Source organism: Melanostigma gelatinosum (genome assembly GCF_949748355.1).
Source record: "Melanostigma gelatinosum genome assembly, chromosome: 3".
Taxonomy (NCBI): domain Eukaryota; kingdom Metazoa; phylum Chordata; class Actinopteri; order Perciformes; family Zoarcidae; genus Melanostigma; species Melanostigma gelatinosum.
Genome location: NC_136636.1, coordinates 20,589,849 through 20,734,027, shown reverse-complemented (window position 1 = coordinate 20,734,027; position 144,179 = coordinate 20,589,849). Strand labels below are relative to the sequence as shown.

The 144,179-nt window shown below is 41.5% G+C and overlaps 10 protein-coding genes across 12 annotated transcripts in view; 5 read left to right on the top strand and 5 right to left on the bottom strand.

Annotated features, from left to right (window-relative positions):
* The window catches only part of asic1b (acid-sensing (proton-gated) ion channel 1b), a gene marked incomplete at its 5' end in the record, with an annotated part of 159,963 nt that extends 138,512 nt beyond the window's left edge, over positions 1-21,451 (bottom strand). The window contains 2 exons of the mRNA XM_079265366.1: positions 14,181-14,376; positions 20,998-21,451. Of these exons, the coding sequence (XP_079121492.1) occupies positions 14,181-14,376; positions 20,998-21,359 (558 nt within the window). The remainder of the gene's footprint in view (positions 1-14,180; positions 14,377-20,997) is intronic.
* A 9,866-nt stretch (positions 21,452-31,317) lies between these two features.
* On the top strand, positions 31,318-34,361 carry LOC306797621 (elastase-1-like). The gene is made up of 8 exons (XM_079296994.1): positions 31,318-31,360; positions 31,669-31,766; positions 31,932-32,032; positions 32,472-32,597; positions 33,345-33,481; positions 33,578-33,720; positions 33,978-34,127; positions 34,259-34,361. Exons 1-8 carry the CDS (start codon positions 31,321-31,323, stop codon positions 34,268-34,270), a joined length of 807 nt encoding a protein of 268 aa, XP_079153120.1. The 5' UTR covers positions 31,318-31,320; the 3' UTR covers positions 34,271-34,361.
* Positions 34,362-37,844: 3,483 nt separating this feature from the next.
* Positions 37,845-42,498, top strand: LOC306797620 (elastase-1-like; the record flags this gene model as incomplete). Of its 2 annotated transcripts, XM_079296992.1 has the most annotated exons (8): positions 37,860-37,899; positions 37,984-38,087; positions 38,731-38,831; positions 39,001-39,126; positions 39,759-39,895; positions 40,041-40,183; positions 41,997-42,146; positions 42,404-42,498. In XM_079296992.1, the coding sequence occupies 8 exons, from the start codon at positions 37,860-37,862 to the stop codon at positions 42,413-42,415; spliced, it is 813 nt and encodes a 270-aa protein (XP_079153118.1). The 2 variants fall into 2 exon arrangements, with proteins under 2 accessions (XP_079153119.1, XP_079153118.1); XM_079296993.1 differs by lacking the exon at positions 42,404-42,498 and having other exon boundaries at positions 37,845-37,899; positions 41,997-42,164.
* Positions 42,499-46,340: 3,842 nt separating this feature from the next.
* On the bottom strand, positions 46,341-59,426 carry gls2b (glutaminase 2b (liver, mitochondrial)). The gene is made up of 18 exons (XM_079297169.1): positions 59,180-59,426; positions 58,262-58,361; positions 58,052-58,173; positions 56,496-56,625; positions 55,954-56,033; positions 55,135-55,298; positions 54,474-54,532; positions 53,596-53,628; positions 53,424-53,482; positions 53,201-53,267; positions 52,290-52,340; positions 51,969-52,145; positions 51,718-51,849; positions 51,091-51,183; positions 50,944-51,005; positions 50,463-50,539; positions 49,174-49,237; positions 46,341-48,048 (listed from the first exon to the last, which is right to left on the bottom strand). Exons 1-18 carry the CDS (start codon positions 59,350-59,352, stop codon positions 47,892-47,894), a joined length of 1,800 nt encoding a protein of 599 aa, XP_079153295.1. The 5' UTR covers positions 59,353-59,426; the 3' UTR covers positions 46,341-47,891.
* Positions 59,427-61,064: 1,638 nt separating this feature from the next.
* rdh5 (retinol dehydrogenase 5 (11-cis/9-cis)) lies at positions 61,065-63,459 on the bottom strand (the record flags this gene model as incomplete). The annotated part of the gene is made up of 5 exons (XM_079266133.1): positions 61,065-61,285; positions 61,938-62,101; positions 62,589-62,847; positions 62,968-63,290; positions 63,434-63,459. The coding sequence occupies 5 exons, from the start codon at positions 63,457-63,459 to the stop codon at positions 61,065-61,067; spliced, it is 993 nt and encodes a 330-aa protein (XP_079122259.1).
* Positions 63,460-66,504: 3,045 nt separating this feature from the next.
* Positions 66,505-69,910, bottom strand: bloc1s1 (biogenesis of lysosomal organelles complex-1, subunit 1). Of its 2 annotated transcripts, none has more exons than XM_079297039.1 (4): positions 69,720-69,910; positions 69,505-69,577; positions 67,887-68,019; positions 66,505-67,194 (listed from the first exon to the last, which is right to left on the bottom strand). In XM_079297039.1, the coding sequence occupies exons 1-4, from the start codon at positions 69,778-69,780 to the stop codon at positions 67,084-67,086; spliced, it is 378 nt and encodes a 125-aa protein (XP_079153165.1). In that variant the 5' UTR covers positions 69,781-69,910; the 3' UTR covers positions 66,505-67,083. The 2 variants fall into 2 exon arrangements, with proteins under 2 accessions (XP_079153165.1, XP_079153166.1); XM_079297040.1 differs by having other exon boundaries at positions 69,716-69,892.
* A 770-nt stretch (positions 69,911-70,680) lies between these two features.
* itcha (itchy E3 ubiquitin protein ligase a) lies at positions 70,681-84,588 on the top strand. The gene is made up of 24 exons (XM_079265845.1): positions 70,681-70,748; positions 71,891-71,961; positions 72,312-72,453; positions 73,015-73,139; positions 74,026-74,157; positions 74,505-74,553; positions 74,697-74,875; positions 75,116-75,494; positions 75,690-75,785; positions 76,097-76,271; positions 77,104-77,173; positions 77,311-77,395; positions 77,997-78,125; positions 78,322-78,394; positions 78,595-78,666; positions 78,763-78,851; positions 79,093-79,252; positions 79,480-79,613; positions 80,203-80,343; positions 80,595-80,715; positions 80,871-80,975; positions 81,279-81,375; positions 81,467-81,539; positions 81,865-84,588. Exons 2-24 carry the CDS (start codon positions 71,937-71,939, stop codon positions 81,962-81,964), a joined length of 2,751 nt encoding a protein of 916 aa, XP_079121971.1. The 5' UTR covers positions 70,681-70,748; positions 71,891-71,936; the 3' UTR covers positions 81,965-84,588.
* Positions 84,589-86,058: 1,470 nt separating this feature from the next.
* On the top strand, positions 86,059-88,386 carry pxmp4 (peroxisomal membrane protein 4). Its single transcript, XM_079266356.1, has 4 exons — positions 86,059-86,190; positions 86,475-86,537; positions 86,638-86,836; positions 86,941-88,386. The coding sequence occupies exons 1-4, from the start codon at positions 86,078-86,080 to the stop codon at positions 87,202-87,204; spliced, it is 639 nt and encodes a 212-aa protein (XP_079122482.1). The 5' UTR covers positions 86,059-86,077; the 3' UTR covers positions 87,205-88,386.
* Positions 88,387-90,342: 1,956 nt separating this feature from the next.
* tgm5l (transglutaminase 5, like) lies at positions 90,343-95,764 on the top strand (the record flags this gene model as incomplete). The annotated part of the gene is made up of 14 exons (XM_079266132.1): positions 90,343-90,349; positions 90,489-90,671; positions 90,778-91,011; positions 91,155-91,273; positions 92,091-92,219; positions 92,546-92,723; positions 92,906-93,041; positions 93,227-93,330; positions 93,416-93,655; positions 93,752-93,808; positions 93,896-94,105; positions 94,191-94,348; positions 94,817-94,953; positions 95,392-95,764. 14 exons carry the CDS (start codon positions 90,343-90,345, stop codon positions 95,543-95,545), a joined length of 2,046 nt encoding a protein of 681 aa, XP_079122258.1. The 3' UTR covers positions 95,546-95,764.
* A 327-nt stretch (positions 95,765-96,091) lies between these two features.
* eya2 (EYA transcriptional coactivator and phosphatase 2) lies at positions 96,092-122,618 on the bottom strand. Its single transcript, XM_079265890.1, has 16 exons — positions 122,404-122,618; positions 111,967-112,046; positions 111,437-111,478; positions 110,869-110,983; positions 110,236-110,352; positions 107,223-107,299; positions 106,703-106,886; positions 106,059-106,192; positions 105,866-105,949; positions 102,363-102,452; positions 100,339-100,397; positions 99,421-99,581; positions 98,074-98,188; positions 97,784-97,905; positions 97,561-97,661; positions 96,092-97,185 (listed from the first exon to the last, which is right to left on the bottom strand). Exons 4-16 carry the CDS (start codon positions 110,969-110,971, stop codon positions 97,105-97,107), a joined length of 1,428 nt encoding a protein of 475 aa, XP_079122016.1. The 5' UTR covers positions 110,972-110,983; positions 111,437-111,478; positions 111,967-112,046; positions 122,404-122,618; the 3' UTR covers positions 96,092-97,104.
* Between the last annotated feature and the right edge of the window lie 21,561 nt (positions 122,619-144,179).

Sequence of the window (144,179 nt, the reverse complement as noted above, 5' to 3'; positions counted from 1 at the left end):
GCTATAGCTTCTCAGCAGCTTTGAATGTGTTTCTTATTCTTTGTTTCCCTCCCATGTGCCTTGTCAGATTTTGTGTCATCTCTTCAGAGGAGCAGCATCGTGCATCTCTGCCATTGTTTAGCTCTCTTCATCATGCTCTCTCTTCAAAGTCAGATCAAAGATGACCTGAAGTACACAGACATTATCGATCAAATAGAGTGGGAATGCCTGCATCGTTTTAACGGGTGTACGACAGCTGGCGCTCTAGCAGTAGCCAACTTGTGAAATGGGTCCATCACGCAGTATACATGACCACAGGGCAGGATAACTCTACCGCGTTGTTAAATGTTTTCTTAATGGCTTCCTGTCTTGTGTAAAGCCCTTTGAATTGACTTGTTAAAAGTGCTATAGACGTAAACTTGCTTTGAAGACTTTAGAAAGACTTTTTAGCGGCTGTAAATTCAATGAAATTAAATTTTTGAGACAAATCTTTCATGAGCACAGAAGCCCAAGGGAGGTTAAATTAAGATTTGACTCCCGCGCATGTCTTATGCCCAACTGTTCCACAGAGGATTGGGTATGCATCGCTCTCTGATTGTTAATACTTGTCAGCTATTTCACATTCATAATTAGAAGTTGATTGCTAATGATGTGCAGGATAACAGCGAGATTAAGGCTTGAGATGTCGAGTATACTCACTGCTGAGCTTCTCCTTACACTGAACACCAAGGACAAGACATTGATTTCGGCAACACTTGAATTTTCTTTCCTACATTGCTCAGAGGCACAGAGGTGATTAGATACTGACTATCATCCCTGTGTGAAGTGCCACAAGTGTATATATTTTACAAATGCATTACCACAAGCCCGTAACCAAATGTTGACAATAATTCTGGTTCTGTCTATTCCTACAATACTACATTTATCGAGCCTGGTAGCGCGCTGGTGGCTTTGTAAAACAGGCTTGATCATTGTCAGTGTCTCAGTCATGTGGACCAGAACACAATTCTTGCCTTGAACATAACAGGGCACTTTAATGATCGATGTAAGAGGCAGCAGTGCTCGTTTCACTTTCTTTCCTCTGTCTCTCTCTCTCTCTTCCGTCTCTAAACTTCAATCCACCTCATCCCCTGAATAATGCCTCCCAAAAAGCGTGGTTTACAGTATATAAACCACAGCAGTGCTAGTGGGATGACAAAGCTTCTCTTTCCTTCTGCTAATTGTGGCTAGTGAGGTAATGACTAACAGAGCCTGAAGCTGATGGATGCCCATAAATGATACATCCATCCAACAAATGTCACCATCAATTGTATTACGGTCGATGATGAGTCAGCTTAGTTCCACTGGTTTCCTAATGGCTTAAACCACTATACGGCCACAAGCACGCAAAGAGCGCCTATGTAGATGTATACGGTTGTTGGGGCCATGTGCTTGGCTTCGCCATGTGCTTTAAGACAAGGAATCAGGCCTTCCTATTTTGCTGAGCACAGTGGAGCCTAATTTGGGGTTAATGAGGGCCAAACCCCCAATAAAACAATTTCACACATCGCCGCTGCTCTCATTGGACGAGACCAGGGATGCCGAGCTGGGACTTCCGGTTTTACAGCCGGAAGCGTCTAGCTTACAAAACCACCGAGCGCGCCTGATAGCGTCGCTTATCCCTCTGACCCTGGTCGGACTAAGGAGGCACGCAATGTGTTTGAAAAGAAAATCCGAGTTCAGTTTTAGATTCGCTGGACGAATCTACTGGACTGTTTGTTTGTTTCGTTTATGTTTCGCTTCCTGGAAGAGGAAGTGGACAATTTTCCTGCAGAAGTGAAGAAACGGATTCTTCAGAGAGAGAGAAGCACATTTCTCCTCTCCACCCAAGCCGCCTTTGTTCCAGCCGTAAGGAAAGAAACATTCCCTTACTGAGCCGAGGGAAGTTTCATCACCGCGCAGCTTAAGTTCCGTCGGAGGACCGACTGATCAGACCACGGAATCTACTCAAGAGTCTATGGTGTTTCTTCTCTTGTTTGTGTTGCTTAGGTTACTGTGTCATTCTTATAACGTGGTGTGCAATCGCCGAGATTAACGACCGAGATCGTTGTTGTGTAGAAGTTAGTGTATTGCATACTGCTGTTGCTGCAATCGTGTTGAGATGGTTCACTGCTAGACGAGGCGGAAGGTTTTTCTCATCAGTTGAAAGGTCAGAACCGCGTCTGTGCGACTCAAAGATCGTCAGTCGTGTTTCTGTAGATGAGAGAACAATCTTTCCACCGCGGCGGGGAGGATCTCATTTTGTTTTGTTTGCTTTCTCTCTTCTTTTACTAACCCACACACACATACAGCTTCAAGCTAATGGAGCTCCGGGGTTGAGCTAACTGCTTCAGGCACATGTAGTTAGCGCGACCTCTCTTTTGTCTATCGCCATGTTAGAGTCCCGCGCCATTTTGTAGTAACGTGCAAACACTATTTTGGTAATTCCACGTGACGTATCTACGTTTAGATTACATCAGACGTTGTCTGAGCTGTTGTGTGGCCTCTCCCCCACACACACATGCACACACACACACAAACAATCTCCCTCTTACCACAGTTTTGTTTATTTTAGATAGCGCGCTCATGAATGTATAGTTTTGTTGGTAGTTTTAGGTATTAGTTGACGAGATCATTATTATTGGAGCTTAATAAACTGTTGTACTTTAAATAGCAGCTGTCTGTGATTACTTTGTGCATGTGTATTGTGATAATGTGATATGTGGCCTGTACTCGTACTCAACACCTTCACTTTCACTCTGAATGTGTAATAGTACTTTGACTATTGACATTGTGAGTGAATACTAATTATGAGACTTAGTTTATAGTTTGGTTATTGGTCCCACATGTTCACGGGGTGGTGCCCCGTTATTAATAATAATAATCTTACTGACATTAATAATTCTATTGATGTCAATAATTTAGTTTTTATATATGCTCATAACTCAAACACGCTCCTTTTCGTTCCCAACACAGTAATGCATTTGAACACTTAAGATGCACACAGGGAATAGCAAATAATGTACCGGGAGCTCCTTCATACTGGATTATGTGGTTCTTTACTTTTAGCAAGAGAAACGTAATACGCACATATCCTGCTCGTGGTCGCTCTATGCAATATTGATGTGAGAGAACAGCAGGAGGTCATAATATCAGGTATAATACCAGGAAATGGAGCATATTCCTAGTGACAGGAAAGGGCAGGATTTGATGACAAAGTGGACTCACCCGGCGCTGCCGGTTGCCGTGTTTGTCGTCCTCATGAACGGTTCATTAAGGCCTGTTTAACTGCAAGAAAGTATGCCTTTTATTTGGTATCCCACATTTTAAAGATATGGCACTAATGGGCAAGCAGATCCACTTGGACCAGAAGACATGCAGTAATTGCAATGCGGGTCCAGACTGTGAGGCTGCATAGTAATAGCTGTTTACTGCCGCTCTCCTCGCTCCTGCTAAATGTGTGAGATCTCGTCTCTTCATGAAAATCGGAGGCGTACTTCAGGTTAGAGTGCACTGGCCTGTAGCACTTCTTCTGAAAGCTTTTGGGATATGCATACGTGTAATCATGCACACACACATTGCACCTTCACCCTCTCACACTAAGATCAAGCAATGCACATTCAGGGAAGTCATGTCTGAAATCCATGTCTTCCAAGCAGGAGAGCAATTCCTGACATGGGCCACAACTTGTAATGCTATTCATTTGCTGTTTGTAGGATTTATTTGCATGTCATGAAACAGAAGAACTAAAGCTGTGTTTCACTCAGTTTGCACTATTTAAAATCAATCAAAGCCCTACAGTTCAGGATCAATGAGCATAATGCAAGTTGAAAAGAGAACAGAGACCAACAAAGGCCAAACTACTTTGTGAAAGAGAATTCCATATCACAAAGAGTAGTTTCACAAGGCTATGACATGAATGCAACATACTTCAATCTACTCGTTAAAGACGGGGCTGGATTATGTTTGAATAGTTGTTGATGCCAGCGTTATTTGAGTTTCACTACAGCTATACGTTTGTTGATACATTAATCAGCCAAAGAAACACATTTCTGGACATTTTTCACAAGTGCAAACGCCCTCCCTCTCGCTCTCAGGAGCTTTTTACATCAAAGTAAAATGTTGCATGCCTTTGTACATCACATCAGACTCATTAGGATTTAAAGCCTGTACGTGAGATTTGAAAATAATCAATTTTTGGGTTGCAAGCATCATGAGGGTAATGCCAGTAGCACGACTATCTGTGCGAGCGCAGCAGAGTGCTGCTGTGTCAGACTCGGAAAATCCATATCACCTCCGCACTGTATTACTAGTGTTGAATACGTTTTAGGGACCAACGCGTGACTGCCCTGCTAATGTTGTCAGAGGGGTTAGGAAAAGAACACCGAAGACATCAGCGAGCTCCAACCAAACTGCCTGCCGAGCTGCGTCTGTTCATTTATGTAACTTTTCCTAATTGACAATCTGACGTTCGTGCCCACTTTAAGCAGCGCTCGGCCGAGCGTGTCGAGGTCAGCGGGATTTGAACTTCGCTCTAAAGTTCCTCATTCTTTACACAACTATTTCGCTCATTCTTGAGTGTGCACATGAATACAAGGTTTGGAAAGTCTGCCCGTTATCTCCACATTTCAACAATGATTGCATCTCGCCCAGCTTTTTTTCCCAGCCTTTGAATATTGTTGTTCATAACTGCTACAAGCACATCACGCCTTCAGACGTGTTTGGACGACGCGCTGCATAAACTTGTCAATTTCAGATCCAACCACATTTTCAGGTGCTTCAGTACTCTATGATAAGCGGAAACTCCATATACAGTAAATACAATGAGAAAACAACCAGACGCATGTGCATTGTCCAGGTGATGGCACACTGACAGAATGTGCACAAGAAGAATGGAGAGAAGAAGAGACCCTCGCACACACACACACCCATGCAGGTGGAAAGACCGGCAACCGCTCTTCCCTTCGACACACCAACCCTCACAGTCGGTTGAGCATAATTTGCAGGATGAAGTCATGCACGGCAGCGTTAAGTGGAAGCTTTTTATTTCTTTGACACATGAAGCGAAGCTCTGCCCCCTGACTAAACTAGGCTTTGAACCAGGAAACTAAGGCCGTCTAAATTTCGTGTCTCGAGGAAAAGACACGGCGGCACCCAGACATGACAACAAGGAGGAATATCAAAACATAAATAACAAGTAAGTCCTCGCTCGATCGGCAGCAGCCATCCACTTCTTATAGCCTGCTGGACAAAGTGATGATTACAGCTCTGACTCGCAGTGCCTTGAAGTAGAAGATGGAGGCATTTGTGTCAGTGTAGTAAAGGCTAAGTGTTGAGACTAATGTCAATAGACAGGCTGGTTTTGAGAACTTTAGGCTGACAACTATCTCGTGAAATGTTGCACAAACAAAATGACCAGGGAATTGAAATGGTTTTACACCACTTACACTGATTTGGTAGAAATGTACCACCTTGTAGGTGATTAACGTATTATTGTACCAAAATAAAAGCTTCTCTTAAAATAAGCTTTGTTCTACTATTTTCTAACTGACACACGCAGACAAGTTGAATCATAATCCTGCGCAACCGGCAGCTTTGTTTGTGTCACTCAAGGGGTTAACAAGCACCCAGGGGCGCACAATAGGTTAACAGGGTCAAACATGAATCAAGTGGGAAACAAAGTGCATTGATCAGCCATGACAAATATTGCCAAACTACTATCTCTGTGTATCTATTTGGGACATGATTATGAGTAACATACTGGTTTGTTTTTACATAAAATCCAACTCTATTCTTCCATTATTGAAAGGAACGGTATTTTACATTAAAATCACTGCAGTGTGAAACTTAAAAGTGGAATAATCGAGCCAATATTTCACGTTTGCAGTGTTGCTGAAAATCAAACTGAGCTCAGGGTGTATCAGGAAACCCATTATAATTCATAATCCTAAATTTGAAAACATTATTTGGGTTATCTAAGCAGCACTCCATTTGTACATGTTCATTTTAAAATGTCAACACAAACCCTGGGGAATTTGTGTCTAATGATTATGATTTTCAATAATATTGTATTTTACGAGAGCCGCTTTGGCACTCAGCAGTGTGCTGTCTAAAAGTGTGCAACATCCAAACTGTCATAAGCTCAGTTCTTGATGTCACTATCCTGAGAGACCTCCACACACCACTGGCTGCATGTGTAACAACGTGCATCGCTTGTCTTCCACCTGGATCAACATCACGATGCAGAGAAGCAATGTGACCTTTTATTATGGTGGCATTATCCGGACATCCCGTAAATTACTTAAATTTAAATCTAAACAGCAAACACCGGATAAAAGTACTTTTTCAGGACACAGTCAGTGTGTGTGCAGTGCTCCTCTTGTTGGACTTTCATTTATCAAGGCAACGAATGAGAAAATGCTGTAAATGCTAAAAATGTCCGAGAATGGCTATAGTTGATGTGATCCAGGTGTTTAAGATGAAGCAATCAAACAAATATCTATGAGGTTAAGATGAGGTTAAGGCCATCACAGTTGGTTATTCTGCTGTTTACGGTTACGAAGACACAGGGTTCGATAAACTGGCATCAGACTCTCCGGTTGCGTGAGTGGATTGACACACTCGTCTCTGCTGTTTAGATAATGTATCAGCTTCAACCCTTCCCGCCTCCTTTCATAAACAATAATCTCAGTACTTATCGGCCCAGCTGTTGGCTCCTCTGGTAAACAAGAGCATAAACTCCGTGACAGAATATGGGGTGCGGCGGCTGCATTTTTTGCTGGGTCCGCTCTGCTGCCACCTCCCATCTACTGATTTGTAACCAAGGCCTGGCACATCCATTGGAACGGTCAGTCTGGCATTAGGACAAAATGACTTTCCCGTATTAAAAGAGAAATGCTGCAGTGGCCAAAAGTTGCAGCATTACATAGACGCCCTTTCTTTGCCTGCATGACAAATGCAAACTCAAGATTATTAGTTTATTAGGACATCATGTGTACGGATATATAATGCGAGATGTCAAACACAGATGATGCATGCTATACACAAACACAATCGCTAGGGAAACAGCAGGAGTTCCAGTTGAGTTTATTACAAGCGAAAAAAGCTGGAAACTTTTCTGATGTGCAGGCTAAAGGGATAAAAAATGGAGACCGTGAACTTTGCTTTTGGGAGGTTTAACCAACAGAGTTGCAGGTCAGCATGTTACTGAATAGCAGAAGCTCTTGCATCTGGATATTTAATTTGGAGCTTTTACTGAGTGTGCCCTGTTCACACATACACACACAAACACACACACACGCCCACGTAACCACATATTTGATACTGAATAGAGCCATAAATTAGATGGACTGCGTGCATATGCTGCCTGCACCGTTCTGAGGTCTGCACACAGTGAACTGGCGTGAACTGTACACTCAGCTGTCTGTAAATGATTGCTGATGCTTTTACAAATCCCTTCCCCAACCACCCGCTGCTGGCGTGATGTAGGTGAGGAGGGTTAGGAAAGGAAAATGTAGCATGTAGCACCAGTGGTGTTAAAGAGGTTAGAATCTTAGTAACTATGTGTCCCCAATTACACTATATTGTTAATCAAACATTCAAAAGTGACACTCAGAGAGCGCACGGATGAGGATGAGAAATAGAGCACCGCTCGAGACCCTGCAGGCAGATGCTGAATTGAAACACCGCTGGACACATCCGAGGGAGGAAATCACAGACGTATTCAACAAAAAGTGTAGAAACAATGCAAGATATAGACTCAGTGTGTGGACGCGCTTTTTCAATGTCAGTTGCTTGTAAAGAAAATCTTTGTTATACTCTTAAATGTGCCACTTGACTTTTTTAAGATATCTTGACCCAAGACACTTCCACATTCTGTGAGTCAAAGAGACAATCTGTGGATTAGCCTGCCTCCTGTTCCTCACCTGTAAGAGTCATGAGGGTGAGAAGAGTTAATTAAGTTAATAAAAAAACACCATCGCGGTTCAGGTGCTATGGCAACCACTTTTAGGAGTAATTCCAAGATTACCTCGACGTCAATAAAAGCTCAAGAATTAAGGAGATGCAGCATCGCCCCGGGCTACATGTAAGTACCTCCCTACGAGCTCAGACTCACGAGTGTGTTCGGAATACAAATCAGACTTTTGAAAATGAAACAAATCATGTTTTTCCAATCGTTTACAAGAATACAACCAACTGTTCATTTCTTACTTTGAAGCCCCATTGAATTGGGGAAAAAAAAAAGTCAAAAGGAAGTTGCCAGTTAAAGGTAGTGGATGTACCCGAGAGACAAAGGGAAAAAAAACCAATCAAGACCACAGCTGGTGAGAATAAAACACACCGGCCCCTGGGGACCTGGTGGTGTTCCAACTGCTCTTTTCGCTCCGTCAGACGCTGGAGCACAAGACGACAGCGCCGGTACCCTGTCGTCTGTGGAATGTCACTCACCTTCACATGTGTCATATTTAATAATACAGTTAAGGCAAAAAAAAGAGACATCATGCAATGTCTGGAAACAGCACATACTCTTCACACGTTCACCAATCAGCGGCTGCTATTATTATCAGAATCAACTTTTAAATGCCAAAACCATTAATCACATTTCCCAGTCGTTTATCTTTTATGAATTCAGCGGTGCTTATGAACTCGAGGGAAGAATGCAATTTACCAAATGTAATGTACCAAGGCAAATGTACCAGGTTTGCTATAAAATTACTACATTACAAAAATGATGGAAAGGGGAATAACAATTTTTTTTTTAAAGTCAGCTCAGCTAATGTGACTCTGGACGGTAATTAGCTGACTAATGCAGCACTGTGCCTCCTGCCAGTGCCGTGTGAATAATCACAAAGAGCGTCTGCAGAATGTGAACCATACATCCGTTGTCTGTCCGGTGTGGAGCGAGCTGAGGGCTTTACACACTATGTGCACGAGGGGAGGACCGTCGCACAGAGAGCTCAGAGCCTGCTTCTCATTCAGATCAGTGCCGCTGGTCTCCCTCGGGGGTCCATCAATCCCCACCTCTCTCCTCCTTCCTCCCGTTCCCACTGGCTGCCTGGCACCACCGGCCCAGAGAACAGACAGAGACCCCCCTGCTGGCACACACCGGCATTCTCCCATTTCACTCCACTTTCTCCTGCTCTCTCACGTTGCCTCTGATCTCTGCCATAGTGTTTATAATTGATTTTCCTTTTTTTAAAGGATGAAAGTTCTCTCCCTCTCTTTATTTCTCTCATCCCACCCCCATTTCGTTCCTTCCCCATCCAATGCATTGTTAAACATATTGTTTGGGTAAAGGAGCAGTGACAGTCTCCCGTGCAATAAATGGATTCTCAGATCTAAATTTGCCTTCATCTGCGTTTCCTCTCCTCTTTCCCCCCCTGCACATCGCACATCAGGAAACTATCTCTGCTTTTCCAAAAGCCCTGTCAGGTCTAAGCCTGATATCATTCCACCTTCCCTGGTGAAGAAAATAAATCGACATAAACTAGGTAATGAGGAGCAGAGTGCTGTCAAACCGCCCCCTGACTTCATAGTTCCAACACATGCCAATATAAAATGTTTATCATTGCCAGAATCATCACGACAACCAACGAAAATAATGTATCCTACAGTGTAAGAAAAAGAAAACATATGCTGTTTGTGTGTTTTTATCATTAAAAAAGTAATTTCAGGAAATGAAATTAGCTGTAAAATTTGGCCAATTATATAAATACACAGAAGCAAAATCACACACACACTAACATATGCATATGTGACAAACAGAAGTACAAGTTGGTGTGAGGCTGATCTTGAGCGCCCCTTTTACAATCACCAATAAACTACCAACAACAATTGATTGACCAACCTGAGTCAGCTTAACCTCATGTGTTGCGATTGAGAGTGAGTGCAAGCAGGAAAAGACGTTTTCAAGCTGAAAGTAGTGAACGATTAGCAGAAACATCCAAGTGCTAGTAGCATAAATGGACGCTAACCGAAACCGACTGGAAAAGAAACACTTATAGGCTATGTTTAATATATTTAGGACGCATCAACAAATTCTTATTACCTCACAGTTGAATATATGATGTGACAGATGATAGTTAGAGACAGGACTGTGTCAGAGTGAGCCACTGGCCTCGTCACACTCAAAGAGAAGGCATGTTTTTCATTAGGGATGCATCCATTACTCAGCAACAACCTAATTGATCCGCGTCTTTGAGTTATACAGCAACAGCAAATTGATTGATTTATCTTCCAGAGGGGAAGTGGTGGGAATTGTTCAGCCAAAAGGAACCATCGACAGACCGGAATAGCAATGAACAATAAAGGGTGGAACAAAGGTGAGCGGTGTCAAAAAATAGTTGATGAGGAAACGGATTTAATGGCGAATATAATTAAATTATATTACATCAGGAATTAAGATGAGATATCGCATGCCTCCAGCTGGCCCCAGCGCAGAGCCTACACTCGACTACCAGTATCCTTCCGCCGCGGCTCAGCAGCGAAATACAGTCCCTGCAAACATGGAGGAAAGACATCATCCTCCGTTGACAGGGAGACTAAACAGGCTAACGATGAACAGAATAAAAATGTTGTCTAATATGGCAACAATTTAAACTTAAACAAATATTACAAATATTTCCATCAAGCTATTTGCTAAACTGTATTGAAGCTAACATCAACACTATTGAAGTTTGTGTTCAAAGTCAGTTGAATCGATCTATGCTTTCTCAATTTAATGTTAAAGTTAAAGTTTAAAAGGTATAAAATGTCAACTTAAATGTATCTTCTGCAATTGCACTCTGATGTCCGCAAATCTCGCAAGGTTGCTACTTTCCTCAAATGGCTGTCAACGCATCATCCCTGTGAGTACAGCAGGACACATCACGCTGTTAACAAAGAAAGCAGAATATGAAAAGTAACTATTGGAGGAGACAAACAAGTGGACTCACCATCAGCAGGCACATGAAGAAAACTAAACTGCAATTGTAATGATCCTCCAAAGACAGGCTGAGATATTGTCCAAATACCACTATGACCTATACTATAATTATTCCCTCGAAACATTTGCATAGAAGCTGACATTTTATTTTTGAACAAAAAATATAAGAGTGGAAAGGAGAGACCTGTGGAGCTGCCATACTTCATTGTGTTTGGGAAAACAATTGGGCAGCTGGAGAAGGGCGATAGAGTCCCGCTCTGCATTCTCTGAGAGGGTAAATGAGAACAAACATGTGTGTCCACCGATAGTGCTGCTGCTGCTGCCACTATGACGGCTGCTGTTATGTGTCTTTGTGCCGCTGCAGCACTCAACCATTATGTTCGGTTTCTTAACGAGGACTTTGTTGTTACCTGGACATCTATCTGCCTCTTCTCATTTTCTCCTTCTCTCGCTCTCGCTCTCTCAGCCAACACCCTTAGCTTCAGTTTTGTGAAATGATCAGTCCGTCAGAGGTTTCCCTGGTGCCTGAAGTCAGACGTGGGTGTCTTGAGGTGTTCAAAATGAAATAACTCAACCTATTGTCTGCGTTTTTTTTTTTTTTTTACTGATTCTGTGATTTCTCCATGTGTCGACGTATGTGTTGCTTTAATTAAAAGCAAAAAAAAAACAAGTTATCCGCCTCGTATTTCACTCACTTTTTAGTGTTTTGTTATTATCTCGTCGAGCTACGGTTGAGACGCTGTAGGTCGCCTATCAATATTAATGGAGGGTAATATTTATTTCCCGCTGTTCTTTGGTATCAGCTGAGCTAAAAGAACAAGTCAAACCTTCTGCATTGCTAATTAGCAAAAGTCTTTCCCAAGGAGAAGAAGAGAGGAAGAGAGGAGGGTCGGAGATACACGAGTTGCTAATCTGTAACACTTCCAGCAGTAATGACTGAAGATTGGATATATGGCACTGCGTCCCACTGCGTCCCACTGGGTATTAGGGCAGTGACCGTTAATTGATAATAACGTTGGCCTCTGACAAGGACTGTCCCTCTGATCAGATAATGGTGGACTCAACACCTGAACGTGAACCTGGAAACAATGTGAAATCAATTCTATCCCACCACCTCCGTTCATCCATCAGAGCAGTAGACGGTGTTACATTGCGGATCGTCACCATCCCATCGGAGACTTTCTGCATTAGGCGTTACCAGCGCTGCGGTCTGAATGTTATATTCCATATTTATCAGAACATGACATATTCTACCTAAAAGGACCACTAAAGGTCACAGGGTGTAAGAATGGGACAGACTATTCTTGCCTTCTTTCGGACGCACTCTGCCTACAGTATGTTGTTCATCAAACTGGTTCGCTGGTCCGAAGGCGCAGTTTGCTTGTAATGTTACTCTCTTTCTTTCTTTCTTTACGTGCATTCACTGTTGTTATATTTGCGTGTAAATGTCTCAGCATCTAAAGAACCGATCCAGTAACTGTTATGGAAGTCTGTGTGGTGGGTCGGCCTGGGGGATCATTTAATACGAAAATGATAAATTTGTCACGTAATTAGTTCACACAAGAGTACACAAGCCGTGTGGTTATTTCATAAAGACAATGTTATAGGGTAATATATATATATATATCGTTATATAGATATAAAATGACCTGTATCCGGAGAGAAAGATTTTGGACATATTGCCGTGCCCTAGTGGTGTGCATCACCTTCTTTAAAACAGACAGGGAATACAGGGAGAACATCACTAAATGGTGTGCAGAGGAGCAGCGCCGAAGAAGCAAAAAGTAAATGCAAAGAGAAGATATTCAGTGATCTATGGGACATTTTATGAGACATTTACAAATGTGTATGAGGTCGCAATTACCATAGGATTCTCAGGAGACATCAACCTTATAAATACAGTGGCATCATCACTCGCCACCTGTTCTGGCACGAGCATCTGCTGGATAGCTGCTCCGTCTGGATCAGCGCCCTCTCCCACAGCAGGCTGCCACTGGTTGCAATGTGTGACATGTTATTGTGAGTCGCTTTTTTCCCCTTTGAACCTTGTTATGTAGAAAAGAAAAAAAGGGCGCTTACTCTTTTGGAATGAATTTTTGTCTCATATTCCAGCAGTCACTTTTAACCATTTCTATATTTTGGAGTCACCCTCGTCCATCTTAATGTTTTGCTGATCTTTTGCTTATCGATAATGAATTTGGCATTTTAATTGTTGAACTGGTTAAGAGCTTTACATTGCAGAAATGTCACTGCCACAACAAGAACCACAAGGGAAATGGAAAATGAGGAACCAAAAAATTATATTATGAAAGGGTCACTCAAGAAATATCAGCCAACTCTGCAGCATTACATTGCATTGTATCGTATTACGGCCCAAACATTTATTTTGTGGTTGAGTCACCGCACCGTTCTCAGCAAACAAGCTCCGATAAACAACCTGCTCGCTATTCCCAGAACCAAATCACAGACAAACACATTCAGATGGTGAAGAAAGCCAAAGATCCAGCAAATGAACAAGGAAGTTCCTCTTTTTTTCAATGTTTGTAAATGTTCTAAAAACAATACACATTAAAGCACCAACCAAGTGTGTTACCTACAACATAAGTCAATAATGCAGTCAGTGTCTCGATAAATATAACCAGGTGCTGCGGCTTCAGACACCTAAGTGTTTTTCACTGCCGCCGTGTCTGATTTAGAAGTCACACAGGTAATAACTGGATGTCTGTACAATCCGATAGACGAGAAAAACAAACACTCACAGAAAACCTCCCGAAGAGACAGGTTTCTTTTAGCTTCTTACTCATGAAGCAAGTGTTGTGACCCGGGGTTCAGCAAAACACCGTGGTTCAACCTTTTATGAGAGCATCGCTCAACCTTTCAGGGACTGTAGACCAGAAACAATAAGACCAGCCTGCGGGCCTTGCTGCCTCGCCGTGTGTATCTAAGATGTACACTCAGTGTGGCCCTCAGTCCCGTCCTGAGGGGGGGGGGGGGAGAGACAGGGACCTGGACTGATGAAGCCCCGCAGATCGAACTGACTGCGCAGATCACCGTCTTATATATCCTGACGTGTCATTTCCCCAAAAGCAAAACTCCAGCGACGATTGCTCAATTGAGTTCATATTATACAGGTGTTATAATAAACTTGAATCAATGCTGTAAACTTGTATTACAAACGTGGTCAGCTGAGGCCCGCCGTCTTGGCGGGCCTCAGTTGGCCCTGCGGAGGACGTTTAACCATCGGACGCGCCTGACTTACCACTTTGAAGTCTTCAGGGTTGCACTCCATGCCCCGGTAGTAGCAGGACAGCAGCATGTCCTTGATGTCGTGGCCCGTCCGGTCGTAGAATTCGCGCATGTTGAAGGGGCGAGGCTTGTAGTTGACGAAGTCGGCCCTCTCCTTCAGGACCTCCATGACGTTCTCCTCCACCATGTGTGGGTCCCGGATCTCATACCTGGACAAAACATAAGGAGGTGAGGAAGCAGATTCATGAATGGGGGGGGGAGGGATGGGAGTATTTTCTACAACACAATCATGTTAATCATTCTGCCAAATAATTAGGATTGACTGTGGTGGCAGAGCCTTTTCACTGAGTTAGCACAACAGTGTTCACAGTGCTGTATTTCAGATCCTGCGCACTCTGGAAAACACTACAGAGACTATTTAGCGTTTAGCAAAACACTTCACATGGCATCTGCTGCATTTTTTTTTCTGACTCTTGTTCTGTCTCCCTTTCCTTCACACCGACACGCATTAAAACACATGACAAAGTATGATTCATTTGTGTGGATCCACACGCATCAAGCTGAAACTCAACCACAAAGGCGTTCGGCCTACTCAGAGACAGAAAAACACCAGGAGAGTAATTTATGACATGCCTCTGCCTGACAAGCACCATCAACCTCCAGCACCTGCTCACAGTCACTCGAAGATATAAATTAACCTCAATTAACTAGCGTGGCCCCGCCTGGAGAAAGACGGCCCGTTGATGACCCCTGCTGTGCAAAGGGCCGTCGGCGGTACAAGCATTCCAAATTGTGAAATGCTCAGATTAAGCCCTAATGACAGACACTTATGGGAATAATTAGATGGGACACACAGTCTAGCAGAGTGAATGGATCTGTAAAAGACCGCGTGGTGGGTTTCCTTCTCTTAAATGAGCAACAAGATGGCCGTTCCTTCCACCTCTTCCAAATTAGAGTATTGCAAAGAAGTGAACTGGGGGGGTTTTGATATAAATGCCTGTATTTTTGTGCAATGTCAGAGCAGCTGCCAGCTTATAATAGGGTTCACTTTGTGGTATTCCAATAATGTTGGACAACTCAATTAACATTTGCAAATATAAACCAGCCAAAGCCGGAGTAGGAAACCATGCGAGACGGAGGGAGACAAAGGCATACCCTTCTCTCCTGACAATAACTCTGTGGATGACTTTGTGGATGCTGACAGCGGGGTTATTGCTCATGGATATGGGCACGATTTCAAACTGTAATTGGTGGTAAATCTTAATGGATTTTTTTTTAATTCCACAAGGTCAAGCTTTGTCGGGAGTAATGAAGACGATTTTGTCTCTTGATGATGGGAATAATTTAGGTTGATGCATGAATAAAAAATGAAATATAACATTCCTTCTGTTGTGAGCACTGTCCTAGTATTCGACTGGCGATATATCTTCCACTAGTGTCCCAACCAAATGACTAGAAATGTAATTTGTTCCACTGCAGCTACACTGTTGTTTACCTGCTGCAGAATGAAATAAAAGTATTCACTATAGGAGACATGTGCTGTAATATGAAAAGAGGACTGTTTGTCTCTGCTGCGCTCGTAACACTGAAGAGAGATGGGGATCCGCCATGCTTCACGTTGGAGTGGAGTTCACGGTTTTGCGATGGAGAAGATTGGGACTATTGTTCTGACCAAGAGTTGAATTAAATGCCACACAATGTTGTCATCAAACTCATCACTGCAACTTCAAAGATCAGGTGTAACATGGCACCTAAGACTGATCTAATGCTTGGAGAAAATGAGAGATGTATCACCGGTTAATTACTATGATAATTCATCTAATAACTCCTCCAATGAAAATATTCAACAGTAACCTGGTAAACAGTATCATCAGTGAGTCAAATATCAGTGTTGCCATGCAGTATTTAACTTTCTCGTATTTTACAATTCCTTCAGAGGTTACAGCCGTCTTCTTTTAATTTCTCCTATTAATAAAAACAATATCAGAAGACTATTTAAAGACAAGGACGCTTCGAGAACTATATCAAAGTAGCTGTAAATGTGTGATCTGGCTTGCTTTGGTGTTTTAATTAAATCGTTTTTAAAGAACTTCATTACCAAGAGAGATGCATAGGTTTAAGGTGAAGTGACAACAGCTCTGAATAGAGCTCAACATAATCCAACATTAACACAAATGGACTCGACTTTATCACAAATGATCTATATTTCATCAAAGGGAAAATTATTTTATGAATTAGAATTTGAAAACTTGGTTTTTGAATGTTACATTCAGTGCACTAAACGTTGAACGACTTTTATTTAAATCAGCTAGACACATCAAAATATGCAATAGTAATTGCAGTGAGTAAAGCACAATTTGACCCTTCGCCAAGCCCCGCCCCCGCTGCAACTTCGGCATGCTGTCAGAGCTACCATGGAGCTCACACTGCCACAAACTGCACTTCCTGCATTAATTATCTCATTTTTGGAAAAACAAAAAAAAGCGATTTCAGAGAGAAGCAGACTGAAGGACCCAGATGGAAGGACATATCCAGGATATCAAACTGATTCAGCAGTGAAAACAGGTTAAAAGATACAAATAGAAGCTAAAGCTACGGATCGCGGTGTAAAAGTGAACCGCCACATCAAAAGCAGAATTGTATACATTCAGTATACCTTCAGTAGCGAGCAAATGATGTGCTAAAGTACTCTGCTAAAGTTAGCTCCACACGCCTTTATGTAGAAACTCCTTCCAACTTCTTAGGCTAACATCACATGTGCCCCAATAACACTGTTTAATTAACCATGGCTAGCTCGAAATCCACGAAAACAGCCTGAAAATGTAGAAAATCTGAAGCGGTTTCCATACGGAGCCGAGCCTGATAGCTGTCGGACCATGGTCGGAGCTGGCCGATGCTACGCTATGATTGGCCAGTTTGCGTTCGAGGGGCGGGACTTAGCAAAGGGTCAATTGACCAGAGGCAGGAATGTTAGGGAACATGGCTCTGGAACATGCCAGGTCAAATCACACAGGCCAGGTAACGACGGAAAAACTTTGATCAAAAAAGCTAGTTGCGTGCTCTGTGCCCAGCTTGGACTGAATCACGACACTGTCATGCTTTGTTCCAATAAGAAGATACAGCCTGCTGTGGTGTATTCTGAACTTAATTGAATTGTCTCCTCAGCCTCTGTCTTATAAGCAACACAAATCTGCCAGGAGAGCACTTAAGACGCTGTGCTCAGATTCCCCGAGTCAGGAGGCTTTCGTCGAAGCGCATACAATCACAATAATATGGGTAGATTTTTTAATATTGCCCTGCCACTGCTCCCTAAAGCAATCACAGCAAACTCGCTACATAAGGGCGGGGATGACTCAATTAGATTATGGGCCACAAGCACTTTAATTTTCTTGCGGGAACTGAAACGAATGAAAGAGCATCTGCATCATTTTGCCACCTCACTCAGCGCACTGAGTACAACCGGTGACTTTCAGAGGGAACTTTTGACAGTGAGGCCGTGGTCACAGAAATAACTCCCTGAGGACTTCAAACACTCAGTTGGAAAAAAACAACTCAGTGTTAAAAATAACAATAAATTCTTCCACCACAGCAGTTCATTCTGGTATTACGTATTCGTGACACAACAATGAACACATCTTGATATAATCTCAGGTAATTATCCAATTAGCGCTAATTGAACTCACACACTATAGAGGATGGGATTGTTTGTGCAGCGTCCTTGAAAATCAATAACTGCCACGATTCCTGGTAGCAGAGTTTTGATAATCGCATCTTAACGACGGTGCACCTGTGACACAGCTATTACTTTGGGCGAGATCATGAAAATGCAAACTAGGGCCACGGAGAGGTGGAGTGGACCCAAAGAAATATCTGTTGTTTTCTTTTGATAAGCTAAATACAGCATATGCAATTTGTATAACAATGGATCAAATGAGCTTTTGAAAACCTTGACATACATACCACTAAATCGCCTACTTATGTCTCCCAAATGATAATCTTCTCTCTGATAAACAATCACAATATAAATGCAAATGAAGCAACATTTGAATAATCTGCTTGAGAAGAAACTTTTTGTATTTGCAGGCTGATCTGGCCTCCCCATGTCCCTTCACAAGCACGGTTTTTACACCAGTAACATCCTGCTCAGGGCCTGGGATCTTGCCGAGACAAATAAAGTTATCGAGCGTTGCATTGCATTTTGTGGGCACTTTTCACCCCACTTATGTGGATTTCGAGCATGTTTGCAAGCTCAGGAAACATGTGAAAGCTTGCGAACTGTGTAAGCAAAAGACTCGCTTCTCTGACTTTCATGAGCTGATCCAACACTTTTAATTAAGCAGCGTGCTTCTCTAAACTGCACCTTCTAAACTGCACCTTCTGTAAAACGTCCTTTCTTTTTTGTTAATTATCATATAATTGCCCTTGCAACTTAATAAAAACAAAAATTTAGCAATTTACTCGAAATGTTCTGCACTGCCGAGTGTGACTTCAACCTGCAAGAACACATTGAGAGAGCGATTATTAGAGAGCAGTGTCTACAGGAAACTTTGTCAATAAAAAGTTCTCAGTTAGATTCAAGTTGTTCCCAATGCCTTTGTTTTTTTCCTCAAAGGCCTTTATCACAGAGTCCCTTTTCTACCACATGCACACCTGCTAACAAAGCTGGCATTATCATCATTTAAGAAGACCCCACATGAAGTACCAATCTCTGAGTGGACAAAAAGTAAGGAGATGCCCCCCCCCCTCTCCGGGGCCAAATGGACCAGCAGTCGGGGCAAGAAACAGTGAGAGAGATGCGAGGGCGTTAATCAGCGGGACAACTCTGTAGCTTAACATACAGTACTAATTATACAAGGATAAGGACTTGTTCATCACACAGCTTACGAGACACAAGTTAATTGCCTCCGCTCGCCCCCCCTCCCCATCTCTCTCCGTCTAAAGTCATCTTGTTCCAAAGTCATTTGGAGCAAGTGCCACTGCTTTAATTTGTCTCGTTTCCTCTTTTCTCGTTCATTTCGTGTTTTCCGCCCCTTATTTCTTCAAATGCGTCCCACCTCTTGCAGGAAATCTGGCTGAAATATCAACCTGCACTGATGGATAAAAGAGGTGTAAGCTTATGTTGATATGTCAACGGTTTGCCATAACAGCTGACGGCACAGACACGGGGAAACAAATCCACGTAGGATGTAGGCAGGCTGGTTGAAATCTACACCCTAGAAAGCACTAGAACTGCAGCCCCGAGCAACGGAATCTATTGCTTTTAACCTGTAATATGAAAGCAGAGGTCACAGAGGAACAATATTCAGTATGAAAACAGGGAATGGGATTTATGTCATTCTATGCATGTACCACGGAGGTACTCTCCAACTGCGCCTTTGGCTGCGGAGCTGTGTGGATCGATACGCTAAAAATACACTGACTAATGTGTTCACGGCGGTATTTAGACATGCTTGTATGTAGTAGATCTTTCATCTTTGCAGCGGCCCGTATCCATGCTTTGTGTGAATTGAACTGCCATAGCTGTGAATACAGAGTGGACGGTTAACCACATAGTGCTGGTAGACGTGAGCAGAATAAGCTGGGTGGCCCAGAAAATGAAAAAGTGAAGAAACCTGAAGGCAAAGGTTTCAACAGTCAACGGTGAGCTTGACAAGGCTGCCGAAAAAGACTCAATGATCAAAGCAGAGCAGAAGGCAACAAGTGTAAAAGGGATGGGGAGGCAGTTGTGAATCACACACACACACACACACACACACACACGTCTCTCTTTGTCAGCGAGGGATTTAGAAATCTACTTGTCTACTTATCCAATATTGAGATAATCGTATCGCATGCACTGTAAAACAATGAGGCAAGGAATTGCACCGGCGGCATTTTCTCATTCATCATTTTATATTAACCACTTAGAATTAGGAACAGCTCATCCATTATCCGTTACCTGGGGGAGTCACATGAGATGTGATAAAAACGTGCTTTTTTAAAAATCAAATAGTGTATAAACATATCTCAACAGATTGATTTAAGGGGTATATTTCATGTTGTCGGGTACAGTTTTTAATACAACAGCTGATGTGCAGTGTGGATTTCAGCTGACATGATTTGTACGGTGACTACATTATTAAATAATCAACCATGATGCTGAGCCTTTTTAGAGAAAAGGAACCCTCATCTGTACCCTTTTTCTTCCCATTTTCCTCAGGCTGATGTCACTCCACTGAGAGCCTTAAAAGGGTTTGCATGCTCCGTCCATGTTGTTTGTACATCTCCTGGCGGCCTCACAGTGACGACCAGTGAGACAGCCAGGTGTTAAAACACTGCTTTGCACTTCTGTGTGACATGTAGGATTTCACCTGAGACAAATCAGACATCATAGTAAAACTAAGGTCACTTTCCAGCAGGCTACCGTAAACCGAGATTAAAAGAAGTTCAAGTGTCTCCTTGTATAATAGACTGCTGAGTTACGCCGTATTTAGTCGGTGGGTTCAGGGATTTTGTGATTTACTGGTTCTCATTTCAGTTTATTAGAATAAAGAACAGTTCACTTTCATAATAACTGCAGTAGAGTGTGTCCAATTAAAAATGTTTACTGTTTCATCCGAATGTTTGAATCTTGTGACTGTTGTCTTGTGTCGACACAATCGGTTGCTGAGTCAAGAACTCCTAAATCCTCACAGGTTTACCCTGAGGTAAAACCAAATCATCAGAGCAGCCTGTCTGCTCGCCTCCAGCTCATCTTTGACACCATGTATACCAACAGATAGAGCTACTGTGAGCTACAAGCAGCCCTTATCGCACAGGTAAAGCGCGCACACACACGCGCGCACACACACCTGCTGTTGAGCAAGGCGAGAAGCTCCCCTGCGTGGTACAGGTCGTTGCGCGTCACCCGGCTGAAGCGGAAGGAGTTGAGGTTGCAGAAGGTGACGGAGGGGAACACCATCATCGGAGTCGCCACCTCGTCCAGCTTGGTGACGTGCGGGTACTGGAAGTACAACTGCACGCGGTCCACGCACACCACCACCAGCACGCTCATGGAGCTCAGGAAGAACAAGATCCACAGGGTGCGCTTGATACACACCCGCTCATAAGTGAACATGTGCGAGATGCCGTGCAGCGTGGACCTGCTGGCGAAAACTTCGATGGGAACCGGCTGCTTGTAGTCCATGTCCTCCGTGTCCGCCTTGAGATCCATCGTGTCCCCGGGATGAGTTTAGAGGAACCAAGGGTGTTGCAAACGGGAGGAAAGTGGCTGTTATAGATAAGCGGATGCTTTTATCGATGTGAAGGAGGTTAGTGTCTGCAAGTGCACGCCCTTCTACGCATGTATCGCTCATGCAGTATGTGAGATGTCGCGTCAATGACAAGCCGGCAAAAATACCCCCACTACTGAAAGCATTTCCCCCCCAATATATATCCTCAAAATACCCCGTCCTCACATGGAAACACTTGTAGTGGGTGTAGTAGCTCGGTTGGGGGGGGGGGGTCACAGTTCGACAAGAAGCAGCGCGCGTGGAAAGATGCCAAACGCCGTCCTCTCCTCGCGCACTTCTGTGATATTACCGAGTTGATATTTGGCTCCCACGCATCAAAACAAAAAAAAAGCAAAAGGCAGGTCTGCAGATCACGGCTGAGGAGCAATAAAACAAACGGACAAATCACCTCTGCGAAGCAAACAAGGGAAAGCTTAGCAAATCAAAGCAGCGGTGACGTTATATTCTCTCTCTCTGTGCATGTGTGTGTGCGCGTGTGTGTGTGTGTGGCAGAGCTCGCTACATGCTTTCCCGGCTCTCGATCCCAACACGTGCAGATTAACAAATAGCCGCTGATTGCTCTCCCGTTAGCGTTGTAAAAAGCAGTCGTCGGGGTCTCCGGGGTTTTCTTCACAGCCAGCACAAACCGCTGCATCACAGAGGAGCGGGGTCCGTCGGAGAGCTGCCTCGGTGCGCCTCTGCTCGCTCGCTCGCATCCATTGCCTCCTGCCACAACAATGCAGCGATAATTACTCCGCTTTCGTTTGGATTCCCGCTGGTTTATCCGTGAATAAGAGTGTGCATACCTGGGCAAAACATAAAAATCCGCCTGATATGCTCCAGCGTTACGAATTCTGGAGAAAACCACCTCAGAGGTGATCGCAGGATAACCGGGATCAATTCAATTTGCCCCAAACAGGAGAGAGCACGGATAGGACGGCACCGGGTGACGAAGCCCGACGTCGGTGTCACTTGAGCAATGCGTGTGTTTAATGTAGACGAGAGGTAACGTTAGTGTTCGTGGTCAGAGCCGATGACGATACAGTATGACTCTAAAAAGAGTCGTCAACGAATTCCTTCACTGCCCTATCCCTCTCAACCTCTCTGGAAGTCCTCTGAGCTAACGTGAGCTAACGTTAGCTTACGTGAAGAAAAACTGGCTCTAGCATCAAGTTTTACTTTCGACAGCTGAAAGTTATTCTTTTCATTTTATAAAGCAAAATTGTGGCAACACATTAGCTTATCATTATTTTATATTATTTTACCTGTTGTTGTTTTTTTAAAGTAAGTTAGCTCAGCTGCTAGCATTAGCAAGGTTAAACGGCAAGTCAGCTTAGCTAGAGAAGAACTGATGAAGGCCAAGATGGAAAAGTAACTTTACAAAACACAACGTCAAAGAAAATGATTTACAAAACAGAAATCACAACATTTCACAAAACATACACGAGTAGGCTAAAATATGATTCACAAAAATGTTTAGCGTGTTACTCAACATTGTAATAAGATAAGTTTGACTTAAAAGAAACATCCTTCAGCTAAAAGCGTGTTGTGTTCAGGGCTAATGGTTAGACCAGGGTTATACAATTATAAGCATGTTCATGTGAATTCAAAACAGTAAACAGTGCGTCCTGATCCTTAATGGGCTTGAGGTGAAAGCCTCCCATTAGGGCACAAACATATTCTAGTTTCATTAAGGTTACAAAAAGGGGCACTTTAGCACTTATAGGTCCTCTTCCTGGAAGAACACACGGCTAACAGGAAGTGTAACAAAAATACAAAAAATAACCCATATAAAAAAGACGAGTAACGCATTAACTGTATTGAAACTCACATTCACTATTTCTATACAAATGCACATATAGTACTGTACACATAAACTCTGCACCACTGTACATTTCCTCAAGTAGTCAAACACACATGCAAACTTAGCGTAGACACACGAATTTGACATGCTGCACACACCACACATACACATTCACGCATGTTTGTGGTTGCACGCATAGACACAGTTGTACGTACACAGGCTCACACAAATCCCTGAGCAAATCTATTTTCTCTCCTGACCAATTCTCTGTAGTTGACTGAATGGAACATCCAAATATGTCCGAGCGAGCGAGTGAGACAAACACAGGCAATAAGGCAGATGTGTCGCAAGACTGCCATTGCCAAATCCGTCATAGAAACCGTATTGCCAAGAGGCGAGGGCAGCTCACCCATGAAATTGTTAATAATGCGTCCATAATTGCAATTTGCCATAGTATTGACTGTGACAATGTGGCCATCTATACAGCCGGCATCTTGTATTGATCAGCGGTGCTGGGAAGATGAGCCATGCTCCGTTCCAGTGAGGTGACGTGAATTCTGGGTAGGCATTGTGCGGCACACACATGGGTTTGAAACTACAGCAGGTGTTAAATTACTGATGTACATTTTGATATTAGGTGCTGGGATGTATGCTTACCCAAATCTAGCTTTTATCATGTTGTTCGTTAGTGCCACACTGATGCTGGCGTGACTCACTGAGAGGATACTTACAGCCATTTACATTATTCTTAAGAATATGATAGTGTGATGATCCTCAGAGATACCTGGATGAATAGTCCTCTCTGTCAAAGTCCTTTTTCAGTGCAGCTTTCTCTGCAGCCGGCTCTTTGGTTCAGCTTTGCCTAGACTTGCCTGCTGTCTAGGCCTGCTAATACATATATTTCCACCCATTCGGAAAAGTGACGCTTTACTTTACAAAGGACATTTAAGAGCTCTAAAAGTTGACAAAAGAAGTCACATGTATTGGCAGCATGTCTGACTGTTTCCTGAATTAATAATTACTCAATTATACAAAGACATTCTCAAGTACAAGGTTGTGTAAAAAATGAAATGCTGTTCATGCACAATCACTCTGTAACGTAGTTTTCTTGGTGTATCTCTGCAGTGCATATTTTATCAGTCATCGAGTATTTTATTTCTAAGGTGCATTATTTGCTTGTTTAAATGTACAATGCATGATTGAAATGTCAAGAGAGCACTACCAAACTGATTACATGGCCTACATTTCAAATCCTTACTTTCTTATCAGTAAATATTTGCTAAATGTTAAATAATGGAAACTGTTTCAACACGGATCAGTGTATTACGCACACACTGTACACACAGGAGAATAATAGAGCACATGTATGGACAATTGGTTCACATTAGGGCAACAAGAGGTTCATCTCCTTAACGCTTTGTGAGGTTGAGTCTCCTTTAATATTTCATTTAGATTCCACAAGTGGTGAGGTTTACACACATGGGAAGATTATACAATCGCTCCTCTCTCTTGTGTCCTCCTTTCCTCTCAACTCACTCCATGCAGATTGGCTTTTACTTTGGCCAAGGCTACGTAGTGTGCCACCAACTCAGTGGGAGCTGGCAGTGAATATTAATACACTCAGGGGTCTCATTGACAAGTCTCTTTAGCTATCATTGGGCAAGCAGGACACAGGGGGAGCAAGAGGCTCTTGACCCTGATGATGTGAGTCCGTCTCCAGCCCACACCTAGAACCAGCTTCCAGGCAACTGTTGTCTTGGCGCCGCTCCAGAGGATGACATCATCAGGAGGTGACAGACAAGGTCTTCATGGACAGATGGTCATTAGATCTAATGATCACAATATGCAGGTTCCAGGTCAGACAAATGCGTGCTACCCTAGTGGGCAATAATCATTATCAGTCAAGGACACCTTTATCGACATCAGTCGAATCTATCAACAGAAAGCCTCAATAAACCCCCAATTGCATCAATTGTGACGCATCTCACCAGGGTGCTTTGATGTTGTACGTGCGATGAGCAACTTTGGAAGGGCAATATTTCTCTCAACTTCCCTGGCCCTGTAAACTGTTATTATGCTGCTGAGGGAATCCAAGAGCAAACAATGCTAGGCTAAAGCTCAGCAGGAAGTTCATGGCGACAAGTCAGGCTGTTGAAGGAGCGGCCTGCAGAATATTTTAGACCAATAGTTAGTTTGGTAAAAAAAAGAAAAGAGAAAAAAGGCCATTCTTTCTTTGATCCTCAAGTTTGACAAGCGCCGGTTCGGTGACGAAATCTAAAGGGGGAATTTGGAGCTGTTGCTAAAAGGCTGAGCCATTATATCTAAAGCCACTTTGATATCAGCGTCTCGCTGGCACAGATGAAGGACGTGGTGGAATGCAATTTGTGGGCGAGCAGGTAGTTGCATGTCCCCTCCCCTTGCTATTTGTACCCCTCTTAGAGTGGTTGATTGTGTCTGAACATGGGTTATTTATCTGTGTCTCCAATTCAATACAGCATCAGGTCTCTCTCCGCCTGGGAAATTGATTCCCTGCCGCTGGAAGAAAAGTTGGAATCGTCATCCAAAAACTTTGTGAACTAACAGCCTCGGGCTCGATCCATGATGAGGGCCATGAGATATTTGGAGAGCTGGTAATGCAAGACCTTTACGCATATTTTTACACTTACTGTGTTGACATTTTAATAAATCGAGGCGGCGGGAAAAAACAACATTGAAAAAAAACAATTAAATGTTTCAGTTAATGCGTTGTTGGGAGTATTTTGGCTCTCAGGGCAGATCCTCTTTCACCACTGACGTCTGCAACAACACAGCTACTTTTACATTTTAGATTTTTGAAGGTATAGCCAATGATGGCACCACTTCTTTATATTTTTCACGAGTAAAACATGCTGCTCAGAAATGCTGCTAATTGCGTATTTGGTGTTGACTTGTGAGCTCATTACTGCTAAGCGGTTTTGAGTGATTAGCTATTGTCCACAGCTGAAGCCCCATTTTGGGACAGCATGGGAACTCCACCTCCGTCTCCTGTACAGACTTCGACTCTCATGATGAGTGCAAAAGAACATTTAAATTAGCCTTAAGGAGGATTTAATCCTTATGACTTCTTTTCATTAACAACTAATTCAATATTCACATGCCGGCCCCCCCCCCCCTTCTTTGTCTCTGTACTTGAGAGGAAGGCAAATGTAAATTGCATTATGCCACTGCATGTATGAGATATGGGCTTAGCAAAATGGGCACCTCGTCTATAATATGAAATGGAAGGAATTTGTTTTCATTGAAGAGATAATTGAAAATGAAATCACCAACAATTGTATTTCATAGCTGACCACTAAGAGTGCTTATAGGGATACGTATTGTGAATCGTTATTGAAACTGCACATGTGAATATGCCAAGGAACTTTTTTAATAAAATGAATCGGGAAGCCAAAGATAGAGACATAGGGAATATTCTTGATAAAGACATTTTGAGATTCCCTTTTTTATGATTTACCAGGCAGCTGGCTTGCCACATGGGGCCCAATCAATAGCTTTAACTCATATTGTTAGCTCTGTAGGACAGAATGAAATACAGAGGCAAGAGCTGAGTAAAGCCCTCTACTGCTCTTAAGAATGGAGGCTGGGAAATATCTGAGTGTGAGTGTGCCAGTTATTAAGGAGAGCAGGAGAAGAAAAACAAAGTTGAAGCACAGTTCATCAAAGGTCAGCCTCACAGCAGCTATTTCATATCATAATACAAGCCTTTTAAATACAAAGGTCTCAAAATGAAATGCTTTTTCAATCATGAAGGTGGTGACCATGTCTTTTGAGTTTGTACATTATTTACAGGTGCAAGAAAAACATTGTCCATACACTCACCATTCTAACTTCCTCTCCTTTCACTATTCAAAGTTATTAGAGGTCCAAGTTAATTGTCTCCTCTCTAACTTCCGCGAGTAGCGTAGACAGTAGCCATGCATGACAGTAATATTGCACAGACCAGTGAAGCAGTGAGGCTGCACTCTCTTTCTCTCTGTGCTTCCAATTGGCAGTGGTAAGAAAGTGACTGACAGAACACACAATAGATTAAGAAATCACAGGTTTGTTTGATGTTAGAACTGCTGTTAAACGTCAGGCATCAAATAGCTCAATTTCACCCCATTAAACCCTCACTCTGACGCGCCTGACTCACATGGTACCTTATTATGTTGTGAAGAAAAAACTCATTGGTAGTCGCACAGAATTTCACAAATCGTTAAGAGACACATTAGGCTTGAAATTAAAAAGTTACTGTTTTCACAGAACACTCATTGAAACTGACTGACACTCTCTGTTAAACGGTGTTAATTGACACATAGTCATTTTATTTCCCTCGGGGAATAATTATGTTGACAGCCACCGACAGGTATAAATGTGCAGTGCAATAAAAACATGCTTTACAAAGCTCACATCACTGCTGTACTGTGTGGTTGTTTTAATTAGTTTAACATCACCATACATGCTGCTGTTTACCACTTTATAAATATTTCACACGCAGTTCATACTAAAGCTTATTTCATCTTTTTTGTTTCTTGTTAGAGGAAGTGATTTATTCTGGTTTTCTTTAATTGGGAGTATTTTAGGATTTTCCAGTTGAAGTCTTATCTGATCCTGAAGGCCCTCTAAGCCAAACCCCCCCCCCCCCCCCCCCCCCACCCCGTCCACGGATGAAGCAACATGGTACGTCTTTTTTTTAATCACCTTCCTCTTCCCTCTATCACTCAGCGAGGGAAGTGCTCGGAGCAGCAGCCTCCTTTTGCACTCCAGTAGACCCCATCACTGCTGCAACTGAGGGGCAGGACCCAGCAGCATGGCGGCAGCTGAGACCGGGGCAGAGAGCGAACAGGCAAGCGGCTAGAGGTGAAAGCAAGCAGCAGCCGCAGGAGGACGGAGATGGATGAACAGTACTCCATGGGATCAATCAGGTTCTCCTAGCCACAGCAGATAATCTAACGTGCACCAACTCGCCACATCAACCACATAAACCACATCAACCCACAGCCTAAATGGCATCTTTTTGTACCAGGTAAATAGAGAGAAGCAGTCCGAGAAACAAAAAAAAATGGACGACGTAGGAAACACGATAGGGAAACTGAGCTGGTGAGGAAGCAATTTAGAGAGAGAAGGGGGGGATGGAGGGGGGGGGGGGGGGTTGTAGGAAGATTTATTGATTGTTTTCACTGGGGTATAATTGCAATTAAGGGTTACAAACAGCCCAGTGGATCAGTTTCGCTGCTGTCACCCAGCAGGACACATGGCAACGCTGATGCAGCCTCACACATTTTCCTCGGACAGCAGCGAAAAGTGTTAATGCACTGTCTGTCCCTGTGGACTGAGTGTAGATTAGTGACATGGTGTGCAGTCATTTAGCGCTGACACGTCTCACACACTGCATATACACAACACATTTTTCTGACAAATTACACCACTGGCAGAGAGTACTTTTTGCGATTTGAGATGAGCTACAGATTAAGAAAAGTGCTTTTCGAGAGATTCTTGCCCTCATGTTAACCTCCAAATGTTCTGATTAAACTTTTGTTCTTGTCATCTTTCTCTGATGTTGAATTCGCTGAAAGCTGAATTACACAACCTTGCCTCATATTTATTGTCTGCAGACATTCCGTCTCTGTGGGTTCATTTGGTGAACAGTTCAAATGTTCATCAAGTCCAAGAGAAGGCAGAGGACAAAATGATTTAGTTTCACAATTTAGGTTGTTTTCTTACAAAATATACGACTCTTCGAAAGCGACCGAAATAACAATGCAGAGGTCTTGTTAGAAACAGCTGGCTTCATCAAAATGTCCACTTTGTTGAACTAAGGCCATTGTTTTAAAGCCTTTAGAATTATCACTCTACAAATCAAAAACGTGTGTAGCTTACAGATATCGAATAAGCGATGTGTTGACCGCTTGTTCTGCTGCCCCCAAATGGTCAAATAAATAAATAAACGAACACTGCTTTTTTTAAGGTGCACTCACTTGCCTCACAGCATCACTTACAGCGGAATAAATTACTTTACTAAAAGCAATGGTGGTTTCTAACCTAATGGGGTTCAAATCTTTTAGCTTCATGGCAGTTTGAGCTTTTCAAATAGCGTCACATTGGCATAATCAACAGTTACTCTCTGATAACCTTGCCTGACTTCCTATCACAGAACCAATCAGTGCATCCCATTCATTTTTTTTTGGAACCTCAATTTCCTGCCCTTGTGCATGAGACATCTTTATGGGAACCAAATCGACAATTCATTAACGAGGGGAAGCTGTATCAAGAGCAAACATCTTTAATTAACACATCCCCAGCACTTCCTGTCTTTGATCTCCCCCCTATTTGATTTATGCCTCTGCAAGAAGAAGGTTGGGGTGGTGGAGGGGTGCTCGAGGAGTTCGGAGGGGAACAAGACGCTCTATGAGAAAATAAAAAGCTAAATCGTGGAGCCCCTGTTGATCAGGAAGTGTTGCTGCATTAGGACCTTTTCCCTGTGTGTCATGGGGCCAGCTCAATTACCAGTCAGCGTGGCTATCTCTTTAATAGCATGATAAGGCAATAATCCAAAATCCATACAGTTTTAATGACTTTCTGTCCAATTAAGGACTGTTTTGCAAAAGACGGACACATCAGAGGCCTTCTCATTGTCAAGAAACCTATTGTTGGAAATATCAGCATGACTAGTAAATGAGTTTTAAAAAGTATTAATATATATAGTTTAGCGACTTACTGTGCATAAATCATCAAGTAATCCATCTACGATACAATTGTTCAATGTCAAAGAGGTTAGAGCAAAGTAGAGGAGAGAAATCCTCTTCGACTCAGTTCTCACACTGGATTTACACGAGTCCTGTTGGGAATGTAGATTTTGGCTGTTTAGTATTACACCAAAATCTGTATTTACAATGGAATATGAAGATTTGGGTGTTGAATCCCAGGACTACGTGTCGTCTGTCTGTCTGCTGTGAAATAGAGGCGATTATGTGTTTCTAACCCTATGACCAAGTAGAGATCCAGTGTGTATGTTAGTCTTTAGCCCCATCTAGTGTTTAGACACTTGTCAGAGTCCTCATGTACAGTCAAAATGATCGAAGACATGTCTGTAATCACACACTGCTCTATAGTTTATAAATAAATGGGAAAGGACGTTGTTTCCGTGATGTGGTCAGGCATCATGGTTAGATTTAGACATTATGTTATTATTAGGACCTTGATAAACACTACACTAATAGACAAAAACATCTACAGTAATCAGCTGAAGTCACTGAATGACGCAAGAAAAATGTGTAATTTAACAAGACCCCCCCCCCCCCATTTTACATTTATTGTGTGCTATTACAAATTGCTTGTAGTGTAGAATTTACTATTTTTATTTATTCCCTCTCAGACAGCCACTTGGGAGAGAAAGAGAAAGCCCGAAAACATGTTTCCCCATACTTCATAATTCATGCTGGTTCAAAAAGGGGTATGTGTGTGATGTAAATATTCTCAAGACAATTCATTTTAACGTTTCATATTGGAAATTGGCCAAAATGAACTTTTTCAGTTTTGTGTATATCATTTGAAATACATTGAAAGTCTACTTCTATAACTTTGAGTGAGAATACAAAGGTAGCACACAATATTTTCTCAGAAGAAATTGTGATGTTTGCCTTTATATCAGTTATGTCGGTTCATGCAACCATAAGGTCAGCCAGTCATCACTACACTTCTCCCCTTTAGGCTAAATTTCTGACAAAAAAATATCTATTTTCTTTTCCCGTAAAAAGTGTCCAAAAGTAGATGTGGTGGACTTCATCAAACATGACGAATAGGGTACACACTTCTAAGTCTTTGAATCACTCTGACTCATGTCATCCAGTGATACACTTGTGAGCCCATGTGTCACTCTTTTCTACTGGTCAATCGAGGAGGTGTGTGGTTATCGACTGTGATAACAGCATGTGAGACCGACCACAGCTGCGTACCTGTTTTTTCTCCAGTGTTTGTGGAAGGAACAACCCCACTTTTCTCGACCAACTGAAGGTCGAGCCGGGGTATAAAACACAGAGGATCATCCGTTCCCTGAGAAAACGTCCTGACTCACTGCAGACATGCTGAGGCTTCTGGTGTTGACAACTATCGCAGCCCTGGGTAAGAAAATGACAGCACACACCGACTGGGCTGTACAAAACTAAAATAATAATTCATGGTTTTTCATTATTGATCTCTTTCTGTCTCATTCACTCTCTTAATCTGTCAGTCAGTCACAGTCTCTGTCATTCATCCAGTCAGTCACTTCTTTCTTTTTAGCTTATAGCTCCACCAGTACTTGCACTCTTGCTGCCCTCATTTATCCTTTCCTCATAGGTGGAAAGCAAACTGTATGATGAGGCTTCCTGGAAACCATGAATATTGTGCGCCGTATCAATCGTGCCCTCTGTTTTTATGTTTTTAACCAGCGCTGGCTGACCTGGAGCCCGAGCCCAGGTATCTGGAGGACAGCTTTGAAAGAGTCGTGGGAGGTGAGGTGGCCAGACCCAACTCCTGGCCCTGGCAGGTGATATACACTTCAACACAAAATGAAAAACGAAATGCGCGGTAATATGTGAAATGAAATTGTTTTGGGGACTCACCATTACAGAGCCACCATACCAGATTCACAAATTACACGTATTAATGTGTTCACACCTACATAACACCGGCCTGTTTTCTCCCCCTTTAGATCTCTCTTCAGTACAAATCTGGCAGCAGGTACTACCACACATGCGGAGGAACCCTGATTGAGAGAGGCTGGGTTATGACCGCTGCTCATTGCGTGGATAGGTAACATAATGATTAACTCACGCACGCATACACTTTGTATTCTTTGGCTGCATGAGTTTTAGTTGCATTTGTGCGCATTTTGTGTTTACTGTGACTTCCACAGCCTACTCTTATCACTGTGCCGGGGGTTGATTTATTTCAGTGTTTCTAAATGTCACCAGCATGAGGGAGTTTCTTACAGCCTTATTTATAACTGTCACATACCAACGGGATTCATTAATTTTAATAGAAAGAAAGAAAAGGAATCAAAAAATAAACAAAACCAGGAGTGATTAAATGGCATGTTGTGACCTTTACTTTTTACTTCGGTTTACTGTAATAAGTACTCATTAGGCTATATGCTGACTTGCAATTAGTCATTTGAGTGACTTCTATATCTAACAATTGAATGTTAATAATATTGTGTTTCTCTTTGTTTCCCTTTTTTTATATATTGCAGTCCTAGGACGTGGCGTGTCATTATCGGTGAACATGACTTCAACATCAACAGCGGCAGAGAGCAGATCATGACTGTCAGCCAGGTTTACATCCACCCCCGCTGGGACGCCAGCAGACTGTCTCAAGGGTGAGGATTGTATTCTTTCTTACGCTCACTCATTTTTGGGATTGTCAACTTCAACGTTTTTGTTTATTTTATTTTAATAAAAAATAAAATAAAAATGTCATTGAAGAAAGTTATAATGTTTTGAAGGTAAATAAATATCTTTAAATAAATTGTTCTGAGAATGTCACCTCAAGGAAGTGGTGGTCTACCCCCCCCCCCCCCCGATAAAATATCCTCCTCAGAAATAAATATATATATATATCATGATATATATATATATAAATAAATATAGATATAACACCTTTATTTTACTAGGAAGTCACATTGAGATTAAAACCTTTTTTAAAAAGTGAGACCTACCCAAGGCAGGTTCAAATAGCAGCATATATAGCAACAATAGATATGACAGAATTCATTACATCATCAACAAGGCAGCATTGTGGTCATGCGTGAGCAGGGACCACTTCCATTATTCCAAGTTTAAAACAATTTAAAGAGATAAGGGTCTCAAGTTTATGCTCGGCCTGCAGATTGTTCCAGGACCTAAGACGGTACAGAAAGAAACTTGTTTTGCCAGCTTCTGCACTGATAGGAGGCACTTAAAACTGAAGCCATTTGTGCGACTGAGGAATTCGACTACTTTGCAAAAATAAAAACCTCCAGTAGAAACAAATTTGAAAAGTTTGCCTGAGATGATCATAAGGAGTGTAGTGTCTTTGCAAAAGTCTTTTTGGTTCCGCCTGTTTGACCCATGGATCCCCACCTCAGGTTCGACATTGCCCTGCTGCGTTTGACCTCTGAGGCGACCCTGAACTCCTACGTCCAGCTGGGCTCTCTGCCTCCCACGGGCCAGATTCTGCCCCACAACAACCTTTGCTACGTCACCGGATGGGGTCGCACCTCCAGTGAGTTGATATTGATTGATAACGTAATCCCGTCAGTGTCGATGCTTTGTCTGTAAAGCTCCGTGTATCTTACCTTTCCAATTTCACCTCGGTCAGCCGGCGGCAGCCTCCCCGCTCAGCTGCAGCAGGCCTACCTTCCTGTCGTCGACCACAAGACATGCACCAGCTCTGGCTGGTGGGGCAGCACTGTCAAGACTAACATGGTGTGCGGTGGTGGTGGTGCCGAGGCTGGATGCAATGTGAGTCTCTTCCTGAGTGGACTAGAAATTAGGAAAAGTTCTACACTCAGCAACTGGAAATATTACTGTCAAGTCTTATGATAGAGTACTTTTTTTGACTCGTGGAGTGATTTAATAACACAAAGAAGAGGAAGAAATGCTGCACAATTGAAACCTCCTATGAAATAACTCTACTGTATAATCTATATTTTATATCGACCACTGAATCGTTATGCCCACAAGATTTGAGATGCTCTGTCTGAACTCGTTCCTATCAGGGTGACTCTGGTGGCCCTCTGAACTGCCTTGTTGATGAAAAATACTACGTCCACGGTATTGCCAGCTTTGTGTCCAGTTTGGGATGCAACGCGCCCAAGAAGCCCACCGTCTTCACCCGTGTCTCCGCCTACATCGACTGGATGGACTCCGTCAGTATTAGGGATATGAATATCGATCATATTTAGTGGAATAAGCTATAAAAATAATTCAGGAATGCTTGCATGGGTTTTATGCAATTTAATATGATGTGTGACCGTTATTTGCTTCTTCTCTTTTCCAGACCATGATGTAAACAGACGAGTCGCCCATGTTGCAGCACACAAAGCCAGAGCATGCATTCGACCATGTTTTCATCTGCTGTGCGTCCTCATTTGTCTGCTCTCGTTCTACAAAACAATAAAGTTCATTCAACTTTGAGTAATGGCTCATTTCTCATCAGACAGTTTACGCAACCACAGTTATGTGTGTCATTGTGAAGATTATTGTTTTATGCTTTATGCATCAAACTATCCTCCTAGCCTGCAACAAAACGTGTATCAAGGAACACCTAACTATACAAATTCAAGAATATATTTTACGTTGCATACAAATTCTTAATCAAAGTTTGGCCACAGACTGACAATAAATGTTCAGCACCGGAGGTTCGTAGAAAACACGTTCTATGTTTCAGTAAATCATGTGTGGCGCAACACGCCATTACACACTATCACTGACTGTGATAAAGTCTGAGACGGACCACAGGTGTGTTTCTGACCACTGCCAAGAACAGCAGAGGGTGCACATCAACTGAAGGTCTGCTATATTATATTATTTTTATTTATTATTATTTATTATATTTCTTGCGGAGAGTAAGAAGAGGAGATTGATTCCACCCTTTCTGTCCATTAAATATGAAACTGCAGCCAGCAGCTGGTTATTTAATTTGAGCACAAAGACTAACAACAGCTTGAGGAGCTCCATCGGACGGTCACAAAATCCACCATCTTAGCACTTCCATACTTTGGTTTTGGAAAAGAATAAACAAGGAGATCTATCAAATGTAAAGTATTAATACGTGAGCTTTGGGTTTTTTAAAGTTTTTTAGATGCTGGCAATGGCTGTTTCACGCCTTTATGCTAAGCTAAGCCAGCTGGCTGCTGGCTGTAGATAAGATATGATAACTAACTCTCAGCAAGAAGAGTATTTCCCAAAATGTCTAATTATTGCTAAAATATTTAAAAATAATTGAAAAGGTGATACGTTATTGCTGGTATATTTCCTCACTACTATTTACCAAAAAAAGATTTCATGCATCTTAAAATGCATCCGTTACAATAACGTTTCAGTGCAATAAGTGTTAGAGCAGCGTAAAGATACTGCAGGAACAGAACTGTCCTTTAATGTTGTCAAGGTTGGAAGAAGTAACATTATGTGCATCTTACTCCAGGTTTCTCTCCAGCACTACTCTGATGGTTCATCATTTCTGTGGGGGAACACTGATCAGGACAGGACGGGTCATGACCACGGCTCACTGTGTGCACATAACAGATAAACCTTCTATCATTCTGATATAAGTGTTACAGTATGCCGAGACTTCCATAATGTTTTTGAGATTCTGGTTTTGTCTCGCTGCACAGCACCTGCACAAATATGTATTTTTTTAGTTTCCTCCACTGTCTCCGTTTCTCACATCTCTTATATTGTTTTAACTGTGGGAACAAATAATGTAACTCAAGCTAAAACAGTTCCAGCTCTTTGCGTGTGGTCCTCTGTGATCTCGTCCTGCACTACAGCCATAACGCAGAGCAATACAGGAGTGTCATCGATGTCAATGAACAATGACAGCATGTCCCCTGGGTGGGTCCATCTGTTATTGCACTCTACACGCAGATAAATAATGTTTAAAAGGCTGTGTGGTTCAACAAACAACCATTACTACTAAAGAACCGTGAGTTATTGGATGGTGGGGGATGGTATAAATTTGCAAAAAAACAAAAGAATTGCTCGCACACTCACAAGCGAAGGAAGGACCCCTTGTTTGTTCCGTGAGTTGAGACAAAGGAAGAACACTTTTTACATTCACAAAAATATTTGATTTGTCATCCAGTTTATTTACTTTACATCCTCACAAGTACATTTTCTGTTAAATTACGAATCCGATGGTGTTTTGAGATCTTTGGTTCGATGAAAAGTATGCGTTATAGTCAGTATAATAGAAAAATCAAGGCTTCTATACTCCTGTGTTTACTGCATTGGTTTTCATTGGTTTTCAATGTAGTCAGGTCGAGAGCGAAATTCAATTCTCTGTAAAAGCAACACACCAGTCGAACACGCTGCCTGAAGGTATGAAGAGCTGCAGTTATATTAGCACTTTTAAATCCAACTTAAAAAGTCCTTTAAAAGCTGCACAACACTGCACACACTGACCTCAATTCTTGTGTTCTTTTCTGACTTGATTTTATTGACAAACACCAATTTTTGATGTGCTATTTGTGTGTAGCGTTGTATTTGGTGTCTTGTATGTTCTTTATGGTATATCTTTGTATTATGTCTTTTCCTTTCACTGTGTTATTGTTTTGTCCTTGTTGACCTGCCAAGGGACTGCAGATGCATATTAGCTTAATCTGGTACAGTGGTAAATGGTGACATTTATGTTTAAACTGTACATGGTCCCTTTTAAATAAATAAATAAATCAAAGCAGATTTCAGTCCTGTGTTTTGAATTTTAGTTGTGGTTACCTTTTCTTTACATTTGGACTACATACTCATTCATAAGGATAATGCTCTCAAAACAATAGACAGATATTCTGACTTGTTACCTTTTCTATTTGTGTTTCAAAAGGCTGAGCCCTTTCCTCACACCTTTATCTCGTCACATATAGTTCTTTGCTGCTTTATTAATGCTCTGAATGTTGTACACTGTTAAGTATGTTTTACAGCGGGGGGCTCTAAAACCGCCAACAGAGGTAATGGGTCACTTTCTGAAAATCATGTCGATAAAAAATGTTCAGAGAAAGGTCATAAAGTTTGAAGGTGTTAAACTGTTAGCACCGTTAGCTATGAGCTTGCGGCTCGATGCCGCCATGTTGAGAGCCGTTGAGAGGCAATCAAAAAGCTCCCAATCTTGGATCTTGAACCTTTGATTGAAGAGTCTATGTGCATTTGGACAAGTGCTTTAGGCAGGTGGCAGATTGAATGAATGACTTGGCCGTGTGCACTGCCAAAAATAAATATATATATAATTATTGAAATTAATGCCCTGGAATTAATGAAAGTGTGGGAAGGATTTAATTAAACTGAGACCACGAACAAACTTGTTGCGCACAAATGAATAGCTTGTGTCCACAAATGAATCAAAATGCGAAATATTTAATTCAATTAGTGGAACAAACGATATCTTGTGCACACAAATTGGTAAATCGTGGCCACAATATATATTTATTTTCTCTTTATGGCCATTCCCTGGCTCTGTTCTGACCACAGTTTCTAAATAAATAGCACAATCATATGGCCTTACAGTTTCATGCTGTTTGAATCCAGCCTATTGTGTGAAAATGCACATTCTACTCAAACATAAACACACTTTCAAGCAATTAAAGTGGTCTTTGCACCTTAAATGCTTGGTCACACTCAGAGACCGTGGGGGTGATCTATCGTGGAATACCTGACAGCTGTGGCCCATACAAGTGGAAAACAATGTATGCAGTCGCTGAGTCAGTGATTCCACTTATGAATCCCCCTCCCCCCGTCCCCACTGTGGTGATAAGTGTGAGACGGACACAGGTGTACATGTGTTTGTATTGAACACACACACACATGCACTATCAGCACACGGGGCCTGGGGGTATAAAAGAGTGGTGGGCAGAAGTCTCCAGTGCAGAAAGTTTCAGCAGACTACAGACATGCTCAAGTTTCTTGTGTTTACCTCTCTCGCAGCCCTTGGTAAGCGCCGTCTGATTCTTCTCTGACATTCTGCACACCCTTGAACTCTTGATGTAATGCTTCCTTTGTTTGTGCTCGGCTTAGTGCTGGCTGAGCTGACTCCCGAGCCCAGGTACCTGGAGGATGACAGTGTCGAGGAGAGAGTTGTGGGAGGAGGGGTGGCCAGACCCAACTCCTGGCCCTGGCAGGTACAGGATGCTTTGTTTGACTCTAACATTGGTGGTACAAAAGTGCTCAGACTCTTTACTTATGCGAAGGGAGCAATAACACAATGTGAAAATACACCTGCGTTGCGTAAAAGTGCTAATTATACAACTCCAACAGGAATTTGTCTAATCAGCCACATAACTGAAAACATCTGTTTTGGAATCCAAGGCCTTCAATCTACAGTAATGCTTCATATTTATTAAGTTGGTCACATGTCTTACGTGTAAAATCAAGGAAAATATCAACTGCAGATGTTAAGTAAATGCAGTAAAAATGATTTTAAAAAGCGCATTATGTATCTAGAAAGTGTGGTGGGGTAGAAGTTTAAAGTGGTATAAATTGGAAATACTCAAGTAAAGTACAAGTGGTTCATTATTGTACATAGACCTTGAGTAAATCTATTTAGTTCATTACATCACTGCTCTATAGCAACCTTTCAAATGTAAAATAGGTCAGCACAACATATGTCCTGCATACACACGTCCAGCGACATCAGGTGCATTTAGGACTTTTGCTCGTAATGCTTTTAAGCATGTTTCAGTGTCAGGAACGCTGCCAATAAGCATTTTGCAATAATGTGAACGCATCAGCATCTTGTAATGCTCTCTGTTGTTGTTTTGTTAGATCTCTCTTCAGTACAAATCCGGCAGCAGCTTCCGCCACACTTGTGGAGGAAGTCTGATCAGGAGAGGATGGGTCATGACCGCCGCTCACTGTGTGGACAGGTGAGAGTTTCATGCGTCATAGAGCAGATGCTGAGGCTAAAACTAATTATTGAAGTAGCATGATAATGTGTTCTGGACATTTATAGACATTTATTGTATTAAATTTCCTTAAGTGCGTTGCCCAGGCATTTAAGGTTGAAAATACAAATTTCTTTTTGTACGTCCATAGTTCCAGGACTTGGCGTGTTGTTCTTGGAGATCACGACATCTACAGTAACGAGGGCAGAGAGCAGTACATGAGCGTGAGCCGCGTCTACGTCCACCCCAACTGGAACTCCAACAGCGTTGCTGGAGGGTTCGTGGCTGCTGCTTGTTTTAGACCCACTTCTGCATACAAAAATAGCACATACTGATATATGTACATCACATATGATAGAAACGTAATAAATTCAGTTACTTGTAAACGCACGAAAGCAACCAAAAATGTCAAATGGCTTTTTTGATTCAACATCCACATTATGTGGATATTACATTATTTTACTATAAATATTCACAAGATTAAAAATGTTTGACTAACAAGTCTTTACTACACTTATTTACTCCAGATTGCAAAAACACACACCATCATAAAACATAACTGGAGCTGAGAGAGAAAATGTATCTGCTGCTCTTTTGATAATCCATCCAATCTGATGACATTTCTCTTTTTTAAAACATTGTGAATTAACTGTTTTGGGGTTTTTTTGCGTGTCACAATGTCAGAAAAAGTAAGTGAATCAAAGACATCACCTTGAGCTTTAGGAAGCTGATTAACCAAGCATATAATAATAAAATACAATAATCTAGAGAATAATCTAGAGAATAATCTTCAGTTTAATTGGTAAGGAATATGATTGTTAGTGGCAGCCCTAAAACTCTTACAATGAGTCTTTATACAGGCAAAAGGTGTATTACTCACTGACTTGAGTACATGGGTCTCATCCTCAGGTGGGACATCGCTCTGCTGCGTCTGTCCTCTGATGCTTCTCTCAACAACTACGTCCAGCTCGCCGCTCTGCCCCCCACCGGTCAGGTCCTGCCCCACAACAACAACTGCTACATCTCTGGCTGGGGTCGCACCCAGAGTGAGTCTGACATAATGACACAATTAGCATGTTCTGTTCAGGATCTACATACAGTGAGAAAGTAAATCAGGAAATAAGATTACATGGCAGTGTATGATAAATGCTATTATAGGCTCTTGTCACAGTTGTATGTGTTTCTCCTCAGCTGGAGGTCAGCTGTCTGCCCAGCTGAAGCAGGCATACCTGCCCGTCGTTGACCATAAGACCTGCACCAGCTATGGATGGTGGGGCAGCACTGTGAAGGACTCCATGGTCTGTGCTGGTGGTGGCAGGGAATCAGGTTGCCAGGTGAGCCTATGAAGACTTAGACACCACTGTGTATATAACCGCACATTCAGTATTTCTTTTGTACACCACCAATTTAGCATTGCACTCCTATAATATTGTCAAACTCAGGATGGACATTTATAAAAACACATTGTCTTTTTTTCTACACTCATTCTTGCTGCCGGCATTACCCAATCGACCGTCGACAAGTCAGTCACGCTTTCAGGTTTCCAATAGTCGCGGCTAATGTAACCTTGAGTCAAATTTTTTTAATTTTCTAACTTGCAGTTTATTATTTTGCTCAGCTCGTTCTGGCTTAATACTGCTTTTTCATATAAGACCTGTGAACAGGCTTTGATGTGTACAATTTGTAGTTCCCCTTTAATTGAGGGAGAACATTTGGCCAGCATCCCTGGAGCTTGCCAACGATTTCAGGGTGTTGCTTTCTTTCTTTATATTGGGTTTATCTGCTGCAACTAATTGCTTTGTTAATATTAAATACATTATTTACCAAAGCTTTATTATGCAGTTATAAGCCATTGATAAGAAATCATTTTTGAGTTGCTCTGGACCAAGATCCATTTATTGACAACTTGTGTAATTTTCACAAGGGCTAACTAATATTGTTAACAGCTTTATTACAAAATGGAAAGGATAAACACTGAGCTAAGCAATTAGTCTCATCCTGACAACCCAAATGTTGTTACTGGCTTATAACAGATCTATAACACATTAGAAAGTGATTCATGAAACATTCATAAAGCCAAGAGTTACAACTTTATAAACAGTGCCTATTTGTGGAGTGCAGATTCTTTCCAGCTCAGATTTTGACCCCATTGTCTCCAGTTGTCTCCAAACCGCCTTGTCACTCTGATTAGGACAGCAGGCAAGATGTTTGGGTACAAGCAGACTGGGAGAAACACTGAGTCAGAATTCAGTCCCATTCCTTCATGACAAAGTGGAACTCCACGTCCCCCACTGACCTGACGCCTGAGCCCTTCCTGTCAAGGAAGATATTTTGGAGGACATGTGGGATTACTTGCTGCATCAGCAGCGGCATAAGTCCGTAACAGTGATCCAGGCCAGTGCTTGAGCTGCACAAAGTGTCAAACTATTGCAAGTTCATGTTCTGCACAAACGTGGCTTGAAGCTGTGGTGGAAATTATTACACCCGCTAAACCGTGAGTCTCTTAGGGTGCTGAAACAAAGAATACTATGAAACAGAACTTGTCTTTGTGAATTTTATTCTCCTCGCAGAGAAGGTTCAATTATCAGAGTAGTACAGAGTACAGTTATTACAAGATGAGTTATATATTTAAGCACACACACAAACAGGGGGGCTGAGGGAACTTCCCCTTTACACTTCCCTTTGACATCGGGGTTACATCGAGGTTCGATGGTTAAGCATCGGTTAAGAGGAGGTCATCTTACATAATCTTACACCTGCAGAAGCGTCTGATACACTTCCTTTGCAAAAGGTGCTTCAAATAGACAAGTGGCTTTGGCGTGGACAAAGGTCACTGCACGCTCAGCTTCTTGGAAATTTAGCATAGGCGACAAAGGGGTCTGACCACCGACACTGTCAAGCAGTATCACACAACTATAAAACCGTTATTATGAACATTTAATAAGTATAAACATTTGATGAGTATAATGGACATTTTTCCCGTTACAAAGCTGGCTGAAATCAGAAGGGGATATGAGAAGCAAGCGGCAATGAGTTACTGTAAATGTATTTTTTTTTTTTTTAAAGGGCATTTGCTCGTAACTCTGCTAAAGGGCTGTACATTTTTGACTCCGAGGTTTTGCTGTGATGTGTTTTCTCTTAATCCAGGGTGACTCCGGTGGCCCCCTGAACTGCAGTGTCAACGGAAAGTGGGTTGTCCACGGTGTGACCAGCTTTGTGTCTTCCTCCGGCTGCAACGCCAACCAGAGGCCCACCGTCTTCACCCGCGTCTCTGCCTACATCGGCTGGATGAACGGCGTCAGTATTACACACTAACCTATATAGGAATCAAAGAGCGTTGAATGCTTAAAAACAAACACGTAAAACAGCACAATGAAGCATGATTCATTTCAGTCACAGTAGTGTATTCAGAAATCCCACCGCATGCAGTAACTGTGGAGGGTTTCGTGATCTTTGTCATACGTTCTTTCTTCCTTACAAATACATGCCTAATTGTGCATCATGGGTTAATCGAGGATGATTACATAATGATTCATTTGTCCTTGCTTTGCCAGATCATGGGTTGAGAAGAAAAATCATCTCCATGGAGACGGGAGCTCACTCTGGATTCTTCTCAGTTTCTGCATTGACTCCGAATAAAATGTCCCTGTGCTTTATACTCGCTTCATGTTTGTGTGTTGTATTTTGTGTCGGGGGACAACAGGCAGTGGGCATCTTCAGAATGATAAAAGCATAAGTAAGTGTAATTTGCAGTCGATCTGTTCACACAGCAGTGATGTAACATGTGAGATGACCTTTAGAGACCAAATTGATTTTAAAACTAAAACCCTAACTGTCACAAATTAAATCATTAAATGCGGCTTTCATTGAAGAGGTGGACATTCTATGAAACCGTTTTCATTGCAAAGGGTAAACAAAAAGGTGTTATTAGAGTGGGACAAATTCCCACTTTGAAATAAGCTGACTTCAAGTGATGAAAGGAGGCTCTAAAATGGTGAATACACATTACCCTGTTAACAACTAAGTGCAAATAATAGCATTCACAGTCAAAATACAATCTAATTAAAAGCCAAAATTGTACATGAATGTATGGAAGAAATCTTAGCAAACTCTATAATACATTTGTATTATAATTGCATATAAATAATTAATCACTGCACAAATATGTTTCGGAATATAAGCTGAACGATGAACAATATCTGCATACCCAGGTGTTTCAAACAATATTCAGGGTTAACTCAATTATACTAGTGAATAAATTACTGAGAATCAGAAACAGTGTCTCTAAATGACATTAATATTTCATGCTTACTGCATGCAAATATACACAGCATTATTCCCTCAGAGGGTCATGGGTAGAGACATTTCCATTCACATGTTCAACCCTCATGCAGTGAGTTGTTATGAGTGTGCTTTATTGTTATTGTTCAAGGATCACGGGGCACTGGAGTCCATCCCTCTATGGAGTCCCTGCAGGAAACTCACAGAAAAACAAACAAGACTTTTAGAATTCATAACAAAAAATATACTTTCAATGTATGAAAGTTTGTCAAATCATCTTTGGATCAAAAGCTATAAAAACCCCTTGGCTGCCTAAAAAATGATTTAAAGTCAATCTGAAGTTATGAAATATATCAAACTGCAGCAGTCACAGAGGGAGAAAATATCTGTCAGAAGAGATGAACTGGATATCAGATGAAAAACAAACATCAAGCGTGAAGAGAAGCACAATATGTCTCAGGATAAAATGAAATATAATATAGAGTGTATATATATATATATATATATATATATATATATATATATATATATATATATATATATATATATATATATATATATGACAGAATGTTGTTGTGTCTGCAGCAGCGTGGCCATATGGGGGTGACGATGGCTTTACATCCTGCAGCAAATGCCCGTCATACTGTCATGCTGTCACTCAGACATCTGGTGGAAGTGTTTAGTGGAACACCAACTGCATGTCTAACGAGTGAGAGGAGCATGAAACCGGTTTTATGCTCGGAGGGAAACGCTCACTCACTCAAGTGTCCAAGGGGAAACAAAGTTGTAACTATTATTATTGACATTAAGAAGCATGTAAGAAGCATTTTCATGTTTGACCTGGTTTGGGTTGGAGGTATTTTTTCAGTACTTTTTAAACTGTTTGGTTCTGTTCTGTAAAGTAGCAGGAAATACTCAAGTAAAGTCTTAGTATTGTACCTCAAAGTTGTACTTAAAGTACATCAGTAAATGTTTTTCCTCACAACTGACTACAATAAGAAAACATAGAGAAGTGAGATATTTAGAGTTGGACTGTGTAGAATAGCCACACGCTGTATTTTGGATACAATATTTTCAAGGTTAATTGTTGCTTATGTGCTGACAAAAATTCATTTTGAAAGTATACTTTTGACGTACACTTTGAAAGGTAATTAGAAAATGCATTTCCTGCTGAAAATGCATTGGAATGCTGAAATTTGAAATGAATTGCAAAAACATTGCTGAAAATACAAAGCAAAATTTAACATTGGACTCTATGGAGCAGAAAGTTGGTTTTCCTCTCAATTAACGGCTTCTGTGTCAAATGTGGAAATCTGTGGGATTCCACAGTCATTTTTCTGCGACAAGGACAAGATTAGCTACTTCTACATCCAGAAATTATGCATGAAGAGTGAAGATTGTGGACACAGTGGCAAAATACAAATGTTTTTTTCACAAGAATCTCAAGCTGCTCTTCACTCTAGTGGTGACATCACGCACTCTAAGCTGCGCAATACACACCCATTATAAAGTCAGAAAAGGGCTGAAAAATCATAAAATTTAAATTGCTGCAGTTCAAAAAGTTTAAAAGATATCGGAAAGCTGAATTATGCGGCAATAGTTCAGGGTTTTCTCAACATTTGAAATTTGAAATTGTGTCTTTAGCTGAAAGTATGAGGAAGTTGAAGGATTTGAAAGTTGAAGAAGTTTAAGAGGATTTGAAAATATTCTCCATAGAGATCCCATTGAAAATAAAAATTGCAAAAAGCTTAACAGCATTCCATCAATAAGGAAACAGGATAACAATGCTTAACAGCATTCCAACAACTAATGATTTAATAATCTCAGCACATCACTTTGAGAGTGCAAACCTCATTACTGTTTATTACATGAGTTAATCAGCACAAAATGGAATGGCTAACAACATTTTTTACCACTTTCTCAGTTGATGGAACTAAACCAAAAGGTCAATGTATCGGGAATATCTCCGAGAGGACGTTATGTACCAGACTTTAATGAGAAACACCTAATTGCAACACATCCATTATTTTATTTCTGCTTGATTAATCATATTCTTGTGATGAAAAATGTTCCCGTTTCAATTTAACACACTGTCAGGGGGTAGGCTGTCGTGAATATAAATTCTGCCTAATGTTCTGGTACATTAAGTTTAGGTATTTGCTGTCTGACTCATGGGTCTCCACAGGTTTCTCCACTGAAGCCACCCGTAACTCCGACCACATCTCGTCCCACAACAACCTCCAGTAAATCACTGTACACACCTCCAGTTAGCCAAATAAATCACCACGACTGTCAGGGTGGGGATTTACGAGGAACTAGAAGACAAAACAACAGCAAGGTTTGGGCTGTGTGGTGGGTACTGTGCTGGTTGATTACCTGCCACTTTGGAAGAAAATTGGAGGTTTTCAAATCTGTGGGAAATCACAGTGTCTTTGGAAATTATTCATGTCAAAATAGTTAAACAATTTCATTACCAGCACATTATCCATTCCAGGAAGACAGTGCTCCACTATATCTTTACGTAGCAAATTGTTGCTCGCTGCTATAATAATGCTCTGAATGTTGACTAGAGAACCTTTAAGGGGACAGCTCACCCCAAAATAAAGAAAATGTTTCCTCTTACTCGTAGTGCTATTCATCAATCTAGTTTTGGAGATCTCGGCCATAGAGATGTGTGCCTTCTCTCCATTATAATAGTACAATATGGCTTGTAGTGCTCCAGCACCAAAAAAATACATTTGAAAAACTCAAAAGCAATGTCTCTCTCCAGGAATCTAGTTCCTATGAGAAACTGCTCACATCAAGGTCTGTGGATTATCTAGAGAGACGTTGCTGTTGAGTTTTTTTTATTCTTTTTTGGGCACTTTGAGCAACACAAGCCGAGTGGCGTCTGGTGGCCTTATATTGGAGAGAAGGCAGACGTCCCTACAGCCGATATCTCCAGAACTAAGCAACTCACACCAAAACAATCTCGATCGATAAATAGCACCACAGGTAAGAGGAAAATATGTATTTTTGATTCTTGTCCATTCATTCCGACTCTCAATTTCATTCCAAATCCAGCTCATTGAGGTCATCTTTTATTGTTGTGGTTTTCATTTAACCTCCCCGATACCAGCCAGATTAAATCCTCCACAATCTTACACCAGTCTGCCATGGTGATAAAGAGGCCCACTTTAGTTTCTCCAGGAAGAGTACTGGACCCCAAGCTTCCACTAGATATTGATGACACGACTTTATTGAAAACAGAGAGCACCATACACACTATTCCACTGTCATCAGCAGCGGGACATTGAAAACATAACAAAATGCTGGAGGGCTACATTTTGTGCCATCCTGCTCCTGACCCAGTTCAACGCAGGCCTTTCGCATGACAAACCAGAGAAGCCTAAACAATGACATTTGAACTGAACACAAGGTGAGAGCCGTTTCTCTTTCCTTAGCTGGTGGCATCTTGTCTTTCCACCTAGCAGTCTGTCTGGATGTCAGGTCAGTCCTATATCAGCTCTTTCCTGCTCTGCATGGATCTGAGACACTCTGTTCGGTCTACACCACCGATGGTGTGGGTTTACAGAAAGTCCCTCTGATGGGAACACAGTGCCATCTGGCGGAAGCTATAGGAAAACATCAGCTACCGTCAGTCTGTCAACACTGATTAACTCTACTGCCTATAAAGAAAGAAGAGGGAAAGCCGGTTAAATGAGCTGGCCATGACTCAGCATACATTAGTTGTATCACTTTATAGTCACTGTCTAGCTGTTTCTGGGAAAATGTAATTATTCAAAACACACACATTGTGCTAATGGCATTTAAAACAGTCGAGTACTGACCCCCTCCTGACTACGCCACACCTCTCCTGCTGCTTCCCCATCTTCTTCCTGCATTCAGCTGATTTTGTAAGTTGCTAACAACAGATTACTCACTGCATGAAGCGTTGACTACCTTGATAAAATCGAATCGAAAGGAAATGAAATAATGGGTGGCAGATAAAAAATATTTAATGGATGTTTTTCAATGTCAAATGATTTCACGTAAATTACTGTTTTGGAATTTCTTGTTTATGAAGAGATACAAAGTGCATAGATGTTATGACACGGTGTACAATAATGTATTATCAGGAATCCAGTGCACTTATTTACAGCTGAAGAACATAATAAAAAACAATATATCCTACATTATGTTTATTGGGATCATGTACAATTCCTTCCCCTGTCTTCCTTTTACAAAAACTTCAAATTCGAGTTTTTACATCCAAACATGTCAATTCGTTTTTACAAATTCAAATGTTTCAACGAGACACAATAGAATAGTACATAATAAAAAACAGGAAAAATGTACTGCAATAGGTAGCATTGCAAGTATAAATATTTAACAATACTGAGACCCTCTGCTGCATATAACCCGACATAAATATTGTGTTCAGGTTGATGGTGTGTTCCAGCATTACCAATTTCAAATGAGGCTCAGTCCGGTTGCAGCATATGTTATTGTTTACACAAACCCACAAAGGGCTGTATTCTATTGTTGTGTTCTTTTTTCTCTGCCTACTGTTTGCATTGCATTTTGGTGTCAAGTTGATATTCCATTTCCCTTTTCACTCACTCGTTTTTTCCTACACGGCAGTTTGCACAGTTCATTTCAGTCATATTCCGGTCTTTTTTATTTGAAACTCATTTTGTGTGCTACAAATGGGCCGACACATTTAAAAACTTGACAGATTGCACAAACATCCCGGACGTGTTATACGGTTTGGGGAATACGTCACACCATGCCCTCGATTGTGTCCAGCGTCGGGGAACGCTCGGCCTGAGTGTGCTGCGCCTCCTGTTGCCTGCAGACCTGCTGGTATTCTTTCAGCACCTTCACCACCTCTTCATGGCCGAACTGGATGGCGTCATCGATTGGCAGGTTACCCCACCTGCACAGCAATGAGTCAAAAAGACGAAGAGAGGAATGAGCAGATAAGTTATGGAGCATTTTCAGCAGTGCACAATAATTCAAGTTACCAATGTGGTAAAGACAAGTTCAAATGTTCACTCTGAGGATGGAATAATTAATTCAAAGCCTTGGTTTTTATCTGTTACTAAAGGAAAAGTCTGCCATTATGGCAAATGGATCTAGATCCAGGTTACCCTAACCATTGTTTCTTTTACTAGAGATGTAGTACCAAATGAGACTAAATAGTTTGTGCCAGCAAGTTCCTGAATTGCAAGAATAGAATGACAAGATGCACACCGTGCAGTTTTCATCAACTACTTCTGGTCTATTGTCACATTAGCCACATTTTTGAGAAATTCACCAGGTTGAAATATACTGGAATTACCCTTTTAGTTACTTTAAGTGCCTCTGCAGTTGTGGTTGTTTCATCAATATTTGTAGACGTTCAGTTCATGGTAATTATCAATTACTTTCATTGTCTCTGCCAGGCGTAAACCCGGGGAGAGGTTTTGTGTTCGGTCATGTGTGACTGTGTGAGTCCGTGCGTCCGTGACTGAGTGAGTGTGCACCTCTGTGTCTGTCCACGCTTAATCTCACATTCTGCTGCAGCAAACTATTATGGCTGCATGCCTAAAGGACCTCTCGTGGTTGTGGGGATTCATACTTTCTCAAAACATCTGTTATTACCCGTTTTATACTCCCATTGACTCACTTACTCATTTATCACCCTTAACCACTCCGTTTTTTATAAACTTGTTTTTGAGATTGAGTGAAGTCTGTTGGACAAAGCTTTACAGCTTCATTATTCATTTAATCACACAATGCAGCAGTGGTCGTTGCAGACCGGGCGGATATCTGCACTCTACTGATTGCACCTAGTTCAAACCCACTAAGATTAGAAACCACATTCACGACAGACAAATGGGAAGAAGCATCTAAAGATGGGTAATTCTCAGCTAAGTACGTCATTGATTCTGTCTGAAAACAAGATAAAACAGACTAGAAATTGAAATATTTGATCATGATAAAAGGCCAAACATATGTAGCAGTGAAGAAGATCAAAGCTAAAGGATAAAAACACAGAAGTTATATATGATGCTCTCACCTGTCTTCTACAGATGGATCAACTTTGCAGATTTCAGTGAGGAACTTCACCACATCTATATGACCTGAGGATGAACACAAGAGACGACAGTTTATAGTTTCCCATCTGGGAGAATTACAATAGATAGAGACAATCTTTCTCTGATTAGACAGAAAACACTGTTTTCACATTGGTGTCAAAAACGAATGCCAGCGCAACACGCTCGATAAAAAGCTGCTAAAAATACAAACTACATGGAAAAAAACAAGACGTATGACTCTTCCCTCCAGTCACAATCCAACTATGAATCAGATTTAGGAGCGCAAAGCTCTGCCTTTTTCATTTGCAAGAAAACAGTTTTTACTTCCATTTTTATCTTGTAGACAAATGACTTGCTTACCAGGCTCTTTTTGAAAAATGTCACTGCTGAACACGCTGCAGCAGAGCATTAAATCTGTGCTGTGAATAAACCTAGAGCACAACAGATAATAAATAATCGACCATATGGTGCCCTGAGAGGGTCTGTGAGCTGATTCGTTGTTGGGTGTGTATAATGTGAGCCGAAGGTACTGGGCCTCCCTAGTTAATCAAATAAAGTGAAAACTAATTTAGCACTAATCACAGCTGTGAACACACAATGCAAGTAAAACACAATTATCCTCGAAGCTTAATTGTTTGAATGATAAAGGTGATCTTGGGTTGTTGTTTTAACCAATCCTCATTAAAAAAATGAAGTATTTTAAAGCTGAACTCTTTAAACTTTCTATAAGCTGCCGTCTTAGAACCACAGTGAGCAGATCGTCGTTGTATTGTCTCACCTCGTGGTTGTTGTGACCTGACATGCCGGCCAACATTTACCAGCAGAGGTTACAGAGTCTCCAACCAGAGAAAATGTGCAAATATATATATATATATATATATATATATATATATATGCAGCAAACTACAGGTATTCTTCCCACCTCAACAGGTGCAACAAAACCAAAAGGAGCGTCATAGATATGTACACGCCCACATAATGCTCTAATCAGGCAGAATAAGTGAAAACCCCTGTGTTGGTTTATCACGGGCACACAGGGCTGAGCCGGATATTTAAGTGATTTATTCATGTTTCATTCATGATTTATTGGAGTTCATCATTTTCTGCTTTTCAATGCAGACCTTTGAGAGCTGAGGAAGTCTTATTTTTGCCAAGTGGTCAAACAGTTTTGCTGGCTGACTGCTTTATAGTTTGCCCGTGGGAGTGATTTCGTGCTGCTCAGTCACTAAATAACAGGACCCCCCAGATGAACAGATCATGTGGAGCTCACCCTCTGCTGCAGAGATATGTAGCGCTGTTCGGGAATAGTAGTCTTTCAGGTCCATGTCCATGGATGAGAGAGAAAACCTGAACAGATAAAAGCACAGTTCACCAATACTTTCTTTGATACATAGAATGAAAAAACGAGATGAAAACGTAATTTTTCCACATAGTAATATAAATATAGAACCACAAATACATACTTTAGATTTGTGTTAATCAACATACAAGTACCAATATGATTTATGTAAACAAACGTTACAGTTATGAGATGCATTATAACAAAATAAATACACAAAATGACCCTTTACATCTGGAAAATCTATTCCAAGCAGCATTGAAGCAGTTCACTACACTTTACCAAAGACACTTTATGTTTGATATTTATTACATTTGTGACCCATCTGAGAGTTTTTTGGGCACCTGTGCCTGGTGTTAACGTTATGAAGGCCATCTGTGATACGGGACAAACAATACTCATGGTGTGGTACCTTCTCATGGCAGACACATCCCCACTGTAGGCGGCGAACATCAAATTAAAAATAGACTTGTTCTGCAAATACAGGGAAAAAACATAAACACAGAGACACAAAACACATTAAACACACAAGCAAGAAGAAGCTGACAAAGCAACAAACCCTGTCATCTCCGTCCGGTCTGCGAGGATCCTGCTTCTTTACAAAGTGCCTCAGGTTGTCATAATTGTGGAAATTGAAGAGCGAAACGAGCTCCTGAGGGTGATAAGATACAGTAGAATGGTTACAGGACGTCGGTATTATTTTATTCTTTCAGACAAAAAAAACTATCATGCAAAACAAAACAAGCTGTTTATCGGAACAAGGCGCACAAATATTGAACAGAAAAACCAAACCTCTGAGGCTGCTGGAATGATTTCATGTCATCGTGCTCTCGTAATCAGTACCAGCGCCGTTCACAGTTTGTTTTCTTTAAGGCAGCAATAGAGTTTACATCTTGATGCTATTGATTGTTTGATCTAAACTTTTAGGATTCTGGTTTTGGCAGAACAAACTGTAATTGGTTTGTCTGACGAAGCAAGTTAAAACCACTTTGAGTAAGATTTAAAAACGTTGGCTCACTCGAATGGAAATATACAGAAACAGCAGCACTGCAGCACACAGTAAGAACTAAAAAGCCACCAAAAATGATTTGATGCGATAATCCCATAAACACTCTGCACATAGTGGCCTTATTTAAGCATCCTCTCCGTTGCCAGGAAGAGTCCAAACGCAAAACTTTTGTCCAACCTGACAGAAGTGAATTCCCCGGACGCTGTTTCCAACTCTGTCCAGAGGAGGAGACCAACACATCACTCCCATGACGTTGGGGATCACCAGCAGTATGGCACCGGACACCCCGGATTTTGCCGGCAAGCCCACCTGGGAGATGAGAGACGTGGGATTTGTTTCAGGTGAACCAATGAACAAGCGTTTCCTCCACATACCGATTGATCTTTTTTTCATTTCTGTTGGTACACTCACTTCCTGCTGTTACTCACATGAAAAGCCATCTGGCCAGAGAAGTCATACATGCCACATGAGTGCATGAGACTCAAAGTGTTTCGCACCGCCTCGGCACTCAGGACACACTCGCCCGTGATTGGACAGATCCCTCCGTTGGCCAGAGTGGCAGCCATGATGCTTCCTGATTCACAGGTCACCTCGATGGAGCAAAGCTGAGACCAAAAGGGGAAGAAGCAGTTCATGGGCAACACCGTTGAATCTTTTTTTCATGACAGCGAAATCAATATAAAGCTCCACAAGATTATAGATGTAATGATTCTTCGTGAAAAGCTCCACTCACAGCAGAGCGTGTTTACCTGGAAGTAGAAGTCCAGGGAATCGATCATATCTGCTCCCGGCGGAAAACACTGGTGAATGAAATATGATCATTGTGACTCGATGAAGTATGCCGGCCTAGCAATGTGCAGATGTAGTATGATCAGAAATATCTTGGTCGAGTCATAAAGTTTTATTTTAGTCTGTCTCCTCAAATAGGGTCAATAGGTCTTGACTAATGCCTCTAACGTGATAAAGCGGATGCACAAGAAGGAATCTTGGTTAGCCTCAAAGATCGTTTGTCTAGGAAATTGATGATGGAAGCAAACATGGATAAATGGACGGGAGGAACAGTTTTTGTAATAAAAAAATGAAAAAAACATAAACATATTGCATTCTATGGCTACAGATAACAGAAATATGAGGCTAACGAAAGCCTTTCAAACTAAAAGAAAATGAAACAAAAACAATATCTTGGTCAAGTCTGCTCTAGTCACGACTGCGAGGTCGATCAGGTCGTCACCCACCACATCCTCGTCCTGTGCTGGGAGGATCTGCTGGTGAATAACCTTGACTGGAAAGTACATCCCAGTAGAAAATGTGTTTTTTACCAGACAACAACGACGATGTCTGCCTTTTCAAAATAGTAGCTAATCCTCTACATGTAGAGCTGAAACAAATAATGAATCGATTTGTCTTTCCTCTACAACATTTTTGGTATTCAGCTTTTCCAATGAGTGGATTTGCTCGTTTTCTTCTGTTAGTAATCGGTAAATTAATCTGCAATGAAAATAGATGATTTAAATAGTGTCTCTGAAACATGTCATGCACGTGTCAAAACACTCAGTTGGACACAGAGTTGGTATGCAAACACTGAGCTTCATCTCGAACAGATGCAACGGCAAACAGAAAGCCTTTCTAATCCCACATATTTCAGCATTCTGTAACTGACCTTCTTCTCTTTCATGTAGTATCCGATGGCAAAATTTCTGTTGCCCGTTTCTTTTTCTGACTGGAACCTGAGACCGAGAAGCAGACAGGTCAATACAGAAACATCAATAATGCAACAGAGCAGCGGACAGGCAATTTGCCCAACGCCGTCTTTCAACTTAGGTGTGCTGAACGAAGATATATTAACTTCAGAACGCCTCAAATTTATTCGACAGTGCACTCACATGGCATTGCTGAATCCCACATACTCCTGGCCGGCCATCTTTTTCACAAACTCCATAACCTGGGCCGAACAAAGACAACGTTTTACGTGCACTGCAGCATCTCTGACCGCCGCCACGATCAACCGTCAGCTTCATATTCATGGCGTCAGCAGAGCAGAGGCGCACTACTTACATAGTCAAACTTCTCTGCCTTATTTGAACGAGGCTGAAACACAAAGCGAGAGGCATTTGCATGTGTTGATTGTAATTGTCACATTCATGAACACTGAACGTGACTGATGACTTCAGTACTACGGTACTCATAACACCGTGGTGTGGAACAATACATGGATGCATCACTGATTGCATAATTTAGTACTATTAGTATTATCAGCGGGGAAAGTAAACCACAGAGCTCATGTAGAGTTCAGGGACTATTTCACAAAACAGGACTACAGACAACTGTAGAAAAAATAAAACTGTTTTTTTCAGATTTTAATCTGCAAGACACACTTTGAATCTGGTAATGAAAAACAGTCATATGCTGTCAATAAGATAGGAGTTCTCAAAATAGGATTACAAAAAATTAAGATATATTAATAGCTTATTACAGTACAGCTGCTTCATGACCCCCCCCCCCCCCCCCCCCCAGCTAACATCATACTCATCAACAGACTCACTCAGCAGCCTGCAGGCTTTATTATTAAACTACAACACTCATTTAAAATAAGTCATTTTCTACGAAACAAAATCAAGATGAACATTTTCAGTCTGAATACAGCGCTATAGTTCAAAAAAATACTTCAATGTTATGAGAGATGTCTCAATAAAATTGAGAGAAAATTATAAAAAATGTAAATTTTTTGCTGACTTTCATGTGTGGAGTGAATCAAACTTTAATGATATTCCATGAACTTCATGTCCAGTGGAACTCCTGTCATTTTGTGAAAATGAAAAAAAGTGGAAACAGTTGCAAAATCTACCGCTTGTGTGACTCCAAAGCACAAGTAACAGTTTGTAAAATGTCCTGTGAACTGTCACACAGCAGGCCGCACGCGTCCATCGGTTTACCTCGATAAGAGAGCTGATCACAATGGCTCCAGCGTTCACCATGGGGTTGTGGGGCTTATCTAGAGAGGACGACGAGATAAGACACAATGTTAATGAGGGCCTTTAAACTAAATACATGACGTGTCATTGTGAAGTTTAATATTTACTGAGAGCATAGACTGTACATAAGAAGTGGACGGAGTCACCGTGACGTCACTTATTTGTGGACTACGGTTTTGTCATTTTGTTTTTGCAACCAGACGCGACACAAGAGGCTGGAGTTAAATACATCCCACACGCTGATTAACCAAAACCTTAAAATGAACTTTCATGAACTGAAAACACACTGTGAAAGGGTTAAAGCTGTAAGACTAACTCCCAAACCGCGTGGTAGCGACCTGTCAATAACAAGGTAGCCACGCCCAAAAGCACACCCTGCTTTATTGTGTAATTTATTCCAAATGGGACCATCATTTACAGAATGAACATCATGCTGTATTGAAGAAAACTTGAAACTAACGATTGAGATCATATACACATGTTTACAATGTTTACTGAGGAAATAAATCAAGTGAGAAGTAGGCTCATTTTGAGACCTGGATGTTGCCACCTGGCTGAGAGCCAACGAGGCATTGATGTAAGCTTTTACAATCCAACAGGACAGTGACGAGGCCTGACAAACCTTCATCATCAAGTGAGAGCATGTTGAACTTGAATCCACTGGGCTCCATGCCGACGTAACGGTGAACACTCTCTGTCCCCATCTCATGGACGGCGATGGCGTACTGCAGGGGCTTCACACAGGACTGCAGGCAGAACGGCAGCTTGGTGTCGCCTACTGAGTGCCTGGAGGAAGAAGAAGACAGCATGTTTCAACTCTCACTGAACATTAAAACAGATCCGCTTTGACAATCACTAAAAACTGTCATGATTGACAATAACATTGTTGTAAAAGATTTGCATCAATATCACAAAACACCAGCAAGTTAATTCGTTGACTCAACAAATCTGCTGAGATTGAAAGTCCATTCTTAACTCTTCACTTTAAAAACAAACTTATTTAAACATACTCTTAGTTTGTTTGTTTTCCATATTCTATTGTAAAGTTTCATGTTTTAAATGATGTGCTATACTATTGCACTGTGTTTATTGTGATGCACAATCACCAAGTCACATTCCTTGTATGTGCAAACATACTTGGCAATAAAACGTTTCTGATTCTTTATCGTGGAAACAGTACAATCTCACCTAAAGGTCCACTGAGCAGTTGTTCTGGAGCTTTCGATCATATCACATGGTCGTCCTCAGCATCAGTCAAATCAATCTAAACTTTTAAGCCAATAAGGATGAGAAGTGCTCAGGAAGTCATTTCTAGAATTGAATGACGACCGTTAAAACTCTGCCTGTCGATGAAGATCATGTGATGTAACACAAGCTAACAAGCGCCACAAAGGCTACTAAATGGACCTTGTGGTGTCAACAACAAATCTGTGTTTCGTACCTCTGGCCATCCACCGTACACAAAGACACACCCCACAGTTCAGGACTAAACTTAGCGAGTTGGGGGATGTAGTCTGCCACCTAAAGCCAGAAAACATAAGAGAAGCACAGTAACAGGTTAAATCACACAGTTTAAGATTCGGAATAAAGTGTCAAAACAAATATGTTGCTTGAGCAGAAAGTTGGAGTGAGGGAAAAGTCAATGAAATGAGACCATTCCAACAGCTTTTTCTGTCTCGTGCAGTAATTCCACTCATCTTCAGTATTGATTTTCATGCGAGCAAATATTGAGACGGCAGTATGAATTTTAAAGGAAGCTATGTTAATATTTAACTGAAGATTGTTCTTCACTACACCATACACAGCACCGCTACTATCACAACAGGTAAAATGATCCGTAACAACACCTGTTCAAGGCTTAAACAACATTCTACACTCCTTGTGTTCGTCACTAAAAGACTCCACAATAACTCATTACCGGTAATCATAAAATTCATTTTCCATTTATTCACAATGAGGAACAAACAAACAACAGACGCATACCCTCCCATCACTTTGGCTTTGAACTCTGTTGTAGATTTTATTTATTTTTTGAGCAAACACGTCAAACTCCGGGATGATAAATTTCTTTCTGAAGGCCTGGATCAGCAGGACGATGCTTCCACCGACACACCTGAAGGAAAAAAACACATAACGCAGAGGCACTCAGAAGCACTCACTGGAAATGCAATAGATACTTTTGGAATTAGTGTAACATAGTACGCATGTGTGTGTGTGTGTGTGTGTGTGTGCGTGTGTGTGTGTGTGTGTGTGTGTGTGTGCATTCTCTGGTGTGAGAGCAGCAGCTGCCGGCTATCAGTCTAAGCAACATGCTTTTGCTTTGACCAACATGTCGGTAAATAAAGCTGACATATCCTGACACACACTAACTACATACACTGTCACACCTCCAGGTTTTAGTTTATTGAAGCTAAAGGAACATTTCACCACATAGAACTATTCCAGACTGTCTATATGCAAACACATGTTAGCTTTAAGTTTACACAGAGGTTGACTGACCTGCTTTGGCTAGCTATATGTGAATCAACAGAGGAGACGGGGCTAAGAAAACATGTTTCGGCTCGCTATTATCGTCTTTTTGGTAAATACCGGAGATTGATTGCAGGTACAAGAAATCCCTCCAAACAAATTATCTGAAATATTAGATTTCAATGACATGACTCGGGTGAAATGATTTAATTTGTATCCAAAACATAAAAATCTTAAGGAATTGCTGTATTGACCTGCATTATATTATACAACCTATGTTCGTCGAAGTTTGTCTTTAAAGTATTTATTCTCTGGCCAGAGAAGGCTTTCACCATCATACTGACTGCAGTTCAGTCTGCAAATGAATCAGCCAAGAATCCAGTGTTTCAAGCTCCCCATTGACCCCTCCAGTCATCCCCTTCCTCTTCTGAGCCTTGTCACATGAAGACATGTGTCTTTATTACCTTTGATTATCTCTGGGAATCTTCACATTCAACATTCTCTGGTTAAACTGCAACTCCCATTTGGTTACTTCCCCTTATCAAAGCAAAGGCAGAGATAACCCATATGGTCCTGTTACCACTCTCCTAGTTTACAATCATATGTCACATATATAGTTGTGTTCGTGAGTAAGGCACATCAACTAAGTCACAGTAGAAATGTACTAGCACGGGGAACATTCTCTATCACAGTACTTCCAAATAAAATGGGAGAGTTTGTTTGTAAAGATGATCGTCTTTGTGGAGAGTCGTGTCCTCCCTCTGCATAGGTGAGCGCACTTCAGCTGCTCTCAATGAAACAACAAGGTCTGTGGTGGATTATCATTTTGAACGATGTCATTCTGATTAGAAATGTATTTTTGGTGCCTTGAACACCACAATTTAAAAACACAGCTCCACTTCATTGGAGCGGGTAGAGCCAGTAAAGCTTCAGCGAACCACAACATGGTGTATTGTGCCTCTGGGTTGAACTACTCCTTTAGATCTGCATCTGCATACTTTACGTTTACTGCCGTTGAAGTGAGTCGTCTAATGGTTTTGATCATTTGATTGAGTAGCAACATGTCTTACCTGTGGAAAAGGTCTCTGTCCATCATCACCTCACCAACAGAGTCCTTCTCAACCCGTCGAAGCTCCTCCATGCAGTCCTTCAGACGAGGGTCTGACGGGTGAAGGCCGGTTTTCTTCAGGGCCTGCAAAACCGACAGTGGACCAGATGAATATACAGAGAGACAGGTGGATGCTTGGTCGGTGAGGCTGGCGAGTCTTTATGCTACTTACTGAGACAAAGTATGAAACGGGGACTTGTTCTTTCCCCTCTGTGATGGTGTAGAAAAGCAGGTCTTCCACTCCCAAGCTGGGGGACTTTGAATGAACGTTCCTGATGAAGTGAAGATTAAACTCTCAAAAACAGAAAGCAAACATTGTTGCTTTTGACATGACATAGCAGGGTCAACACAATGATCATTGTACTAATGTGTCACAGCCAGTCCAGTGAACCAGCATGCACGATACCAGCACCCTGGCCCACCCAAAGGAAACAGGGTGATAGTTAATGTTATTAATGGCACCTGTGTTTACCCTGTAATTACATATCGAAAAGGCTGACAACGAAATATCACAATATAACGACACACGGCTACAAGAAGACACAGCTAAGACAATGATTTCTTCTAAAATTGCTGCTTATTTTCATTAAAACGTTCAATCATGTAAAAATAAAGAAAGAAGCTAATGAAGCTAATGTCATGAGCAGGTGACCGATACAAGAAACAAGAACTTTAGATGCATTCACATATTCAGTGTAAGAAGAAATATTGCACTCACTTTCTATATGTGTTATGATGTTCTATGATTTTGACTGTATTAAATACAGGATTTTTCTTTCTGTTTTTTTTTTATGTGCACCTGCAGTTTGCATGCAGGAGATTTGCTCTCTTTGAAACTCTGTTGTGTGCCCCATGTTGCTTTAAGTTTAAACACTCTAATATCAAAGAGCTGATTCTATAATTTATAGCTGACACATGGTGAGAACTGACACTTGACCTGATATGACCACCTGCGTAGCTACTGCTCATATGCAGTGTTTCTATATTTTTTTTAATACTTCTTAATACTACTATAACAACAGGCCTGGGTGAAGCTGACTCCACTCTAGTGTTGACACTGAACTGTTGTTCTTCACCCGGAGACACTTACGTTTTGAGATGGAAGTGATCCAAGTGTGTAGGCGGTGGTTTCTGGGCCGTCGTTGTTGAGTTGGTGGTCAGGCAACATGCTGGCTGGATGATGAAAACCTTCTTGGCCGCATCTGTGTGTTTGACGATCAGTTGTACGGAGCTGGACAGACGCAGCGCTCTCAGGCACTGCATGGCTCCCACAGAGCCGCTGTGACAGCAGGTAACACTGACCGCTGGTTGTTGAGAGCAGTTTCCAAGCGGCTCCTGTCAGGTCACTGACTTTCATATGGCAAGCTGAAGTTGTGTTGCCTTCAGGTGTCGTCGGGAATTTTGTTCTTTTGACTCCTGAACTTTTTTTTTTTTTTGCCAGGTACAAAGGTTCACTTTTTGTACTTCAAGTATATTTTTAGTTCAGCTATACTTTTACTAAAGTACAATTTGGAATGCAGTCTTGTATCAGAGTATTTCTGTACTGTGGTATTGCTACTGTAACTGTAGAATATCTGAATACTTCTTTCATAACTGGTTAAAATAATCATTAATTTGCCTGATACTTAGCACATCTATGCACTTCAATGTACAAAAAGTAGTTCTGGAACACTTGACTTTAGAAAAAATAAAACTTTCGGCATCACACCCATAAGTTAATACTCACAATAATACGAATACGAATACGAATATGCGCTAAACAGTTTTTTACGAGGTGCACTAGAAGGCATCAGGGGGTTTAAAACGTAAAAAAACAAAACAAACCCCCTCGTGTGACAGCTGTCGCTTGACTGACAGATGAAGTGGCCCAATCAGGGGTAGAAATGTATTTTGGTGAGCAGAGGTCTGCCACGAGGACTGCATGGTGTCAGTCAGGATGCGTTTAACGTTTTGTTACCATACAATTCAGTATTATGAATGAAACAGACCAACAGTATCAGGGTGCCAAGAGCTGTGATGGAATCAAAACATAACCTCACACCTGTCACTAATTAAGTCAGGGATATGCCTTTGACCTGTTGTGTAACAACACATGGTCAGCTAACAAGCCTCTTGGTTCATTATGATAACCACCAGCTGAACCTGTTCAACGTGGCTTAACTGATAACTAACTGAACTGATAGCTTAAATACTGTCTCAGCAACAACACATGTTATCAAGGCAAATACAGGTGAATTAAATGTGAGTGAACTTGAAAGTATACTACACGAACATGTATCATGTATTATGTATGCACTATATCAGAAACATGTAGGTGTAATGTCATTGTGGGATGAATCATCATTTCCCAAGTTTTCCCTTGTTTTCTTTTGATAGACAAACACTAAAATATTATGTATATTGGAGAGTAATGCATAATAGTGACAACAAAATGCCTTCTTGTGTGTCGCGCAGCCTGATACGAATTTCCAAAACGCTGGTAAAGCTTTGCGTGTTCACATGGTACTGACTTTCAATGTGAGCCGAGAATAAAAACAAAATGTGTCATGTCATCATTTTTTGGCATTGAAGGCTTGTTGCTCTTTCTTTTATTTGTGTATACAATACGCTGATCATTGCATTCTGAGAGTTTCTTGATTAAATCCATCCATATCAAGGAACATAAATAACAGTGACGAAAGGCACAGCATTGTGTTAACAAACAAAACAATTATTAAACAGTAAATTACACAATACAGTTTCATTCTGTTCTCTCACATTGTCTAAAGTTCTGAAAACCAAATACTTTTACATGCCAGATTACAGGCAAATAAAGAAAATAGGAGCAACATCAAGTCGCTGCATGGCCAATGTAGATAAGGAATATGGGTATTTTGAAAGGCAAACGATTCATTGCTTGAAGTCAACCTCTGCACTGCATCAAAATGACACAAAATGACATAACTTTGAAGACACTTCATCAAAGTGATCATGAGTTACACGCTCTTTGACGGGCGAGGCAGCACCAGCTTCAGCCCAATGTCAACTACACAGGAAGGCATGTAAGAGAGGGGGATCCAGATAAGCTTAGCATCCCAGCCGGGGCTGTATCTGGTGCGTGGGTGAGCAGCAGTCAGAGCGTGCTCCATGCAGCCGGTCACCTTGGAGAGGTCCGTGTCGCAGATAGCATTCATGATCAAACGCTGGACCTTGATGTCTGAAAATGAAAATATATAGAACATATATATTTTGTACTTCCCCCTTGAAATGTATATTTATCGTATATTAAGTGAGATTCATGATACTTTTTAAAGGTATATTTTGTAGGATTTGGTGGCATCTAGCGGTGGGGTTGCGCATTGCAACCAACTGAAACTTCCCCCGTGTGCCGATCGTGGAGGAGAACTAAGGTGGCCGACACAAAGTCGCAGAAATGCAAATGGCCCTGTCTAGAGCCAGTGTTTTGCTTGTTCGGTTGGAGGCTATACTGTAGAAACATGGCAGCCAGCTCCGTGAGGAGTATCCGTATCCAAAAGGCTCATTCTAAGCTGACGAAAACGCAACGATTCCTATTTTAGTGATTAAGCACTACAGAAAACATTCATCCTTTTACATTATATTCTATTTCTGCCAATTGATGCGCCTAAATGCTACACAATGGACCCTTGACATCGTTAAAAAGTATTTTTGATTGGAATTTCTATGTTGTCTTCAGGAAACAAATTCAATGGGACTTTTAACTTCCATGATCACTTCACAGGTTTATTTGAAATGTGACAGGATTACTTTTTAAAAATCTGTATCTGTATCTGATCACAATCAAAAGACAGTGATGCTTACTCATAGTTTCAAATAACGTTTATCAGTACATTTATCGAGGTACTTGTCTCCGTAGCTGGCTTGTACTTCGGGGCTGAGCTGGTTCCACAGGCGATGCAGCTCCCTCTCGAGGGGTTCCAGGCTCGTCATTGCGGTCTTGAAAAACCCCGGCTCAATGATGCACACATTGATTCCAAAGTAGTTAATATCTCTCCTAACAACAGAAACGTCACGTAGAGTAACATAAAACATGACATGCTCATAGATTTATATAGACAACAGAGATTTAACACCGGCCTCAACCTTTTGATCGAGCGTAACAAATAAAAACCCAATAGTCTATTAAATAGACACAGTAAAACTGCCTGGTCTCATGAGCCAATATTTGTCTGCCTGGAATATGCAGAGGCAGTTTGTTTTGTGTATTACTGCAATTTGATGAATGGGAGGTGCTTTATTGTTCAAAATGTGTGTTGTTGTTCATCTTTTATTAAAAAAAAGAGCATATCTAATATGAAAATCTGTCTGCAAACCCAATATCCCTCATGGGACATTGACGATGTGAAGATTGCAACTTGAATGCCTATTTGTTCTTATAATTAGAAGGTAGGGTTTTCTAAAAGTTAAGGATAACTGGCTCCACAAAATACTTTCTTTGTGTTTAATGAAGCACGCCGGTTGTTACAGTACGCTCTTCTTACCTGAGGCAGTCCGAGAAAGACTCCACTGCAAACTTGGAGACGCAGTATCCACCACCGTTTGCAGCCACCCTGCCCAGCACCGACGCTACGTTTACAATACGGCCGCGAGCCTTTTTGATGAGGGGCAGGAAGGTCATCGTCATGGCAATCACTCCATTCATGTTGACTTTCAGTACGCTGTGGAAATCCTCCACTTTCATCCACTCTGAAGGACCCATGGGCAGTGAGCGTCCAGCGTTGTTCACAACACCCCAGAGTCCTGTGAAGAAAACGAAAGACAGAAAGGGGACGTATATGTAACTTGTGTTGCAGATCGGCCTTGTGGAATTTGATCGAGTCAGTCATCCCTTTAATCAAACAATGCAGCATCATCTCTCACCCTTATCGCCGACCTCCTTCTTGGTCCACTCCATGGCTGTCTGGACGCTGTCCTGACAGGTCACATCCAGAAGGACAGTCTTCAAATAAGGGCCCGCCGCCCTCTTCAGGTCATCAGCTCCCTTTTCTGTGAGACAGCCAGCGAGCACGTGGAAACCTTTTCGATCGAGCTTCTTGCACAGCAGGTTTCCAAAGCCCGAGTCGCAGCCGGTCACAAAGACATACTTCTCAGTGATGTCCTCGATCTCCAGGCTGTCTCGGTACAGCCACACGAGAATCCACGACACCACAAAGGTGCCACTGATGTATGACCAAGCATGTTCCCTGAAAGAGAACGGAGAGGAGACGAAGACAAGGATTTGACTTTGAGAAAATATTCTAGAGGTGTAAAAGCCTGGAGGTTCAACGGTTTGGTGACAGCAGCCAAATTACTGCACTAAATCTAGTGTAGCATCATGAATTCTTACCCTAAAACGTCATAGAGAAACTGCATATCCAGGATTAGAAGTGAGTCCTTGGTCACCAGGAGGACTTAGTGCTTACTAAAAAAGTCGAGCAAATGTTATTGACATTTAGATTAGATTGTTCAGGATTGGAAATACTTCAGACGACTTATTTCAGGAATCCCCATGACCAAATCCCTACTCTATTTCATCATATTTTAGGGTGGAACTTCTCTGATGACTAAGGGAAACAATGAGTTCGTTCACAGAGGGCCTTGAAATGTTGAACTGCTCTGGGCACATGAGAAATATTAGGATAATACTCTTATGGGATAAAGAAAGGTATTTGGGAGGGAGGGGGACCCGAGGAGGGAGGGCACATTGTTTTGAAGCATAAATGTACTGCCCGTGACCTCGCTGCTTATGCTGCTCATTAGCTGAAAACCAATTAGTTCCCCATCTTATTAGTGGTTAAAAGATACTTCTATGGCCTATTTTATCCATGAAATCAAATTTGCCTGCAGACTTAAGTAAGTTTTAATGAATAATTAGTTGATATGTTGTTGATGTTAGCTTGAGAACATTGGGTAAAACACAACTGACCCTATAAAATGAGGGAAATTTAATTTAGTGTCTCAACACAGTTAATATATTCTGAAAAATAGAACAGAATACCTCAAAAATATATCGTGTATCAATATAATTTGCAGGTAAAACTACTCAAACTCAAACCCCAATTAGTGCTTGCTGTAAGCTTCTTTTTATTAACTTGTAAACTAATTGTTTCATGGATTAAATATGAGACATTCGCAACAGGAAATTGGGATCATTGTCAATATTACAGAGTTTAATGAGCAGAAAAACAAATCAGAGCACACAAGAATGAGAAAGTACTTTGTTTTAATTCAACAGTGAGAGAGTTAATTTCATAAAAACTATATTATCCTACCTTTTCCTCTTTTTGAGAAGTGATGGATCTCCACAAGTTATCCGTCCTCTTCCCTTTCAGGTTACTCTTCTGTGTTAACTCAGAGAGGCTGGTCAGAGAGAGGCTTTATCCCTTTGGTTTATCCTTTAAGACAAGTCCGCAATTGGTAATCCCCAATCCGTAACCACTGGGTCTGTGTGTGTGAGTTTAATAAAGAAAGAGTGGTGGCAATTACAGCAAACATCACAACTGTCTGAACACAATGTGAACTCAGACATCATATAACTTTGTTGGGTAACTGCTCGCAGTACATGATCTACTTTTCATGACATCAGGTTCTTTGAAGAAGTCGACATGAAATCTTGCTCGTTCCTTTTATTAGACCCTGGTGGTTCTCAGGGAATACAGAATAAGTACTTTATGTTTTAAGAGTGTTAAAACAAACTTAGAATAAGCCTGCATGTCAAAGCCTCGTGCACCCTTAAAAAGTGTGTTTAATCTCATTGGCCTCCCTTGTTCACTGACCTATTATATCAGTCTTAACAACAAACAATATGTGCAGTATACTCTGTAACTGCACTCTGTGATGCACGTTTTGAGACCGGTCAGCTGGTACTGCAGAGATGTTGAACGTTAACAAGAAGTGGCCATTGTATTGCGGCTTATCAATCCTCCATAATAAAACTACCTTTAGACTTGCCGGAAGGACGTTTGTCAAAATGTTGTCTTGAACAAAGATATATACTTTATATATACAGCGAATATGAGCGTGAAGCAAGACTCAAACTGAAGGATCATGTGTGACAAACTGCATCTTGACTCTGGTTTTCTATTGTTTTATTGTGCAATGAATTACCAAATACTTCTGCAATTACATGAGTGAACTTAACAGTCAGCCACGTGTGTCACAACACACATTCCACTAATAGTCCAATCACCATAGCCAAGCTATTTATCCAGTTATAATAGTTAGTGGATTATCAGTAGTTTTATTACAATACTTTTAAACCGTAAATGTATGTTACTACTTTGACATTTGACCTCCTGTTTTCATAAAGGTCACCATTAAACCATCACCCAAACTCCAATCCTTGACCCGGAAGCCCTTAAGAACTGTAAAGCATCAAACATGTGTTGAAGTCTGAGAGTCCCAACTCAAATGTAAATGCTCATCAGCGCTCTCACAGCTCTGGGACACTTTTCCTGGTCACTACTGACACAGATTGTGGCTTTTTAACATCCAGACCAGAGGATATTTTTTGAAGTAGCCTGCTCAAACTTCCCTTCATGCTAATGTGTCTTTTCATAGCACAGCTGTTGTGAACATTTTTATTCATACACACTTAAAGTGGTGGATTAAATGTATTACACCAGTGTACTGTTTTATTTTATTTAAAAAAAACTTTTCATCGTTAAACGGGAACAAAAGTTCGTGAAGTTGTCCGACAAGAACAGTAAATCACATATAATACATTAAAATAGACACAATTTAAGTATCAGGTGGTGAAAAGAAGCCTTCCTATAAAACGCTTTTAGGCGATACGACAGACAAGTATCTCCTAACATCACTGTGGTCGATAATCATACGCTTGAAAGAATTTAATGACTCGCTGTTATTGTACAAGGTGCGACAGTGAACACTGCCCTAAAACACAGAAGCCATTGGTTAAACATGGCCGTACTCTGATCAGAGCTCGGGCTCGTGATCGCTCACAGAGGCAGAATATTGATGCTGGAGAATGTGTACATGTATACAAAAAAGCAATTTGTCTGTGGCCCCTTGAGCATATTTATATTTTTTTCAATTACCAAGACACAAAAACTGGTACTTGTCATAATTATTGAAACCGCTGACTCATGTAGCCAATATATTGACCAGGTATGCTAAATCATCAGCACATTTTCTGCTTTGCACTAAGCTTAGAAAACTGTTTTTGCAAATAGCTGAACACGGATATCTACATTAAACACATCTTTCAAAAACTAAAAGCCTTTGTGGGTTGTTTGCTAAACACTGCAATTGAAATACCACACATTTAATTATCAAGCCACCTGCCACAGAATGCACCTGTATACATATATATATATATATATATATATATATATATATATATATATAGATATATATATATATAGATATATATATATATATAGAATTTTGCTTACAATTAGTTATGTTCAATAAAATTGTGTCCGATACCGTTATAAAAATGTCAAAGGCTTCAGATAATAGTGTTTTGTACTGCAGTTGGCATGTGGAAAGACATGTTTAAATGTTGTGAAATGTTGTTTTGAGTGAAGTCTTTGCTATTGTAAGAGATATATATATATATATATATACATATATATACATATACACACACACACACAATCTTGTATGTTGTGAATGTTTTCTGTTTGGTTAGTTTTAACAGAGTGGGCCTTAGTTTCAGAAATTGTGTTTTAGCAACTGCAAAAAATTGTGACAAGCAGGTGAACCTAGATTTTATATGAGACGCCTTCAAAAATCCATACTGACATAGCACATCGTTCAATAACAGATTGCCTGAATGTTTTTGATGAATTGAAGTCACCACTAAATAGATGTTAGACCTATTTCAAACTTTCAGCATTTCACTGAACAAAGTGACCGTCAGCATTACTACACTCTGCGGACGAGCCAAGTCATCGCTGCTTGCATCTTTGCCGATACTAGCTCTTCATTCCAGTGTGTTTAGGTTCAGCTGTGAACGTCCCAGCATGAAGTTTATGAGGAAGCAGACTGCAGTGGACCCTTGTGTACGTACTCCAGAGCTGTGGCAATGGTCCTCATGTCCATCTCAATACTGCGGGCCCAGTTCTCCACATCCCCAATTTCCTGTTCAAATGAGAGTACAGAAACAGAAGTAGCAGCATTAGTGTATGTCGATCAGTCTTGCCTATTATCAGGACCGGCAACATGCATCATTCCCAGACACGCTGTTTCCCCTGTGAGGATGACATAAGCTGGGTAATTGCAGAGGGAGTGGAAACTCATTCATGAATTGCTTTTAGCAGCTGTCGAATCCGCTCAGATCTAGGACCTGTGTCGGGGCCCTTCAATTAAACTAAACTGCTATTCGTCAAATATAAACATGAGGAACAAAACAACAAGTTTGCAACAAGACCATGTTTGTGGTATTATTTATATTTGAACAAGGTGCACAGTGGGCTAAGACAGTATATATGGTTTTGTCTGCATTAAGCAATACTTAGTGATATTAACACTGAGTCTTAATACTCAGTATAATGTAAGACGGTCACTCACACAGAGTGCTGAAGCAACTCATAATACACCAAACATTGAACTTAATTAAATGTGATGCTGACTGCAGGTGCTTCTATCAGGTATATGATACATCTTCTTTCTTCTTCTTCTATTTGGAATCTCATATTGTTTACAGAAAACAACTTTTCATATTGCCATAAAAAGTAAGGGCACTTATTGATTTGACAGCTGTAGACTTAAAACCGTAAAAAGGTTATAAGCAGATCACGTGACAGAAAAGCCTCATGGACAGTGTATCCTACCTTTAGGGCCTGATTGAAACCCTCCACCATACTGATCCACTGAGCAGTTTGTTTGGAGAACTGGCTCGCCTGCACTTGGAGAGTCTTCACCTCATGGTCGAGCTTACGCTGGTTTACGTATGCCTGCGCAACTCTAAAGTTAAACAGGAAAAGATTTTTTTTAAATGAAGCGCTACAGTATCACTTATTGATGAAAATATAGCATTATGTATAAATATGTTGTTGCATGTGGGGGCGGATTTGTATTTGACAGTGCAAAGTCTAAATCATATCAATTTCTCCATTCAAACAGAAAACATACTGTGTTATTCAAACTAGACTACATCTTACCAAATCACAAAGGGATTTTAGTACATAATCGTTTTCATAAAATACCGCATCCCACTCTTGTTCTTTAAACTTTCACAATGTCAACAATCTCAATGTACTATTTCTTAGTGGTTGTGTCACACACTGCCAAGAATGTATGGCTTTATTTTACTGGCTCAGACAGAGGTGTTGGTGGGTCAGCTTGGCAGTAATCTGTTAGGGAACCATGGGACCCAGAACATCTACACCTGTGACTTCAGGGAACGCGTTTATGACGCAGCAGCAGCAGAATATATACCTAGTTTTAGGAGCAGGGGTACAGTATTCATCCACCGTTACTGGACCAACACAAAGAATTTGCTTTAAACTCCGTATAATTTAATATTCAGTAGCAACCTTAATTGTCTATCACCACGACAAATACGGTGGTGCCGAAAATCATTAGTTAATAAAAAAATAATCTTAAACATTTGCTGTTCCATCTTCTCAAAAGTGATGATTTCCTTTATTTTCTGTTTATCATTTTGACTTGAATATCTTTAGGTTTTAAAGCAAAAAAAAAATCATTGGAACAAATCAGTGGATTTGGTATTTTTCATTATTGTCTGACATTTTATTGACTACACTTAGAATTGTAGTAATCTACGGATAAATCAATAACAAAAATATTTGCTAGAACAGCCTCAATATCATTACAGCTGACATGAGTTAATCAACAGAAAATGATTTGCCAACTATTTGAATTATTGATTCATCATTCCAAATGTAATTTCCCCAAGCAAAAATACCAAACATTTGTGTTTTGTATAATTGTTAACTGAATATCTTTGGGTTTTGGAATGTTTGTCAGACAAAGCAAGACATCACATGGGGCTTCAGGAAATTGCAACAGGAATTTATTTAAAGTATTCTGACATTTTGAGTAATAGAGAACATAATTGGCAGATTAATCGAGAATAAAATAATCGTAGTTCAAGTTTACGACAACATAATTCAAGTTAACTGTACAAACTAGTGCAGATGATTTACAGCAACAGGTTAAACGAAATATAAGTGACACCTTCTGTTGGGTGTGTTTGTGAATCAGGTGGCAACAATCTGTAAAATCAAGAATTTGACAGAATGATGTGCAGTATACCTTTTACTGGGAGGTATCTCACTACTTAGTGAGGGTGCCATGATGTCAATACATCTCATATCCTACCACTACCACTACCTCTCCACAACTATTAAATAAATCAGCAGGATGTCTGCCAAACCTCAGGAGACAAACACAAACAGCAGGAATGTAGGAGCAGGATTTACATACCCAACATTGAGGTGGTCTACCAGAGCTTCTGTCAGACAGGTGGCTGCAGAGATAGCTTCACGTCTGCGTCTCTCTGTGCAAGTAAAAAGATCAACACAGACAACTAATTAGTCAGCACTATTGTGTACCAACGGGACCGTCTGAGACACTCTATCGGCTTTGTTTTTAGCATATGTTAGCACGATAGCTAACCAGCTAGCCAGTCACTCACTCACCCTGCTGCTCCTTCCGCTCATTCTGCTTCGCCTGGTGCTCCTTCAGCAGACGAGACAACATCTTTAGTGGTTGTGGAGATGAATTTTCAATTTATTTATTTTATCTTTTAACGAACGTTAATTGAGTAACATGGCTATATAAACAGAGACGTTGGAGATGCTATAAGCTGTCTTGTAATGTTACAACCGCTATCACGGGACCTAGCTCGAGGACGACAGGAGTGGGCGTGCCAATAAAATGGCGTCTCGCATGCCGCCATTTATCATAATCAATGCAATGTTATTACATTTGTGTTATTACTAACGCAAGACTCAGTGTAGGGATCAGACCAGCTAACGTTAGTAAACTGAATGGTAGCTCCAGAATTAAAAAATGCATGTAATCACTCTTTATTATATAATTTAGTTAGGAAGATATGTTTTATGGTGACGTCAATATCAGTTGCAACGTCATATCGTTTTAACCTTCAAAATAAAAGTGTAAATAACACTATTATTGCTACAACTACAACTACAACTCCTACTGCTACTAATACGTTTAATGATAACTAAAAATAATAATAGCAATGGTTATAGCTAAATTGTGAAGTAAAATAACATAATTACACAACACATCCAATGGGCAAGAGACATGATTGAAAGGGGAAAAGGTTAGCAACACACATTTCTTCTGGCAGGCTTTGGTCATTATTGGTGTTATGACCGAGTACAGTCCATTAATCATTAATGTAAGTAATTCAAGAGAAAATAGTATTCTCAATTTTACAGTATAACAATTGCAACCTGAGGTTCAATAGCTTCTCCAGAGGGTTCAATGTTTCACGGTCCTCAGAGTGCCATGAATACACTCCATAATAGCTACTGAGGTTGCAAATCAGATCAGGCAACATTTTATTGTGAAAAACGTGTAGCGGAAAACCTGATCATGTTCTGGCTAGCGGAACATAAGGCTATGGTGATGGCAGGCTGTCAACGTAGGCATAGCCGAAATTGAATTCTGCTTGGCTCTTTATCGTCTGCTTCTTTCAGGTATGCTCATCCAGTGTTCGTCTTTCACCGAAGAGAAGGATATATTCTTGGCTGAACGATCGAAGCTGCGCGAGGAGCCGTGTGGTGTTAGCATTACTAACGTTACTTAATGCACGGTTAGCTTATGCGTTGCTGTTCAGGACGTCGGAGAACAAAGTTGCCCCAGGTGGTGGAACTTCTCGGTTTCTCTCAGTTATTCACAAAAAACACCAACGTTAGATTACAACCCATAATACACCTTAGCAATACCACGGTCTAAACTGTTGTTCTTCTAATGGGTCGTGTTTGAAGTTGTCTTGACAACAAATCTCCTGGCTAACCCCCTGCTAACATGACAGATAACGCTACTAAGCTATTGTAACGTAACTGCCTTCATGTTACAGATAGCAGGGCGCACATCGCCTCTTTTACAACTTTATGTTACTGTCTGATATCTACTTAATATGTGTCTGTTAAACTGTAACCTATCCCTGTTGTCTAGTATTTAAAATAAGTTAACTTATTGTCCTGCCAAAGGATATTGTCTAAGATTAGCAAAGACGGTTTAGTGAGTTAAGCCAAGTTAAGGATGGGATTTTCCGTTATGGTTACGTATGGTGGTTTCTTGAAATAGCTACGCTAACTATGTCAGTGGGGAACATGCATTTTAGTGGTCTGGACATTAGAATGATCTTAAATCCACATAGAGTGTATACAATAACACTGTACACGGTGACTTAGACAATGCCAGGCAATAATAAGGTTAAATAAAAATGTCATTGCCTTTCAGTGTGATTATACAGTTACAATTATGTAAAAACGTGCCCACAGTTTAGTTTAAATACATATTAAAAATCAAATTCACATGACATGTTTTGCTTAGATTTTATTGTGAAGATCAAAAGTTAGGTCATATATTTGCATATATTTGCATATATTTTAGCATCACCACAATGAAACTCTTTTAATGTCTCCAGATATCTAAACCAGTCGTACACGCCCCTTTGTTCGGTTAGTCTCATCAATCCATACTGCTATCACATGTAAAGCCAGGCTATATTTTCCAGTGACAGTAGCAACCCAATAGCCTAATCACGCTGTAAGGTTACCTGCACAGAGTGTCCCATGTTTACATCTGGTGTCACTGGTTGCATTTGTTGCAGATCCTTTCGGTGTAGCCAAACCAGGCTTCAGTGTTATGGATGAACCATGAAGGCCCAATTACAAGTCACAGGTAACTTATCAGTTGTCATTGCAATATTTGTAAGCTCGCTTATCAACTAAAACTAGACACAGATTTGACGAATTGATACAGTTGTAGAGTTCAGTATTGTCTGACTTTGGCTATAGGAAGCTAAAGGCTATGGGATGTTTAAGTTCCTGTCGTTAAAAAAACGTTTTTGGAGCTGTCGCTGACTGTTGTTTTCGGTACAGCGAAGCTACAGGAAGTGGTGGTTTGTATTTATGTTCATGGTATTAGCAAGTTGTTGCATCTTTACCAAATGCAACTTCTGATCCATTGTGATCAGATCTACGGAAAGTTATACTACCTACAATTTCACCGTGGTGTTTTATCCTCTCTAGTGCTTTCAGCAAAGCTGAAGGAAAACAGAAAGAACTGGTTTGGTCCCAGCCCTTATGTCGAGGTAACCGTGGATGGCCAGTCAAAGAGGACTGAGAAGTGCAACAACACACACAGTCCCAAGTGGAAACAGGCTGTCACAGTGTGAGTACGACTACTGTTACTGTCATAGGAGAGAAATCAGGTTATTAAGTATCAGATGATGGAATACAAATATGATTTGAACTGAATTTCAACTACATACAACATTCTGGGGTTATTAGCATTTCAGTTTCAGGTCTGTTTCTTTTGTAATGTTACTGAGCTGGGACTTTGGTGATTGTGTCAATGAGGGCAGTCAAAATACTTGGAGGGCTGAATGAATATTTGATGTATCTGAATGAAAACAGCCCCCCCAACACTTTAAACCGTATTGTGGTTTCTGTGCCATGGAGATAGGGCCCAGTGTGTACAGATAAGTAAGTAACTGGTGAAACTAATACACTACCTCAGAGGCATTTTATTTGTAAATCTCTGTGGCACTGTACCTCAAATCTTTAAATGTGTCTGTGTTTGCCACCCTAAAGCCTTGAAGGGACGTCTTACAGTTGTCTTCTATAGAACTGCAGTGATGTCAAACAAACGACTATGAATCCTTTCAGCATTAGTGCCAACCATCTTTTTCTCTGGTGGTGACTATCTTGTCATTTTCTTGCTTATCTACAGAATTGTTACTCCGGTCAGCAAGCTGATATTTCGTGTTTGGAGCCACCAGACACTGAAAGCAGACATCCTGTTGGGAGTGGGCCTACTGGAGATCAGTGAGAGCCTTAAGGCTAACGACCTGAAACGTGAGTTCACACGACTCTCCTGGCTAATCTTGCGTTTCCTTAAGTCGAACCAACAACGTTGTGTTATCAATCTTGTTTTAGCACAAGGCTATTTGGTAGTTTGGACGCGAATACCTGTCTAGCCTCTTCGGGTTGAGTCCCACGGAGTATTAAGAGACATTCAGGACAAAGTTCCCACCACATGACTTCTTTATTTCAGGGTAATGAAAAGTGAATCCCTTGTAATCTCACTTTCAGTATTCATTTTGTGTTTACGTCTGTCAGCCACGTAATGTGTTTGACAGAGGTTGCACACATTGTAGACTCTGCACACTTGTGTAAGAGTACATATCTGCCTGTGTTTGTCATGATACTGCTTTATTGGGCTTTGATGAGTTTAAAAACCAACATGCACAGTAACCACTAGGTTCTCCTTTCCCTGGGATTCAGACCTCACCTTATGACCTTCCACTTGCTTGGACTGTGTTTACAGCATAATACAATGGCTCACCTTGGCATACGCAAAGCAGGTTACATAAAAGGCTGGTCCCTGCTCTATGTAGCTGCTTCCTTTTCATTTGCAGAGAGTAAAAAAAGATTCGAAGAAACCTTGCCAGTAGCCCCTGGAGGCCATGCTGCTTGTTACACCCCATGTGACCAAAGTGGTTTGAGCTGACAAGAGTGACATACGCTGCCATAGAGCCCCATACTCTCAACACCCAGAGAAAGAGGCGATTACAAAATGATTTATTGTTTTATTGGGAAAAGTATGTACATTTAGTGGTAATTTCTACGACCTCAGCGCAGCCTCAGCATCATCTGTTTTCATTTTGTTGTGATGAAGCGTGATGTCAGTCTTGCAAAATTACAAGCACCTGTTTAACACTGTGTTCTGTACCCTCTGCAGTTTGTGAGGTAGTGCAGACGCTGCAGCTGTGCTCTGACAGAGACCCTCGGGATGTTGTCGGCGACCTGTCGGTCTGTCTCGACGGCATGCAGGTAGACCCGGAAACCTTTGCCTCGGCAGAGAGAGAACATGGTAAAGAACCACACAAAGCCACCATACTAGGTCGACCACTGGAACAATTTGAACACATGAACAAAAAAAAAAATCTATTGATTTAGCTGCTATTAAGAGACTTCCATCATTGCCCTTCTAAGTTTGTCTGATCGTCATCAGTATTTGTAAAAAACAAAAAAAATGCTTTAACCATTTCTTTTATTACCAACTTAACTCATCACAGATGTATGGAGACTGGCGTATATGTCATACTTTAGTTTTTCACTATGAAATGTGCCTCTCTGTACATATCTTTCTCACAATTCTTAAATAACCAGCAGTAACATCCCAAATTGATGATGTCACTTGTCTTTTTCTCATTCTAGCTACTCTTCCAAATGGAATTGCAAAAAGAAATGGAGACACTGGCAACAGGTGCAGTAAACCTTTATTTATAGGCATACATATACGTGCTTCTTTGTACAAATCTTGGGTCAAATCTCTTTTTGTGTGTTTACTTAAAGAAAGCACTCCTTGTATACCTGTAGAATGACTTCAGAAAATATCTTGATCCCCAGGTCAAGCAGAGACACATCCCCCTCCAGTGACTCAGAGGAGTGGGTTATTGTACCGAATGGTCACGCCGTCAATGGTACGGGTTCTCCTTCCCGATCTCCAGGGGGCTCCAACGGCCCGCGTCCTCCCAGACCAGCCCGGCCTCCTCCTCCTACGCCTCCCAGACCAACAGCCTCACCGAGTAGGAAAAGCACAAGATATCAAAGATTTTACAATACGACATTCGCTACATTACGTCAGCGATTTACAATTTGACACAACAGTCATTTAACACTCTCGCACACATCGATTATCTTTCAAATACAGAAATGGTGTGTGCACTGTGTGTTCAGTAACTGCAATCATACCAAATACACCTCTGCGAAGGAATTCACAGATTTAACGGTTTTCTTCTCTGCGATCCTCCCACTCCTCTCCCCAGCCTCTTCAAGCAGCTCCTCCCCTAGTGAGCTGAGTGAAGGTCCAGCATCTGATGGTTCCTCTCAGGCGTCAGCTAGTGGATGTTCAAATCAGCAGGATGACTCAAGAGCCGCAACAGCAACACCAACCGCAACACCAACCGCAGCAGCAACAGCAACACCAACAGCAACACCAACAGCAACACCAACAGCAACAACAACAGCAACAACAACAGCAACAACAACAGCAACACCAACAGCAACAACAACAGCAACAACGACAGCGACCGCAGGTTCTTCCCAGACAGCAAGTGGCCCCAAACCGGGGACCTCTGTCTCAGCAGCTCTGGCCACAACAACTCCCAGAATCACACCCATGATCAACGGCCCCTTACCGCCAGGGTAAATGAGCAAGGCACTGCACTTGGCTCTGAAGGTCCTCCCTGAAGTCACTGTTAACAAGCAATATTTCTGTGTTTTCTTATCGTACCGTGGAGCAGAGTTTGATGTATTTTCAAGATTTTTTTTAGATTTGTCAGTGACAGAATCAGTTCCCTGTGCTTTGTCCTTGCTCACTCGTTTACATCGTGTCTACAGGTGGGAGCAAAGGGCGGACCAGAGCGGACGGTTGTACTTCGTGGATCACATTGAGAAAAGGACGACCTGGGAAAGACCCGACCCTCTGCCATCAGGGTACCAACACACTTGATTTTTTGTTTTCCTGTGAATACTAATGTGCTCCGCTCGGTTGGACTGTGTGCAGTCGTAAACCATAAAAAATGTCAGATTAGTCCAGACATGTTTTATTTTTCTGTTTGCACAGTTAAAGGCTGCAAATCACTCTGTGTGTTCCAGTCCACTTTTAACGTTTTTAGATTTAATGTCCATAATAATACCAGAACATATTAAAACAAGTGTGCACTGTATTGATACGAATGTCAAGCGGAGCCCTCGGGCACATCTACGATTTGGCCTACATTCTTTTTACTTTCGCTGTCCTGTAGGTGGGAGCGCAGGGTGGACCCGATGGGTCGGGTGTACTACGTCGACCACATAACCCGAACTACTACGTGGCAACGGCCCACGCAGGAGTCGGTGCGTAACTATGAAGAGTGGCAGCACCAGCGCAGCCAGCTGCAGGGAGCCATGCAGCAGTTCAACCAGAGGTTCATTTATGGGGTGAGAGATTTCACTCACTGCACGTGAAGCGCAGTTTGAACATGTATTTGTTTGAATGATCTATTTAAATATTCTGCTTTGAATAATCATTTGTTTGTGATATGTTTTTATGGAGTAGAGTAGCTGAATATGCAAAGAATGTACATGTCAAACAGATTAATGGTGAGCGCAGAGAAACTTTCCACCTCCACCAGATGAATGTGAAAGCTGCATTTCAGTGTCAAACTCTGCTGAACATACATCACTCTGCACAGTGAAGCTCAAACATCCGAGTGAAGTAACGATGAGCAAAATACGTTATTTTTGGCGTAAAACATTCAATAATGTACAGTTCCTTGCAGACCTTGCGGTCTGTGCATGCATTGCAAAGGTCACACCTATTCTATTTATTTAGTTTGCGTGAAATAATTCTTCTCACAATAAAGCCATAAAGACTTTTAGGGGTTCCCCAGCATAGGACACACTGCTGTGAACTCTCCCCATCTGAGCCGTTTCTTTTCCCATCTCTAGTTTACATGTGTGGCATCTTGACTACTTCTCAGTGTCCCTGAAGTCTAATGTGGTTCTCAGGTCTAACACAGACACAAACCAGGATGACCGTATGATCCGAACGATGGACTGCTATGGCTAGCATTTTTACAGTCACGTGGTTCAGGAACTTAAGAGCTGTTAACACCCAGTGGGAACAGAAATCACAATGCTATGAGGTCAATTACCCTTGCTTCGTGGTACATTCATGCTTTAACATGCTGTGACAAATGCAGTTTTGAAGCGTTTATATATATATTTTTTTTTAAGACTTAACATGTGTGCCATTCTCTCTCTGGCTCAGCTCCAAGACCAGTTAGCAGCCACGGCCAACAAAGAGTTTGACCCGCTGGGACCACTGCCACATGGCTGGGGTAAATATGGCTGAGCTTTTATGTTTTATTTTAGCTGTAGTTTACACAGTAACGGTATTTTCACCGTGATGTTTGCAGTCAATTGATAGAGAATTATATATTTAACTAAAACATGTGTTATTTTTATTTTATGGCAGAGAAGAGAACAGACACCAACGGCCGAGTGTATTTTGTCCATCACCCTACTCGGGCGACGCAGTGGGAGGACCCCAGGACACAAGGGTGAGTGTATGCCTGTGTGTTACGTGTGTCTTGATACTGCTGTAGCTCACTGTAAATGATTCTGCCTGACTTAGCTGTAGTTTTGTTTTATTGCCTGTAAGAGGCGCTAATGTGTCAGCAACTTGCTCAGCTCCAGTATTTCTAAAACACTTGAGCGTAGAAAATCAGTCCTAGCTGGCGTTAGCAGTGACGTATGGAGAATGGGGAGACACACACGTGCACCTTCTTTTTAGGGTTAGGAATACATGGAATGAACTATCTTCAAGTAGGAAATGACTTCTATCTGCTCCAGGATGTTAGCTATCCTAACCTGTAATGAGTCACCAGTAGGTGGACAAACGCATGCAAACAATCTTAAAGGTCTGAAAATATAGAATGCAGGTTTAACGTACATCTTTTCAAATATATTGCTTGGCTTCAAACATGTTTGTTGTTTTAGGGAGTGATTTCTTTTAATGGAGCTTGCACTGAATCCTTAAAGGCCTTGCAATTAAGATGTATTTGATTCCCTTGCAATGTAAATTGTATGTGTATCTGTTCATCGTGTCTTCAACAGTGTTTGTGTTTGATGTATGTATTCATGTGTGTTTGTGTTGTTCAGGCTGCTGAATGACAAGCCCCTGCCAGAGGGTTGGGAGATGAGGTTCACAGTAGATGGTATTCCCTACTTTGTAGACCACAACAGGAGAACCACAACCTACATCGACCCTCGCACAGGGAAATCCTCACTGTAAGTCCTCGTTTCAATGTTCTAAATCTTAACGCGCTCAAGTCGAATACCTCTCGGATGATCCTCATTACGATGATGATTTAAAAGCCTGATTAGAGCATCGCTGAACGGCATGCTGGGATACAGGGGCAGCAACATGTCCCATTTCAAAACATGTGCCTACATTGACTAAATGTGCTTGTTGTCTTTTCCGCAGTGAGAATGGGCCGCAGATAACCTATGTCAGGGACTTCAAAGCCAAAGTGCAATACTTCAGGTTCTGGTGTCAGGTACGTGCTGCACCGCAGGTGTTGAAACGCGTTTGTTGTCTCCCATCATTGTTGTATCTTTCTTTTATCTTCAGTGCTGCTACTTCGTGGGCACGCATGTCTCTAGTACCCGAATGATGTGCAAAGCTAAAAGTTAATGTTCATTGTTTTTCAAAGCTTTCATATTGTCTATAATGCGCATATTTGTTTGTTTCTCTCAGCAATTGTCGATGCCGCAGCACATTAAGATTAACGTCTCCAGGAAAACCTTGTTTGAGGATTCCTTTCAACAGGTAATCGTTTTCGTAAACGGTCTTCTCCGTTTAGCAGGATTGTTTCGGCAATGTTTGAGGTGTGTAACTGTTGTAATTCTTTGTCTGCATTCGAAGATCATGAGCTTCCACCCTCAAGATCTGAGGCGGAGGCTGTGGATCATTTTTCCTGGAGAGGAAGGCTTGGACTACGGAGGTGTGGCCAGGTAATGTCAACTGAGTCTTTTGTTTGCACAATCGCGTCTTATTGAATGACTCCTAAGGTGTGTTTTCTTCTCATCTTTAGTTTTTGTCGACACCACCCTTATCATACAAAAACTGTTGTAATAATAACAGCACATCTAATTTCTCACTTAAAACCTGACCTACAGGATTTTACAAACCACCTGGACCAGTACGAGCACTTCCACGTCATTGTTTTTTTGTCCTCCGTTGTTTTATTTTCAGGGAATGGTTCTTCTTGCTCTCTCATGAGGTACTGAACCCCATGTACTGTTTGTTTGAGTATGCTGGCAAGGACAACTACTGTCTGCAGATCAACCCGGCGTCCTACATCAACCCCGATCACCTCAAGTACTTCAAGTTCATAGGACGCTTCATCGCCATGGTACATGCGTGATTTACAAAAAGACAATGACTTTGTGTCTGAAGTGAACACGATGTCATGATTACTTTGGCCCACAGGATGGAGCATGTTTTTGTGTCATAATGTGTAAATCATGCAGCATTTTATTCTTATGATCAGATCTCAAATGACAAAAATATACACGTGGGCTGATAGAAATTTGTCTTAATTGTTTCCGGCTGTTTGTAATACATTTGTTCACTTTCTAGGCCTTGTTCCATGGAAAGTTCATCGACACAGGTTTCTCACTGCCCTTCTACAAGCGAATTCTGAACAAACCTCTGGCTCTCAAAGACCTGGAGTCCATCGATCCAGAGTTTTACAACTCGCTCATCTGGATCAAGTAGGTCTGGGGATACGAGCCATGCTGTGCAGTATGGGGGGTGGAAAGCTGATGTGACGTGTAGAAACATGACATGTAAAAAAAAAAAAAATACTTGGGACGGTTTGCACGAGCGGATGAACAGACCGGCACGTTTATGTCACTTAAAATGTACCCTGAACTGGTTTCATAGTGAAGACACTCATTAGGATATTTCATTGTTGGATTCAAGTATGTAAGCACCATATTCTTAACAAGTACGATCAATTTGTTCCCCAATTCCTACACATCTGGGTTCATACCAATATATCCTGCCACATTTATTACTGCGGTTAGTCGAGCTGGTGTTTTAAAGGAAAAGTTGTTATTTGCTGTCTTGCCAGGAGTTCGATTAAAGATCAACACCTGGCTTATGTGCCAGACTGTTCCTCAACCCCAACCAGTATCTAGGTAACCTGCGAGACTCTAAGAAGAAACATACAAAGAAAGCCCCCAGTGAAACAGCACATTTACATGATCAAACAGACAGGATGTATCATTAACATGTTTGGAGGTACTTTTAGGCAGGTTTAGTTTTTGCTAACAATGATAATGACTCTCTGCCCTGCAGGGATAATAACATAGAGGAGTGCGGACTGGAGATGTTCTTTTCCGTTGACAAAGAGATCCTGGGGGAGGTCACCACCCACGAGCTGAAAGCAGACGGAGGAGACGTCCAAGTAACGGAGGAAAATAAGGAGGAGTACATCAGGTAGAGATGCATCCTCTGCTGCAAGTCTTACCCAGGCTGACTTGCAACAGTACAACACATTGATATATCTCCTTCAGTCCAACTTTGACCATGTTGTAGACAGTTTTATATGTTAGAATACATCACAATTTGAATTTGTTTTATGATGATTTAATACTCAAATTAAGATTTTCATTTTCAGCGACCACAAATCTTCATTCCTTGAGCTCTGTTTGATTGCGTTATGTTTCTGGTCATACCTCTGTCTGCAGGTTGGTGGCAGAGTGGAGGCTGTCCAGAGGTGTGGAGGAGCAGACTCAAGCATTCTTTGAGGGCTTCAATGAAGTCTTGCCACAGCAATACCTTCAATACTTTGATGCTAAGGAACTAGAGGTAATGAAACAAGTAGACCTATTCTCACCCACCGTCACCAACGAAGGACATGTTTATGTGTTGGGTTGTGTGGGTTCTCCAAAGTGTTGATCCTGCTGGGATGAAGAATCACCCATCTATGAGATTGTGCTTCCTTCCTTCCTTCCTGCCTGCAGGTGATGCTTTGTGGGATGCAGGAGATCGACCTGGTGGACTGGCAGAGAAACACAATCTACAGGCATTATGCCCGAAGCAGCAAACAGATCCTCTGGTTCTGGCAGGTCGGTACAGCAGCACTGTTCAGTCAAACGTCAAGATCAAAACAGCCCTTTCTCATTCCTCCCTTCTGACTTTGCTCTACTTTTACTACCGTAGATTAATATTGCACGATAGTCGTGCAGTTTGACGTCTCAATGTTTCATTTTCCTTGGGCTCACTGAGCTCTCACTGGAAGATTTTCAAAAACTCTTCATAAAACAAAGATAAACTTGAGAATTCAGGTGAATTATGTATGATTTAAAAAAAAACAATAGTCTGTCGTACTGGATTTGCGTCGTGGTGTTAACAGAAGGATCTGTTGACAGTTTGTGAAGGAGATGGACAACGAGAAGAGGATGAGACTGCTGCAGTTTGTCACAGGAACCTGTCGCCTTCCTGTTGGTGGCTTCGCTGACCTGATGGGTACGCCACTCACTCACTCACACCGTATGTATCGCATCAGAATTGACTTCTCGATTTGATCGTCTTTGTGCTTGTTATTGATTCAATACAGGAAGCAACGGCCCTCAAAAGTTCTGCATCGAGAAAGTGGGCAAAGAGAACTGGCTTCCACGAAGCCACACATGGTAAGGCCAGTTATTCTGCTTTCATAGAAGTCCTCAGACGTCAGGTATGTGGCCAGATGTCCAACCAGATGCAGGATCAAACCTTAATGAACAAACCCTCTTAGTCATTTCTGATTCAACCAGTCACCAGCCTTCCATTGTTGTTCGGCTTTAATTTGGTATTTGAAGTTATGCAATACTGTGTGAGAATAGTTGTTGTACCTTGCATCATACAGTTTCTGTTTATTTAGTAGATGCTACATCATATATATATATATATATATATATATATATACATATATAATTATGAAGAGTCATCTCATTTCTTTCTCTTTTCTCTGTATAGCTTTAATCGTCTGGACCTCCCTCCTTACAAGAGCTATGAGCAGCTGAAGGAGAAGCTCATGTTCGCCATAGAGGAGACGGAAGGCTTTGGGCAGGAGTGATGCACCAAGGGATGGGATGGAGGAGCTATATCCATTTCAGACAAGAGAAAACGGATTCTCAGATTCTTCTTGCGGCCAGGAGCTGCTTTTAAACTGGTAGACGGGCACGCAAATCTTCATTTTCTATAACATTATCATAGGCTGTAAGAACTGTTTCCAAGCTGATTTGTCACACATTCATTTCCCCCACAAGACACCTGTGAATCCTCCTGACTCTGTTTCACTTCTCCCCTACACGATGAGTTCCACCCTAATCCAGCTGATGTCTCTCTTAGTCCTGGTCGGCCCGCTATCAGGCGCTGGAGGCAGAAGAGACGCCTCTCTCACGCCGTCATGTCTGCGGTCGCTCTGCGTTGCTCAAGTGCCGTCTCCGCACGTACATCCGTGAATCTGTGCAGTAGTAACTTCTTAAGAGCCGCCTTGGTCGGGTCTATGCACTAGAATGAACAATTTTAGAGAAAAAGAACCAAATGTGTGCGTTTTGAAAAAAAAAAAAAAAGGTTCATATCTAAAAGCAACATGTGGCACATATATGGTTATAACTTTTATTTTTCTTCAGTTGAAAGGATGGATGAATGGACAGATGGTGTTTTTTCTTTTTTTTTTGAAACAGTTGACTGACTCCCGTAGCACATACACAGTTTCTTGATTAACTTTGATGAATATGATCATGCTAATTGTAATGCTAATGTCTCTTATTTTCACAGGTTGATTTCTTAACGAGTTGAATCTTTGAACTAGTTTGCACATAGTTATGTGAGCAGGAAGTTGGTTGTGATTGTTCTTAAGAGAAGTTGTATTTTTATGTGCAATAGTTTTGTAGAAAACAATTTTGCCAATAATGGAGCTAAAACAGTGATTTCTTTGATCATTTTATAACACTTTGGTAAGTTTCGGCATTTATTTCAATTCTCAATATGAACATTTGCATGCTTGCAGGTGTATTTGGTGAAACTGGTTTGGTTGTGATTTGATTTGTAGTACTTTGCCTTCCCAAAGTGATCTGCGCTCTGTATAATATCAGCCACGAATGGTCACTTCCTTTACCAGTCAGGGAGACTGAAAAGAGTCTTTTTATTAATAATTATTCGCTGTTACTAATGAAGTGGGCGCTTTAGGATGCATTATGTCAAAGAAAACAATGACTTGTTGAATAATGACCTATTCCCACTGAAAGGTAGCCCATTCTCTGGTAGATGTCCAGAATTAAGTATTATTCTAGATCAATAGTGAAGATGCTGTTTATTGTGTTAAAGTGACTAATGCAGTTTATGTAAATATACTTACAGAGTAGAGAATGTTCACCCAAGCAGTGGACCTCTTTTGAGTTGCAGGCATAAGTTGATAACTAAGATTTGAATTAATGTTATATATATATACATATATATATAAGTGGCCCTAGTTTTATAGGGTGTTAGTATTCAGATTTGTACAGTAGTATATTAGTGCATTTCCCGTCTTTTCCAAAAATAGCTCCGTCGACATCAAACTTAAAGTTTCTTTTTAGTATCAGGTAGAGCGTAACTTTAAGAAAATGACTATGGAAACAATCTACCAAAGGATTTTATTGAATTATTTTTTGTAAACCATTTGACTTAAAGGTCGAAGTCATTAAAGTGTGATCAGTTCTTAACGAAATGCTGACACATTTTCACATCAGTGGTCACTATTAAATTGTCCTTTATCATATTAGTGGGTAACACTGTGATGAACACAAAGGTAGCTCGGCTACTCCAATCATAAATACAAAATTTGAAGAAAAAAAAAGAAATCTGTCAAGTGATGTTTTTTAACGACTTGTATCTGTCAAAGCATCAAGCTGTGTAGTGTGTGTGTGTGTGTGTGTGTGTGTGTGTATGTATGTATATAGGCAGCATGGTGCAAATGAAATGGTATCATTTTCAATGTGTATCCAGATCATTGAACAATCTTCATTAAGTTTCAGGAAATTCAATTTAAATTCCCAGTAAAAGGATGTTGTGCTCATGTATGAACCATGTGGCTGTATGTTATTCCATGGTGTTGATGCTGCAGAAGAAAGAACGTAAGCTCTCCCTCTTTGACCTGACGGGTGTGTTGGTGCTCAGTCAATACCAGTTACTGCTCACTTTACACTATATTGTGTCGGATGTTTCACATTATCTTACATGTATCCCCTTACTGACAGTAATGCACACGCATACATTCAAAACCTAGTGTGTAGCTACTGGTTTGCAGACTTGTGAAGAGATTATTGTAAAAAAAGAAACCATGATTTAAAAAAAAAAAAAAAAGGTTTGGAATTAAAATGTTTACTGTTGAATATTTTAACAGATTACAACTAATAATTCAGCACCTTGACACTCCAAACCGGTTGAATTAACCACTTCACTGTTTAATCACTGCTGTGTTCCAGATCATGGAGCAGTTAAATGTATAGAAATATGCAAAAATAGTGTTTTAGTTGTGCTGATTGCATTGTAAATCATGTTGATAGTGTAATCACTGTTTTTTGAAGCTCTAACTTTTTTGATAAGTGGAAGCCATTGGTTGGATATTATTTATTTGTAGGATGGGTTTCATGTACCAATGGAATGGATTGATTGAGAGATGAAAAACAGTAATAAAATGATTTAAACACTGGGCTCCTGCAGCACACGTGTGAAGTGTTAATTATTATCAAAGCAGCGTTTTTCACATTTGTTCACAATATTCAACACACAATTCATTGCCTTTGTATTTTCCTTCTAAATAAATATAAGTCGTCAACTGTTTTGCATATTGTCCCCTTAAAAAATAGTGTTCAAGGTAGTACAATGCTTGAACAGCCTCAATGCTGCTTACACATTAATGCAACAGTGATTGACATCTAAGAGTACAATAACATACCACTCTGAAACAGGCATTCTGCACAAGTTCTGTTACTTTCCATATTTTAAGTGTATTTTGCAAATAATATATTTTGAACGCATGACTTTGGTACTTTGGTATCACTACTTTGACTTGAGTAAAGGATGTGAATACTAACCGATGCTTTCTCCTGTGAAAAAGAAGGAATGAAGGCGGCTTATGGATGCAAAGCACAGAATGTAATGTTTAAATGCATTTCTTAATTATGCTTCTTGCTGTGAGCATGGGTGTTGACTCGGCGACTGGTTCAGAATATGTGTTAAGTGTGTCCGCCCTTAAATTAACTTTGGTCAATTCTTATTTGAGACATTCCTAAAACTCACTCTTACACATGTGATATACAAAAGCTAAATGACCAATGCAATTACCAAAGTTACTCACCAAGTCTGAGGTAAGAAGCTGCTCTGAAGGCGGTATGGCAGCTGATACTTCTGTAACTGTTGTCAGACGGCAGCACAGTGAGTATTTCCATTGAATGTGGATTTATACATCTGCTGCATTACATCTCAGAGGCAAATATTGTACTTTTTACTACATTACATTATCCGACAGCTTTAGTTACTTTTCAGATTACAATTTTTTTCATACCCTCCCTGTCCATTGAAAACCATATCTCCAGAATGTGTGTTTTTGAATGTGAATGCTTCTGGTAAATTGAATGATTAAGTGTTCCATCATGTGTTGAGGAAATGCCCATGCTTCTTGTTTCTCCTACTTCTTCTTTCCTAATAGTAAAACACTGATAGGTAACATTTTACTGCACAATGACTACTTTTACTGTTCACACTTAAATGAATTCATGCTGATAATACACTTACATTAGGGCAGTATTGAATGCAGGATTTACACTTGAACTGGATTATTTACAGTTTCGTATCCGCTAGTATTTACATTTAAGCGATCTAAATACTCCAACCACTGCAAAACGGTTATTCAGTCCCCTCTAGATACATTATTCAATACGTTCACATAGAGAATGAATTAATGAATCAGTTAAACTTTACAAATGGCCTTCAACGAGCTTTAAAAGTGAATGACGAGGAATGAAGGAACGCTTTTAACATCATTTGTTAATTCACATAAACACACCACACTAGTTTACACAGCCTAGTTTACATAGGAACCTAAGCTATAATGCTGCACCACGGCACATTTTCGCTGTGACACACCGTGCTGGAATATGTGCAACATAAAATACTGTCCGGTTTGCTCCTAGTGAAAGTCATGGCAGGTCCTGATCTGAATAGAACTCTTCTGTATACTGTCAATAACCTGCTGCAGCAAGAGAAGTACAAAGCGGCGTTGGCAGTGTTGAAAGGATTCAGAAACGGCGCCGTGTAAGTAAAACGATTAAATAAACTAGCTAGTTAGCTAAGCTAACTTAGTGTAGTTCACCTCTTTGCCACATAGCTAGCTCGTAAACAGGTCTGCACAGCTGTAGCACTACAGTGGTGGCTGTCTTCAGCAGCCTGCAGCAGCCGTGGTGACACAATTGACAACAAATAGAATCAGCAGCAGGTTGTATTGACTACTAGCAGCACTGAGGATGCTTGACCGTGTTTTGTAGCCAGTTGTGTTTCCAGACAGCACTGACATTTTTTTCTTGTTTTTTTTCACTCAGATATGGGGCCAAAATCAGAGCACCACATGCTCTGGTAATGACATTTCTCTTCAGAAGTGGCAGGTAAGGAATTGAGCTGTAATTATTTTGTTTAAGAAACAGTCCCTTGCTATCACAATGCACATCTCTAAAGTCTAAACAAGTCTTTTCTTCTCGCTAATAGTTTGAAGGACAAGCTCAAAGCCATTCTGAAGGCCACGTACACCCACTCCCGCAACCTGGCATGCTTTGTGTTCACATACAAAGGACTGCAAGCCTTGCAGGAGAGATGCCAGGGGAAGAGTTTGCAGTCTCACTCCTTTCTGGCCGCCTGTGTCGGAGGGTGGTTAGTGTTCGGAGATAACAACAACATCAATAGCCAGGTACCATGTGCCCGCAGACCAAAAAGCCCTATTCGTACATCAACGAGCACACATCGTCATAAACTCAAGCTATCAATGGGTTAAAACTCTCTGCTCTCCTCTAGATCAACATGTACTTGCTGTCTCGGATCCTGTTCGCTCTCTCTCGGCTGGCTGTAGAGAAAGGACTCGTCGCCCAGCCTAAACACGACCCTTTCCCCCTCTTTGCCACGCTGGTGTGGGGCATTGTCTTGTGGCTGTTTGAATATTACCCTCACACCCTCCAGCCCTCACTGCAGTCCTCCATGAACTACCTCTATCGTGACAGCAACGTGTGGCATGACATAACGGACTTCCTTGTTTATAATAAGCCAAGGACTGCTGCTTAAAAATCACCTTGTTTTTCTCATTACGGACCAACTCGTGTATCAGACAATACATGAGTTGCATTATTCTTTTTATAATTCTTAATATTCCCAGAATTATTAAATGTTGCCTTTTTAAAATGAATGTTAGAGAACAGTGTATATCGTTTTGCGTGTCAACTCACACCAAGTTTCCAGTATATGTGCACACCGTTATTAGTATTAGACTACATCTGCTTTAAAGGAAACATTTGTCACCTTTTACCTGGCGATCCAATCAGTGTTGATGGTAAATGTAGTCCATTGAAGGACTTCCTCAGTGCGTGCTATATTGACTGGTGAAGCTCATTTTTCCTGTTGCTGTTCAGGCAGTTCCTACATGTCCCAGAATGCATCGTTTCTGAGCTTCTGACACCTGCTCTCGGCTGCTCAGGTTCTGGAGGCTTCCCGCCGGGCCACGTGCTCCACGCTGCATTTCTTCGGCCTTAATCTCTGGCTCGACTAAATCGGCCAATAAGTCAAGCCAAAACACTGTGAAATATACACTTTACAAATCCTCGTCCGTAACATCCTGTGCACTTATATTTTGTGATGCCGTTTTCGCTGTTGGAAACAGTAACGGTAACTATTTTACAATAAAAGCAAAGAGAACAAAGAAGTTAGGTTTTTTGAGCGGCATCTAGTGCATGCCCTCTCGCTACCCAGAGACATGCTGAAATATTCCGTAGTTCTTCCGACCACCAACGACGTCATTGTCACGTCAAGTGACTGCGCTGGATGAAGGAAGAACAGATTTTGCAGCTGCGACACACAGAACATCAGCAACAGCTGCAGGCGTTTTCAGATTGTGTCCCTTACCTGGATATATGAAAATAGGCAAATTTTCCCCTTTTTAAATGTCAATATCTTTATATACAGTGTTTTTTTTCTGCTGCTATTTTGGGTGATTGTAGAATTGATGGATTTTGAATTACCAGGGCTATGTTACTCCAGCTGCCACAGAATACAATCAAATAATTTGTATTTAAAAATGTCAACTGTTCAATACTGGATGTGCATGTTGAAGTTATTGTCAATGTACTCATTTTTATGATTTACAAAAGCCGAATGTGTGCCATAATTATATATTTAACGAGGACGGAATGAATTTCTGTTTCGGTCAAACCCGATTCCTGTTTTTTCTTCAAAGCTTAATAATCATTTTTATAATTCAATATGCATCCAAAAGGCATTGAGCTCCAACTCAGTCATTGCCTTGTTGATTTAGTCGACCTCGTTGCCTGATAGTGCAGTATCGACTTCTGTTTGACGCAGTTTTTAAATACTTTCACTTGAGTATTTTCATTCTACTTGCTGCTACTACTCCACAGGGAAAAATAATTGTGTTTTTGTTCCCTGAACTCCACTAATTCCATTTGAAATGAAAGTAGTTATTGGCAGATTAAAGCTTTGCTTGTCAAACACATGATCAGTTTATAATATATGATGGAATGTTCTTAAATATATTAACTTGAGCTCTGCCTTGACCTGCTACAGCAGAAGGACCCTTGAAATATCAAATCTGAAGCATTACCACAGCCTATAAGGTTAAACTATGTGCCGTTTTGCAGCCGGGTTTAGCCTTTATCAGCTAACCTTGTTACTCTCTGTCTGTAACATGTTCCGTGTTGGCGGAAGTTATCCCTGTCGCTAAGCAAACATGACGAAATAATGGTCTTAAAGTAGTTTTTTCTCATACGTGAAGTGATACTGACATCATCGCACTAGTATTGCATCACAGATATGAACCAATCAGATTGCTTAATTTGATCTACCAGTTTTATCAATACAATTCATCCTCAATGAACCTTGACCTAGTTTTGTAAAATGTCAAAGCAATCCATTCAACAGTGTAATATTTCAGTCTGGACCAAAGTGATGTTCTGACTCTTTCACAGAGCCACGCAGCTAGCGGCTCAAAATCCTAAAATTGTCCATTGTGCCAACTTTCCTTGCAGGGTATTAGTAGTATTTCTTTCATGTTTATGTTTAAAATATGTTACCAAGTATTACATTTAACAATGTGACATGGAGACGCCAGCTACATAAATAGACAGAGCAACAATCATTATCGTGACTTCAAGTGACTTCATTCTCCAAAAATGCCTCCCAACCCACTATGCTGCACATACATGTGCAGCATAGTGGATGACTACCATGGAACATTATTTGCGCAATAAAGCTATATTGTCTTTGAGGCAAGTCTGAACACCACCGGAAACACCACCCCCACGCCCCTGTACTGGGGCAGAAGTCACTGCGTCCTTGTGTCACAATGTCTAGGCGGCGGGCAGTGGATGAAAGAGAAATATCCTAGTTATGCATGACTGTGTCTGACAAAATATTACCAATTAAATGGCATGTATGACTTTTGCCTTGTAGACTTGAGGGAGTTCGGAATTTGATCGAGCCAATCGCTGTTCTATAAAATCGAGTTTTAGTTGTGAGCTTTTGCCCGGCCCTAAAACTGTGACAAAAATGCCAGAGACACACGGGTATGCTTAACAAATGAAGTGATTTATTAACTGAAAAATACCTTTTGCTTCTCAGACTATTTTGCACCAGCTTTAGTTGGAATCTCACACAGGGTTCAAAGGGCAGAGACATGTATCATGATGCCAAACGAACCCACTATAACATTATGTCACATGCTGTGAAAAAATACTTTTAGTATTAGAAACTAAGAGTTTGTGAATTGTATGAAGAGATAACTAGTTTGCTTTTTCACTTGTGCTCAATGAAATAGTAGTACTCCTCCTGCTACGGGTCTCATATCTTCATTCCAAAACTTTGCAGCATCTTGCAAGTGTTCACGCCCAGTAAACCAGCGTAGTGACGCTCTGTCCGCCTGTTGAACTGGGTGACTTTAATTGCTTACGTAATTACTTTACGCATTCAACTTTCCGTCTGCAACTCAAGCAAGGAGTGGTGTGCCCCTTTGTGGCGTGTGTTGTGATACACATGACTTGACGCCTTAGTAACAATTGAGGAAAACCAGTTAAATTTGACACATCGAGTGAAATGCTTTGCCCCACCCTTTCAGAAGGTGGGGCAAAGGTTTATATAGCAGCACAGGGTGAAAGCAGGGATGTCATTGCATTGAAGACAAAGAGACACCAACAAATGGAAGGTGAGAATGCAAGCAATCTATTTCTCCACTCGTTTGTCGTTTAACTGGAGCCTTCTTCGCTTTCTGTCTTCCAGTGGCTTCTAACAGGTAAACGCGGTTTTCTTTAGCAGTATCTTGACTTCTTGTTCTTCATTTGCAGACTTGAAAATAAAAAATGTCAACTTGGAAAAATCTGAAAACCTGGAGAGGCACAGGACAGAGGGCTTCAGCAGCTCCAAAAGCCTGGTGCTGCGAAGAGGAGGCCCACTCAGAATCAGTGTGCAACTGGAGGGCCGACCCTTCAACCCCAAGACCGACTCTCTGAGGGTCAAAGTTATGCTAGGTAGTCTAGATTTGTATTTTTGGGCTATTGAACGGCTATTGTATGCAACCAGACTTACCCACGAAATTGAAATCCCGTTGCTAAATTGTCTCTCTTCTCTCCTCAGGCCACCTGTATGTGATAATGCCAGTCACTTTCTCCAAGAAGGTTTCTTCCTCCCACTGGAAAGCCTATGTTGACCCAGAGGGCCGGGACCTCCAGAACCTCTCCATGTTCATCACCTCTCCTGCCTCCGCCGCGGTGGGCCACTACAGATTTCAGCTGTATGTGTTCACTCCGGGCAGAAAGAAGATCTGCGCGTTCGGCAAATTTATCCTGCTCTGCAATCCCTGGTGTCGTGGTGAGTCAACCGATCAGAAGCTTTTTACGAAGTTCATTCAAAGTGATTTTTGCAGCCAAACCAAAGCAGAAATGTAGCAATGCATTTTAAAATGTCAACGCACAAGGATGTGCTCAATGTATTGTTGTGTTTGTTTCTTGCAGAGGATGCTGTGTATATTCCCTTTGAGGACCAGAGAGAAGAGTACATCCAGAACGACTCTGGGCTGCTGTTTATCGGGACATCTATGAATATTGTGTCAAGACCATGGTCCTTCGATCAGGTATGAAAAACAACAAGTTCATCAGAAGTTTTTGCACAAAGTACAACGAAATTAAGTAGCAATCCTGATGTTGCGTACACATATCTCAAACATTAATAAAAAATACAGAAGAATGAAATTATATATATATATATATATATATATATATATATATATATATATATATATATATATATATATATATATATATATATATATATATATATATATATAACTCATCCACTCAATTTGACATTTGCCAGTATTATTTTAAGGCAAATTAAGTATTTTATATTTATATTTTTTCTATAGTACATCATATATGTGAGTTCCTGCATTGTTTCCTCTTAACTGTACCTTAACATCACTCGGCATCATTTATGACAGTCCGGCACTGCACACTCTGCAGAGACACAAATGCATTTTGGGCCGGTTGAATATGTCCAGTAAACTAATTTGTCAGAAATTCTTGTGAATATCGTGAACATCCAGATATTTCTCACGTACAGAACATCTAAACATTTCGAACAGACTATCTTCGTCTGTTGATTTCCATTAAGTAATACGTGTAGTATTTATTGTGGTGCTGTTTTAGTCGATTGCATTTCAAGTGACGTCAATTTCATTTATGTTGCCCCAATGTCACAAATCACAAGGTTAGCCTCGAGGGACATTTCATTATCACGTATTCCTTGTGTCCACTTGCAGGATATACTTTTGATCCTTGAGTTGGATTAACCACAAAGCATATATTTGTCTATTCATTCATTAGAATATGCTCTAAATTGTTAGTAAATGTTGATTTAATTCTCTTATTTCTTCCTCTCTACCTGCGTAGTTTGAGCCCGGTGTTCTGGAGGCGTGCCTGAATCTGCTCCAAGTCAGCCCTCAGCACCAAAAGAGCAGAAGAACTGACTACCTGAACAGAAACAACCCCGTCTACATCAGCCGAGTCGTGTCTGCCATGGTGAGTGCGAACAGATTCAGAGTATAAACACAACATGAATACATCAACTTCACACCATGAAGCGTCCTTCTGCTTATTAAAAGCATGTTGGGGCCTGAACTGGAACACCGTGTTGTGCATTTGAACGCACACCTCGTGCCAAGGGTTGAAAACAAAATGGCACGCTGTGATTATTGCAGTTAAACAGGTGATAACAGCAGTTATTAAACTGCCACGAAGGATCAGAATCATCTGGCAGGATGTGAGATGTCCCGGTTTGCTCTGGAATCTTTTGGAACTGACGCGCAAAGATGGAAAATTGCATTTATCGTCTCGTTCATGTTCAGATCAACAGTGAAGACGACCGCGGGGTGCTGAAAGGGAAATGGAAAGGGGACTACAAAGATGGATTTAATCCCTCCTTGTGGACGGGGAGTGGGGACATCTTGACCCAGTGGGCTGAGTCCGGTTACAGACCAGTCAAGTATGGACAGTGCTGGGTGTTTGCAGCCGTCATGTGCACAGGTGATTATATCATGATAAAACCTTTGAAATGTAATCACATCATATCAGTCACACAGTCGTTCGTCTTTACTGCTCAGTACTTTTTGTACAAATCTTCAATAGCAAGTGCTATACGACATCATGATTGATGTCATTTTTTCCATGACGCAATGTGTTCAACGCCTGCGTCTGTTTTTTCTCAGTCATGAGAGTTCTTGGCATTCCTTGCCGCGTCATCACAAACTTTGACTCTGCTCACGACACCAATGGCAACCTGGTGATTGAGGAGTACTACAGTGAAACAGGGCAGAAGCTGAACCACAGCAAAGACAGCATATGGTCAGTGGTGATTTACCCTTTTAATTTGTTAACATGCCAAATATATGATCAACAGTTTTTTTGTGAAAACGAGCCTGGCTTATTAAAAAGCACTTTTTTTTCACACAATTGAATGGCATTGATTTCGTTTTGAGAAGCAAGTCTATTCATGCTTTGTGATGTGTTGTTTTGTCTCTTCTTCACAGGAACTTCCATGTGTGGGCGGAGTGCTGGATGACCCGCTGCGATCTGGGATCAGGAATGGATGGCTGGCAGATTCTTGACCCGACCCCCCAGGAGAGGAGCGGAGGTGTGTGGGAAATCGATCACTTCTCTGGTCATGTTTGAACTTGTTCTCTTGCCATAACTTTCCTTTCCTTCTTCGTTTATTGTAGGAGTGTTCTGCTGTGGCCCAGCCCCAGTCAAAGCAATCAAGGATCGGCGTATCGACCTGTTTTTTGACATCCCCTTTGTCTACGCCGAGGTGAACGCCGACGTCCACTCAGTCGTAGTGAGCGAGGGTCGGGTGGTCAGCCACTACACGGACACGGAGAGAGTGGGATCCCTCATCTGCACCAAAGCTGTTGGCTTCCCCATACACCAGAACATCACAGGAGACTACAAACTCATCAAAAGTATGAGCCAAAAACAGAACTCCATTCATCAAGCGGCTTAATGTTTGCTCTGAGGCGTGACTACTTACGTTTTTTCTTTCAACCGTCACAATATAGGCCCGACTTCAACGCTTTCATCGAGAAGTTCCACAGTGTCAGAGGACTTGAGCAGAGGTAATTTTGAATTTTGAATGCGATAATCAGACTCGTCATCTGTTCAAACACATGTCATCTCATGCACTGGCTTTCTTCATTTCACAGGCTCATCCAGGGGCCTGCTAGTGGTCCTGACCCTGGATAATGTTCCTGTTGCCGGGGAGCCCGTCCACTTTACGGTGAAAATCATCAACAAGGGGAGGGTGGCCAAGAGGATGAAAGTGCATCTGAACGCCCAGGCTAAAGAATACAACCACAGCCCATCAGACACCTTCTGGGAAAAACACGGTGTCGTACAACTGGCACCCACGGAAGGTAAATTCCCCCATTTTCACTCATCTACAGACTCAAACGTTTACTGCTGAGAGATTGTGGTTTTAATTTCTTTCTGCCTTTCCAGTCAAGGTTATTCACCTGCACATCCTCCCAGCACAGTACGAGGATGTGGTGGGTGACGACCTGATCAACCTCGCAGTCGTCCTGGAGGACTTGGCCAGTCGTGAGCGAGTCCTGGCCTCAGAGGAGTTCAATATCGCCAGCCCACAGCTCACCATACAGGTATTGTATTTCAAATTGTTCAAACATGCATCACTTTAATTTAATTCATTTAGCAAAAATCTGAACTTTTAGATACCATATATGTGTTGACAGACAAAGGGCTATTGTATGAAATGATTACAAAGGCATCGAAGAATATTTACTTCTCTGATGCGATGGTGCAGCAGCTTAAGAGTTGCAGGAAACATACAGAATGTATTGTTATTGCACAAATTCTACAAAGAAATGAGCTGTAGAGCTCTTGAAACTGCCTGAAACAGTACATTTAACATTCCACACATGCACTTCACGCTCACACGCCATACAGACACCTGCTGTAGTAAATGGAAGTGGCATATTAATAAAAACTATTATTGCAGGTACACAGTTATTACACATTACCTGCTGCTCAAACTTCATTCCTGTGGTGTGGAATGAAGGGTCATTTAAGGGGATTATCAGGGTTCACTCACTTCCTTTGTCCTTCAGATTGCAGATGAAGACTCGATTGTGCCTACCAAAGAGCAGGTTGCCATCGTGGCCTTCACCAACACATTGTCTCACCCGGTGAGCGGAGTACTGACTGTGGCTGGAGCCGGGCTGATTCAGGGCAAGGCCCACTTCAGGTAAGAACGAATGAATTCTTGTACATGTTGATTGTTGAATGACTTCAGTGATTTGTGCACTTCATGGATGGCTGCAAAACAAGGAATGCTCAAATATAGGAGTGGCACTTTGACCTGACAGAGGACAGTCTGTCTTTGTTGAAGGAATGTTGGCTCGTTGCATTTGTACTGTTCCGCTTATGTTTGTGTTCGGGCAGGCGTGGCGAGGACAAAACAGAACGTTCCTCTGCTGTGTTGACATCCAGGTTGATAATTACTTACTGGCACTGCAGGTTTATTTTAGGCTGCTCGGGTGTGTGACCTATAAAATCTTATAATGCGTGCTCCACTCACAGAGTTAGTCGTAGCTCTCACAAACAAACTCGGAGCCAGTGTCAGCCACCCGCAAACTTCAACAGTGTGTGAAGTCATTTATATCTTCTCTGTCTCTTCCTGCAGGATGCTCCCTCTGCGTCCAGGCAGGAGCATGAAGCAGCGCATCACCTTCATCCCCAACAAGGTGGGAACAAAGATGCTGCAGGCCAGCCTGGCACTCTCAGGCATCAACTCCACGGTCAGAGGCTTCAAGATGGTCTCTGTCAGCAGAGCTTGAATCCTGTCTTTGTAGCTCACATTCGGCCGTGATTTACGTTTCTGTCAGTGTAGTTTTGCTTTTTTAAGTCATGTTCAAATTGTTGTCAATCTTCATGGTTTTCTATTGCCTTTTAATGTGAATGTAATTTATAGTTATTTATTTATTTATACTTTTTTACTCGGATAATTGTGCCGTTTGTTTTATTTGAAAAATAAAATAAAAAAATCGTAATATTTACAGTCGGCTGTGTTACTTTTCTTCCTTCTGACTCAAATATACAGAACTAATGTAGATTGTTGTTGCAGTTCTGTTCTCTGCCCTGAAGAGGGAGCCCTTTCCTCAAAAGGTCACCGTAGTTCAGTCTGAATGTAATGGTTCTCAAACATGTAATTCCAGCAAGGATCATTCAACAGTTATTTATTTGTCCTGCAGTAACTCTGTGAAATGAAATTCAACTCACCTCTCCCAACATTGCAATTAATTTATTTTTCATTAATCTATTTTATTAACTGTCAAAACAAATCGACAATAAAGCATTATATACAAATCATAGCTAAGCTGACAGGCAAAGTAATCGGCACATGCACAACCAGTTCATCTATATTACAAACAGGTTATTTAGGAAATTACACCGGGAGAGAAGAGAAGAAGAGTTAGAACACAACATGTACAACCCAGAATCAAAAGTACGGATTCAAGCACCGGCCTACAATACAACATCTTCAAGACAACGTCTTATCAAAACATTTTTACAAGAGCGTAGTTTTGGTCTCTGAAGGGGATATTTTTATGCTGCACTCCCAAACTGTTTATACCTCATTGTGTTGTAAATTTAAACCAATAATAAATAGCTCACATTATGATGGTAAAATACAATCAGACTATTTTAAATAGCCTCTACATATGAGGAGAATATTATCTGACATTTTCCTAGCCAACGTGAATAAAACAATTCTAAAATAACAATGAAGGCAAAAATCGACCCCACGTGACATCATCATTTTAAGTCTCGTTTCTAATTCGGTCTTTAAAATGGTGTCGGTCAGTGGAAAACGGGTTTAGTCTCACGACAAATTTAAAAAAAGACACAGCAGAACAAACAATCTCAACTTGTTATCCATGCAGACATACTCACTGTGTTCCATAAACAGGATGTACAATTTTGCATTCAGTGCATCACTTTTTTTTGTGTACAAAAGTGGGACACACCTTTCATGAAGTTGAGATGAACTGAATTTTAAAAAAGAAAAAGTATTTGCAGTATTAACCATAGTTCCCTGGGGTTAGTTATGAAGCTTTGATCCCTTATTTGTCTTTGGTCTTTTATTTTGGTCCAGCACTTTTGGGTTCATGTGTCTCAGATATACTTGCAGCCTCGCTTCCGAATCCTCACAGTTCCTTTGGCTTTAAAGTGAAATTGTCCGGCTGGGTGCTCATTAGGGATCAAATGCCTTTTGCCAGACCTGAAGTGAGACCGTATCAGTTTCTGGGAGCAGCTTCACCTCCGAGCTGCACTCAGGAGTTCAGGAGAGTCTCACGATTGAGTTGGAAGAGCAGAGCGTGACAGCTGGCGCCCTCTAGAGGTAGTCCAGCTCCAGTGCATGGCTCAGAGCCTCGAGATCGGCTCGACAGGACACCCTCCAGAACGGCATGTTCTTCTGTGGAAACAAAAATGGAATAAAAATGAAATGCAGGTTTAATGTAAAACATGCTAACTTAAGGCAAGCCAACTTTTCGCTGCAGATTCAGTGCAGATGTGAATTATGAACTGTGGTTTGGAGGGGAATTACAGCATGTGATCAAGTTCACGTGGATAACATGTTGGCCTACAATGTACGAAAGCTTAATGCAAAAGAGATTTGCCAAACTGCCAAAACCATGGAAAATGTCTGACATTTCAATGCAAAGATGATATGTAAAAAAACAAGCTACGAGACTCAAGCGGCAGAAATCCAGGGTGTCTTAGAGCTAAACTGATTAGTTGAGGCCCGTGTTTCAGCAGTCACAGTCCTAAAACACAGACTGAGCGGTACCTTCTTGGCCACAGACTCTTCTTCGGCTCCATCTCCTATCACCACGTACACTGCTCTCCGGCCAAACCTCTGAGAGACACGCTCAAAACAGCTCTCTTTGCCTTCAGAAAGAGGGACATGTCAGAGTTAAAAATGTTGAAAGAGTAGCTTTGAAGAAATCATTTTTTGATTCATTTCATGATTGCCACTATCTCTGAACCCTTCTTTGGTAAATTGTCCTCACCTGTCTTGGTGGCACTGTAGATGTTCTCTATGGGGAAAGCTGCGCCCAGGCCGTACAGTAACACCTTGGAGAGGGCTGGGATGAGCTGGGTGGTGGTTACCAACACATTCACACAGTTAGGCCTGGAAACAGGACAGACAAGGACTTAAACTACGGTTAAGTTACGACTCATTAAATGACACACCAAGGAAGGGCGTTGATCCAGACAAATCCTAATTCAACTAAATACTGAGCAGCGAGCAGCTAATCGAGCTGCCGGTGTAAATCGAGCCGTGGCAGCATGCACTGACCTCGAGTTGATGAGAGCCAGGGCTTTGAGTGCTTGGGTCAGCCACAGGTCAGTCAGGACCTCCATCTCTCTCCGCAGCTGTAACCACTCCTCTCGCTTGGGGCTGCCCAGCAAACCTGCCCATCAGGGAGAAGCACAAGCTTGACGGTCAGTCTTTGAAAAACAAAACAGGGAGGACATGAACTTGTGAAAGCTCCGATGCATGAAGAAATCTAATTTAGTGAGACGTTTCAAGACCTTATTTAGACAGCAGGACTGTCTGCAGTCTTTGGTCGGACGACTCTCACACAACATCCTCGAACCAAAGCCTCAGACAGATGGTCTCCAGCATCGGTAACGCAGCCAGCTGTAATCAGCAGCGCACAAGGGCCCGTCGAACAACAACTTCTGACTCATTATCAGAGTTGACAAAACGAAACCTGGCTTCTTTTTCACCACATCATGATCCAATTAATGGAACAGGTAATGCGCCAGTAATGAACCGTATTGTGTTTACACTATTGGAAGGAGCAGGTGTTTATGGACATTAGGGGTGTAACGGTTCACAAAATTCACGGTTCGGTTCGGTACAGTAGAAAACTATAAATGTCAGAGAAATGTACTTGATTTTAAAATATATTTATTCATTACAACTAACATCATAAAGTTATTCTTTGACTTTGAACAATGATGGAACTATACCTGAGTGACTCATCTTCTGGGGTGTCTTCTTAGCAACACATAAGCATAAAAAACAAAAACTGCTCCTTAATGTTATGTAGTATTGTTACTTACATCTTGCAAAATCGATTTTTAATCTCAATGGGACTACCTGGTTAAATACAGGTTTTTAAAAAATAAAAATATTTTTTTTATTTTATTTTTTTCTTCAAACTTATTCGGTTCGTCATGCGTACCGAACCGTGAGCCTCGTACCGAACGGTTCAATACGAATATGCGTACCGTTACACCCCAAATGGACATGCATTTTCGTCTCCAATAGAGGTTTAGCTGATGCACAAGCTGGAGCTTGAAAAATACAAAATGTACTTTTCTGAAGCAGGAAGCTTGTATAACTCGACACAGTACCAGCAAAAAAAAAAAGAAATAAAAAAAAAGAGAAAACCCAGACAAATCACTGCGGTCTGAAGCTGAGCTGAGTTCAAATTGAACTCTAGCAGCAGATAAATAATGTATATTGTGTCTATAGCGATATTAATCACAACATTATCTTACTGTTCATTTCTTTCATTATTTGATATTATTTTACCGCATGTCATCCTTATTAAACCTCAGAGAAAACAGGCTAATCTAAATATCTACGTTGTCTGTACACAGCAGTGTTAAATAAAATGGCAGCTGGGCCCACCTCCAATGTTATTCTTGTACGTGTTGTAGATCTCCTTGACTCTGCGGTACCGGAAAGCCAGTTTCCTCATCCAGTCCACCCCTCCGTGGACTCCTGACCCCAGGCACAGAGAGCCGGCCCCCGCTGGGCTCTGGAAGCCGTCCGACCCAAAGTTGTAAGTGCTGCAGGATCGCAACACAGGAAACAGATCATAAAGACACAAACTGCATTTTTCCAGAGCATCTTATAGCAGCACCATCATTGGTGTTTCAGGGGAGGATGCTTTAAGAGCTGGTACAGCTATATATTAACAGATACAGTTTCTTGTAAGCGATTCAGGTGATGAACAAGTAGGCAGCGCTTAAAACATTCATCAAATTTAGGGTGCGTGCCAGTGTAACCACGGAAATGTCAGGGACAAGGAGCGCTGTAAAGATGAAAATGGTCGACGCTGAGTTTGAGCTGTGAATGAAAAAGCTTTGTCGCTAACAAATCATGAAGAACATTCAGCGCAGCTAGGATAAATATAAAAACATCTTTGAGAATGAAGACGGGCCAAGTTCAATGAAATAAATACTTCTACAAATGTACTTTGGTACAGTCTGGCTCTTTCTCCTAAAAGCATCCTAAAGTGCTTCAACAAGTTTAGCAATAAAACGTCCGACAGAGGGAATGATAAAGAGATATTTTGATGAGAAACGAACGCGTTGGATAACCCTGTGACATATTATACGGCTGTGGAAGTCGGGAAAATAAAAAGACATGCACATGCTTGCATGCATGAGCACACACACACAGACACGCACAAACTCTTTGTCTCATCTCCCTGCTGTTTTTCCGCATGTGCACTAAAACTCAGAGGGCAAGTCGGGTTTACAAGCCACAGCAGAGGAGTGTCTCAGCAGAGCTTTAAGTACAGTAACACAGCCGCCCCTTTACCTCAGGTCCTGTCCGTTGTCGTCTGATGCCACGTCATCAATATGAACCTGGTCACATTCCTGGGAAATGAAAAAGGAGAGCGGATATATCAAGAGATCCATTTCAGAGTGGAGCCCTGTACAGGCAGGTCTCTTGTCTTTAAGGGGAGCCTGCGGGAGTGATAGCAGCTACAGAAAAAGAAAAAGAAGAGCAGACATAAAAGACAAGGAAGAAGGAAATAAGATGTGAGGACACGGGACAGCGAGGCGCCGGAGACACAGGACAGTCAACACGGCTGTGCGATTCTGGTGTAACCACGTAGTAAGTTCTTTAAAGTAAAGTAAATCTGCATTTTTTCATAGGCCGTCCAACATTTTGGTTTCAAAAATCCACTGAAGAAAGGCCTATTGTCTTTGACAAGCACAGTGGTGTACATGTTGTTCCTCTCCACTGGATTTTAAAGCAACCAATCAGACCACAGGGATTTAAACCACACTGAAACTTGAAAGCGTGGCTAAGACCAAATCACCTTCAGCAACATGCAGTTAAATCTTGAAATAGTTATTAAAATTGGATATTTAGGAGAAAAACAAAAGCAAGGAGCATCAATCCATCATAGTTGGCCAGGAGGAAATACACAAAGTATGTCTGACAAAGACTTGGTCTGTAGTCCAGCTGCAAGCCTCCAAGTCCTGCAATCTTTCACATAATTCTAGCTGTCACCCAGCGACCAAGAACAGACAGGGTCTCCTATCACCTTTCAGCCATCTTACGCTAGACAGCCTACCTATCTCTATAGAACTCAATTTCCAAAGGCTGCAACCCTCCTCCAAAGCCGCTATAGTGACCATACAGTCAGAGCAGCTCCACTCAGCCCCGACATAGCATGCTCATTTGAATCCAGTTTCAAAAGCTGGAAATTAAGTAGAAGACAGCCACAGTGATCTACTCGTATCCGTTTTTTTTCTTAAGGAAAGGTTCAACTGGAATTTCTTACTTTGATTAATCAGGCATGCATGCATGCCGATTACAATTATGTGATCTTCTGGAGGTATTTCAGTTCCGACAGCAGTGATACAACTCGTAGCCCCTGATGTAGCTCCTGACATTGGAAGGACGGGATAATTGTACCTCAAGACTTAACGGCAGTTGTCAGCCCGCTGTGGCCGACTGCTTTAGAGGTTTACTGAGCCCTGACAACAAAAGACGGGATAAGAACCGGGTTTGCAAATGGCTTTGTTGGCTGCTTTCCCTCCTCTCGACTGCTCCTCCTCCCATTTGACTAATTTTCCTCTCGGATGCTCAGACACACACCTATAATTACACCACAAAGTGTACTTGTTCCCCCTCTCCCCCTCTCTCATCTTTTTTCTTTGTCAGATCAAGGCCATGGAATTCAGGATGAAAAACGCAAAAACCTTTTCAGTCTCTAGTAGGTTGTAAAACGGCGCTTGAATGACTACTTGAGGAGTCCGTTTTTAGAGGTTGCACCAATGTCCATGTTAACTTTGGTGGATTTTTAGGCAGCGAGTTGGGTCTCACTGTAAAAGCACTTATGCCAGCAGTTAACAACCCCTTTCTTTGAATATTCTGGCTCAACTGAGGAGGGCAAATTGTTTGGAAAATGCTGTAGTAAGAATTAATACAGGACAGATGCTGTGTGAGGGGATTTCGACAATGACTGCTACTGTGCTTTGTGCCAAGTGAGAAAATAGCACCCAAATGTCAAACCTCCTGCTCGGCTGTTGCAGGGAAGATCTTCTGGTGTGCCAGCTTATACTGTTGGATATGTTCTTACTGCTGCTATTTTCCACCTTACTGGAAATAAATCTGAGATAACCCCCTCCCCCAAAAAAACATTCAAGTTGCAAAAAAAACTGAGACACAGAGCGCTGCAATGGAAATATGAAATATGTAAGTGTTTTTTGTGTGAATTATGGCATTATGTCCAAATGACCTGTTTAAGGGGACAAAAGGTACCAAACATGCTTCCCTTGCACTTTTTTTGATGAGTCAATTCTCAATCAAATGTTATAAAAACTCACCTCCAAGTCATTGAAGAAGAGTCTCGAGTCGGCCAGGTTGAAGATCATCTCCTCCATCCACAAACCAAGAGACACAGCTTTTGAGGAGTCCTGATGGGCGTGCGTGCGCACACACACACACACACACACACACACACACACACACACACACACACACACACACACACACACACACACACACACACACACACACACACACACACACACACACACACACACACACACACACACACACACACCCTACGATTAATAACCTCACAGTTCTACTGCAATTACAATTGTGTACATTCATGCATTCTCTTTGGCTTTTTGAATCACAATTAAACATAATTCATGTCAGAAGTCATAGCATTGATGTTCAGTATATATTTGTGTGTGTGTGTATATACTGAGGTGACGAATTCCTCCTCGGGTGAGTAAAGACTCTTATCTCTTCATCAGTCACATCCATTTCAACACATTCAAATGAAAGAAAGCTACTCTGTAAACTACAGTTTGTTTTTAATGAAAGATTGTGTCAGAAACAGTCTCTCTATCATTTCCGGGGCTGCACCCGTAATAACGAGTGAATCAACAACACAGTCATGAGCTCAGGCTGAGATTGATGGTCTAAGAGGTTTGGCATTAAGTGAATAATCAGTTGAATTGGATTATTGAACATCATTACTCTTCTCTGTATTCTGGCCCTGTCAGTGCAGCCGCCTGCTTGTCTCCCTGAACAGCTTTCCTTTCACGTCCTCTGCAAACTCATCAACTGGATTGACATAAACAGGTTTCAGGGAGAGGCAAGGGTAAATATCTATCTGCGTAACCTCTCTGCTGATTCTTATCTTCACAAACTCTTTTCTAACTTGTTTTGGCTTCATCTCGCTCACCAATTCCCCCTCCATCTCTCTACACTAGCTCACTTTCCTGATTCATTACATGTTATTTACTGCAGACTGTTGGATTAAACTTGGTGAAAAACTATGAGTAACACTTTTATAATCTCATCCAATCTCCTCAAGGCTTAACCAGCCGTATCCGGGTTATTTTTGTTGCAAGTTTTAGTTCCTAAACTACGAATATTTTATGCCAACCAATGCTTTTTAATTGCTTTACCATGCAAAGACGATGTAAACGCACCAACAAGACGAAGACCCCGCCAGCGGACCAGCCTTTGTGAGGTTGTAATTAACCATCTTAGTTTAGCTTCATAGCATGCTAACATTTGTGAACTAGGACCAAACACAAAGTACAACTGAGGCTGATGGGAATTTCATTAGTTTTGCAGGTATTTGGACAAATAGACATTTTAACCTGAAGTGATCACAATTCCCTCTGTCTGGGAACATGAACATGAACATGTGTGAAAAATGTAATCCATCAGTCAATCCATCCAACAGTTGATGATGAGTTATTGGCCAAAAATGAACGGAGACTTGATGTTCGCTGCAATCGATGGACACAATTCTGGCAAGTTTCGAGAATCTCCTCTTTGATTTTCACATAGATGTCACGTAAATGATCAGACTGAATGAATGGCAATGATGGGAAAAATACATAAGAAGATCTAGAACACAACCGTAAGTCTGTAGGCGTTTACTGTTCCTACTCTATCAGTACCTCACACCACCTGGCTTCTCTTCTCTGGCATTGGAAAAAACCCAACCAAACACGCAGGTGTTGCACTACACCAACTTCAGTTGTTGGCTAATAAGAAAATGATAAATCATCCAGAAAAAACACATAAATTGTCTGGCTGACAAACAGCGTGGGTGTGTTGTTCAAGACTACAAAAGCAGGTGTGTGTGTGTGTGTGTGTAATGAGCGCAGTGTTGTTTTGATGGCAGCGTTGGCTCGTCTTTGGCAGCGAGACAGGAGAAGCAGAGTGGTGTCAGCCAAAGGTGAATGCTAGATTAGTGCAACAAGAGAGAGCTGCCTTCTGGCTCAAAATGGGCTCGATGACACATGAATGGTAAATCATGACAATTAAATAACCCCCCCCCCCCCCCTGCAAAACAAGGTGTAAAAGATAATTGAGGAAGAAGGGTGGAAAAAGTTCAGTAGGAGGGAGAGGAGGAGGAGGAGGAGGATGACAAGGAGAAAATGACTCGGGGGAGGATTGAGAAACACTGGACAGAAGAGGAAGAGATGAATGGAAAGGATGAAGAAGGAGGGGCTAAAGGGCTTAAGAAAGGATTGCTCTGCTTGTCTAATAATTGAAATAATTATCTATAATCACCGTCCTCAAACACGAGGGCTGTTCTATACAGAGGGACGAATAAAAGCCTCTTCCTGATAATCCCGGGGAAGCGAGAAAAACACACAAAAAAAGCACCTAAAACATTCACCTTTACTCTTATGCAGGATGTTCGATATGGAAAACACACTAGAGGACAGAGAGCGGTGCTGTATGATAGATGAGACAACGGAGGAGCTGTTACACGGGAATCAGCTCCTCATGTGGATCTCCATTCACCGCTAGCTCGCCAAGCTGGTGAAAACAACCGTCTTTCAACACACACATTCGTTTTTCCTGCACGCTGGGCCCAGACTTGTCTTTACGTAAAAGGTCCAAAACATTTGTTCATGATAAGAGTTTAATAGGCTGGCCCTAATGGGACGAGCCTGGGCTGTTGAAAGTAGACAGAAAGAGGGACACAACACGGTGAAGTGGAGAAACTTGTTGCTAGCTTGTAAGCCGTCTTGATGCTTGGGATTGTTCATCTGTTTTTCCGCTGTCACTCATGTCGTTCCTCAGCTGCGTGTCTTGAGTTTTGATGTCAGAGTCTGTACAACTGAGCTCCAGCAGCGGGGTGTTTGGGTGGAATCAGGAATTTTTGGCACATGAGTCACATTTCAACACATCCACTCTCTCGCTCTATCTCTCTCTCGTTGTTTCTTCCTCCTTTTTTTCCTCTTAACTCACCCCACCCCGCCCCTTTCTCGCTCTCTCTCTCTCCGTGGCAGAAAAAGAAAGAAAAAGAAACAACGGCATGCATGGCCTGCCGAGGGCTGAACCGATCAGAGACGCTTCTCTCAAACTCCCATCAGCCTTGTGTCAACCCGCAGGGGGACAGTGAGAATTCAAAACACACATCCCCGGCCAAAACCAAGAAACGCACCACTGGCCGTCCCTTGTCAGCTGCCTGTCTGTTATGTAAAGGTCCCACCGGCTGTCAATCACGCCGCAGGATGCCGGGGTAACTAAACAGCCCCGGTGCATAATGAAAAGAAACAAGAGGGCAGAAAGGCAAAACAGCCAGCGTGTGAAAATGCTCAGGGATGAGACCCAAAAGGTCGTGGACTCGGCTCAGGCGGCCAAACCTTTGAATGTTAGTCAAATAAGCACTTGATCACGGAGACAAAGGGTAAACTGACTAAAGCAAGATTAGATTGTTGCTGCGAGGGTTTTGTACCATTCGCCGACCTACCTTATGATGCAATGTTGTGAAAGTGCGATGAGCTAAAGAACGAGCTCCTTACAGTAAATGACAAAGGGAGGGGTCGTATCACCGTACCTTGCCAAATCGTGAGGAGAAGCTTCCCGTGAGGAGCGAGTGGAAAATGATGATGGTTTCATCCAGGTCCCAGATAAACACACGCTGCAGTGAAATAACAGATATGTAATGTTAACCTCATGAACGTTTGTGTGTGTGTGAGAGAGAGAAAGAAAAATATTGAAGAGAATTACTGACAACACTGTGTGTTTACCTCGATATCAGAGTCCAGAGGTGGAGCGGGGTCACTGACTCTTTTCCTCCCTCTCAACTTCCCATCTGACCCCCTTCGTGCTGGAACCTCCTCTTTACCTGGTGTGGGGGGGCTGGGTGGCGGGTGGTACTCTCCTAGAACACACACACACACACACACATATCAGTCTCTATAAAACAAACTTTTTTTAAAGATTCATACTTAAATTTCTAAACTCACGAGCATGGGACTCATGGAGAATACAAAAGATGCTATTGAGTTGCATTTTGGGAAGTGTAGGATGTTTTGGAAGGCACACAAAAGACTAAAAGTTATGATACCTCAGTCTATGCAACTAAAAAATGTTTACTGTTTTTAAAAATCTGTCTCTTGAATGTCACCCAATTTTGTGCAGTACTAAACAACTGGAATGTCCTTTTAATATCCTTTACACCACAATGATAAAACAATGGCACATAGAAATCAATCCACAGAAATCACTCAAACAAAGCTAGGACATTCTTCAAAAGGCACATATATACATACATATATACACACACACACACACACAATAATAATCTATAAGACGGGTTGGCATGATATGCTTCGCTTGTGTATGTGGCAACACTAACAAAAAAAAGCGCAGGTGGTTTGTCCCTCCTTACCTGTGTGTGACTCTGGGCTGTGATTGGGCAGCATGACGGGGTGTTCTGGATGCTGATAGGCTACCGGAGCTGTGACGGCAGCCGGGCTGATGTTGCTGCTGGTTAGGTAGGGGCTGTTGTAGTGATGAGAGTTATAATACGGAGAGTACTGACTCTGACTGTAGCTTGAGTACGCCGAAAACTCCTGTCAAAAGGTAAACAAAGGAGCCAAACAGCCATTGTCATTTCATATTCCAAAAATGAGATGTCCAACAATATGATATATTTAAGACAGTAGCTGCATTTAGATATTATTTGTCATGTTCGCTATAGTTACCAGCCATGACAGCTGGTATTGTTTGAGTGTGTGTGTGTGTGTGTGTGTGTGTGTGTCATCGTGGCAAAATGTGGTCCTGGCATTTGGCATCGCGGCTGGTGTGACTGTCTCTTGTGTTTAGCAGATATATTTTCCTGTATCCTATTGGGGAAACCTTTTAGATGTCCTGGCAGCAAACAATCTTGCAGAAGTCACATTACTCACTTGCTGGGTAGAGTTGAACGGGGCTGAATTTGAGATTGCATGGGTGCCTTGAAAAATTCCAGACGAAATACCACCACCTGAAAAGTGATGAGAAGACAAAAGGTCAAACCTTTTAGGAAATACTTCATCATGCAGGATAGAGAACAGTTACAAACTGGTTACATCTTGTATCAATGAATCAACCTCGGATATATTTTCACAATGAAAAGATCTGATCTGTGAAATTGTGTGGAGGAAATACTGAGCAGTAAACTTTGACTCCTTCCTCACTGACAGCTCAGTGCTGCAGGTGCTGGGAGTGAGATTTATGTTTGGCAAAACAATACAGGTGGGAAAGTCTGCTGCTGCTGCTCTGGGAATCATATCAGTCCAATCAAGCCAGGGCAGGAATAACTTCCTCCAAGCAACCCCCAAGCATTACGTTTCGCTCGTTAGATGGACATCTCAAAAGGTCAAGAATGGTACAGTGGTGACCAAGTTTAAACAAGACCACTAGCAGCTCTCAGAGGGTGTTCGTAAGCACAACGGCACAACATGCTGATGGTTGGCAGGTACAATGTTTATCATTGAGTTTGCTGCTAACATTTGCTGGGCGTTGATTGGTATTCGGCCACGAATTTAAGTTTATGGCACTAGCTTAAAAGTGAAGGGATCTCCAGTTATTACAATTCGTCCTGAGTGGAACATGAATGTCTGAAGCTGATTTCATGACAATCCGTCCGACAGTTATCAAAATATTTCACTCAAAAACCACAAAATTCAGCCTCCTAGTTGCGCAAAAAGCCAATCAATCCTGCAGGAACCACAAAAGTCTGAATAGAATGTTGTGCCAATCCAAGTAGATGAGGTTGAGATATTCCACTGGAGAAGTGAAAACTTTGAGCAGCCCTGTGTGGCTGCTCCTCCCACAGTCCAAAGACATGCAGGTTAGGTCAATAGGCGGCTCTGCATTGTCATTGACTGGCTCCTTGTGGCGACTGGAAGACAAGACGTGACAGCCGAGTGAGCCGATTATTGTTTGCATTGCAATTAGCGTGTCTGGATTCAAATAAACAGGTTAATTAAGCTTTACAAATAATTGCTTTGTTTCTAACTGTACTGTTGATTGAATGGGTGTTGTTTTTGCTTTGTGCAGTAGGAAGGTAATAGTCTCTATATAAAGTACTGGGAGGCAATTGTTTTTAAGCTGATTTAGTATTCTTTTCAGTGAAGGACCTGCCTTGTTTTGTTTTGACTGCTAGCTGTGCAACAAGTTGCCCTAAGGGGGCAACACAGATTCATGACCTGGACGGTCCAGGTTTTTAAAGATTCACTTCAGTCCACTACTGCCTCCTTCTGCACCACTTTTCTTCTTCTCCCCTTCACAGTGCATGACAAGCTGGAGAAAAATGACTCAACGGAAGAACCACACTAAAACCTTCCCGGACAACAATCTTCAAAGCGACTGAAGGAAAAATTCAGGAGGTCTCTTAAGTAAACACAAAAAGGCTCCCATAGTCCCCATTTGGTTTCAGTATACGCATAGTGTACAGTACATGTTTCGATGGTCTTTGTAGTGTGTGTGTGTGTGTGTGTGTCTGTGTGTGCGTGCTAGTACATTGTGTACAGTATACTGGATGACATGGAAACATTCTGAAATCCTACAAACATTCGGTTGTTGCGGCAGTTAATTACCGTTTGAAGTTTGCCGCAAATGATTTATGCATAAAAATATTCAAACAAATTAATTTTGTTTAGGAACAGTGTCTCTCAAACTCAAACTAAAATCTGTCAAAAGAAAAGGAAAAAAAGTTTGTTGGTTCAACAGTCATTGAGCGCTTAGCAGAGGTTTCATCATAAGTGTGTTTACATGACTATTTACATTCTCCTATAATGTCTGACATCTGAATATTCTCTTGAAAACGGAACTGATATGGGAAACTATAGTTATTCGGGAAGGGCTGAAAAGAGAACAGAAGTCACGATCTCCAACTCACGTACTACTTGTTCTCAACTGTATTATCTCTACGACAACTGAACAAACTTCAGGTTTGATTCAGGCAATACTGTTGGACAAGAGTACAACTGGAGACTTTGGCCCTTATTTCTATTGGGAGACCTGGTAACCCTGAGACCTGAAATCATTCCAGTTAAGTCCGACAGGGCAAAACCAAACGTCAAACCTAATTTCTTTTGCAAAAATAGGAAAATACTATCGCAATAAAGATGTTTCAATTATTACTGTACTTGTAAAATAACTGAGCTGCGATATATAGTATGTAGCAGCAAAGCTCATCTGTTTACCGTTTGATCCTGTTTTGTCTCTCCTTTGTCTCATCCATACAGTGGAAACAGGGTCATCCCCCCCCCCCCCGAGTCTGCAACATTAAACCTACTCACCCTCCGTATAATGCACCTTAACCTCTCCCCTCTCACACACAAGGTCAATTTCATGCTGCTTTCAAAGCCATAAAGTCGCACTAAGCGAGTCATGCTTTGGGCGCCGGAGGACTGAGGAATGTGTACAGCACAGATCACACACACACACACACACACACACACAGTCACACAAACACGGCCATGCGTTGGCAAAGAGCTGCATGCATTTGAGTTTTTGTTTTTCAGCAAAGACCTTCTGCCCATCTCTTGTACTCTTGTTTTTGTTCCTTTGCTCCATCCTCTCCGTCTATACGTTTTCTCACTGTCTCTTTCTCTCGAACAGACACCAGCGCTTGCATGCTGTGTTGTTGGTCTGAGTGGAGAAAGGGGGCCTGACCCCGAGAAAAGAGGAGGGGTGGGGAGACTTTTGACGCCAGGAGTCCAGACCGCAGCTAATGGAGAACAGGTGTGGCAGGGGAAAAGAGAGAAAGACGAGGAGAGAGGAGAGGAGAGGAGAAAAGGAGCAAAAGAGTCGAGGAAGGCAGCACAAGGATGGAAGCTCCTTCCAGCAAGGTTGAAATCAAAGATGGTGCATGTGAGGTTTGCGTGTGATAGTGTGTCCGTACATTCAGTGCGTACGGTGTTTCCGACTCACCGTGTGTGTGCGAGTAGCTGTAAAGACTCTGACTGGGAGGAGTGCTGCTGAAGTTAGAGTAGCCCAGTATTCCTGTCTGCCCTGGAGAATGACTCAGGCCGTCTTCTGTTTTAATGTCTAAGTATGGAGAGAAGCCGTTTATCTTTAACAAGATGAATTTGTTTGGTTTCATGAACAAACGAGCCAATATGCAGTTTTTTAGACATTCATACCAAGAAAAAGAAAAAAAAGTGAATCATTTTGATTTTGTATTATTAACTAACGTCTGTATTTCCACTGTGTATCGATCAACAACAATGACCAATACTACTGAAGGTATATGTATAACAATCAATCTATGTCACTCAATGTGCCCGTTTCTTGTATTCATTAAAACCTGACTTGTCCCCCCCTTGTGTCCTCTTTTTTGTTCCGCTATTTGTGAAGCGACTGAATTCGTTTCCAGTTGAATGTTGTCCAATGTGCTGTATTTTTATTAGTTCTTGTTGCTTTCATAGTTCAACAAAAGAAAGCATCACATCAGTAAATAAACACAGCTACACTAACTTGCAGAATCCATCACTTTACACAAACACTTTGCTTTTGAGATGATAATGCATGCGTCTATGTGGCAGCATGTTTGTTTGTACTCACTGTAAGATGGCACGCTGTAGCCCTGTGCGTGGTGAGTGTACGGTGTGTACGGCCCTGCAGCCTGGAGGGTCGGGCTGTACTGAGTCTGCCCATACGCAGCCATGACTCAGCCGATCTAAAATAAGGGAAGAAGTAATGAGGAAACCTTTCTTGACGAGTTCTCTTTTCCTTCATCTCTTACAATAGAACATCTATTTTGGTCACGGTTAGAACCGAGTGTGAGGAACAACACGCTAAACATGCAAACACTCTCTTTTAATGCCACGAAACAGAACAAACGGAACTCTGCTGGGAAGCTCACGCCGGCTAAATCTGAAGAGATGGTTTGGAACAATTACAAAAAAATGAGATTGGACTTAATTTAAGGAGAAGAAAACCTTTCAGTTTTTGATGAACATCACATAGTTTTAGGCCAAATCACAATGATGTGGCAGTTTCCTTGTGATTTCTATCACATTAATTGCACCACATTTTATATAAACAACACAGACATGCATCGCAATACGTGACAATATAGTAATGCAATTCCACTTTCAATTTCGGTGACAAATGTTCGAAAAAAACTCACCTGCAGTGGGTACGATGAGTTTGAAATGGATGATAAGAAGCCCTGTGAATGAGGCGAGAACGGGCACCGTCAGAAAATACACAATGGAAGCAGCTCGGGAATAAACAATGAGATTTTAATAAGATACAACTTGAATCTAATAGAGCCGAATTAAGTGCCTCTCACGTATTAGCATGACATTAAAATCACATTTAATCAGCATCAGCATTATTTATTAATTTGTAAAATTCCAGAGAAATTGTGTTCTGCAGGAGACCCTCTCACTCCAACGAAAACGTGATATGATTTCATATCAGTTTTTGTATAATTCAAGTAAACTATAAATACTTGATAAGTGGGGCAAATATTTCACTGCAAACATGAGGGTGTGCAGTCCCGCTGACCAGTTCTATCACGATACAGGGCTTTATTTTCAGAGGATACAATCTGTTTGACTGGGTGATTGCAGTGACTCCAGTGAGCCGCCACTTTTCCTCAAAAGCACTTTACTCCTTTTTTTTTTCTTCCCCTTTGTACTTTTGCCCTCTCACCTGGCTCTGGAGAGAGAGCTTTATCCTCTATACCCCGTCACACCGCTGTTAGTCAGGTTCCTCTCGAGCCGTCAACTCTCCTGTGGAAACAATAGCAAACACACAGGTATGCAGGTGACTGACACATGGCGACGTGCCTCCGGCCCTGTTGCAGCAGGATGAGGAGGGAGGGGGAGCAGGTATTTTCTCTAAGCACAGAGTTCAAGAGGTGAATGGTTTCAAGGGTAGACACAACGACAGAGAACACGATGAATGTGGCATTTGATGTGAAGAGTTAGTCATTAGAGACGCTGACAGTTAAATGACGAGTTACAGGAACCTGACAGGTAACAAAATTATAGAAGAAATGCTCCGCCGATGCTGACTCACTCTGCTGTTTGGCACCGGTGTCTTTGTGACGCTCCGCCGAGGAAACAAACCAGCACAAGGCTGCCGTCCAAATTCTAAATAACAGCAGTGGGTGGGTTTCAGCAGAACTTCTCATGTACGGCTGGAGACAGGATGAGACAGGAGAGAGGCGGCTATCTCTTTGCCTGTATTTCTCTCCATCGGGCCCCACTAACAGACGTATGGAAGGATAAAAGAGTGAGAGCGAAGAAAGGTTAAAAAAAAGAAGAGAGGGAAGGGGAGGTATCGGCTCAGTACGCTGGAGGCCAGAAGGTCAATGTCACGTGAATTAGTCTGAGCAGGAAGCTGAAAGAGGTCAGTCTGTTTGACAGCAGGTCCTAAAGCTGACTCACACAAGGTTCCACAGAATGTGGAGCAAGATGTATTGTGGGTCAAAGAAGTTGTACTGGGAAATATTGAGGTAAAAGTCAAGTCCTCGACTCATATAAGTATGTGGACAATATCCACACTGTGCTTTCAAGTACTGTGTACGAGGGGAAATCTTATATCAACAATATTTCAGAATACAGTTTGCCGGTCAGCTTTGTTCAACTGTTTGGGAAACTTGCACAAAAAGATCAATGTTGGCTTTCTGAGTTTGGTACGATAGAGACCTCATACAAACACAGTATGGCCAACCATCACTGATGCTCCGGCGGCTGAATGGCAGCAATTCTTCAGCTTCCAAAATCTTGTTTATTTGTGCTACATGTCAATGCACAACAGCGTAAACTGCTTTATTTATTTCATTTCTCTATGTCTCTCTCCCGCTCTCTCTCTTTGCCTCTGGGCCATTCCAATCTGGCAAAGCCGCAGCTAACTGCCTGACCTCTGACCTGGCTGACAACACAACGACAGAGACAGATGACAGTCGTGAATTGTAGGGGCAGCGGGGTTTTACAGCAGCAGGGAAGATGAAGGTGAGGGGGGGGTAAAAGCACACGCTATCTGAGAAAAGTGACAGAAATTGTGACAGTCAGCAGAAGCATCACTGGCATATCACAAAACCTGACACGACTTAGAGTATCTTTTGTGTTGTTCTCATGTCATTAACAGGATTCACAGAATAGCCGAGAAAACACATCTCACGTTGCGTCAGCTCCGGCTGATGGAGCTGCCCTCCCGCCTTTAAAAACACCCAACACAGCTCACAGTGTTTTCTGAGTCAATAAATGCACTTCAACCGTGAAGCAGCCAAAAAAACAACTCTACAGCCAAAAATCCACCTGCACATCTGTGTTATTGACCGTAAAACAAACATAAATAAAACGGACTGTAAATGTGATGCTAAGTAGGTGATTTACTGTTTGTCAGTTAGCTTTGTGTAAAAACACAAGGGGCGTAAACAAGATACAAATTGGATAAAAATTCCGAATCTAATCGGCTCCGTATGACGATTATTGGAAGTCGTATTATAACTAAAGCCTCAAGTTCATCAACAGATCTTTCATTTTTAGCTTCAATTAAATTTGAAATCTGTACTTTAAATCTAAGCCACATGTCCATCAATAGTTTTCCGATTACTTCGCACTTGAAATCACCCTTAAGACCTTGCAGCCATCAGAGATCCTGATCTGACCTTTGTCTCGCGCAGACTGTGCAGCTTGAGAGAGTAACGCTGATCCTGCAGCACGGAGGGAAAATAAGGAAAGTGCTGCTGTGCTTAGCATTTCCTAGTACTTCCCAGGGATCAAAAGTGAAAGCGATGCCTGCGACGAGTCCTCTTGACTTCAGCTGCATCCTTGCAACAGTCCCGCACGCACACGCATGCATGTACGCACACACAAACACAAAAACTGTGTGTGATAGGGAAGGCACTTCCTGGTTCAGGGTGAGGCCTGGGAGGAGGGCGCACAAGGCCATGGGAACGGCAGGACACCGGAGGGAAGACGAGCGGAGCTCAGCAGAGATGTGGAGAGCCGAGGGCTGAAACTGAAGCTAAAACAAACCCAGCAGGGCCACGGGGGGGCCGCGGGGCCACAAGGCCAGTCCCACCAGCTTCACCTGGGTCCCAGGGTTCTGCTAGACCACTGCTTCTTTCACGGGTATCAAATTCTCGCCTTTGTGCTGATGGATTACATCACAGGATGGCGTATTGTGCTTTAACTTGAAATGTCATTCGATACAGTTAAAGGACTACGCTGAGCTTGTGCAGATTTACCTGTAGTTCAACTGAACTGTTGAGTGAGGAAACGATGACAGGACACGAAACTGATCCATATGGGCCAATTTGTCCATGTATCAGTCCAGCCAAAGGAAAAAGGGTTTTGTAGCTATTTCAAAACGGCCACGCGCAAACGGCAGGAAGACAAGCCGGCCGCCATAAAGATGGATAAGACGCAGTAATTATTCATACGGGGATATAAAAAAAAAAAAAAAAGCGCAGACTTACCGATAATCATTTGTCAAAAGCATTCATAGTGTTGTACTTGTTTTTAAGTGATGGAAGTAGCGGTGTGAAGAATGAAACAATAACCAAACGTTGCACACGATGGCTGATTGCCGGTTGTGGTCGGACACAGCGCCCCAAAACAGTCAGTGTACGTGTACAATTTAAATAAAATGAAATATTACACAAACACAAGATACTATCAAACTAACAATGATTAGCAAATTATTGAAAATGTGGGACAGCGTTTGGTGAATGTGTGATTGCTGAGCTGAAATAGTTCCCAAACTAAACCTTGCTGTATGAGCTTGAGTAGCAAATGACAGAAGGTTTGACGCAAACAACTCAGAATTATATATTAATAATGAATTATTCGTCTCAGTAAGTACAACCCTGCATTATACTGTAAGAAATATTTGAAATGATAAAAATCCCTCCCAAATTGTAACACAAAACATCATCTCTCTTCTCCTTTGCATAACCGTAGCAGAATTTGGTATTAATGTTTTCCTCTGAATTTCATATGAAGACTATGTGCATTGTCAACAATGATTTGAATATTATGTCAGGTGTCTGATGTGTGTGTGTCTGGTTAGACTGCGTGTATGTATGTATGCTGTGTCAGTGTCTTGATTGGACGTGTGAGGGTCTGGGCACCCGCTGCGGTGACCCCTCCGATGGTTTGACCTTTTATTGAAGCGCTGTGGATCTCAGGACAAGGTGACATGCTGGTCTATAATCGGGCCATATGGGACCCCACCTGGAGCCCTCAGTCTGCCGAAGTGCCTGAGGCAAAGTTGGGGAGTGATTCACTGCTGCACACAAACCCTCTCTCTCTCTCTCTCTCTCTCACACAGTCGCTGATAAAAGACAGAACAAGGGCCCAGTATTTGAGTATCAGTGGCTTCGTGGTGGAAATCTGTGCCATCTGCCAGTGACAGCTCTCTTTAACCACCTTTGGCACACAGCAGTACAATTAGTTTTAGCTTTATCCTTTAATAAATATTTTAAACTACATCCATATTCAGAGGGTAAACGCCAACACCTCTTATATCTAACAGTAATAAAAACAGAGAACCAGCCCTTTCAGACCCTGCAAACTCCTCATGTCCTCCTAAGCCTGATAATCCTTCAATAAACCGTATGCAGACATATAATATACTCGCTAGTCTGCCAAGTCGCATGTACAACACATATTTATATAAACAAACACATGCTGAAAACAACAAAGTCCCTTGCTGTTTGATTACATTTTTCAGCAATACACGATGCGGGTGATTGTTTTCCTTTTGTATCTATTATTATTATTATTATTATTATTATTATTATTATTATTATTATAATAATAATAATAATAATAATAATAATAGAGATTTCTGGATAAACAAGTTGATTGTTTGGTCTATCAAATGTTAGAAAATTTGTGAAAAATTTCACAAAGCCAAAAAGCAATGCTTTTCATCTGATCAACATACCAAAACGAATATATTCATTTTTCTTTATTCTTTTTAATCATGTAAGATAAAGAAAAGTAGCAAAACCTCACAACTAAGAAGCTAGAACCAGGTAATGTTTGATTTTTTTGGTTTGAAAAATTACTGAAATGATTCATAAATTATCAAAAAGGATGCCAATACATTTTCGGCCTTTCAGTGCCAACAATGCTATTGAAAAAGTGTCTCGTCATATAGAGTGCTGCGGGGATGAGGTCTTTCTGTAAACCAACCTAGAAGTTAGCATCGTCTCTGGTTCCCTTGACAGAAATCAAAGGGATTTTTCCACACACAAGTTCCTGATACTTTTTGTTCAGCAAGTTTGTTTTTCACAAATGAATACATCTTTGAAGCGAATGCAATCGGCATTGAGGCTGCGAAGGGCGGAATAGTCGGCGAGACGATGCTTTGTCTCATTTAGCCACTTGTTAGCAACCGTCTGTTTTAAGACAAAATTCACGAGAGGGGCCTTTACTGACAGATTTGAGATTGTAGGATGAAAAGTTCAAATCTTTTAAGCTTGTGTTAATCACACACCTTATTTCAGCCATTTAACCCAAAACCTATTGACTTCGAGACACGGGAACCGGAAGTGCAAAAAAAGCTGACTCATTTACGATTGTCAGGACTCATTCCTGCAGCACTCTATGGAGTACAATGTTAATCCTCCAAATAGCAGTTAATTCAACCAGTTAAAAAAATAAATAAATCACAATTGGTACATTAGCTGTGCATAGAGAGCCTCAGCCATGCTGGTGGTCCACTAACAGATGGACAGAGGGTTGATCATTTCAACCCACCACGACCTCGGCAACCAGAGAATTCATTAACAGGCCAATACATTCCAAGTGTGTGTTTGGGTGCCCTCCGCATATTTTAGCATCATATTATAGGACATATACATACATAAGCAGAACGTGTGCTATCTGCCAGTAACGTCACTGCTGCGTGTACTAACTGAAGGACACTAGCTGTGTTCTAACTGGGGTCCTTTTTGTGATTGACTGTTAATACTTGATTCACGACAGTTTAGTGTTCCTTTCACACACAGACAAAGCCTTCTGACAGCAAAGAAACTAAACAAAAAACCTGAGCAACAGTGCTTATTCATTTTTGATGTTGGGAAAAAACACTAATGTCAACAGCACCCAGACATTCTTTTTTGTTGACTCCACATACCAAGTCAGACATTTGCTGAGACGGCATAAAAAACACCAGAGTAAGATGTTTCCATGTTTCTGTCGCCTGTTTATTATCAGGGTGACCCATCTCAATACGGTTTCACACAGCCAGCATGCGGACGTCCACAGCTACTATCACGTTTACATCATCAACCAGAAATTAAGAAACTTGAGCAACCAGTTTAAAAACCGCAGCAAGCGACTAATCCCTTTATTGACAGGTTCAACTCTCACAGGAGACTCTATGCAACGCTTTCCTCAGATAACCCGAAACACACGCACACCTGGCTAATACTGAAGATCTTCAAATTAAAAGTGAATGAACAGTTAAGTCACATCATGACAGACACAGAACAGAAGTCATTCTACGAGGGGCTCCGATTAGTCCCTGGCAGCAGTGAACCTGTTGCCCACTCTGTCTGCACTGTGTAACTTTACCTCTCAGACTCGGTGGCCTCTCTTTTCCACTTGACTAACTCCCTGCAACAAGACTGCTTTAATGCCAGAAGCTACCCCCCTTCTGTCCCTCTGTAGTCAAAGCCTCTTTATTCCACAATGCAAGTGTCTTTATCTCGGTTTTTCTCCAGCACACATTCTCTTCTTCCCTCTCCTTCGCTGCCCACATTACCCGGCACTCACACTCTCATTATATCACAAACTATTTTCCCCCAGTAATATTGCCAAATCTGGGAAAGGACCACCTACCCCAAGGCCCAGACTCTCGACTCCCCCAGAACCAGTGCCCCGGGACAGGGGTCAAAGTGAGGGACAGCTGGCAGACCTCCCAGCAGCCCGCTGGAGCGGGTGTGGGGTAGGAGGACCAGGCTGACCCCAGTCAGATGGTGGTCTGTCCCAGGTAAAAAAAAAACATCTGGTCACACACGCGCTCGCACACTCAAAACTGAGGCACGCCTGACTGCATGACTGCTCCTGTTTTTCTCGAATGAACTCTCACACACACACACACACACACACACACACACAAATGTACACACACACACACTCTGAGACTGGCTGCTTTATTAGTCATTAGGATGAAAAGCTTTGCCCTCGATCAGTCTCCTCAGCAGGAGACGGCTGGTGGCCGCCGTAGTTGCTAACAGCTGGCCAGACAGAGCTCGCTAGCTGAAGCTCACAGGCGTTACAGACGGACTGAGGTCCAATTACTTCTTTACGATTAGATTTACTGTGCAAGTGTGTGTGTGTGTGTGTGTGTGTGTGTGTGTGTGAGAGACAGAGAAAGTGAGAGAAAAGGGAAAACAAGCCGGTGATTTATGCCTTTTCGGAGAGATAAGAATGCAGGACAAATTAGGTATTATAAGATATGAGTAAAGATGGAAAATGGTGGGCAAGAAAACTATATTCTGACAGCGAAGAAAACTCCCACAGCCACAGAGAATGATTAAATTCTCTTTTTGGTGGAAAGTACACAAGCTGCTGTTAAGCACGACATTTTTTTTAAATATGGTCACGGCAATGTGTGTGGCTTCTCCATTCTCAAGATGAGATAAGGAGAGTGGAGATGGTTAGAGAGACAGCTGTTGTCTGCTGACAGCCCAGGGTCACACACACACACACACACACACACACACACACACACACACACACACACACACACACACACACACACACACACACACACACACACACACACACACACACACACACACACACACACACACACACACACACACACACACAGAGGCCTCCCCCTGTGCTCTCTGGGGCTTTAGGGGAATTAAAAAGGGGAGGGAAGGGTGGGAGAGGAGAAGACATTTAGAAGGAAGTGTGATAAGTCATACACCATTAGAATCACAACATCTTTTTTCAATCCTGGGCTTTTGTTTCACTAACCATATGGAGGTTCATGCAGATTCACACGCACACGTCCAAGGCCTCACGACAAAACAGACACCACTTCTCGATGGCTTGTGCCTGGTCGAGCCTCTGTCACTCACACACACACACACACACACGCTATTCAGAAAAGCAAGGATTCGAGGAGAGGAAATGAAACCGTTTTTTAAATGCTAGTAATTCAGAATTATTTTCTCATCTTTATACGTGTTGTCTTCGTTCCACCATCTGCCGCGTTGCTTTAATGCCTTTCTTGACAGCAATAAAGACTTTTTACAAAGAACAGTTGGGGGAGTTTTGATTTAGTCAGGCTTTGTGTTTATGCAGACAGCTGCACATATCAGGCTACATTCATGATTGCTTCTTCTGAAGTTGTATAAGGTTCAGAAGCATTCGTTCCATGAAAACCGAGAAGACTTCGCCTTTACTTTATTTCCATGGTGACCCGTCAAGGAGGTATACGGACAGATTCAGACACAAATAACGAAAGGAACTTAAATAAAAGACCGGACACTAATGGATTAGTAAAAGGAAAATGCAAAAGAATAAAGTAGCAAATGACAAGTAAATTAAGGAATTAACAAATGCGCAAAAGTGCCCTCTGACAATATGCAGTGCTCACGTAAAAGAAGACTGTATTCTAACTAACTTTGCGAGATTGGTTAACTTTTTTGTGGTACTTTCAACAGCTTAAATAATATGTTCATTTTATTATACAATGAAACTCGTCACCTTGATCACCTGTCAAACATAAAGCGTGGCGTTTGCGTGCACATTTGGAGAGATTTGTTCACAGAGCTGAGCAACAACACAAAGACTGTGTGAATGAGTACAATAGTGTCATAGAACAAAAAAAAGTAGCAGAAACTAAAAAAAAGGCTCAAACTTGTTTGCACCAAATACTGAACAGACTCACAAAATGAAACTCTTCAGTCCAGCTTTTAGAACGATAACGGATAGAACGAGAACAATTCGGACAAAGGGGATGGATTGAATATATTTTCAGACTTGCTGCTGTAACCTTGAGTTCAAGTCAGCCAGGCTGTTTGACTCCCAGAGAGAGAGAGAGACAGAGAGAGAGAGAGACAGAGAGAGAGAGAGAGAGACAGAGACAGAGAGAGCGAGAGAGAGAGAGAGTCCGGGAAGAAGAGGAGGAGGAGAGAGATGCACAGAAGCTAAAAGACATCAAGAACTGTGTGGCTGTGAAGACATATAATGAAGTTGGTGCAGATAAAGTCAGGAAGAGCCGAGCTTCCTATGAAAATATGTATCATTCCACAAACGTTTGGCTACAGAGCGGTTTGGAATTAATTTGTGTTTTCTTAAGAGGGGGTGCCTTGCGCTACAGGATGGGGAATTCTCCACAGCCCGGGACTTTTTGGGCTGCTGCTTATTCACATTTATTAGAGCTAGTAATAGGAACCACGAAGGCTGAGGAGCGAGAGGGAGCGAGGCTGAGAGGGACCCGGCCCAGCAGTCCAGAAATGGGGCCTAATGTTATTAAGAGACGAACCGCAGTGTTAAATCAAACACGCCCGAGCACACACGCCTTCGGTATGTGGTCTGAGCACATACACACACCCCTCCATCAAGACCCTTGGACGGTATCTGTGGGGGTTTAAATACAGGTATACAAAAGGAGATTTACTGCGATTTTACAATCCGTCACAGACCTGAATCTGATACAGCAACTATCTAAATAAAAAAAACGTACTTTGGCTGGCCAATACCCCTGCAGGTTTATTTCAGATAACTGATTCTGACAAGGATAAAAAGCAGAAATGAGTGTGAGCTGGTGGGAAACACATTTCATTATGAAACAAAAAGCTCTGATGTCCATCTAAAAGCAAAACCAACAAGGTTATAGTTCAAATAATGCTAATTTAAGTTTAATTTTAAAAATAAGCGACATTATGAGCTTACATATTCCATAACTAATAAATGTAATGATATGTCATGAAAATCTATCCTGTACAGGAAAGTGCAATGTCATTTTTCTTTGCTTTAAATCTATTTACATTTTCAAAAACCAAAAGGGCCCCACTAAATCCTTGCTTCTCAACTGTGCGGCTGATAGACATGTTTAAAGGTGATTGAAACGGTTGCAAAAACAGTGAGCGAGTTTCTAGTCTGGAGCCATGAAGGGGTCCTTGAAAAATATGAATACCAGCCTTTGAAAAAATGCTTAGCGAGGCTCCCCTAATTTAGTTAATGAGGGTCCCTGCGTGGCTGCTGAGGGGGTGTCAGTGATTTCAGTGTAATCTTCGGTACTTGAGCCAAGCAAGAAGTGTTGCACAGATTTAACCAGCAGCACCAAGAAAAACAAAGGAGCTCAATCTAAGAGAAGGGGCCTCACACACTTTCCCCCTCCACTTCTTTTAAAGGTCTCAGGGAGACACACATAACTAATTTGTTGATGATGGATTTGGGGGTTCTCTTCCCCAATGTACAATGATTTTAAATAAATAAAAGAAAGTTATGCTAAATAGTGAAGAAGAAAATTATATGACAGTATCCGCAGCTGCCAAGAAGATTTCCAACGACACTGAAAAGTGGAAAATATTTACTTTTACATTAACCTACCTATTTCTGCATTACAATATAATTTGGCTATACTGTACGAATGTGTTCAGCAAGCATTTAGTGTTTGTATGAGGCCTTTATGGTTCGTTTTCCCCTCAAGGATTAACAATGTACGTCTGGTAGGTGTCTCAAATACTCACACATGATATGAAAACACACCTTTTCAATTGTGGTTATTATTGGATTGGCCTAATATTTATATTAATTAGGTGAAGTTATTAAAATAAATTGTAAATGTTTGTACATGCAATACAATAGGATATCGTGTTTATTATTTTTATTGTAAACGTACCATGAGTTGACATTTGATTTGATGGCACATATAATTAAAAACCAGTGGAAGCGGCTTATTTAGAGGCCATTGTTCTGATATAATCGTGGATTACATGTGATGTTTATTTACAAGATTATCTAAATCGAACACAAACAGAGCTGAACACAAATATTTCCGGATGAGCTCGTGAGGATATTTTATAAAATATAATGCTTTGACCAGAAAAAAAACAAAAAACAAACATTTCGGCTTGATAGAGTATTTCTTACTTACCATTATTCACAAAGCAGCTGGAAAAAAATCCGATTATCAGTCAGAGCGGTTGCGTCTCCATTCCCAGAGGACTCCGCAGACTTCTCACAAGTGTCCCGGACTAAATCAGTGACAAAGTGAGCGCTCCCGATGACAAAGAAGATGAGGAAGAGGACGAAGAGGCACGAGCTCTCGGTCGAGAGGCTCCAGGTGCTGACAGCTTTCTGCACTCACTCACTCACTCACGTCGATATCGCTTCTCTTCCTCTGCAGCTTCAGGAGCGTGTTTGCTTTCCCGGCGGTGGGGAAGTGATGTTAAGTAAATGAGGGAAGATTTCTGGTTCCTCCTCCTCCTCCTCTCGAGACTTGCGCGCGCTGCACGCAGCCTGGGCGTCTGTATGTGTGTGTGTGTGTGTGTGTGTGTGAATGAGTACGCACGCGTGTACGACGGAGCGCGCTCCCTTATCTCAAACACTAATTTATTCCGTCAGCAGAACTGCTTCGCTTCTCAGCGTCCTCTTCTACTTCTTCTGTATCTCCGCTTTAAATCTTTGTTTGGTCAAGGGCTCTTCTTTGCGTTTGTTTACGCAACGACCCGCAAACTATTCAAAAAAGCCCTGTATGCAGTCTAGATGGAGGATTTGTTCGTTTGTGGTAAATAGCTGCAGGCTGTTGACAGCTGTGTGGCAGCTGTGAGTGTGGATGTGTTGGGGGGACATTCATTATTTCCATTCCTCCGTCTCTTGATAAAACCTAATAAAGCCTAACTAACTTGGCAGGTGCAATTTCTCTGTTGGAACCGATACACAGCCACATTTAGCAGAATTTGTATAAATGCACATATAGTAACAATAAGCTTAGTATCTAAAGTGATGGGAGAAGTACAAAAAGAATTCAAAATGCAAAAATCATGCATTCAGTCATTGTAATGAAGTAAACATGCCCAGAAATACCGGTATTCAGCAAAACATACAAAATATTAAAATGTAACTTATTAGTAATGCAAAATGTTCCCTTTTAAAGAGTTCAATTATACAGATTAGTCGCTGGTTGTAGCTACAGTAATGTAGTATGTAGTAATGTATGCATGCTGTTGGATAGTTTAACCGATAACAATGCATCATGTTTTAAAAGCTCATATATTCTGTATGTATAATCTCACGCACTTTTTCAAGTAAATGTAGTGGATTAAAAAGCTTAATATTTCCCTGATTTACAAATATAAAGCAACAAAAATTTAAAACACCAAGTGCCTCAAAAAGTGCAGTTAATTACATAAACATACTTTCCACTGCTGATTATTTATTGTTAAAAAAGAGAGGCAGACATCTCTTGAATATGGAATAAACAGCTGTATACTGTTTCAAATATCACAATAATGTCCAATTGATCCGAACTGCTCATGGAAGTTCCATATCCATTAAATAACACATATTCATATGATACTGTTTGTAAAGCTAAATCAGTCCGTTCTTTAAAATCTGATATTAGGATTCTTTTTCACAGCCCTCAACTCATCTGGAAGCTCCAATAATAGCTGTAAAATTATATTTTGACTCACTTAGTTTGAAGGCCAATAATCATGATACTGACCCAATGCCTAGAGCACATCACCTGCTCCTGGCTGTGTATATGGGAAATGTCAAAGATCTTTCAAGGTTGCCATAACAGGTCGTGTGGTTGTGTAGTCCTAACAACACCTGCTGAACTTAAGAAAAAAGCAATATTTGACAGTTGTGTCTGCCTGAGCGCAACCATAATTTACCCTGAAACGGAGGAGGCACAATGCAGGTGTCTCATCCTCTGTCTGCCTGTTTGTTTCATATTATGAGAACATATGTGTGTTTGTGGCTGCTTCATGTGTGCCCAACTCGTGTGCCATTGTCTCTCTGTATATTCTGTAACATGAGGAAGAGTGTGTCGGAGCTGGGAGCTGTGACTCAGAAGGAAACAGGTTCTCCTGAGCGGGGGGACAACAGGATGGCCTCGCCGACACCAGCTCGACACTCGCAGACATGGATACGTGAGGGCACCTGGGGGAGACTCATGCCACGATGCATATGGACTAGTGTCGGCATGACCTTTCCAAATAAGAGAAAAGAACATCCTCGACGGCGATGTGGCTTTCAAAAAAGCTGGATAACAACACGTGTCCTGGATGAAAAGGTGGGTTTTTATTCAACACTGTGGAACTAAACTGCTGGTTGCTTCCACATCTAGTTATTAATCTATAAATAACAACAAGCTAGAGGCATATGAGGAAACGTACATCTCAAATATCTGTTGAACATGCATAAGCATCAGCCAGATAGCAAAGATGCAACTCATTAAGAAGGTAAAGGAACCAAAAACATTACAATTGTAACAAAGATGGAGGCCTCTTATGAATTTAAGCAGAACATGTGTAATTCACTACTTTATTTCCTTGACCCACCTCATTGAGAATGACTTCAGCTGGTAAATTCCTAGTTTACCCATAATTACTTCCAAAATCCCCCAAAGAATGTGCCTCAACCTGTTGCATTTGGCACATGGTCAGCTGTAAGAGAGAACATCTTCCAGTCCACGAAATGAATTACGGCGCTCACTCAACACACAAGCAGTGCCTTCTGGTCCACTGAGGCTACTGTTATTGGACAAACTGGTATCTCTAACTTATGAAATGAGCAATGACAATTATCAATGTTATCACTGTTGATATCACGATTCTAACAGTCTTCAGTCGGGCTCATCAACAACGCAACAAATTGTTTTAATATGAGTACGTTAAAATATTTACAAAAATGTCCAGAACCTCATGGTTTATTTTTGACATTTTCTTTTCTTTTCATGTCCCGATATAAAAAATGTTGATGTTCACTTTTACTGCACTGAAAAATCACAAGTAACCATCATTAACAAATAAACAATGGATTATTATAACACATTTTTGTCCTCAGTTTCACTCCAGCTACCTTTCAATACCACACTGACACAAAACCTCAAACGTTTGATCCGACGATGAAAAATACAGAGCAACAACAACATGCCATAAAACAACGTGCACCCAGAAATAGTTCATTGGCTGTAGAAGTTTCGGTTTACCATTTGTAATGCACAAAGAATAATACAACTGTAAACAAAAGAGGCCATCGTTTTTGTTCTAGGTGTATTTAATATCAACTGCTGTGCATGACAACAAGGGTGTCACAATAGCTCTGCCAATAATCAACACCAAACATTTCACACTTTGCCAGTGATACCAGACTCAAAGTAATTGTTATGATGTGTTTATTTAGGAGAAATGTCGTCTCTTTTGGTGTTAATTGAATGAAAAAAATGTATGAAATATATTCGTAGACATGCTGGAAAAACCCTTTATTGTGACAAAGAGGTGCGAAATGACAATTGCTCTGGGAAGTACCGTGACCCAGACACGATGAACTAGTCTGCCTCGGGTTCAAACAGCAGGCGGGCAGCCCAACGCCTCTCTTCCACTGGAATGTGTGGTGGAGAAACAAAAGCTGCCATTGTCTCTCTCTTCCTCCGTTGGGCTCAGTTGGCTGCTTGTCTCTCCTCGTGCCAGCTGCTGATATCCGCTGACACAGAGTTACTGTCACAATGTGTCATCTGCGTTCCTCCCATCAGGATATACAGGAAAATGTTGCCTCTGAGGTTGCGGAGGTATACATTTGTACCTCAACTCTGCTTTCGGAGACTCTTATGAGAAGCGGTTCAAGGTTTAAAGTTTAACATTTTGTTGTGTGGAACAGGGATGTGAATGTCATATCAGCATTATTACTCCCATGCTGAGGGATACTGAGAGAACTCAGGGAAAAGGAAGGGAGAGAGAATATAAACACGAGGAGTGTATTAATGTAATATTATACTTCACAGAGCTTATGTGAAAGAAAGCGAGAGCCCCATAACCACCACATCTGCTTTTAGATGCCCCTTTATACAACCCCCAAAAGCATAAACCTCAGCTGGCCCGGGCGTTCACACCCCATCTGCCCCATGGCATCACCTCCACCTTCAAAATCATACACCTCCCTCTGCAGAACACCTCCCTAAAGTCATACCAACCTGCAGCTCTCAAGTCTCCTTGACTCCACAACAGTCCTCAACATCTGTCCACTTGTTCCTCTTAATTCCCGTCTCCCTGTTTCTCCCACGCTTTACTTTATATTCCAATCACTTCCCTTGACACTACAGTTTTTTCTTTTTTTGTTCACAAAAATATGAGGAGCACTCACTAAATAATTGGTCAGCACTTTTTGTGACTGTGTAAAAAGCAATTGTTTGCTTTTTGTTAACTTTCATTATGTAGGAAAAAGACATTTGTGTTGTGAGCACAAGCATGGCCATGTTCACATCTGCTTTTGAAAGATGTTGAAATGCTTAAAAGGACGAGTTTGCACGATGTGTTGTCCGACCACATCTGAAGGCAAAAGTGTTTATATGAGTATTCTGACTCAAAGGCACGGTGACAAAACTGATCTCATAGAAAGGGGAAGACAGAATGTTGAAATAAGATGCTCATTTCTGCGTTCTCCTGGAAGGCATGAGCAGTGTTGCACTCATGAAAAGTGACGGAAATAAAAAGAGATCTCAAGATAGACAGACAGATAGATCGACTTTATTTCAGACTCGGGGTCCATACAGACAGATACATAAAAAAACAGACACAAACAATAAAAGTACATCGGCCTAGCAATGCCTTACAAAGAGACAGCTGTACCAATGGCGCCACAGCTGGGACTGGTAGCGTGTGGTGCTAAACCTGATGTTGGTTAAAACAAGTATGATCCCATTTACAGAGTCATTCAGTCGACAGATGAATTTATACATGAGATTTCTTAAAACTGTTTGGAAAGTGTTGACTCGTGCAGCCACAAACATTTCACTGGCACTACTCCATCTCAGTCTCTTTAAAAGTATTCTCATGGCGTCATTGTACGCTACTCAAGAGAACAGTTTAAACCCTGGTTTACTCGCTCATCTCTGCACGCCTGCAAATCACGGTGTTAAGTGGGTGTGAATGTCAGATGTTGGTTTCTTAAAGTTACAGAACTTGTCGGTTGCAGCCCGGATGTATTGTTTATCGTGACATACGATTGTCAGACTAATGTTTATGGGGGTTTTTTTTAAATGAAAAAAAAGTCAAAATAAAACGTTTGTCAGGTACTCCAGTACAGACTTTATGATGAGGGAACGGGAGGCAAATTCCCCCTCCACCCGTCTAAAAAAGCATTTCCCCTCCCTCTGTCTCTAATAAACACACCCAGCATCCCTCCATTCTTCCCCACTGGGACCAGTGATGGAGCAGCCCTCCCTCCCAGTGAGACAGCTCTCACCCAGGCTGGTTATATGCTGTGCGTGTTATTTAACTGACCCTGGCCTCTAGCCGTACAGCGAGGAGGCCCATCAGGAACACACGCATGTGCAGGGCCGGGAAGGGGTTGTTTTTCAAATGTAATATATTGCAGATCTCAATTTGACAAAACAAAAATACATAGTATAATTGAGATGCATAACAGTGATTTAACATTTCATTTTAACTTGCATTACGGAAACATATTGTATCAATACCCATTTCTGAACAATCTTCTGGCAATCCTTTCATTTATTCAAAAAGGTCATGGAAGGAATAGTTACTGTATTTTACAGATAATTACAGATTTTGTTTTATATAACCACAACATTATAAAACAATTTGATGTAATGCATTCCCACTCTGAGTTTGCACAGGAATCTACCCATGAGGAAGATTACGCTGTATACTGTATGCACACACACACACACACACACACACACACACACACACACACACACACACACACACACACACACACACACACACACACACACACACACACACACACACACACACACACATACGTACTCTGCACCTCTCTCTGCCCTCCTCAGTGCCCCCCGTGTCTCAGGAATGTGGGAATGAGTGCCTTAATTTTATAAAGCGCACAGCTTCCTTTGGTTCAATTTTCACCAACACCATAAAAAAGAAGCAGTTGTAAGGTCAGCAAGAACCCATCTGGTTTTGCCATTGCTGCGGCTTTAATGACCAGGTAATAAAAGTTCAATTTGACAGAAATTACAACAGATGTTTCAGGCTGTAAGCCTCAGACAGAGTTGGTTCCACAGCGGGATGAAACCTCAGCCTGCAGGAGCTGCTCCACTGATGTGATATACTGTATTATATGACTGATGTTTGTGCGCGGCATGAGGAATAGAAATTAGAAATGCACACGTAACAATGCATCGTGGAAGGTTCCCAGCTTTATACACATCATTAATCTGTTGTTAGACTTAGAAAATGAAACAGGGATGTGACAATGTGGAAATGTAATTCTATCAATTTCTTCAATCAACCCAAAGAGGGTGGACTCAATAACATAAATACATATCTGCATGATACAACATAATCCATCAAAACCTCCAATAAAGACTACCATTGTCTGATGATTCATCGCTGGTCATTTATAAGTCTTTGGCTTGTGGTGTTGCTGTGTTGGACTGAATTATGCTGTAATAAAAGGTCTTAATGCTATTTTGTCTCCGCTTGTACAAACACCAGAAAATGTGACCTCAAAAACGGCCGTCGATAGATGAATCAGCTCCTTTGATGGTTTCAACAATAGCCGAACACAACCTTCGCAACAACAACAATGCAGAGCTATTGTATTGTATTGTATTGTGTATTTAGAGGTGTTCACAGTCCATCCTCTGTATGTCTCAGTCAATGGGATAAATACGAAAAACGATTAAAACTCTTTAATGGACATAATAGCTCATGCAACTTTTAATAAAAGCAGAAATCATTTGTCAATTAATCAAAAATCAGAAAATGAATCTGCACCTGTTCCCGCAATTGATTAATCATTTGGGATGAAAGTAATTTCTATCTACATGCAGTCATTACAGCAAATTGAATAGCTTTGAGGTTTGGGCTGTTGGTCTGTTGGTCTGACCAAACAAGGTATTTAAAATTGTTGCATACTTTGATAAATTGTTTGAGGCATTTTTTCCCCCATCCTCTGACATTTTATAAATCAAAGGACAAATCAATTTATTGAGAAATGAATTATCTGATGAAGTGATGATTCAAATGGTTGTTAAGATAATGCTATTTGAAATAGATTATCTTGATTTTTTCATCCTGATGCCAATTGTTCCGCAGCTGCAGTACAGCGGGCTTCCGTGCACATCATCATGTCATTCAATCCCATTCACACTTTCTGTTTATTTACTCAGCAGGTACAACAAGACTGTCCGCCCTTGGGTTTCCCTTTTGAACCGTGAGAAAGTGTTTCTCACTAGAACTGCAACATACAACATTAAACTTTGAATGGAATGTCTCAGCGGATATGTGAAATTGAACATCCTCAGGGCAGGTATTCACCTGACTCTTCTGTATGTTTTCCCATGCGTACAAACACAACAGTGGCTATGTCAACCTGTGTGAAAATACATTACATTTCCGTTCTGTATTACTCGGTATGTGAGTCAACACTGGATCGACGAGCTGTTATTTTTAATCAGGTACAAGTTCTATCTGAAAACAGAAAGGAAATTAGTACAAAAATTACAATCGGCCAAAAAAAAGAAGAAGCTATAAACTCCTGTCTGTCTTAAGAAAACTGAGGACGAAAACGAAACGAAATACACAGCTGCTGTTCAAGCAACAGCTCAGAAGATTGACACTTGTTCTCACTTTGGGTGATTTATAATTCCCTCCTGAACACAAATAAAGCAAAACCCCAGCCAGTCTCCTTGCTCTCACATGATGGATGATCTCCTGAGAGAATTCCACAACTTTTTGCTCTTTGAAACCCTCCACCCGCACCTAGACCATACACTCAAAAACACACTTCCAACTCTTCCATTTCCTGCGCACGGGCCCAGAGGTGAGACATATACCTTCACACGTAGCTTTACAAGTTCCCACGACGGAGCAGAAAGCGTCAAACTTTAGGATCCATGCTTGAAAGCCTTGGGGTTTTTAAACTTTCTCTCTGACAAAGACAAGGCGTGGTGAGAGTATTGTATTTCTGCGCTGCCCATGTGACTCAAAAAGTTTCACAACAACACGACCTATTGTTTTGCTGACAATGTACAAGTTTTGGTTCGATTTCTGAGATGTTGGTGGCAACGGAGGAGCGACATCGCCGGAGGATGATGATACTCTACTGAATGGTTTTCCTTCGGCTAATGTTTTATGGAGAGGAACATGGAAAAAAAGAAGAGCTTTGAGTCAAATACACCCTTAACTGTAAAGGAACAAGCATACGATGAGGTCAAGAGGCTGTTAGTTTACTGCTCAAACCCAAATGTAATTAATCATTTTGAACAAATGTCACTTTTCAATTCAGGGATGATTTCACCGTGTGTTAATCATTCGCCCCGTGGACATTTCTTTGTTCTGTTTGACCTGGCGGTGGGTATCACCACAACTCATTCGGATTAATCTTCTGTGCACTATGGATCTATGTTACAAATGTCATGACAATCCTTGCAATAGCTGTGAAGACATTTCACTAAAAGCCAAAAAGTGTCCTCTGGGGATGTTTGTATACGTTTTCATGGCATTTCATCCAATGTTTTTGAGATATTCAGTCTGGATCAAAGTGGTGGCTAAAAGAATAAAATAATAAAATATGTATTTTCACAAAAAATGTACTAAAAAAAATGGATAAATTTGAGCACATGTTGGCCATGTTGAATTGAACAAAACATTCAGTTCTTTGTCACTTATAACACGGAACTTATTGTCCGTCCATGCTCTTGCATCAGTACAAATGATATAAAGGCGAGGATGGTTCTCATCCTTGTGATATATCTCACAAATATTAAATTTCATTAAGTATTGTCCTTATAATTGCACTCATATTAACTGCCCGGTTGCATTGAGCATGACGACTGTTTCTTCATTGGATCTTCTCCATCTTACTCATCGCTTCACAATGCGAGTATCGCCAAGTGCAATCACATGCCATCTGTTTCATTACAAGTAAAGAAAGAAATATGACAGTTGGTTAAGGAAGTATACCAACTGGCTGTCTCGTTGTGGCAGAACAAAGCAATCAGTAATGTGATTGATGTTCAGCAGACAATAAAGCTTAAATGAAAAACATCAGCTGTTCTTTTTCAGTCAAAAACACAACTGCCATCAAAAGCAGAAATTATTTCATCTCTTTGTTATTTGTCCTTTATTGTAGTACTTCATGTTGCATAAGTTCATGATCATTTGCCAACAGAAAAACAAATCCTTTTTGTTAAGTTTAAGTGTTGATAATATTAAGGGTTTGCACTTGTGACCTGTGAGTGTACAGCATGATGTCATCTCTGCCTATGTTGTACTTGATTCCCATGGCTGGAAGGCTGAAGGAAGCAAGGGTTCATTACATGACCTGTATGTGCATGTCTGCCTTTCTATCAGAAGGCAGGATGAAGTTCAGCTGAAGGAAGTGAGTGGTAGGAGATAAAGAGCGGTACGATTGGGGGAGAAGAATTAACGAAGAAAAGAAAGACCGTTTTCTGATATGAAGTGAAAACATCATTAGGTGCTAGAATATGAAGATACAGAGGAGGATACAGAGACGACAGTCAGCAATTCTCATCAATAGAATCAAACTGAAGCCTCTCCTGCATATTCCCTAATAAAGCATGCTTTTGAGACACCTCGTGTCTTTATTGAACAGAGACTAAGAATACAAACAAATAAAGTGGAGAGGAAAAACATGGAGTGATTCAGAATAACAGAGAGAGTAAATGTGAAAGATTGTCTTTTTTTAAAGGAAAGGGAACGATATGAAATACTTTCTCATGGCTTCCTGAGATGCGGAAGCCCCGTTGCCTCAGAATCCGAAACAGGTTTGAGTCTGAGAGAGAAAAGCTTCGGAGCGACTGCTCCTTCTCTCCACTGGATCAAACTGCACCGAGGTGAAAGGACAGGAAAAGCATTGAAAACCGTAGGTCAGAAATAATGTCAACACTCAGACTCATGCTGTAAGACGCGCCCTCAGTAACTTTACAGACTTTCAAGATGCTGTGTACACCAAACAGTATTTCCTACCCAACATGCAGAGGTTTAGTGTAAAAATATATTTTTCTTTGAAGCTTACGCTTATTAACATACTGTTTCTAGCTTGTGGTTGTGAGTTGAAATTAAATTCACCCACAGGCAAAAAGTAAAAAAAAATAAATATCCAATTTATTTTCACATCCCTTCTGTTCATTGGAATATAATGAACTGTACTGTCTGTCTGAAAACTATGGAAAGAGACTATTTTAATGAGGGTAAGATAAGACCCTGCAACGTCTGAGTCAGAGAGGCTGCAGCCTACATCTCAGATATACAGTGGAAAAGTAGACAAACAGTGAAAAGCAAGTTTCTTTTCACATAAAATCGTGGTTAACACATAAAGTTGCTGCTTCATGTTCAAAGTCAGATGCTATTGAAACACTGGAGAAACTCAAATCATACTTATTAAACGAGGAAGGACTCATAGTAAGACCGAAAAGGACAAATTGCTGTCACTGGTAAACCTGTCTGCTTCGACTGTATTCGACTGAGTCTCAACGATGTGGGAGGGTACCTTCCCTTGACCTTTCACTTTCATTCCTCCCACCTAAAGCTTACACAAAACCACAGAATTTATCCCTGCAAATCAATGATTCCAAAAGTGATAGCTGAGCAGGAGGCTGATGGATGAAGGAGAGACACTGTTAATTAAGTTGTCCCTGTTGCACAAAAAAAATATTGACTTACAAGAAGGAAAGTGTCAAATCTTAAAAGTTGAACAACAATAAAAAAGTGTGTCTTTCATCTGCATACCATTATCTTCTCGTCTTTTTTTCTCGGTATACATTTAATCACATCACTTTACATTGAGGGCCGAAGGAAGTTTCTATAGGTCAAGACTAGAAAGGTGCACTTAGTAGATTGCAGATCTCCCCGGGTGTGTTTGGGGAACGGGGAGTGCAGGGCAGTCTGTGTATGCAGCGTACGTGCATGACACTTAAAGTATTTTTACTTCCAAACTCTACTCAGCCAATGTGCTTTGGTATATTTATTGACTGTAAACTTGTTGTGTTGTCACATTAAACTGTTCACGGTGTAACACTTCGTGTTGCCTGTTTAACGCCTCCTCTGGACAGAAACTGTCAGTCCTGTGTGTTGAGAAACAAGAGTCCAAACTGAAGACGTTGTTGATAACTCGCGGCCCCCACCGGCCGGTTAAGAGTAGTGAGAAGTCAGCAGTCAATGACTATAAAACAGTCAACTGATAAGTTTAGCAAAACTTGTGAATCAATTTCCCTTTTTGTTATGTGCAGCATGTATTTGTAGACATTGTTCTTATCTTACTACATTTTGAGAAACCAGGCTCTCAAAGAGTACAGTACTCTGTGTATATATTTCAGTCGCTCAATAATCCATGCCACTTTTTCACCTTCATGACTGAGGTAAAGGATCTTGAACAAGGACGTTATGTGGGGGGAAATTGCGAAGGGAAGATGAGACACTTGCTTGACTCCCAGAGTTACCTGCCCTCGGTGATCAGGACTGAAACTCCCTCAGGCTTCTTTAGTCTTTTTATTCTCAGACGTAGAGGAGAAAGAGAAGGGAGGGGCGAGAGAAGGAGGCCACAGGTGACCTTTTGGATTATCAGTTCGATGCCTGGGGTGAATGAGAAAGAGGGAGGGAGGGAGAGTTAAAGGTAAAAGTGTAAAAAAAAAAAGGAGCAATGTGTTAATTTCCTCTCCGGTCTGCTTGGTGGCTCCAGGCAGTGGATTTTCAGCGAGGCCTCACCTTGTTGCACATTGCCATGTCACTGCAAAGTGTGTGAAAACTCCGCCCACAAAAGAGCTGAGAGAAAAGAAGAGGAAGGCTCGGCGTTAACACTTATGAGGTACACAAAATCCTGAGTAGCTCCCAGTGAATGAGCAAAGAAGAAATCAGGAAGCAGCTACTATTTAATACACAGCATCAGCATACTTCATAACTATGTACTCACACGAACATAAAATGAAAGAAGTGATTGATAATGCCCTAATTCAGCCAATTAGGACAACAGCAATTCATCAAGAAGCAGATTAGTTTGCAGATTTCCAGATATGTATAGGAACTTATCATTGCACACTGATTCAACACACTGATCCAAGACTCATATTATATTCTTGCACTATATTTCCAACAAGGACAAAAAGTGCTTAAACTGCTCAGAGAAAATGGAAAGTAAATAAAAATTGACGTGAGATAATTTGGCCAATAATATGTGCAATCAAATATCTTTTGTATCTAATCCAGCATGTGACTTGTTGTTGTTGTGTAGGTATGTTTTGTATGTATATCTGTGTGTAAAGGTTTTGTATTTGCCTGTCCTCTGATAACATGTTTAATTGTCTTGTAACCCAATAAATTTCAGCGTCAACGTTAATTTGGTTCGTTGCTTTGTTATCATAGTATTTAGCAATCTTAAGTCGGCAATACTACCCAAAGTCCTTGATTCAGAGCAATTCAAGTTAGCCATTCATCAGCAGATTTAAAACTCATTTGGTCTTTATTCGTTTATTGGTAACTCGTCAGGATTTTGTGTACCACATTCTAAAGTTTCATCAACAATAATAACACAGAGATAGTTAAGATGTCTTTATTTCAGACTTCATACATCTTGTAAGCACTTAAATATGAGGATGTCCCAAATGTCGTCCGGGTGAAACCCAAACATTGGAGGGCAGTTTGTCAATGTGTCAGTTCAAAGCGTCAGACCAGTGCATCATTATGTCATTTTTGCAAACCGCATGGAAACCAAAACCAGTCAGTAAGATGCCACAGATTGTGCTCGGACACCAGTTAGTGGCCATAATTGAGCTCCAGTTGCAGAAAATCACTGTAATTTCTTAAATGTGCATCTATTACACAGCCTCCAGATAAGAAAATAAAGGGTTTTCTCTTCTAGTTTTTTTTTTTACAACTTTCTTCTGATTCTTTATAAACTCGATATTAAGAGGAAATTCATCACGCAATTGATCAAGGAAGTCGATTTGGAGTGAAAAGTAAAACTGTGACACAGAAATGAATTTCTTTGGTCAAAAACAGAATTCTACTCTGCCTCCCTTTCATTTCTGCAACAACATTCCCCTGTGATTGTCGTGTATTCATTCCTTCCGCTCAGAAAGAAAACACAAGAGAAAAAGGCCTTATTGGATCATTCCTGGTCCTGCGGCCTGTTCTGCGAATCCACAGAGCGCCGAGGTCCAACATGTTTATGGTCATGTCTGTGAGCAGTCGACAGGCGCTGGAACACTGCACACAACCACACCTAATGAGAACAAGACTGTTTGACTTATACTGCATTGCCCTGTTATTACTCAGACTGGGCGCTGAAGGACACGAGGCTTGGTTTTAATAACTCTGCACACAACTGAGGGAAAAAGTTTGAGCAATCAAAAATCAGATGAGCGATCATCGTCATGGTTGCTGCACTTTGGCTTCCCCCGATTGTCGCTGCATTGATTGATGGATGTGAACGGTGGATGAATTAACACACACACTTAGACATTAATCCAGATGGAGCCCATCAATTATTGATAACCCCCAGAGTCCCTACATGAGATACCATCGGCTCATCAATACTTCATGCATCTGATCAGGAACAGATTCTCTATTGGGTGATTTAATTATCTGACAAGTAAAAAGGCTTTTAAAAGGCACCGTTCTTTCTATTAAGGTAATCACTTTATTGATAAACCACCAGGATGGGAAGTAACCCAATTGTCTTGGGACCACAAGTGATGGACGCTGAGTGTTTTTTTTTTTAACATTGTGACCGACCATCCCCCCCTTTCTGGTTTTACCAAGTCTAGTCTTACCATCATCAAGCTGTGGTGAAGTAAAGTATGACTCAATGGTTAAGAATGGCCTGTTTGGAAAAAAACCCACAAAGGAATGCTTACAAAGTTAACTACATGGTTGTCCAGTGAGAGTTCACACAGTTTTGATCGCGTGAATGTAAATTCAGTAGCATCATTTTCAACATTTAGCGTCAGCTGAACTTCTTTAGCTGATGCAACAACCCGAATCGTATTCGTCACTGGAGCGCAACACATTCCCAGCAGATCGTTTGCTCAAACTGTCACTTTGTTGCACTGCTCCAGTCCATCTTTTTCGCGTCTCCCATTCATCGTGCTTATCCTGACATGGTTTTCATGCTGCGCTTTCACTCTTGTGATTTAGCGCTGGCTGCGGAGAACACTGCTCCAGTCCCTCCAAGACATGAGATGGTGGTGAAATCACAGTGATTTTGACAAGTTTAAACCGTTTTGGGAGCGAGACAGGCACAGTGGAAGAGACAATATTGAGCCTGAGTCACTGGGCCCAGTGACAAAGCTTTGGAGAATATGCGCTGGAGGGTTGTGATGATGGGACTTTTGGGATCCATAAAAGCTGACGGCTGAAGGGCCGTCTGCATGTCTCCATGTGTGAATCATGTTTTCTGCTTCTGAACGCAGCGTGAGCTCCGCTGTACGGTTTGAATTTGTGGGATTGTTTTCTGGTTGTCTCTGTCTTTATTGTAGTCTGCAGATGGTGTTAGGGAGCTGGACACAGGCTCTATAGCTCTATGCTGTATGGTCTGAATCATTGTCAAAATTGCATGTTTTGCAGTAACAAAAAAATGATAGTACAACTTTAGAACTAGCTTAAATTAAGAAATATGTAGTATGCTGCTCTATAAAATAAATTGATTTTGATTTATGTATGAGTCGTGATCATTTGAAGGATATTCTAACTTTTTTATTGCCTAAATAACCAAAGATTAAATTATCTGATTAACAAGTATTGCCTGTGTACCTAAAGCCAGATAAAGCTTGTTCCTCTTTGCCATAGACATCCAATGTTTTTCAAAAACTAGCGCATTTAATCCACAACTATGGGACTGTTCTTCATCGAGGGCCCCAAAACACCATATGTTTACGTTCAAGGGACAAAGCCCTCGATATTCACAAAAAAAAGCACTGTTGCCCTTTGTGCTGAATCCTCATCTTCTACACGAGCAAAGTGTCCATATGTTAAACCTCAGTAAGGAATGCCTCTCTACTCTTTGCAGTTCATATTCTAGACTGAAGCTCTAAACAGCTGCTGCTACACTTTCTCTTTGTGTTGTAGCTGGGAAACCTGAGCTGTGCTATTGATCAGACTTCCACTACTGGGTTATTAGCTAGCAGCCTGATGTCTCCATGTTCACTTCAAGACCCTCTTCTTAAACGACAGTGGGGGTGTGATGAACGATAGACAGAAATATACCACATAAATCTTCCCAGTAGGATCTCAGCATAGAGACTCTCTGAGGAACTGTGTCCACTTTTCTGTTAATGATTTCCTTTATTGCTGTTTCTCATGCGACCATTTGTCTCTTTTTCATGATGTATATTTAATCATCATTTCATAATAGATGTCCGCGAGTTCTACAAAGACTTCGCACCAAAGTCGATATACTGTTGAGAAATCTATTGCTTTCTCACTGTCACTTTGAATGTTCGCGCACATTGTTGTGCCCTGCCTGAGACAAACCAGGCAAACTTGGATTTATTATTTCATACTTTAATGATTATCTGGCTCGCTGTGTTCAACATAATTTTACCAGTCTGTCACTCCAGCCTGGAGACATGGCTGTTAAACTTGGCCTAATCCCGCCTCAGGAAGAGGAAAAAAATAGAGTAAGCCAGACCAGTGAAAAGATAGGCATAGAGCGGGGGGGATGCTGAAGAAAAATATCTGAACGGCATTTTGCAAAAGCACCTCTTAAGTTAAGAAAACATAGGAGTTGAGGAGAAACAGCTGTGTGCACTGAAGCCTGGCATCCTGAGGATGAAAACACAGGCCGTTAATAATAAAAATAATAAGCCTGCTGAGTTCCTAATAAAGGGACCCTGATGAGATAATTCAGTCAAGTGAGGGGCCCCTCACTGCATCGCAGGCTGCCCTTGTCACCACACCAGCTCCGCCACCACAGAAGAAGAGAGAAGGGAAGGAGCTGGCAGTGGCAGAGGGATGCCGCTGGCTTCATTCTCTGGTGCCACACAGCAGCTTTACCACAGAAGAAGAAAGTTGGCTTACTCCACCGTGCCACACGACTGTGCCATGTTAATGTTGGATCAGAGCCAGCAGTTGGATTCACAGTCTGGGCTGAATACTTCAGCATTCATGTGTCGGTTCATTTGTGTGTGTGTGTGTGTGTGTGTGTGTGTGTGTGTGTGTGTGTGTAGTTTGTGTGCATGTTGGTGTTGCTAGCGTAATGCAGAATGCCAGGGGAACCCCAAACCACCCAGTTTTTCATCCTGTCCTTTTGCTACCTTACTCTTTTCAGCCATTTCTGTCATCCGTCTCTCTCTCACCCCTTCTCTCTTTCTGACATCTGGCTTCAGTGAGCAGACCTTTGACAGAAGCGCTCACACAGCTCAGTCATACCGGTTTGTGTGGTGTTAATGGGGCTCATTTGATTCCCCCAAATCTCACTGCAAAAACTTCAGTGACTGCTTTGCCAATAGTTGGAGGCAGGCAGTAAATATGTCGTATTCTAATTTCTTTATGAGTGAAGAGAAGACTGTAAAAAGTTTTAGATGATCAGTGATCGTCATTGAATTTAATGTAAAAATAAATAGCTGGACGTTGACGATATTCAGGAACTGCTTGATTTGTCTTTTATGCCTCTGTGTTGTTTAGCCCTCACATGTCCCTTGAGGATGGTTTGCTGTGGCATGAGTGGCATGTAGCCAAGCCGGGCTCCATATCTGCACTGATTTATGGGAACCCAGGGAGCAGGAATAAATGAGAGAGAAGCGTATCAGAGCATATATCACCATCATCACAATATATGCCATCATAAAACAGCAGCCAAACCTTTGTTGGAGGCAAGAGGGAAATCCGTAAAGACAACAGAAAAATGAGAACTGTGAGAAATACGAGGGAGACCAAAGACCAGATATGGCCCGTAAACTAATATGGCCATGATTAGTCATGCCGTCGATGGCCTTTCAAAATTACCCTGCATGCCCGACACACCATATATATCTACTCGTGAAGTTTTTGTCTTTTCATTCATTTTAACAAAATTAAGCGACAGATATTTTCAAAAAATTGAATTGGTCTATGTGTTATTGTGTAAAAGCAGAGCACTTATATATTAAATCTATATTAAGCATTTAAGATCATTTAATGGTACTGAATGTCTCATCTTGAAACACACTTTGAAACTTTGAAAAAAAACAACATTGCAGTGAATATTTACTCCTCCCCTTCCTGATGTAGACCTGGAACTGATATGGCAATAGTGGAGTTCATGCCCTGTCCTTGGGCTGTGAAGGTATTGTTGCTGTGAAGACAGTACAGGGAGTTGGCCTAGGTGGAAGTAAAAACAACATCCATCCACACACAAGCTGCGGCACACACCAACAACGTTACGCTGCTCTTGTTCTCGGGTATCTGTTTCATGATGTCCTTTAGTGGCCACTATACCCAGATGGTTTGTAACGGCTCAGGACAGGGCGGCAGGGAAGGTGTTAGTTAGTTAACACTGTTTACAGCTCCTCAGGGCAAATTCTGTAACTGAGGAAGAAGCATGGTTGCTTATGGAAACTCTCAGTGGCACTTAACAGGTAGCATATTCAGGGCACCCCCCCCCCCCCCCTCGTTACAGTTGCTAGCTTGTCAAGCATTCTGCTCTCACGACACGAAAAATGTTGAGCAAACTATAGTAACTCCTATTTTTCTGTACCATATTGTAAAGTGTTACCAATGTACAATAATTTAGTAAAATAAGCTTTCCTTATCATTTAGAGCGTGCGCCCATCGATGACAGCTGAAATAGAAACTTGCTGGCAGATTTATCAGGCGTAGCTAGTTAACTCATGAAGCTAACATCAGATTCATGATGCTGTCATCAGCTGGCTTTTTATATGTTTCCAGCTCACTTGTATCAGAACCCTGAATGTGATATTCAATATGGACTTCATGACTACATAAATGATATATCGCTAAAAGGCTAAAGCAGCATGCCCCGCTATCAGAGTCAGCATCCTCACAGCTACATTTAATGATCCATGTCGAAGATATGAAGGAGCAGCATTGTTCTTGTGCTTCAGTGTGGAGCTATTATTATAAAGAGATGAAGAAAAATACAAATCAGATGGTTCTAACATAACCCTGCCGTAGCTGACATACCTGTTGGTAACGAACAGTAGTTTTCACATTTAATATTACAAGACAACAGGTTGAGGAACAACCAATGTGTTTGGCAAACGTAAACTATCCTGGGTAACTTTGGCTAGGGTTGCTGAAACAAAAAAGAAAATGACAGAGCTCTTAATGATAGCATCCTAGAGGAGCTTTCAAACTGTGGGGGAATTCTACATGATGTGTAAGGACCTAACCTGCTACCCCACAAACCAATGACTTGATGATATACCAACTCATGGCAGTAGGAATGTTTCGCTATAACCGTTAGCAATAAGCTAGTTAGCCGGACATGCAGCTTTTATTAAAGTAGACTAACGCCCCGTTCCAGTTCATTCCTTACATGCTTGCTCTGTTTTGGGAAAGGCTGAATCCCCTCCCGAGTTCATTGTTTATCAAACTTGTAGCCTAAATGTTATTTTCACATTAAGGAGCAGCTATCAGTCCATATTACTGCAACACATATTTCTCCACAGGCCCAATATATTATGAGCATGTGGTGTTGTCTCAGGGTATAAAAACATATCCTCAAGCTCTGTGTGTTTCGTCTGATAGCCTGACCACAATGTGTGATGTCAGTGTTTGGAGAGCTTAGCCTGGAAACCTGCCTTCCCGTCCTCCCCCTCTTTGCTCCTTCATCCCGTTTCTCCTTCGTCATATATGGTTCATGTGTTGCTTATTACCCCCAAGTCCAGGTCTGGACCCAGAGCTTCTACTTTCTCCGCTCATATGGTTTGAAGCGGCGCGGCTTCCTCGATGGAAATACCCCAACAGACTCCGACCTCAAGGCGCTCTGCACCCGCATGCGTGTGCACAGGTACGTGATGCTTGCAGTTTGTGCCCGCAATATCCAATCCCAAATGCACTGTATGCAAACACACATATACCCACACACACACACACACACACATACATGCACACGTCTCACCCTGCTCTCCTTCCCCTGGGTCCTTTTGATTGACAGTGCCCGCTCCTGCAAGGGATTATGAGGGAAACCGGGGAGGGGTGAAGGGGTTTGAGGCCGGGGCGAGGGAGAGTGAGAAAGAGGGTTGAGGATTAGCCCACTGAGCTTCATTAACCTGAATGTTTACACAAGCTGATCTCTCGCAATGAGACCCCCTTTCCTTCCCACAAGTGTCCCCTTCAAGAATCTGCCGCCCCTTCCTCCATCCCCTCAATCCCAGTGAAGCAGTGAAGCACCATCCACAGTCAGCAAGTCAGCCTGATAAGAACAAGGATTAGGGACAGTGTGGTTGTGAAGTAATACTCATCAGTAGACCACAATTTTGAGTTTGTATATGCAAATATGTTAATTCAGCTGACGGTTTTATTTCGGTTTTGCACAACTGTGAGGATTCAAATACTCAACAATTGAAACATGAATATTCGAAGAAGTTATAGTTTAGATTAGCTGATTCTGACAATGTTTCCATACAGTTTTGCACAGAATGGTTGGGTTTCTGAAAATGTGATGGTTGTTATGCTTTGCAGAGAAAAAAACAAAGTCTGGAAATGATAGAGGAATAGGCTGGGGGAAGCCAATCTGCATGTATTTGAAATGGGCTCCATCAGCCTGTTTCCTTTTCCAAGGCCAACACTGGTAACGTATTGTAGACAACATTCATTTTAATGGTACAGTAAGTGAAAAATAAGTGGAGGGCACACGTGACCCGTGCTACTCTGAAAATGTAAAAAGAAGCTGTTATTATTACGAAGCTATTGTTCATGACTATGCTTATTGCACACAACTAAACGGATACTGGCCCGGTGATGAATGGCTAAAGTAGAGTTTCACCAATCTGCATTAAGCCCTTGCTTATGTTTCTAAACTTAAGGCCCTTACGAAATGAGTAATTGTTGTGATTTGCTACTGTAAAGAAAAGAAGGAAGAAAATGAGGACATTTCAGATTTTGTTGAACACTCTGTGGTTTCCGTAATGAAGTACTCTGAGGAATTCATCTAAGAGCAGAACATTTGACGTTTTTGACAAAGCAGTTCCTGTTTTTCCTGAGCAGAATAAATCACAGCTAATTCTGTAATGCATTACAGCATAATGTAATTCAAAAAGTTCAAAAGTACAAAGGGGGTAAAGAGCCAGTAAATTAGTGCCAATCCCAAGGCAGACTTCAAACACACCGACTTGTGCTTTTGTTGCTACTCTCCACGGACCCATTGAGCCTCCCAGAGTTGTGCCTGAGCTCTAAGGACAACACTGGGGGCTATTTGCTTCTCAGATTAAAGAGGTTGAGCAAGATAGCCAGCAGCCCCCCCCCCCCCGAAGAGCAGTTAGCAGAAAAGCACTGCCTGTATTGTTTAGCATCTCCGGGAAAGGGTGTTTTTTCTCTGCACTGAGGTGGAAAAGTAAATTAGCGTTCACTCTGTGCCTGGCTCCGGCTCCGACGAACTGAGAATGGTGTGTCGACAGCCACAAGACTGCTCTCTTCAAAGAGCTGTAACCAAAGGGACATGGCTCATGCTAAAGTAAACAGAAATGAGTCTAGAGCTCTTAGCTCGACAGACAGGCTGTGGCATGTATTTCAAAAATCGCCATTACATCAAATGGGCAGGCCGATCAACTGGAAGTTATTCTGCAAGAGGCACTTCTTTTGAGGCGTCTGCCATGTGGGTCTAATTTTTCACCTTGAATGATTGTGAATGCTGCGGCGGGTCAGCGTGGGTCCATGCCTGCTTGACAAAACACTGACTCTAGAAACAAATAAAAGAACGAAGGGGAGAGAAAGAGAGACAGAAGACAGAGAGACAGACGGAGAGCCGACAAGAGAGCCAAATCACGACTGCTGAGGACCAGCCGTCCACGCAGACAGGAAAGGGAATGTGGGGGGAAGAGAAGAGAAGGGGAGAATGAGCCATTGGATAAAGGGGTGCAGTGAGGAAGGAGAGAAATAGTTTTTGAGGAGACATCTGGCTTTGATTAAGTGGACAAGCCAGCCTTTGCTGCTTGTTTTGACTGGGCTTTTCAGGAGAAGTTGATGTTGTTTGTTTTTGAATAGCAAGTGGCTAATTGATGAACACGAGCCATGGACACAATGACTGGGCAGCGATCGGGCATTTCCGTAGTGGTGGCGTTTACCTGTTTGTGTGTTCATATGCAGCTTGTGCGTGTGCAGGTACAACTGCGTATTTGTGGGAATGGGTGATGACTGCAGGGGAGGCTGGAATACATACAAAGCATACATTTTTCCTCAAAATGTTTTCAGTGTTGGCTCTGTGATGTAAGATGGACATGAGCTTTATTTGTTATCAATTATTTTTCTCTTAGATGCTCAAAAAAAACCCATAGGAATTCAGTTAGTTGATGATAATGAAGAATAGACACGAAACTACGCTGAAGCAGATGACACTATAAGAATTGAAAAGAATGGAAATGAGGAAAATAAAACAAACAGAAATAGCTCAGAATCAACAGAGAAATACACAAATCCCTGTTTGACAGCTGTAAATCATCTGCCTTTCAGGGGAGAAAGAGAGAAAGTCTGTGGTGTTGGTCGACTTTGAAACTGATCACTGTTCCAATCTTTAAAACGAGAGCAAAAACATTTG

Coding starts and splice junctions, on each gene's coding strand:
- LOC306797621 (XM_079296994.1), top strand. CDS start 31,321: ATGCTGAGGCTTCTGGTGTTGACAACTATCGCAGCCCTGG. Junction 32,598..33,344: donor GCCAGCAGACTGTCTCAAGG/GTGAGGATTGTA, acceptor TCCCCACCTCAG/GTTCGACATTGCCCTGCTGC. Junction 33,721..33,977: donor GTGCCGAGGCTGGATGCAAT/GTGAGTCTCTTC, acceptor CGTTCCTATCAG/GGTGACTCTGGTGGCCCTCT.
- gls2b (XM_079297169.1), bottom strand. CDS start 59,352: ATGCAGTGCCTGAGAGCGCTGCGTCTGTCCAGCTCCGTACAACTGATC. Junction 58,174..58,261: donor CCGTTTCATACTTTGTCTCA/GTAAGTAGCATA, acceptor TCGGTTTTGCAG/GCCCTGAAGAAAACCGGCCT. Junction 53,268..53,423: donor GTGGGATTCAGCAATGCCAT/GTGAGTGCACTG, acceptor TCTCGGTCTCAG/GTTCCAGTCAGAAAAAGAAA.
- bloc1s1 (XM_079297039.1), bottom strand. CDS start 69,780: ATGTTGTCTCGTCTGCTGAAGGAGCACCAGGCGAAGCAGAATGAGCGG. Junction 69,578..69,719: donor TGAGCGGAAGGAGCAGCAGG/GTGAGTGAGTGA, acceptor TTACTTGCACAG/AGAGACGCAGACGTGAAGCT. Junction 67,195..67,886: donor GTTTCAATCAGGCCCTAAAG/GTAGGATACACT, acceptor TCATTTGAACAG/GAAATTGGGGATGTGGAGAA.
- itcha (XM_079265845.1), top strand. CDS start 71,937: ATGAAGGCCCAATTACAAGTCACAG. Junction 74,876..75,115: donor CAGACCAACAGCCTCACCGA/GTAGGAAAAGCA, acceptor TCCTCTCCCCAG/CCTCTTCAAGCAGCTCCTCC. Junction 78,852..79,092: donor GACTACGGAGGTGTGGCCAG/GTAATGTCAACT, acceptor TTTTATTTTCAG/GGAATGGTTCTTCTTGCTCT.
- pxmp4 (XM_079266356.1), top strand. CDS start 86,078: ATGGCAGGTCCTGATCTGAATAGAACTCTTCTGTATACTGTCAATAAC. Junction 86,191..86,474: donor GGATTCAGAAACGGCGCCGT/GTAAGTAAAACG, acceptor TTTTTCACTCAG/ATATGGGGCCAAAATCAGAG. Junction 86,538..86,637: donor TTTCTCTTCAGAAGTGGCAG/GTAAGGAATTGA, acceptor TCTCGCTAATAG/TTTGAAGGACAAGCTCAAAG.
- eya2 (XM_079265890.1), bottom strand. CDS start 110,971: ATGGCTGCGTATGGGCAGACTCAGTACAGCCCGACCCTCCAGGCTGCA. Junction 100,398..102,362: donor TCTTCTTCAATGACTTGGAG/GTGAGTTTTTAT, acceptor TTCATTTCCCAG/GAATGTGACCAGGTTCATAT. Junction 97,906..98,073: donor CTGGCTCTCATCAACTCGAG/GTCAGTGCATGC, acceptor TCCTGTTTCCAG/GCCTAACTGTGTGAATGTGT.